A 143072-nucleotide genomic window follows, 5' to 3' on the forward strand; every position below is an offset into this window, starting at 1 on the left:
GTTTTATCAGACAAGGTTAAGGAATAAGCAGCAATGCAGAGTCATGTAACTTCCATTAACCTAAAAGATCCCATTGGAGTGAAGAATTCAAATCCAGTACAGCCAAGTCACGTACAGGCATTCACATTTCCCTGAAGAACAGCAACTTCTCTCATTCAGCAGTCTATACCCTACAAGTTTAGGGACATAACCACCAAGCCCTCTGAGCTATTGACTCTATACATCCTAATTTACACCTGATTTCAGAACTGCCATTTCCACAAGCTGAAAAGCCTAGCAAAGCAGAAACAACAAAGCATTGTTTGCTGAGTAAAAAGCTTTATAGAAGTCTTGGGTAGCTGCTCAGTGTACTGCAAATACTCACTGAGGTGCCTGACAAAGTCGGAATATATGGGCTTGTTAACTGGGATAAAAAAAATAAAGCATACTGCTTTAATATACTCTTCTCTCAAGCTTAGTCCCTCTACTATACAAAAGCATTTAAGACCACCACTCATCCATTGTATCCCACCAGTGAACAGACACTCCTAAAGGGGGAGAATTGTGCAAAGATCTCAGGACCTGGTGCAAGAAACCCAGTGGATACAGAGCAAAGACGTCAGGTTCTCGTGTTTTGAAACACATCCTCCAGTTTCCATAGGTAGCATAGGAACACTAGGCTCCTATTCAACTAAATGACATACCTGTGTTAGTAAAAGAGTAATTTCTCTTCTCCCAAGCACTGTAGCAGATCAAAGAGTAGAAGACTTGTACAGATGCAACACAGAAAACACTGTGCTGGAGGAGATAATTACACTGCGTGTTATAAACATAAATCACAAACAGCGTAAAACTGGTGATCCAGAAAATAATTCTTCTGTGGATGCTACATAAGCATAATTAGACAATAAAATTGGGATCTGCCCATCTTCACCAGTTCCCTCTTTTCCCTCTTGTCTTCCTTGAGGCACCACCATTCTGCTGGTGCAGACTTGTCCAACCATACTAGACATTAAAGATGCCTTGCTCACCAATTCTCACCTGTTCACACAGAGTCCTGGGCTAGTCACCACTTTCAGGGCTATGAATTAGCTAGGCAATGACAAAAGTGATCTTGGAATCACAGATAAGCAGCTCACTCGACAGTTTTCCAAATAACGAATCCAGCACTGCACTTTAGCAGTTCTTATCAGTGACAAAGCAAGTCAAAGCTCTGTGCAGTAAGGTGCAGCTGCAGTGATGATGGGAGAGATTTTACATTTGCACAAACACAAGTAGACAGCAGACTTCCAAAGTGCAATACCCATGTATCTACCCTTTTAGAGCTCCAATACACAGAAAATATGGCAGAACACTCACAACAAGAAATTAAGGTTTACTGAAGTATACATTAAAGAAATTATTATTGTTTTAAACAAATTTAGGAAGCTCAAGGATTTTCAAAAAAGGCTGATCATCATCATGAAAAGTCACTTAATATGAGGAAAATTTTTCAGCATCTTTCATTATCTACGCGCTCAACTATATATGAAATCTGGAATTAAGGGAAATTTTTAATCACACTGCAAGTGGTTGAACAACCTAATGAATTATTAAGTGACAGAATGCTATTATCAAGAGTTAATGAAAAAAGCATATGCAGCAGATACAAGAGTAAATATCTTAGTCCAACAAGTCTTGTAGGAAAGCATAATACACCATGCTTGTCTCCTGAGCTGACAGGCTTGCAGACACTGAAAGACCTTCCAGTAAAAGTCTCCCCTCCCAAACCTTAAACCCATGCCTAATTTATAGATAAGAGTTCGCAAGACATCCATAACCCTCTCAAGCAAAGCAAAACATCGTCTCCCTTGAAAAGTCATTAGTTTTGGTCATTTCTCCTTACCTTCTACACTGTCTAGGGCTCTTGTTCATCCCATCTATACCTTACTTCCAAATCAAGAACACCAAGGCCGATATCCTTCCCCACCCTCAAGGAGATGCTTACTTTCTTTAAGCTGCTCAACTTTACAGAACAACTCTTCCCGCAGTAGCTAGGAAGCTTATTTCAAAAACAATTTCAAAATTGTTAGAGCACATGTTCTGACAACCAAAGAAAAATTCCATTCACAGATCAAAGAAGTAACTATATAATTTGGAAGCTATTTCTTTCTTAAAAAACAATCGGCTGAATAGTCTTGCAAATGTAGGAGTGAAATTACCAGCAGTGTGAAGCACTCAAGTTGTGTACTGTTAGGTATACAACTATTAACTCTTGTATATACAGCTTACACCGTGCTGCCTCTAGCTGTTTCTGGTATCATAGACACATGCATTAAAGAAATAAGCTTGAATTTTGTATTAAAAGCAATTCTGTGAATAACTCATTTCTGTATACCAGCTTAAAGGCACTCATATACATAACTAGCAGCAAGACTACTAGTCAAATATTCAATCTTTCTGATGGTTGCCTTGAACATAAAGCTGACCACTTACTTCACTACACATTTTAATATCTCAATTACCAATACAGATTTATTTTTTTTTAAGCTGGCTTTTTACAGCAATTCCTCATACACATAGAACTTGCAATTAGTACCACAGAACTTGACTGACCAAAGGCAACGCACAATATTAAAGGAAATAAGGTCATTAATTTATGATGGCATTATGTAAAAAGCAATCAAATAATAATTAAGCTGTTAAAACAGTACAAACAGGCTACACAGAATGAACAAACAAGTGTACTTTCAGAGGATGAGGCTGCCATTCTGATACTTTTCAGCTATTAGGTTTGGAAGGTATGGACTATACACAATTTCCAATTTTTCCAGTATAGCATTTTGTTTTCTTTGTGTGCTCTGTACAAGAACCAGAAGAATTTAATGCAAGCTGAAATTTCAGCAGTCCTCTCCTCCCAGCAATGAAGCAGTAGCCTATGGGCACAGCGAAACTCAGAGCACATTTCAAAAACATCGAGAACTAATTAAAACAGTACAAGAAGTAATTAAAATGCCATTTCATACAAGAGCAAAAGTAGTATTTTGACACTTCTGGAAGAGAAATGCGAACTATGAAAAGTCGCTATGAATTTCTTTGACAAACATGATGTTAACTGCTCAACTCATCGATTCACAGACACAGAAGCTGAACTGAAGAACTGTTGCCATCGACTCCCAGGAAGCAGATTAGGATCATGGCTTGCGATACCAGAGTGGTTTTTGACTCTAACAAACTAAATTTAGACCCAGTTACATAAAAAAATACTAATAGCCTTAACACTTTTAATCAGCATAAGAGGTTTAGAGATACACAAATGATTTAAAGTCTGTTGACTAGTTTTATACTGCATTTGCAATATTGTGCATTAGTAAAATCAGGGAGATTATGAAAGAAATACTGAAGCATAAGAAAATTACATAAAACATGAAATGCTGGCTATACAGAGTGACTCCAAACCTTGATACTAACAGAATATTTTTCCAGAATACATCAAAACCAGAATTTCTCTATAGATTCCTGCAGCATGGAGGCTGGCCTAAGCAAGTAATGCAATGCAAATACCTACTAGGTTCACAAAGTAGGCTGGACTCTCTTTAAATGCAATATTAACTCTTGTAATCCTACACAGGGCAAAAAACGAAATGCCTGTTATCTTCGTGCTGTTGCACACTGCCGATGGATCCGTGGCTAGCGCAACAGCACGAAGCAATCTGGCGGACTTTCAAGTGCCAAGCCTGGCATGGTGACGGGCAATATGCTCTGCCAGCTGCGCTGCTTCTTCAGGAGCAGCAAAACGTATCAAGTATTGATCACATCATGCTCAGGGTTCCCCACCTCAAGGAATTAACACATTCCTTGGAAACAGGAGAAGATGCCAACATTGTTGTCCTAATAAAAACAATTACTTGGATAAGCTACAACCATTGCCCCAGGCATGCAATAAAATTGCAAAATAGGTGGCAATGTTGTCATATGTTCTATCTCCCACTTTTTTGAGAGAATCTGTATCATGAAAACATTTTCAGGTTCACATCCTGAAGCATCTGTAGCAGACCAGTTAGCTAAACTGTGTGTTTTTTTAAAAAACTTGAATAGCTCATTGTACAATGTCATCAGAAAGTGACCCTTAAAGGCTTGTTTTCTACCACTGCATCCTAACTGATAGAGGAAAGAAACAGGTGACAATTACCAAGTGCTATGGACGACCAAGTTCTATCTACATTCAATTTATTTCAAAAATCTTTCAAAATCCTTCGTGCAATTTTTCTAAACCACTTGAGTATTACTAAAGATAACAAGAGATTACCCACCCTTCTTCAGAATTATTTCTGAGAAACACTGCAAGTAACACTGAGATGTGCACGCTATCGAGCTTATCTGGTTGGATTTAGAAGGGGGGGGGTGGGTGGGGGGGGAGAACAACTTTGAGGCAATTACTGTAAAATACTTTTCAAGGAAAGTATTATCGCTGAAACCTGACTAGGAACTTCTGCAGCTGATTGTTCTTCCTGCTAAACTGGAGACATCATGAGAGGAAGCAGCAGTTTCTGCAGGTTAGAATAACTGCAATGGCATTCCATAAAACTACAACTTTAAACAAGCCCTAATAAAAATTTAGCTTTCAATTTCTCATCTATTAAACTTTTTTTTCTTAGCAGGACACATTTTCAGCGACTTAAGCTGGCTCACGCTAGATCATGTTTTTGTTCTGATTTACATAGCTGTAAACCAGCCAAGGAAGTCACTGTGCTGGGTGTCACAATTTTACGGGTTAGACCTGGTGAGACAACTACTCCAGGCTCCTCGCAGAAAGGCCAACTGAGTTAAATGACAACTCTGAGAAGGTACCAGCAAAGACGTCATCCATAAGAAACTGAACACTCCAAGAGCTCTCACTTAATATCTGTGTTTTAAAGTTAAGTCTTTGTAATTGACACCTTAAATATTTCTAACATCTGATTAGCCACAAAGGAAATAATTGCAATTGTACCTAAAAAAAATCCTTTCCACGCTGGAGATGGAATAGTTAATTTTCTGCGGAAGTTATGCCTTTGCTTTTTGACAATAAATACAAGGCTTTATTTACCTCACCTTAAATATCAGCAAGGGCGCCATAGCCACTACCACATGAAAAACCGTCCCTTTTGATTTTCTTACGTAATTCTCCAAACCCAATTTTAGGATACTGCTACCAACCTTGGGCTGCATCAGACAGAAATGTGTTGTTGTTTTTTTTGTTTGTTTGTTTTTGTTGTTTTTAAACTGAAACTACCATCTTTCCAAAATTGTTTGGAACTCCCGCAGAAATACCTCTTGGAGAGGTTTGCAGCACTTCAGAAAACCTGCACTGAAAATGAGTAGTATCTGAGAAAGCAAGTATGCTATTGAAATCAACTCTGCGCTCATTACTAAAATTTGTGAATACCAGCCTGCAGTGACAGACTATGCTTTTTGGCAGATGCTTAGCTCATTATCATTCAGCTGTTGAACCACAAATCCAGCTTGCATCACCTAAGAGGATTATGCAACAACAGGCAGGTTATTACTGCTTACAGCTCAAATGCTGAACTAGCTTCTTCATAACGTTTTGAGCTTCTACGGACACTTCTTTTCAAGGAAAACAGATCTGTGGCTTATTGGAAGTTCTACTACATTCTTCTACAGAAATGCTGTAATTTATTTTACTTTGTATCACAGTGGTAATATATAACCTAGCAAGGAGAATATAATTTACAGCACACGGCATGAAACAATATAGTTCTCCCATACCTCCCATATTTATCAAGCTTTCACATTCTATCTATATGTAAGACAAAATACTTGTCAATTAATGGGTATTTAAAATACTGCTTCTCTATTTTCCTTCTACATTAAGCAAGTATTTCAGACCTCAAAAGTATTTTTATTTTATTTTATTTTTTAAGACTAGTGCTGCTCACATTGACTTAGCTAACTATCCTGGTCTGCATTTACAGCAAAAAAGGCATGCGACAGCAAGTTGCATTTACCAAGTGAATATTACTGATGCACTTTTTGCTCCTTGAGTCATAACAATCAGAAAGTCTCAGAGGATAAGTTCTAAAATGGGTTGAAGTATTTTTAAAAACCAAGTGTTTTAAAAAATAAATTTCAATGGATTTTTAACTTACATCAGTTCCTTACACAGTTTTCAAATCAAGACCTAAAATTGTTTACTGGATAGCAGATTTGACTGTTGATCATCTTCATCACCAACAACTTTTTAAAACTACAAAAAAAATGTAACAGCCATGAAACAGAACACTGTGCCATTTTTCAGATCATTACATTAAAATTTATTTTGCTGAAGTCTCTGAAAGTGTGGTTGCAGTGTTTTCCCCAAGCAACACACTCCACTTTCCCAACTGAAATACTAATGCGTGTCATGCCTTACTAAAGCAATCTTGATTCTGCACAATGTGTTTTGGGATAGAACCATCTATAATAATTACTGGGGGGGAGGGAATGGCGTTGTAGGGCATCTCCTTGCTTGTTTATTCCAAAATAAGCACTGCTTGACTGCAATTAAAAGGTAGTATAGGAATAGGAAGAAAAGAATATGAAAATTAAGATTTACCCACAAATACTACAAAATGTGATGGTGGGGTACAGCAAGTGTCAGCCTTTCCTGTGTGTCAACACAGCTTTGGAATCTGAATTATTCAAGACCCTTGGAAGGATATATTTTTTAAATGGTCATGAGTACCAAAGCTAGGTTTGAATTGAAGTTAATGTTCTTGCCCTCAAGCACAATAGAGAGAAAAGTTAGGAATAGTACTCCCTATTAAATTGTAGGTGTTATGGAGAAAATGCAGGAGTCAAAAACAAAGCTTACAGCCCATGGCAGCACCAACATTTTTTGGATGTGAGCAGAAATTAATTTCATTTCAGTGACAAGCAAGAACCAGACTGGTAACTGAAAATTAGACAGAGAAGTTCAATTCTTGTTTAAAACAAATCACAGTTCAAACCAACGAAATAATAATAATCTATCAGAAAGCTGATAGCTGACTAGGTAGCATTCACAGGAATTTGTTTCGCTTCCACAGTGCCTCCAAGTAAGGAATGTGTAGCCAAGGAGCACACCTGCCTCACAGCACAGCTGCAGCCTGTGATGTTACTCCAGATGTCCTGTACTTCCCCTTCCTCCCGCTCACCAGCCCACAAATCCAGCCTTCTCCTGTCCCAGAGCTCAGACAACTCCTGTTGTCCTGCACATCAGCTTCCTAGGTCTCATTTCATACCAGACTATTTCAAGCAGAATAGACTAATGCAGAATAATTAGCTGCTATGCTCATACTTGAGTTTTATTCTTCAGCAATGATGCTACTTTGTCCTTTAACAGGACACATGGAGATTTAGCAATTAATAACACTAACATTTGTTAAACTTAACTGAATTTGAAACAATAAGTTATGAAAAAAAAAAAGATTGAAAGTTTTGTGATCATGCTGTCTTGTCTTTCCCCCTTTTTAAGAACAGCATTTTTTTTAGTTCCATTTCCTAAAGGTTTTAAAATTTTATTTCAATGTTCCATATCGCCTTATGTGATCTCTGCCCTCCCCAAGCCTCCAAGTTAAAAGCTCTAAGGCCAATACAATTATGTAAAAAGGAATGCACTTTATAAAGTTCATTAGTATCAACAACAGTAATACAATAGTATTCACCAGCAAGCACCCAGTATCATAAAGATTTACACAGCACTGCTCCAAAACAGCTACAAAACCAGAGCATTTCTAAGAAGTTCTAGTTGTCAATGTAATAGAAAATAAACCTTTTTTATATACTGTTGCCAAAGAAGCGTTGAGCTGTTTAGTCATTACTAGCCAAGATTATTGCCTGTAACAAAACACATTCTCACTTTGCATTACATTTTCAAGTGTTTTACATTTTTAGCATCTAGTTCTAGCAGCTTGGTTGATTTTTTTGTTTTGTTTTGTTAAGCATGGACTTCAATTTCAAGTTACTATTTTAAACAGTATAAATCATCTGTAGATCAGATAAACTATTAGTCAAAAATGAATTGCAAGGTAAATTATCTTACCATTAATAGCCCACAGGGCTTTTTTTTTTTTTTTTTGCCACTTTGTCCAAAGATGTTATTTAAACATATACACAGAGAGCACATATGACTTTTCTGTTTTATGTAAAAACAAGTAGGCAACCCTCCACTGCCAAAACTGGTGGTTCACAGATGGAAGAAAATGGAATTAAAGAAACTCTCAAGAGGCCATTTGTATGCATAAATTAATTTCTGAGAAATTCAGCCACACAAAACTGTACTCATCTTCACCTAAAAAGTAAGTACAATTTCCAGCATAAACAGCTACAATAAATCCCATTTTCAAAACGTGCAATAGTATGAAACATGGCACAAAAGCATTAAATACATCACATGAACTCAGATCTCCAGATAAAGGATCTTCTTGAACTTGGTTCATGGCACTCTGAACAAAGAGCGGTGCACAGATAAAGGCTTCAGTCTTTGAAAGTATTAAAATTAGAACTCAAAATATCTTATAGTTGGCATAACTCTGCAAAGCGAGAAATTGCAAATCCAATAAGTTTGTACAGACGTTACTCAGAAGCACACAATCACTAGATTTTAAGCTGCCTGACAATTTTCTCCAGTCTTCTTAATGTACCTGTTCAAAGCAATTTTTTGATCCTGCAGATTAATACTTCATACAGAATATGAAATGCTGTACTGGAACAAACAAGAGCAGACAGCAACAACATTAAGACACGGCCAGATGAACACTAGGGGAACATTCAGGTAGTCAACTTTAGTTACGTTTTTAATAGCCCACTTGAACTCAATTTAAAACAAACAAACAAAAAAGGACTCAAGCCTCTTCCAAAACGGACAAAAACCAGTTCCATGTTTAATCTTATTTTAGCATAGAAGAATGACTTCGTACTCTTTGGCAGGGAATCTATCAAACCAGAACACGTCCTGTCAATGTGAACCTTTCCTGAGGAACAGTTCATAGCCATAAACTCATTTAGAATGTATTATGTAGGAGATGGCAAGTCATAACAGTTTGAGAGTCAAGAACATGGAATGTACCAGTAAGTTTATGAAGAGTGACAGTAGCAGTTATTTACATGTTCAGGGTAGTTTACCTATTCTTTATGAATTACTTCTCCCTTGTATAAATTAGAAAACTACAAAAAGTCAAAACTGAGAGAACTCCTCGTCATCTTTACAAGTTCAAGTAAAAACACCTTTGCAGAACCTCCTTTAGACAATAGCATATTGCTTGTATAAAAGGTCTCTTATTCTATAGAAGTCTTGACAGAGACAGCCTTCCAATCCGATGCGCCCTGTTTCAGTCTGAAACAAAAGACATATTTCAGTTTATTATCTTTACACTAACAAGAAATTTAATTTTCATTTAGAATATTATTTACCAAAGAGTTTAAGATACAGAACACCTACCCTGCGAACAGCCACCAGATTGTTGCAAACAAGCACTCCTCCTACAAATTCAGCTTGTATACCTTCTCGCAAGAGAACTTGCTTGAAGTCTGATAGTCTTGGCTCATTCATAAACACAGACTGGTGACCAAGAACCTTTAAACAACATACAAAAATTTAACACTTGTGCTACTTGTTGTCTTCCATTTTTCCAAATATCTCCTCAACACTGTGTTGGCAACAGCATTGCCTATGGACAGGCTGGGGGACTATAACTGAGCAGGTTGTATTTCTGTCTACTTGCAGCAAGATGTTTCCAGGACAGGATAGCATAGAAATTACTTGTCAAGTAAATAAAGGATTTCTTTCTGCACTCATATATTGCATAGAAAACTGTCCTTGAAGATCTCTTCTGAGACATGCGACAACCAGGGACAGAGCTGCAGTAAGCTGCACTGCTGATCACTACAGATTCATAACAACTGTCACAGAAGTATGAAGAGACTTTAGAGATGTCTCCACTTTTATCTAGCCCCTGAAACAGACTACATTTAGGACTGTAAAACAGTATTGTAATTCTAGGATTAGAAGCTATTTTAATCATTCACTGAAAAATGAAATAATATTCACACAAGCAATCATTTTCATTTCAGAGTAAAGAATAAGATAAAGAGATTAAATTAATGAACTCAGATCACTACTAGAGGCAGAGGTGTATGAATTTCCAAGACATGTATTTCTACTCAAGTATATGAAGTAATTCCTATAGCATCAACAAAATAGAACAAGACTCAAGAGTAAATAAGTAACTGATTTACAAATCCACAAGTACTAATTACAAATTGATTTACAAATCCACAAGTACTAATTACAAATACGAAACATTAATATCTCATTCACAGATAGTCGGTAACTGTGTGCTAGGCACTGTTTGTGAATGCAACAGATCATCCTAATTGAAAAGCTTAAAATCTGAAAGAACAGTAGCAGGCTTAACTAAAAGAAAACCAAACATGAAAAAACAGACTTTCATTTGAATAAGATCATAACTGTCAACCTCTAAGTACTAGAAAGAAATCAGTGAAGTTTCTATACCTCATGAGGTGGCAGAGGTTCCAAAGTAGGAATGATCTCACTCTCCTCGCACATCTCCTTATCGTCATCACCAAAGAGGCTTTTCATGGCCTTTTGTTGTGCAATGACACTAGAGTCTGAAGAAGGCATATCCACTTGCATCTCTAGGTCTTCATCTTCCCTCAGCTCTCCCTCTTCCAAAATAACTCCAGTATCCACTTTTGAAACTCTCATGTCCAGGACACCATCTATCCAAGCCAACTCAGCATCCTTGGCTTTACAGAACTGAAGGGAGCTGACAAGAGAGTCTTTTAACCTCACCTGGGTTGCACAAAAATAAAAGTACTGTTGGTTTGATGGAAAACACATGGAGTTCTTACTTCAAGTTTCCAAAATTAGCAGTTTTCCTTTCACCATCTTTCTGCACAGTTTTGACTCAGTCTTTTGGAAAGAGAAAGAACTTGGTATCTCTAAGACAAGACATTCTATACTTAAAAAACACAGATGGTATAAACTTGATATCAGCAGTCAACTTAAAACAAACCAAAAAAAAAAAAAAGCAAAGAACAAAACCTTTGTTTTTCCACGATTAACTTAAGAAACTTATATGACTACAAACAAGTTAAATTTATGGCAGGAACAATCATTGCTTTTTAAAACATCAGATTTTTTTTGTGGCCAAGGGATTCTTCAGTTGGCCTTAGTAATTCTATGGAAAATTTACACAGATACATTCAGGTTATGAAACTGCAGCTCCAAAATTCAACCTTCTTTAAAAAATGATAATTAAATTTTATTGCAAGAGGGGATGTTGTAAATATCAGACTAAGTGTCCAAAACATTACCCTGATTCCTCTGGCACATTCCAGGACTCGAACTCATTAAAACCCTACTCTGAAAGACTGCTATCCACATGAGATTGTGCAGGATCACAATAGTAGAATCAAGGCTGCAACTGTACAAATGAAATTGCAACTAATTAACTATCTGCAACAAAATTCACCCAACAGACATTAGGATTCCAAGATCCCACTCCCATCTATTTTTTAATTCAATGTCTCCAATGTACTTCATCTGTTCAGACAGCTTCCAATTGAAAACAAAAAATTTTAATCTTTGAAGACTGAATTATCCCCTTATAAAATAAAACTGAAACAAAATATGGAGCTATTAAATTTTTATTCAGACAAATATTTAGTGAAAAATCAGAAATCTCATTTCTTTCACACTAGCAATCCTCAGAGCTTTAAAACAAACAAACAAACAAAACCACAGAAAACACTGCTGTTTTAAGATTCTCCAAACAAGTTAATTTTGAGTTACTGGAGCTTTCTGCTTCCACGGGTAACAGATTTTTCTCTGTGAAGTCACAAAAGCACCTCTTTCAACAATTCTACTGATGTTTTTCTATTAACTTTAAAAGTACAGAAGGCATGAAAGACCAAATACCTAAACTGCATGTGAGATGCTTTCCTCTGAACAACTTCAAAATTTGCATCAGGACCATATGAATTTTCATATGCTTCACACAAAGTATCCGAGTTTTTTCATTTTGAGCTTAACAATGAAAACTAAATACAATGTATTAAAGGAAGTGCAACATTTTATTGTTACCTCACTTTTTTTTTGTGAGCAGAAAAGAGGTGGTGGTAGGCAGACGTACCTTTTTAAATAATTTCTTTAACATTAACTTGCCCCTGACTGTACGTGTTTATCTCCAAGCACTACTTTTTTCTTCGCTAATTCTCCTTTTGAGATTAGAGAAAGAATCCTGAGTTCCAAGCAGTTGTAGCGTACAGTGGTATTTTAAATGCAGACACAATGTATCTACTAAGAGTAAAGCAAACTGACGTTCCAATGGACATAAACTTCGCCTTCTGCACTACAGGCAAAGGTGGACTGATCTCACATTCCAGTTTTGTTTTAAGCACTTCGGAGTAACATTCATTTAAGCATAAGGAGAATGCCTACCCATAAGACAGAAAAAAGCTGCCAGTGTCAAAATCAAGTGGACACATGTAGCATTTTGTGCCTCCTCTCCCGAAAAAACAGCCAAATAAGAAAGCCTGCCAGTACAGCTTTATTATAGTTGACATTACTTACACAAGTAACAAAATCCTGTAGCTTACCTGATAAATGTGAGTTTCACTGGTTGCATCTACAGTTTCATGTAGTTTTGGCATGTAAACTTTAATGTCTTTTCCACCAAAAGCTCTGCAACATTCTGCAAGGTCCTGGCTGGCTTCAGGTGGTCCGTGGACAATGATCAGTTGTCTTGGTTTCATTTGGTTAATAATTTTTTTAATTGAGTCCCCATCTGAGCGTCCTTCATAGTCAATGTATGTAACCCTAGCTCTAGTTTGAATTAAAAAAAAAAAAAAAAAAAAGAATAACAGATTTTTAAGTTTAAATAAAATATTTTGAAGCACTCAAAGTTAGATCAAAAATTTTCATTTAAAAAATGAAAAATTTTAAAATTATTCTACATCAGAAAAAGTTGTCATCACAAGACATTTTATGGATCAATGAAATAAAGAATTGTCAAATATCAGCACATACATATATTTAACACTAAGTTCCCAAAATTCACTTACATAGTTATCAAAACATGACTTAAGAGTATGTGAATAAGTTCAATCCTTTCTAGCAATATATACATACACACTTCCTTATCTGTGCTGACAAACTATTGTATCATTTGCTCTTCCTTTTCCAATTCTCCTCAAACAGGAACCAAAGTGTATATTTCTTAAGAGTAAGAGCCATAAGATTCTGTATCATGCTCCCAGAAAGACTAGTAAAAAAAATAATTGTGATTAACCTGGAGAAGAAAAGAGAATCCTATATGACTTTTTTTAATTTCAAGCTAGCTTTTTAAACTAATTTGTACAATATCCGCGCCACTATTCTAATAGCATGGACTAAGGCTCATAAAGCTCAAGACTCACTGGATACATACACAGCTGCAAACAATACAATACACAACATTTTCCTACCCACACACTGTATTTCCCTACAAGCACTGAGCTCGGCAGTAGCTCCAAAGAATCCTCTAGCATCAGAGACCTTGGAGGATAGACTCAGGAGACACATGTAGTACTGGAATTCTCCCATTATCCCTTTATATAACACAGGTGACAAGCAGAATTCAAAGCAAAACAGAATGTGAAATATAGGCACTATTAACAGCTGATATTACGTTGGCATGCATTTCCTATTAGCACTTCTACAAAAGACCCTCTTGTTGCATGAGAAATAAACATAGCCACTGCCTATTGTCACAATGTAAAAAACCCAAACGCTTGAAACGCTTGAAGCTTAAAGCACCAGTTTCAGCTTGAACAAGTATTTCTGGAAAGAAGGCAAAACAGCTGAATGCTGGTTACAACACATTGGCCTTTCAAACAGTACCCTCCTAGCTATGAAGTTACCAAAAATTGGAACAAAGCCAGTCCACTCACTTAATTTCCATGGATTCTGTTGCTGAAATACATTTGGTGGGAACATCTGATAAATCCTGGTCCATAGGCTCCTCTCCATTTGTCAAGCCAGATTCCAGTTTGCTTTTTTCTTCTTCTGTTGCCTGAAGTTCTGGAACTAGAAAATCTTCAGGTCTAAAGGATGAAAGGCATTTTGTTTTTAATAGTCTTATAGTAACTGCAAAGCTCTACACAGTATAGAAACAAGTAATCCTCATTATAACTACTGACTTCTTTTAGAATCGTTAGTGCTAACAGTTTTATTACACTTGCCTTCAACATTTTCACATGTGAACACAGCTTATCTGGAAAATATTACCTTCATATCTCAAAACAACGTTTTGATATCCTACAGAACATTAGCAAGGTGAGGGTTTCTAGCACGTACTCCTCACACAAATATTACAAATATTGCTAAATTTTCCTAGGTTGAAAGATGCTCCGTCCTGTCATAGTAAATTTACCAAAATTGTGTCATTTAAAGTAGAAAAAAGTCAAGTTCAGAAAAAATAGTCTTCTCTCTCAAAAATAAAAGAAAAACCATAGCAAAAATACAACATAAGAGATGTAAACTCATGCCAGGAACCAGTGCTCTGCTTCCTGTGAAATTTAGCACAAACTATTTTACAGAAGTCATTCAAATGTTACTGTGTTTAGGAGAGCATATAACAGTGTAGCAAGGGAGAGAATGCTGGTTTCTATTTTTATTACTTCTATTTTTGAACTATTTCATAGCTGTTACATGTTACTAAGCACTATCATTGCTTTCTCTACATACTTGATAATCTCGCCATATTCATCCCATTTAATTCTTTCTTCGGGGGCTGGAAACATTGGGTAAGATTTCTTTGCTTGTTTGAAGAAGCTTCCTTTTCGGCTACCTTCACCCTTCATCATCAAATCATGTTTGGTCTTATGTACAGTTGGCTGATCAATATCTTCTTCGGCATCACTCTCATCACTGGAATCGATATCTGCCCTGAAATGGCATTCCAAGAAGAAAAGAATTTTCTTTCTAATTCAGGTTTAGTGTTACATAAACACACTGACTGGACAGTAACAGACACTAAGAGCAAAGACAATTTATGCATCTGAGAAGCTGTGCACAAAAAGCAGATGAAACAGGTCTATCTTAACGACATTAAAGACAACCATTTCTGACTCCTCAATGCCCTCAGACAAACCTATCAAAACTACGATTTTCATTTATCCCTGTAAACAGTTGACACATCAAGCTGATCACACAAATGTCAACTCTAACAATAACAGCAGAACGCAACAGCCCACATACTTACTCTTTAGACTGTTCTAACTTTTTAGCCGCTTCTTTCTTTAGTTTCTCCTTTTCTAGGTATTCTTCAAGTTCTTTTCCTTCCAACTTGACACGTCTTCTCAACTTATAGATAGAATAAAAATTAACATTACTGTGAGTAGCTGATGTGATTTTAACATTTCTCCTGTACACTGCTGGTAAGATACTATTTATATTTAAGTACCAAGGACAAACACAACTTGTTTGTCACATACAGAACAAGAATATGTAAATGTGTGGCACCTTAGCATGGCAATATCGTGACAATGTTATCAATTAGCAGAGACTAACAGAAAAGCATTTCTAAGGTATTAAAATCAATTAGGTTTACAAAAATTCCTTAGACAAAACATCTTCAGGAAACATTTCTCTTCAATAACTGAATGCGAATACTCTATAATGAGCACTTTTTTTTTTTTGACCTTTGTGTAACTAACAAAAACAGAACCTTGCAAAATGCTATACTAGTACGCAAAGCAACATCAAGTTTTGTTTCTTGTTTTCCACAGAACAAATTAGAATACAGATCACATTGGATAACACAGAAATCTAGAAATAAGTCTAATACTGTAATTGAACATTTCCAATCCAATCTAAAACTAAAAGCAGGCTGCATCATCAGGATTGAAGTTATCATTGCAACCACAGGGGACTCCTGTAAGTTGTAAGATGTAAGAAGTGTTGTTTAATAATAAATAATTATTATTTTTTTAACTATTTAAATATTTAAAAGCAACTTCGTGTTCATCTCTGTGAAGTATTAATTCTACCACACCACTGAAAAACAATTTGCATTTCCTAATGTAGGATCTATTTTTATGTAAATTTATCCTTAACCTTTTATATATGCAACATACTTACTTCAGATTTCCTTCCACCACTACAAGCATTTTCAGCAGGTCAAAAAAAAAAATAAATCAGTTTTGCTTATACTCTGCCCACAACAAAAACTTTTAGATAAATAGACAAATTCTTACCTCAATATCTATAACTTTCTCAGAAGGATTATCAATCAGGAATCGTGCTAATGTTCCAGGTGTAGTGCGGTAAGTTAAAATTATAGAGTTTTTGGAATCCTGGCACCACTGAATGAAAAGATCTCTTGAAAACCCACACTCTAAATCAGGTTGACTGGCAAGAACAACTTTTGGACTAGGTACTCGAGCTAGATCAGAAAGACTATGACATAAGGAGAGATGGCGGAATTGAAAAGGATTGTTTCTCTTGTCTTCAAAGCACCTCATCAACTTATCGCTCATCCATTCAACCTAAAATATATATTAAGAAAAAATCATTAATAGGAACACAAGCTCTGTAAAAACATAAAAACCTGATATTAAGTACAGAGGTGAAATGTGTGATTACATCAAGGTTTCTCAGTGAAAATAATAGAAATAATGCTGAGTGTAAACACCACAGAAACGAGTACTTTTTAATAGCTACACTCTATACTGACAAGTCTTGTGATTAAAAACAAAGTAGAAACAAGTATCAAGCAGTACAACAGTAGCAATGACTAGATACTGCCCTACTTGATCAAAACATCTGAGAGACAAATACCAACTCCAGAACAAGGTAACACCCAGTCTTTGGCTTTTTTTTTCCCTTTAAACTGTTGAAAAGAAAAAACCTCTTAAACATACAAACTGTTATCCCCTTCACAATTGCATTTTAAAAATGAAAACAAACCAAACCTGTGATTTGGAGAACTCCACTACATTGTAGCTGACATTATTCAGAAGTGCTAGAGAGTAGACTCCTAATCCCGCATCTTTTGTTCTCCAGATCTGATCAAGAAGTTGAGCAAGTTCCAGAACTCTACCTGCTGTATCCACAGCTATTAATACATTTCCATCACCTCGTAATGTCTCCAAAACATTAGCTAGAAAAAAATAAAACAAAATGCTTACACTTTAAACCACAACTTCGATGTTTGTAGGGTGGTGGTGTTTTTCTTTACCCTTCCTGTATCACACTTACAGTCATTAGTCAAAAGCAAAATGAACTCAGCAATAAATTAAACTTCAAGACAGAGCCAAAACCACATTTCCAATTAAATTAAAATGAGCTGGACTTTTCTTGGTAGTTCTGAAGATCCCACTGTCTTGATATTACTTTCTAAAATAAATAAATACAATGTGTATAATGGAGCTTAAAAAAAAAAATTGCATTACAAAAGGTCATTTAAAAAATCCTTAAGTAATCAAATGATCCTGGGTAAAATACCCCACTTTCAAACAGTTTTATATAGGGTACAATTCTTTGTTTTTAGGAAAATGTTTTGCCTACAGAATCGGTACCATCAAAATCTGTTAAATTTTGATAAAGATTCTTAATTTAGATGCTGGTGAGCTTCTTACAGGAAAACAATTTACAGTGGCTAATAAATCCTGTTACTGCTATCTTGAACCCCCAAACAGAATACATACTCAGTAGCTGCTCATCCCGTTGCTTCCTCCTGGGTTGTACATAGGTAGCATTAAATGAATCTGTAATAAGCAATGAAGGCCTGCTCAACATTTCCAATGAACATCCATTCAGGTGGCTGTGGAAAAAAGGCCAAAACTCACTTTCTGCATTTACATTTTACAATAAAAAAATAAAATGGCTAGTTTCCAGATTTTTACATGTACAGAAGTCAAACTCCTCAATAATAGAAAACTATTGTATCACATATAAACAAATCAGAGAGCTTCCTAAAGAAAAGACTTTAGACCAAGAATAAGAGGATGTTTAAAAAGATTCCAAGTCCTAATGTACAAGTAATTTTGAGGCAGTTGACACATAGCATAAATTATATTTAATATCTACAGTTGATCATTAGTAAGAACAAAGGCAGTTTCAATTAGCTTCATTTTTCTACTTTCTTCTCTTCTCATTCCCCAAAAGCCTCTTTTGTATAACTTTAATTAGACCTGGAACAGACCCAAATTAGAGCCTGGAACAGGTTCCCCAGAGATATGGTCAGAGCACCCAGCCTGTCAAGGTTCAAGAAGTATCTGGACAATGCTCTCCAACATGTGGTTTAATTTTTGGAAGGTCCTGTGTGGAGCCAGGAGTTGGACTCAATCATTCCTGTGCATCCCTCCCAACTTGGGATATTCTACAATTCTATGTTTCAATGATTAAATTTGGCTTGATACATAATACAAGACATTAATTAATATTAATGTGGAAAATTATCTTATTTCAATGTTCATTTTCTTGCCTTTCTTCTTTTAAATAAGCATTTTAAAGAAGGAAGACAGGACATGAGAAGAATCCTGTCCGTTACTGTCTAAGGTAGAAGAAAACACATTTTTTTCTTTATCAATGTCTATGCTTTCTACGCAACAATGAGCTTTGTGTTATTATTTTCCTTCTTAAACTCGCAAGAAAAGCTTTTCCAAACTGCACAATACAGATGTTTCTTGCTTCAAACTTACAAATAAATAAATCTGAGTGGAATGAGGAAACCCAGAGTTAACACTTGTTTGAAATCAATTAATCTGAATGCATGTGAAATGAGCATCTTATTTCTGGAAAGGCACTTCCGTACCTATTTATTTCACAAAATGATGCACACCTTACACATCTAAGAAATACAGATAGCTACATTGAACTTACATCTCCCTCTTGTGGTTGAAATCAACTGCATAAACAATTTCTTCCTCTCCATCTTTGACAATCTTCCAAATTGTTCCTCCTATCATGTGACCAGCTGGCAATGGTGTGATTGACAGACCATGTCCTTTGCCTACAAAAAAGAACCGTCTTTTAAAAACCTCTCAATATTTTAGGTATCTTACACGTACTAAAATCCATTACTCTAAATAAAAAGTACATAAATAACTCCACAACTACTACCTGGAAAAAAATCAAATGAAGAGTGAAAATCAGTAGCATCTCTCTCCTTGCCATCTAACCAGTAACTTCATGATGTTACACTTCTTGCAATTCATTTCTACTCTGTCTCCAGAAAAAGAAACTAAAGTGAAGAGCACTTCTTCACGCCACCTCCCACCAGTACTCAGTGGCATTGCCAAGCTGCTATAACTACAGACCTAAACAGCAGCAAGTTACATAACAAACACATCCCAGAAAAGCAAGTCAGCTGTGAAAGGCAGACCCCTCTCTGCTGCACCACAAAATGCTTACTGTATCAGTCACTGCCTGAATACTCAGAAAAAAAAAAAAAAAAAAAAAAAAAAGTAATTTACACAAACCAGAAATTCGCCGGAATAACAAACAGGCAAGTGAAAGAATTCCAAGGAAAGGTGTCTACGTGCTACAGTCAGGAGGGATGGCTGATCTTTTCAGCACTACCTGCCGCTTTTCTTACTTTTTTAAATGCACGGCTGCCTCTTGTCACTCATGGTAGCCTTGATCTTTGTCAGAGCAAAACTAGAGCAACCATGATCATTACTCATTGTCTTTGATCCATGACACCAACTAGAACTGCATGACTGCACAGCTTTAACAATGATTAGAACACACATTATCTTCTTAGATGTGTCTATTGAAACTTCACATCACTTCCATTAAATATGAAAAAGGTGTTTTGACACAGTTGTTCACTAAAACACTTATCAGATGTCAAAGTTGGTAGCACAGATATATCCATGCTACAAATACCTTGAAAAAGGGTCAGCAGCCTTTCAAGAATGGAAAAGAAAAATAGAAATGGGATGCCAAATTACAGGGCAAGAATTTCAGCAGGCAGCACTGAAGAGCTGGGAGATACAGCATCTTTGAGACAAGCTGCTGCTGATCAGCTTATGTGTGTCTGTGCAAGAACTGCGTTTCCATCTCATTCTGATCTTTGAATTCAGCAACAGTGAAAAGATGCTGATTATCTGTATGTCACAGTTCCTAGCAATAAGCTATGCTGAATTTCATTCAGAGTCTACAAAGACCTCGTTAAATCATTCACATGCTAAAACTTAGTATCTGCACATTATTTGTTCTCTGGAAAACTTTCTTTTGTGTTACTGAGGAGCTCTGAGGTATAAGTATTTTTTAGACATGTGAACAAGCTCCAAGAAAAGTTACACACAAAAAAAGGAGAAAACAATGCCTAAATATGCTTTGGCATAGCCTTCTCCTCATTAAGTGGAACTTCTACCCACCTCCATATACAAATACTAATGCCATGTGTTCAGCTGATATAGATTGGCACCATGTTACTGAATTCAGATCTGCAAAATGTGTAACCTTCATAAACATACTCCTTTTAAAAAGTTACCTTAACTGTTAATGAAAGTAAGAGAGACCCTAGAAGCAGTTTATCAAAACTGTTCCTTACAGAACAACTTTACCTTTCAAGTTCACAATCTGAGAAAACTTGAGCTGTTGTATCTTATCAAAGGCTGCATCTACATCATCCAATGTAAAGAGTGTGAAATCTTCAGTATTATGGCGGGACTACAACAAACAAGAAGCAAAGAATGTTCAAGAACTTGAGCCATCTACCTCATCAATGATGTTGTGTATTAAAGTATGAACTTAAATATACCTGATACAGATCATACATAAACATCTGTCCCATCTTATATACAGGAATAGTTGCATAAATGGCACAATTCAACCCCATTTTTCCAACTGCATATGGGAGAGCACCAAGGTGTAGAGGGTCAGGATGAGAAAGGAGAACAGCATCAACCTGGTGGACATGCCTACAAAGGAAGGACAACAGAAGTTGCTGAAAAGAGTTCTGAAAGTAATAATACACTTCAAGCTATGACTATTTTGCAAGCAACTGCACAGTCTGAATACCAACCAAGAAAATTCAGATTCTTCCAGGTTTAAAAAACATAACTAAAAGTCAGAGATATTTCCAAACATTCTCAAGTAACGTTAGAACTTAAATATGCAAGAGAGTTCTTAAAATGTAACTTCAAGGCCCGGGTCATTTATGAACTTTCAAAAGTTTCACATTAAATTGTTGATTAGAAAGACCTTAATATATACTCTGACACCAGAAAGTTCATTAACTGAAGAGTCAAAAGTATTTTTGGTGCAGGTACGTTTATATATCTAAAAACCTAAAACAGACTACAAGTTTTTTTCAGATGAGAAAAAACAAATAACAGGATCCAAGTCTCAATAATCTTTATATTGATAAGAATCAAATCAAAACATTTCTTTTTCAAATTGAAACAAGCCAAATTATAACTCAAGAAAAGTGGTATACAAAATTTAGATTTTACTTTAAAAAAATATATAACTAAAAACACAGAATATGTTATGTTTCACAGATTTTTTTATGTTTCAGTCTTTTACCAGCAAACAATTTCTGCATCAGGAAAGCTCACTATAAACATGCAAGAGTTCAGTACTAAAGACTAGACAGGTTGATGTCTTGACAGCACTGAGATACTAACAGAAGCTGTTTTCCAGACTGACAGTTTGTTAAACTTGAATTAAGGGGCAAGAGTTGATCCACTTTATCTTCAGCCTTCATACAATAAGGCCTCTCATTTAAAACTTAGCTAAACATCCTAAATTACTTTAAAGCCAAGGTCAGCCTCCCATAAACTTGATGCAGAGCAGAACATATGTAAAAACATGAAACATCCAAACCAAAACAAACTCTGAACAGTTTGAGAACTGTAGTTAATTGAGGTTACTCATTAGGATAAAGAAAAAAATTTACTAGAGATGTTTTAGCAGTATCATCCCCTTCACATAAAGCGCATTTTGAGCAAAAAAGAACAACTTTGGATATAACATCACCACGTAGATACCACAGACTAGCATTTTTAAAACTTTCAGAAAGAGATAAGTCCTATTTAAAGTGTCTGAGCTACTTACTTCCTTAGGGAATCAATAATGTCCATAGAAAAGTTCTCATCCCAGCCACAGTCCAAAAGAAAGCGAAATTCATCTACTTGCAATAGATAGCAGAGGGCAGACTCCTCCTGCACCCCTGAAAGCGTGGTCAGCTTGATAATCGATGTCATTTTTCTGTCCAAGCGCTTGATCTCAGAAAAAACTAATCTGAATGGGGGAAGAAAGCATTTTATTATGTAATCCAGAGGAAATGTTTATTAATTTAGATCTCCCTCCTTTTCCTTAGATTTCTCTCAAGTTCTGACAGCACGCATAGCAATGGTGGTGAATAGCATTCAATAGGGCTGCCAGGTGCCAACCCCTAATTTCCAGATACCAGCTTTTGATCCTTGGGGGTCTTTTGTTGTTAAGAGAGAGCTTCGAAGTTTATTAGACATATACCTTAAAAAATAAAATAAGGGAGTGCCAGAAGCGGCGCAGGGACAAGCTCCGCGCCTCTGGGGTCTCAGGGGAGCCCCACCGGGGCAGACCCCGCCGCGGAGGGGCCGGGCCGGGCCGCGCCTCGCCGCCGGGGCTCACCGGGGAGGAAGAGGAGGAAGAAGAGGAAGAGGAGGAGAAGGAGCCCGGCTCAGAGCACTGGAGCCTTTGGCCGCCCGGCAGCGGGCCCAGCCCTCCGCTCCCGGCGCGGGTCGCCCCGCAGCGGTGCCCTCCGAGCCGCCGCCGCTGCCTCGAGGCTCGGCCGCCCTCAAGCCCCGCGGGGCGCGCCCCCACCGCCGCCTCCTGCCCCGGCACCGCCGACCGCCATCTTGTGAGGGGCGGGGAGAAGGAGGAGGGAAGGTGGAAGGGGAACGGGAGGCACCACCGCCGGAGAGATGATGGGGGGGGAGGAGGCTCCCCCCGCTCCCTGTGCTGCCGGTGGGCTCTCCCGGCCTGCTCGCGCCGCCCGTTGCCCTTGGTGCGGCCGCTGCGCGGGGCCCGGCGGCGGCGAGGATCGGTAATGGCGGGCGGGCTGTGAGGGGGGGGGGGGGGGGGGGTCGTGTCTTTTCCCCTCTTCCCTCCCCTTTTCTCTCCCTGGGGCCGGGAACGGGTCATAAACTTCTTCGGTGTCTCATAAAATCTCCATTGAGGCTGGGAGGTTGTGGTTTGAGAAGGCCGGCGAAATTCGCTTGATGGGTTTCTACAAACGAGCCGTTTTCTCCAGCTGTCAGGTCCCATACGGCTGGTTAGTGGTAATAGAGCGCGCGTCTCTGGGATTTGGTGTAACCAGTGCGCTCCTAATGGTCTGCAGAGCTGCAAACTTCTGTATGGTTAGGTTTTAACGAATAAATTGATCGATTAAGTGTGACTGATTCACCGGTAATATCCGAAAAGAGATATTCCCTTCCCTTTTTAGGATAAAATCCTATTTCCCAGGGCCAAGAGCTGGTTAGAATTATTTCTAAGAAACTTCTGTACGTATCTGAAAACAACATGTATCCTATAGGAAGTGTTCGGTGGCCCACATATCTGTTAGTGGCCCACATATCTATTATCCTATGGTAGGATCCTAGTAAGCGTAAATAAATATTCCAGGGACGCCACAGCCTCCATTTCCAGATGTATTAGCAGCTCTTAACCTGTTATACTTTCCTTTCTAGCAGCCATGGTGAATTTCGCCCAAGTTGTGCGTGATCACTGGGTTCACATCCTCGTTCCCTTAGGATTCGTGGTTGGATGCTATCTGGACAGAATGAACGATGAAAAGCTGTCAACCTTCCGAAACAAGAGCTTATTGTATAGAAGGTCTGCTTTAATTATGACTTTTAAATATGTACATTCAGTTATTTTGACAAGTTGAGTTAAGTACTTCTCTGTTGTTAAAAGTCTTAAATATGAAAAAAAAAAATCAGTGATACTACCAAAATATTGGGGGGGGGGGGGAGATAAAAGTTTCAGCAAGCATTCCTGATGGGTTTTAGGTAGGTCACTGATGCCCTCTGAATATCCCAGCATTAGGACCCATCTTAGTGCTCTTAATTGTGAAAAGAAAGTATGTGTAATTCTATCTGTTTGATCATTTAGCCAATATAACTGATTTAAAATAATCAATTGCACCAGTCAATTATAAGTGTTGATATGAATAAATTTTATTTGTGGAAGCAAGGTAAAAGCAAACATTTGTGAATATTAAGACTGATTTGTATCTAAATAAACTTAGTTGAAGGATGCAGTACATGAGATCAAAATAAAAAGTAAACGCATACAGATGAATAAGAATAGGAAAAAGTCATCTTAAAATAATAAAACTTAACCATTAAGTCATATTAAAATAACAAAACTTAACCATACTTCACAGCGTAGTTATCATGGCATGCCATTAACTAAATCTTAGTATAGTATTGTTAGTGGCAAGCACTGTTCTTACAAACAAACATAACTTTGAAATACCGCTAATAAGAAGAAATCTCCAAGGATTGTAGTAAAAATACCACTTCAAACCTTACTGTAAAGTATACTTCCAAGGAAAATATCTAACAGGGTTTTTTTTTTGGGGGGAATTTATAGGCCAGGAGAAAATGTGTGGGACTGTGTATGTAGCATGCATTTAGCATTATTTTGTTAACTGGGGGAAGCAGAGTTATAAAGTACATGAAGAACTAACAAGTTAGGGAAGTATTTTCAGTAGGTATGAATTTGCCTACCCCCCAACCCCAAGTCCTTGAAGATTCTACAGGTGGAAGAATGAGTATCTTGCATCTTAATGTTGTTTGTCAATTTAAAATGGAATATGATCTTTTTCAGCTCCTAATTAGTTTTTAGTTAACTCATTATTGATTTGAAATCAAGTAATTTGGAAAAATAAGGTATATTCACTTTAGTACAAAAATCTTTGCCTGTCCAAAGCTTGTTATTTGTTAGCTGCTGGCCGGTTCTCAGTCATGAAGTATGGAAACCATTATTTTGTCTGTGAAACCTCAGTGGGAAACAGTCATTGAATTTTATTTTAGTGGATAATAGCAAGCTTCTGTCTTAAATTTAAAATTATCACAGCACTTATTAACTCAATGCTTGTGTAAATTTGTTATTAAAAGTAATGAATTTTTAAATTAACACAAATGTTTATGTTGGCAATTGCTGTATCTTCACTTCAGGGTATGATTATATATAGTAAACAATTTGAGCTTGCTGGCAAATTTCTCAGGGAGAATTTAGATAACTTAATGTAGTGCATCATCTGTATCGGTTCTAATTTTACATTACACCATGGGGTTAAGCAATTAACAGAAATAAAAGTCATGCTGCATAGCATGGACTCATCATAGGAATGTTATCAGTTTGATTTTTTTTTTAAGCTCTGCTGTCACCTAGATTAGTTCTGAGTAAAAAAGTAAGATGATATAATTCTTGCCACTGTTACATGAGCACTGTGCAGTTGCTTGTGACATTTAGCTGTTATTTCTGCATATTACAAAAACCTCTAAAAATATAAGATAACTTTCAAAATCAAGGTATTCTAGAATAATTTATATATTTTAGAAATTATTCTACAAAAATCATCCTAATTTTAGTCTCTTTTCTGTTTTGTTTTTTTTTTTTTCCCCACAGAGAGTTGAAGCCTGGTGAAGAAACAACATGGAAATAAAGACTGTTGATGAAATGAGGAATATTTTCACTTGATTAATTATCTTGTCTTGAGCATTGAAAGAATACAATTATGGTTTTCATCTTAAGACTATATAAAGCTACAGAAAAGAACACCTGCAAGTCCATCACTGCCAATTTAATTTCCAAACATACTTTTTGGAAGATGATTTAATTATATGACTGATTTGCGTCCAGGAAGTCCATAACTGTTGAGAAACTTGTCCCTGTAAGTCATACTCTAGAAAAAGAGGATGTAATAAAGAAAAAAACTATGCAAAAATCAGTTACATTGTTATTACTCTGTGCGGTGTGGAAGTTTATAGCTGATTTATGAGGTATATTTCAAGGGGATACTTAACAAAGGCCTAAAAGGCGGTTGGTAGGGATTTTTCTTTGTTGTTTTACAGCTGTTTTTGTTGTGTTTTGGAGGTGTTGTTTTTTTTTTTGAACATGCAGGACTTTCCTTCCCCGTGGCCGCCCAGGCAGGCTGGGCGGAGCGCCGAGGGAGCTGCCCTCGCTGCGCTGTTTCTAACCCGCGCCCCGCGCAGCACTCAGGCCTGACTGAGTAGGAAGAGCCGAGGGCGTCCCTCGGCCGGGAGCCCGGCGTTAATTAGCCAGGCGTTAATTAACCAGGCGTTAATCAGCGCACGCCCCCCTCCCGGCCGGCAGGGGGCCCGCGCGGCGCCCGGCGAGGCGAGCTTTGGTTGGCTGCGGGGGGCACGGGAGGCGGCGGCCGTTGGCAGTAAACATGGAGGCGATCTTCCACGAGCGGGTGAGCGGGCGCCTGGGGGGGCTCCGACGGCGGGGGGCAGCCGGCCGGGCCGGGGGTGCCCTCCCTGAGGAGCCGGGGTGGGGCGGCGGCCGGGCCTCGCCTCACCGCGCTGCCTCCGGGTCCCCCCCATAGTCCTGGGGCGGGCTGAGGGTGTCCCCCCGGCAGGGCAGCGCGGAGCTGCGGCTTCTCCTCCTCCTCCTCCTTCTCCTCTTCCTCCTCCGCGGTGCCCCGTGGGGAAGGGAGCCGCCGCCAGGGCCGGCCCTCAGCGGCTCCTCGCCCCCCTGCACATCTCGGGGGCTTCAGGAGCAGGCCTGGGGTGCGCTCAGGTGCACGCCGCTGTGCCTTGAAGAGAGGCTCCAGTGTAGACGAGCAGGACGGTTTGGGGTTTCTTGGTTGCTTCTCGGCTGAACCTGCCTCGGTTTGGGTTGTGTAATGAGCGAGGAAATGGAGCGCTGGTAAGGAAATCCTACTGCTGGGCTCCTGGGTGCCAGGCAGCTTCCTGTTTTGGCGGACGCGCTTCTGGAAGCTACCGTGAAAGAGCAGTGTTCCTAAATGCCAGCTGTCTGTGCCTCAGTGTGAAACTTAGCTGTTTTTCATGTAATTTATTCACGCTTCCATTGTCTTAAGGGAAGCACTAATCTCTGTATACTGTTCTCACGGATACTTGTTGGCTTACTTAATGAATAAAGTAAGCCAGCTTCACAACTTCTAAAATTTCTTTCCTGAAATCAGCAGAACCTGAAGAGTGTTCTTCCAGGCTGGGTTTGGGTAGCCAGGCACTGTCATGTTAAACAGCTGCTGTTCAGGGGCTCAGTGTTGGATTTCAGCTGTTACATGCTGTGCTACAGTGACCTTGAGTCCCAGTCGAGGTTTGACAACGAGTTGAAAAACAAGCGCACCTTCCTTTTGTCTTGCCTCGCCTGCTGCATGAGGAAATGGGAACTGAAACTTCAAGTTCTTGCAAGTAAAATTTCTTTGTAGTTTTGGAATTAAAACCTGCTGAAATCAAAGTGATGGAGCATGCTAGGTTCCAAGTTATAAACTAGTTGTCATTTATAGCTGCTGCTGGGTTTGGTTGTGGGTTTTCTGGGTGTTTTTGTCTCACGTGAATGTGGAATGTAAGTGGTTATTAGTAAGTTGGTTATGCAGTTCCTAAAGTGCCCGTGTGCCTGTTTTAAATTAGACTCCCAAATACGTATATTTGTTGTTGTTATAGGGAAGCCTTACCAGAACCTTTGCCTTGTTTCTTAGGGGGTATTTTTTTTTCCCATCAAGCACACAATTTCATGTCCTGTCAAAACACTTAAAATGCTGAATGTATACACATACACACACCACTTGAATTTGCACACTAAAAATATTTCAATTTAAAAAAAAGGATGAGCAAATATGGTGTTTATAAAGGAAATTGATACACCTTCAACTAAACAAAGACCTAAGCAATGTGGCACTTGTAACAGGGAAGTTGCATTTGCAAAAATGTGGGATTAGTCTGGATTTAAGGAGTCCTCAGTGTAAAAGTTGGCCCTTTCTTTGATAGCATTCAAATAGTTGAAAAGGCTGAAAGCAGGACAGCAGTTTGTATCAGGGTAGGTTTCAACAGGAGGATTTCAGTTTGTGGAAGGATACAGAATTCTCTGCGCAAAAATAATGAAAGTAACATCTCTTAGAAACTCTACGATTAGTTTTCTCTTCTGCACTTATAGTTCATCCAGGTTGTATATACAGAAATTGTTTAGTTTCAAGGTAGAACTTCTTCTGTACAAGTACAGCAAGGCCCTTTCAGTGACGCTGTGTTTTAAGCCTGCAATAAAACTCCATTTCAAAGGTATCCTATTACTGATTTCTTTCTAATGATTTCGTACAGCTCTGGTGAAGAAGCCTGTGATTCTTGAGCAGGTTCCCCAGCTTTAGTTGTATCACATGGCCAGCAGCAGGGATGTGGTCCAAATAGGACCGGAACTTCTGTGTCTTGAGTTACTTCTTATGGGGAGAAGATGAGCTGGAGGAGAGCTGCAGAGGATGACGCTTCTAAATTGCATTGTACCCTGGCCGTAGAGCTGCTCCAGCTTTAACTCACTGATCGATTGAGTGATGGTTTTGTAATCAGGAATAAAGGGAACTTCTGAGGTTCCTGCTGTAAGGGAGACCATGAGAGATTCATGCGTGTGACTTGTATGTTGCTTTCGTGGCTGTTTAAAGAGTATTCCTCCAAGGCAGGCTCTTGTCTTCTTAGTTTCTGGGTTTGGCAGGGCGGGGGGCTGGTTTTCATTCTGTGAATTGTTTTTGTTGTTGTGTTTTTTTTTTTTTTAATGCATGTTCTTAATATAAATAAAACTGAGCATTGATTAAGAAAAAGAGTAAAGATGCGTTTTAAAACTGATGTTAATCTTGTCTTGCTCTCACAGTTTATTTCTTAGAGAAAGATTGCTTTTGATGGGAAACCATAATTTCTCTCTTAACAAGACAGTATTTTATCTGCACATATGAAATGGTAGAGCCTAACATGCAGTCATTCAGATTTGGTTTTAATCTGTGCAACAAAATGATGACTGTTGATAACTTATTTATTTTTAACTTGGGTTGACAGTCTAAAAATTCTGTATTTTTGCAATCTCCAGTATGCTGGATGTGTAACAAAGTATCTAAAGTGTTTTGTGTTTAAATAGTTTATCCAAAAAATATTTTCAGTGTTGAATGTGCTAAATTCATTTTTTTTTCTTGCTGTCTCATCATTGTCAGCAAGATTTTACAGCCAGTAGGTATGTACTAGTTTCTCTTACCTAGTTTCTCTTCGTAAATTTCATGTGGAAAATGAGATTTCCTACCCTTCCAGCACCTTATCACTTTCAGAGCAATAAAGGAGTTAGTTGCAACCTGAACTGAATGAGTAACCTGAAAGGAAGGAAACAAATTCTGTAGATGTATACTTTTTAATCTCTTTGAAGTCTTAATGGTCTGAGTTTCTTTAACCACATGTGGAGAGCAGATTGCTGATAGCTGCACCTGGTGCACAGGAAAGTTTAACAAAGAGCAAGAGTTTCTGTTGCTGAGAATATTTGTTACTGGGAATTAGAGAGGAGGAACAAAAAAGCTTCCTCTTTTCATATGGTGATGGTTTAGAAGAGGGCAGAATCCATTATCCTGCTGGTTGAAAAGTACTTGTGTGATTTGGTCAGGCCATAGGCAATTTTATAAAAGTGTTTTAAAAGTGTTTTCCAAAACACTTTTCCTAGAAGAAAATAAATTTGAAGTAAATACAGTAGTGGGTTTACCCTGTTGTATATGTGTGGGGTGGGGATTGGGGTTGTATTCTACAGGTTGCACTATAATACATCTTAAGAAAACGTGATGGGGGGGGGGGGGGAGTGGAGGAAAAGTTTGCCAGAATTAAATTGAATGTTTATTTGTTTGTTTTTTTCAGAGCAAAACATTAACATGTTTTTGTCATTGCTTTGGTGTTTCTTTCTTTTCCAATGTTAGCAAGAAGGCTCATTGTGTGCTCAGCACTGCCTGAATAATTTGCTACAAGGAGAGTATTTTAGCCCTGTTGAGTTATCTTCCATTGCGCAGCAGTTGGATGAGGAAGAGAGAATGAGAATGGCAGAGGGAGGAGTGTCTAGTGAAGAATATCGAACATTTTTACAGGTAAAATTTTTGTAAGTTGAGGTTTGACATTTGCCTGACATCTAATATTGTGTAGCACAGGCTTGCTATTTTTTGTGGTTATAGAAGGTTCGTTTCTTTTGCTAATGTTTCTTAAGTTTATAGATATTTCCATTCAAGTATTTCAGATTTGTCATTTTTAAATGTTACTAGTATAGCTTCACAGTAATCCTTTTAAAAAAAGGGGGGGGAGGGGGAGCTATATTATCATCATCTTACAGGTAGGAAGGTCAGGCATGGCAAGGACAAGAATTTTGTCTTATGGTTTTGTAAACTAGTGGCAGGGAGGGGAATGATTTTCCATGCCTGTCTGTCCTTTAAGCACTAAGCATTTCTAATTTAAATGTTTGAGGTTTTAATTAATAATTATGTTTGGGTATTGTAATCAGTCTTACTGAGTAGGAAATAATTAGTTTACGTATTTGCAGTTATTTATTCTTGAAGTTGAATTCTTTCTGACCTTTTATTCTTACACCACATTTCTCTTTTCTCCCTCCCAATCTCACGCTGAGCAGCAGCCTTCTGTAAATATGGATGACAGTGGATTCTTCTCAATTCAAGTAAGTGTTGTTCTATATTGCATGATTTTTTTCTTCATATGCAATATATGTGATTTTGCACATGACGGTGGTTACAGGGTTATCGCAGTGATCTGCAGATTGGAAGAAGCTAAAGTACCTCCATTTCTATTTTTAGAGCGCTCTACAGCCAAAGTAGAAATGAAGTTTTATGTTTTGTTTTAAGGAGTGTAATGGACAAGTAAGTAATAGGAAATACTTAAACCAGAACACCAAAAAAGGTGTTGAACACTAAACTGGGGCTTGTTTCTGGAATTAAGCTGTTAGCTAAGTTTTGCACCTTTGGCTGTCTCAATAGCTTTGAGAGGTGCTTGTCAGTGTTCCAGAATCCCCTGAGAGCAGAGCCTCTGTCTTATTGTCTGATGTAGGGCAGGACTGTATTTCTACTCTGTGAAAAATGATGAACAGTTTAGCATTTCTTGTATTCTTGATTGTGTTACTGCAGTACTGATGCTGGAAAAAACACTCCCATATATTCTACCTTTTTTTATCCTCTCATTGCTTTGCTCACTTGCTATGTAACTGGCTGACTGAAAGGAAGGTTAATTGTTGATTTAAAATTTCTTACAGCATTACCACAAGTAGCCTTAAAGAGCTCTTGTAAAAGAGTTCAGTTAATTTTTATTTTCAAATCTGCTGATTACCTTTCAAAATGACTTTGAAATAATCTAAAATATTAAGGAAATACCAATTTTGATGTCTTAAGATATGGGAAAAGCTTATAAGCTATACCAGTGCCCAGGATTTTGTTATATTTCTGTTCATTTCCCATATAGTAAAAAGAAAGTTTAAAGTCTTCAGATTGATCAGAAAGCTTTGATAGACAGCTCTTTAAAATGAATTGGGATAGTCAACCTAAAAACACTAGCAGTAACCCTGTGGTAATGAGCCTGAGTTGGTGCTGTGACCTTCCAGTGACGCAAATTTCAAATTATTACTGTGGAGAAAGATGACGTTGCACTGAGCAGAGAGGGAGGGCAGAGCAGTCCATTGAGAGCAAAGAGATGATGATATTAGTGTTTGTGGGAGTTGAAATTACAGCTTTGACTGGGGGAGTAAGTTTATTAACATGTCTTAGTTAAATCATAGCTTTGTTACTCCCTCTATGGTAGGCGTGTTATATTAGCATGTAAATTCGTGACAGTTGCATTTTGAATAATGTGATTCCTGGTTTTCCCAGCAATGTTTTGAAATCAAAACTTTGAGGAAAAATACAAGTGTTGATAGTGGCTAAAATGTTTGCAGTTGCTCAAATTAGATTTGATTGGTTTAACTCATTAAGAAGTGTTGTTTTTTGACAGGTCATAAGCAATGCCTTGAAAGTTTGGGGTTTAGAACTAATCCTCTTCAACAGCCCAGAGTATCAGAGGCTTGGGATCGATCCTATGTAAGACTCTTTTATTATTGTTTTTAGCACCCTGCTTTCATTTTATGGAAAAATACTGACAATCAGTGATATAGTTCTGTGTCTTTAAAGTCACTGTTTCAAGCTCTGTTGCATCCTGATGTTTATTTTTTTTTATACTCTGCCTTTTATATTTTTTTTCTTTCGGTGGTGTGTATTAGCACCTCACCTGTGTGCCTTTATGACATCTTAGTATCTGTGGCATCACGGGTATGAGATTTCAGTAATATGGATGCGATAAAAAGGACAACTTTCTAAGTATTGTAAGTTACAAAAGCAGTATGAGTATTCTGTATCGTCAGCAGTTGTATTACTGAAATTTTATTATGCAAGTTAAAATTAGTGGTAGCAAAAAACTTAAACATTAATATGCACTCCAGTATTATTTAATTTTATCTATACCTTTTGTTTTTCTTTTTACAGAAATGAAAAATCATTTATTTGTAATTATAAGGAACACTGGTTTACAGTTCGAAAGTTAGGAAAACAGGTGACACTGTCTTTTTTTTTATTTAAAAATTGACTTCAGAGTGGGGGTGGAAAAAACGGTTGCAAATAGACCATGTGTTGGCCTTTTGCAGGTTTTTGCTGCAGTTTGCTTTAATAGTAGTAATAAAAAAATGACTTTAGTAATTGTTTGTTATATCACAAATATGCCAGGCAGCTTTTCATGAATGTTAGCCTAGGGAAAGATCCTAGGATCTATTCCCCATTGAACCTGTCCTATAGGAAGTTGCTGCTGAGGCAGAGTCTATGTGACCTCTCAAGTTCTTTTCTTGCTTTTCTGCATGAAGAATAGCAGAAAAATGTTTGTATGGAAGAGGGGGAAGTCTTTCCTAAAGATTAGGATTCCTATAAAATGCAAGTTTATTTAATGGACTGCATTATTGACATTGTAAAAATGAGTTGCCAGTAGCCTGTGTGTTTAAATGGACAATAGATGGAAGTAAAAGTTCAAAGTTCTGCTGTATTCATGAATATTTATAATCCTTAGTATTTAAGGGTATCCAAAGGATAAGGTTGGGGAAAATAGAATCATAGCTTTTCACTGTTTTTGAAAACTATCTGAAGCAGTAGTATGATAAGCAGGAAATAACTATTAAAGACAAGGGGTGGCCAAACTCCTGCATGGTACATACGTCATAACTCAAGTCATGTGCAGGTCTCTTGTAACACCAGTACAGTCGTTCTTCCAGTAGCCAGTTAAGCTTTTGGATAAGCTTCTGCACAACATAAATTAGTAGGTTTGGTATGGTAGGTTTTGTTGTTTTTGTCATAAGCTGTTTGTGAAGTAAGCTCTTAAATTCTAACATAGTGGGTGGGAGTCACTTTGCCAATTCGGTTTTCTAAGTGCTGGCTACATATGTTGTCATCCAGTTTAAAAGAAATGCAATTATTCCTGTGAGTAAGCAAACTACTGTTCTGGTTTAGTTGTAAAGTATAGCTGATATTGTTTAAAGGCATTTCTTGTGTATTTGAAATTGAAAAGGCTGAGTGGTCCCTCAAAGCTATGGTGCTCCCTGGTATAAATACAACCACATCAGCTGGAACATTTTTGATACCATTCTAGCTTAAAAGTTCTTGAGTTGGAGGAGGGGTGTATTTTGCTTGTACGTGCGGCTTGTAGCTACACAAAGCAATGAGCTACACTAGGTTCTGTTATCTAGAGTGATGAGAAAGGAGAGACAGAAAAGATAGACTTAGGGCTTTGACCTACTTCTTTTCTGTTGTAGTAAAACCAAAATTAGTTCACTAGACCATTCTCCTCCATACTCTGTTAAGAGTTTGTCAGTAATCTGTCTGTCATATGTTTACATAACCTTTCAATCCTTTCCCCACTCCTACACTGGTGATGTGTTTTTTTTTTCACCTTTCTCCAGTGGGAAGGGGGCTTTTTGACTGAGAAGTCAAGTGATTCGATGACAGAAGGGTAGATACTCACCTGGAACAGAGGTGACTTACAGTATGGGCCTGACTGCAAATGTATGAGCGCATATATAGAAGTTTAGGTAGACAAATGCCTTTTTTTTTGAGAATGGAGATAGAATTCTTCTGCTGTCTGAAATGGTGCTCTCTGGTTCAAGTTGAATAATATTGAATGGGTGTGGTATAAAAAAGTTCTTCAAATTGATAGTAATATATATGGGATTTTAAAGATAGAATATTTTACCATACCTATTGAATATATTTGTCCCTAGTGGAAGTGTTATTACCAACTAATTGTCTGCAGGGAACTGGAAATACCTGTGTATATTTTTGGTGTCCACTACTGTAATATTGTTATATTATTCATGTATTATGTTTGAGTTCACTTAATTTTTAAATTTAAAAATTATCCAAGTGTAAACCATAGTTTTCAAAGACATCATGTTTAGTTAATGTAACGGAAAGAGTTCAGTTTGCTTCCTGTACCTACTAATGCATTAAGTTAGAGTATTAATTTATGAAAAATTTCTTCCTTCATCAATCTCTTAACAGTTTTAAAACTAGGATTATGGAGTATTTAAGATTTGTCTGATTTATGATTCCTCTACTGTTATATTTAGATTTTTGTTTTGATGTGTTCCCTGGTACTAGTGTTGAGTAATGGGAGAGAACATGCAATAATTTCCATGCTACAGATCTCCTGTTAGCTGAAGAGTATTTGAAGGGAGACTTCTAGCAGTATAGGTATTGTGCTTCAAAAGATTTTTTAATTTGATTTATTTTACTAGACTGAGTTGGATATTCCATCATAGAAAATGACCACATTGTACAGAAATGGATTACAGAGTAATCTTTATACTAATTTGTTCTCTCAAACCTTTTTTTCTTAATTACAGTGGTTTAACTTGAACTCTCTCTTGATGGGTCCAGAACTAATATCAGATACATATCTTGCACTTTTCTTGGCTCAATTACAACAAGAAGGTAATAGTAACTTGCAGATGTTACATTTCACTAATTAAAAGTAGGTAATAATTGTTATTTATTAGAAATTAATGAGTTCAGTTAACTACTCTTAGTTTTGTTACTGAAATAGTGCAATAACCCAAGTCCTTATAATGAAAGGTAGAGCCTTACATTTTTAATAAATTGCACATTGTATTCCGTATAAATGTGCATTTTAGAGTACTTGTACACCTTAATGCTGTAGACTTACAATTTATTTTTTTCAGGTTATTCCATATTTGTAGTAAAAGGTGACCTGCCAGACTGTGAGGCTGATCAGCTCTTGCAGATGATTCGGGTACAGCAGGTGCAGAGACCAAAACTAATTGGGGAAGAGACAGCACAGTCAAGAGAACAGAGGTAAGGTAAACAGATTTCATTTTAATAATGTGCAGTGTGATTTGTTTCTATGATAAATGTCTACATGGAGACAACCCTCTTAAGATGTAATTAGAAGTACCTTTAGTTCAATGTTTTCTGCTATTGCACACTATGAAACCAAATTAGTGGAGTAACTAATAGTGCATTTTTAAGTGTGCAATAAATACCATAATTTGTTTTCTTTTTTTTTTTTCCTTTGTTACACAGTCTAGAAGTCTTCTAGAAGATAGCAGTGATTGTCATGAACTCTCCCATGTAAAAAGAGGCTAAAACCAAAATGCTTCTGCAGGTGATACGAATAGATAAGAGCAGATTACCCTTAGAAGTTGTATGTGACTGGTCCTTGGATGTCCAAAGCCAGGTTGGATGGGGCTTTGAGCAGCCTGACCTAGTGGAAGATGTCCCTGCCCATGGCAGGGGGTTGGAACTAGATGATCTTTAAGGTCCCTTCCAGTTCATACGTTTCTGTGATGATTATGATTTTTCCCACTATAGTAGAATAGGTTAGCCAACCTTACCAAACTATCGTTAATGGTAATTGATCTGCAATTAAGATTGTATTCTATCATTAGTAGAAAAGGACAATATTCCCATAAATACATTCCACATCATATAAATAATAATACAACATTCCCGTCAGGAATAATTTGTAAAATTTGTAAATGTTGTGGTGTGCTACTCTGTTGTGATAAATACTGCTAATGTAAAACCTCAGGAGCACGTTATGTACTACTTAAAATAATTTTATCCCATTTTCATTGTGAATAAATTGCATACTGATTTCCAAAAAAAAACGATAAGGCTGTCTTCAAAGGAATGAGTTCATTATTATTTCTTCCACTTCATAGGGGTAATTTATAGTGTTGTGAATTGATGGAATAAAAACAGTAAACTACTTGGCAGTTATGTGAAAAGTATGTATAGCCTACAGAGGATCTTTGACTGTAGTGTAGTCATTAAAGATTCCTTAGGAAGAGACCACGTGCACTATTATCTGCTGGTGTAGCTATCTTACTAGCAGTGGGTTCAAATAAAAATATTACTGGCTTTTATAGCACTACTACTTCTGAACTTTTTCCTATTAAGCAGATTCTCATCAACATATGCACATAGGTTCAGGGTTTCAGTATTTTCATTTTACAGCTGAAGGCTATGATTGCAATTTTTCCTGTTTTGTATAGAACTGAGAAAATATTTGTATAATATATTAGCACAATAGATTTTTTTGCCAAAGTTTAAAAATAAGTAGCTAAATCAGCACAAAATATTTACTTTAAATATCAAAGTATGATTACTATCTGAATGCCTTAAATGTATTGACTTGACAGGCTACCCAGAAGTGATGTGGACCAAGCAATAGAAGTTAACCATCCTTTTGATGGAACAAGCATGTTAGACGAAGATGAGGAGAATTTTCAAAGAGCCCTGGCTCTAAGTAGGCAGGAAATTGATATGGAAGATGAAGAAGCTGATCTTCGTAGAGCCATTCAACTCAGCATGCAAGGTGCAGTGCTCATTTAAATTTGGCTTAGCGTTCATGTTGCTTATGCTCTAGCAGCTACTGGAATCACTTTCAGCCACTCTTTCAATATGCTTCAGGCTCTCTGAATAGACTGGCTTTGAGGCCTGGAAGGATAATCCAGGCTTTCTTGTAGCATCTTGCTTCCTGCTTTTTGAAAAGTTGCAACTTTCATGTTAGCATTGATCATTAGGAGGCAAGAACAAATTGGCAAAGGGTGGTAGGATTAAAGGAAGACAGTCCTAAGGAGAGAGTATGGCAGTGAAGTTAGCTTAGGTGCTTATTTCACTAACAAGTCACTTTGAGGAGGGTGGGGCATGTGGTTTTTCTTTTTTTGGGGGGAGGGGGCTTTTTTTTTAAGGTATGCTTTTTGCAAACTTCATTTTGCTGTAACTGATAGGATATGTCTTGTTCTGATTTTAGGTTGTCGTCGAAGTGAGTGCTTGAACTCGTTATCAACAAATGTTCCTCAGTTACCACACACCAGTCAGACAGACTCCCTTTCTTCAGAAGAACTGCGAAGGAGAAGACAAGCATATTTTGAAAAGTAAAGTAGCTGATAGAAAACTAAAACTGCATTTGGGAAGTAAATGTCTTATTGTTCAGTGCTTTTGGGCTGTGGGTGGGTTTCTGACTGAGGTCCAGCTTAACTTTTGTCTCTTAACAGGCTTTCATAGCATACCAGAATTTTGCTCTTCCAAGACGATTCCTATAAAGAAATTAAACCTGTAAATAGAGCAACTATTAGGAGTGCAATATCAATCTTGAGAAGGGAAGCAAATAAATGCATTACAGTATTTCCACATGAAATCCTGTAGATAACTTTTGTAGTCATTTTCTTGAAGAAAAATATTCTTGCTCTAAGACTACTTCTGGTAGTGATGTCTCTAATGAGTGTCACATAGAAGTCATCTAGATGGTGCTTCGCTTTTGTGTTCTTAATACATTATTGTGGTATTGTTATAGCTTTTCCTTGTCTCTATTTCCTGGTGATGAAGGAAATTAAGACCAGGGAGAAATGCTATGGATAAGAGAAGTTAGATTTTGCATGAGAGGATAAAGCACAAATTCTGGTAAAAGTGCAGTTTAGAATATAATGTTGCGAGAACAGAAGCCTGAAGGCTAGCAGGGGGAAACAATTTAAGAGATTTTAAGTATGGGTGTGTTATCCAACCAAACAGCAGCTTATACTACTTATGCTTCTCATTCTTGGCCTTCCTTACAATGAGATGTAGGATTCAGGATTCATACTGTCAAGTCTGATATTAACTTTTTCTTAAAATTTATAATTATTTCAGGCAGCAACAACAGCTGCCGCAGCAAGATCAGACCTTGAACATAGAAGATAAGCCAGCTATAAGCTCAAGCAATCTGGAAGCCGACCCTGGTATTGTTTTTTAAATGTATTTTCAACTCTGAAATTTTTATAAGTTATTTTTCACCTCTGTGTTATGCACTGCTTCCTAATTTTCCTTGCCTGCCTCTGCCTGCTTTCTCACCCCAGCAGCTGTTCAGACTACGCATCGCAGCTGTTACTCTTTTTTGGTGGTAAAGGAAAGGATCACTTTCTTTGAAAAGCCTACTCTGCTGTGAATGTCAATATCCTGTTTCAGAGTGAATTATCAGACAATGAGTTCTGGCTTTGCTTGTTGTTGCTTAGTTTGGCTGGGGCATAACTCAAGAAACTGTAATCTGTGGTGGGATCTGTATGTAAGCTTTGTCGCTATTAAGTACTGGTGATCCAAAATTTGTGTGCGTGATTCGATTCTAACTACTGTGCATGGAAACCTAAGTGTAAAATGTTCGATTATAGTTTTAATTAAATAGTTTTTAGAAAGAAAATTAAAAAAAAAAAAAAACCACCACAATTTCTAGAGGGTGAGCGGAAACAGTAGGTATGAACAGAAGGAACAAAAAATCATCTAACTGCAGTTGAGAACTGTCTGTGTGCATTTCTTACAATTCATATGCATTTGTTTTCTTTAGGAGGTGATATGAGTGAAGAAGACATGCTTCAAGCAGCCATGAACATGTCTCTGGAATCTGTTAGAAACCACTTGAATACTGAAGAGAAAAAATGACATCACAATTTTCCCGTCGTCTATTGTCAAAACACTAAGTCTTCATTATAATCTTACTGTGTGGATGTTGCACGAGCAGGGTTCATTTCAGAGTTTTGGAAGCAGGAATGAAAGGAGGCTGGAGCTCAGAATTTAGAGGGAATCCGCAAATATCAAAAAGTTTGCACTAATTTAGGAAACCGTAGCACTCCTGCTACAGAATATCTGTTGACAAGAGTAGCTTGTTAAAATTACTTAAACTACTCGTGTGGCTGACAGTAGATATGTAGCAGTTGGAACTTGCATTTAAAAAGCAAATTTAAATTGTTTTGAAGAGTTATCTAGAGAACAGAAAAGGGGACAAAATGTCAGCTGATGTCCTTCAGTACCAATACTAAAATAGATAATAAACTGTGTTCATAAATTAGTAATTATAAGAAAACAATTGAGATGGGGAAAAAAATGTTTATCTTAGATAACTTGTCATTCAGAATGAGTCATAAACTTGTCAACTTTTTGGTCCTGCTGTCCACTTTTGAAATGACCCATTCTGCAGGAGAAACCTGAATCCATAAATCCATGCTTGGCAATTCAACAGAAAATCTCCAGTGTATTGTAGATTATAATGTTACTTCTGAATGTTCAGTGACTTGTGAGCTTCTAACACTTTGTGGTTTTCCTTTCACTTCCAACTGTAGGTTTCAGATCCATGTTTAAAGTAGGCTTTTTGCTTTGCCATTTTGTCTTTTTGGCAGATACATTGCCATTACTTTTTTTAAGTAGCTTAGTTAGTTTTTCTTCTGCTCCTTCTGTTTATGCCACTTTTTGCTGTAAAAATATCATAATGGGTTAAACAGGTTTTCTCTTTTACCTCTCCTGGAGTTTTTCCTCTCTGAGCTCAACCCTTTCTTCTGGCCTTTCAGTATAAAAGAGCTGTTAACTGAGTCTAGGAGAAGGGAGATGGGGAACATTTGGGTGCCATAAAACTAGTGCCACACATCCAACGTGCGTTCCTGCAGTCTGAAGTGACCTCTGTGCAAGTAGCTCTTTTAAGAATGAATATTTATGTCTGTGTGGGTGTTCTTTCCAAAATATTTCTCGAGTGTCTGTCAGAATGTTGCAGCTTTTTCAGGAATGGCCTTTATTCATGCACCTTAAAATTTTTTATCATGCTGTTTCTGATGCTGAGAAACTGGGGAGCAAAGGATGGGGGATAGTTTATTCTACTGGTTGTAACACATCTGCTTTGATACCCAGGGTGAGTGTGTAATAGGGTGACCAAACTTGACTTTCAACTTAGTGCAACAATTCAGATAAGTTTCGTTTTCCTAAATGGTGCTTGAAATACAAATTCTGTTTACGTATAAATTATATGGAAGTGTTGTAGGTACAGTATGTAATCTGTATACCACTTAATGCATTAACAGTTAGCACAGGCATTTTAAGAATAATCTTTCGAAGGTAAACCCCAAATTCTTTATCAAAATACTCTGTTATATCATTACACAATAGTAACAAAGTTAGTATGAACTGAATGGTAGTTAGATGGAAATTTACATTCAGCATCAAGTAGTACTGTACATGAAAGGGCTCTTACCTCTCGGTAAAGTTTTGTTTACAGCAATGGTTTCTTGATAGGTTAGAATATTAAACATGAATGGGCAGAATTCTGTTTTCTGTATGCTAAATTTCCAACCATAATGTCACCATAACCACTGGTATGTGTAAGATGTGGCTTTTGACATGAGACAGCAGTACTTTTTTAAAGTTGGTTTAAAGTTTTGCTTTTTAAGGAATCTTGTCATGCACGTAATCAATCTTTGTAATGTATTAAAGTAATACAGCCAAGTAATGGCTTTAAAATGTTACATGTATGCAAATGCCATTTTGAAATGCTATATTTTTCAGAATGTAGATTTGATTGAAATTTATATGAAACTGAAAACAGAAAAGGAGTCTGTAAAGCACTGAATTATTTCTTTGCTTGTTTGCAAATTATCCACAGCTTTACCTTTCCTTCCTTTGTTGTGCCATAAACTGATTCTGAAATAAGACTCTCCATTTAATAAGTAGGTGTATGCTGGCAAAGCTTAAGACGTACTTGATACCAGTTCTTGGAACTTGAGCCTTTTATCCTCTGTTGTAAGAATATCATAAATATTTCTGTAGCTATATGGTATAGCAGTCATATTAAAAAAAAAAAATAATAATAATGATACTCTAGGCCCCTTGAATTGTATTAACTGTAACCTGTGACAACTACATGTTTTTGTAATCACTAAAGCATGGAGGTTTGGATTTGAACTTTCATGTTACTTTGTAAGTTCCTTCACCTAAGTGTTCTAATATATGAGGAATATAAAGTAACAGTGCCTGAAAAGCACAAATCTGTGAGTCAGATTACAGGGCTAGCCATATTCCTTTCTGTGGAGAAACAGCATCACTGTACAAACAGTGGTCTGATGTTCAGAGGAATGTCAAGTTTGGTAAAGTTGGCACAGCTGCCTAGTCATGCAGTTAAGAGGTAATAATTTAAGCTGTGTGTTAATTGCACCAAAGGAGAAGACTAATGCTAATTCTTGACAGAGCATGTTTTATGACCCAGATCTAAAGTTCAAGTTGTGTGGACCTGCCAAGAAGCTGTCAATAAAAAAAAAAAAAGAAAAAAATCTGATCTCACTTTCATGGTGTTCATTCTATTAATGATAAATATGTCTCAATATGTCCAAACTATGTTCATAAATACAATATTTACTAATTTAGAACCTATTCCTATTGAAGCTGAAAGATTGTTTCTCCCCATGTTGTAGCTTTAGGCCAAAGTCTTACTGTAAAAAAACAAAAACAAAAAAAATTTGGTAATTGTGATATGATATTCAAGGGAAATTCATACTTCATCAAACAGATGTTTACTGTTTTCCTCACAGTCCATCCAACATAATTTGTGGTTTTCTGCCTGTAGAAGTCAAAGGTGTAAGGGGGAATGAGTGGTACTTGCCAGATACCTTCCACAATTAGTTCCATAATTCTGTAAACTGCTTTTGTGGTTTTGCAATGAAGGCAACACGAAAAAGCATTTTAATACAGTCATGCCTGAATACAGTTCTTGTTAGGCATGGTATTATATATATGTGAACTATATAAATTGTCACTTTTTTCTGGGCTTGGAACTAATCTGATATACTGCTGGCTTACTCTCCTCCTACGTTTGGGCTCTGTGCCATTTGAACATCTCCAAGAAAACAAAAGTAGCAAGTTTAAATGTAATGTTCAGCTAGCATGTGCTTCTGATATTTTTTCATGCTTCATTACTGTGTAGGCTTCACACTGCAAGGCATGTATAGATTTCTCAACTGGAGTACTACCAACACAAAGTTACGTCTCTGTGTTTTAATATCGGACTACTTCATTTATTATGGATTTATAAAATGGTGGGTGGTGGACTGTGCTTAAAATAACTTCTGCATAAACAAGCAGTATTATTTCCCTATCTCAGACAAGTATTGTTATTTACAAGCTGCTTTTTTTTTTTTTATTACAAAGCTGATAGGGCTCTTTTTTTTTTTTTTTTAAATTAAAAAGTGTTGCACTTATTTGGAGAAGTCTTGAGATTTTTCAAGTATTTAGGAACTATTTCAAAGGAACTATTTCAAACATGCTGCTGAAAATGTACAAACAGGGGTCTTAGTGAGAAATGTTATGGGGAAAGGAATTAGCACCAGAACTCGTATTTGTAAATATTATTGTTGCACAATTATTATCACCACGTGCTTTAAAGTTGGCTTTAAAAGATTCCAAAAAAGAAGCCAAGAAAAGTACAAACTTTTTTTAGGGGCCTAGGCATAAAATGGTTGTTTATGTTACAAGCCAGTACTGTGCTATATTAAATAAGCTTAACTTCTAGGAAATCTTCATAGTTACTCATAAAACATTATTAAAAAAAAAAAATAAACTCCAAGAGATAATCTATTCTCACCACATGCACATGATCAGTTCTTTGAGTTAAAACCATATTGATGGTCTTCATATTAATATATTTAAACTGTATAAACAGTCCAAATATTTAATTCTTTATATTCAAATGAGTAGTTCTCTTGAATCCAACTTCTTATCTTGAAAGCAAAGTGTTTCACAATAAACTTCATTTTTTAACCTGCATACACACTTTTTGCCTTACTTGCATTTGGGGAATTGAGGAAATGCTTCAGTATTTAATATACTTCTCCTTGTCCAGTTCTAGTTATTCAGGATATGTTAAAGTCCACCTGTCTTTTCACCTGCTTTCACAAAATCAAAATGCTTTTACATTATTTACTTTAAGAAAAATAAATAAGTGTTGCACTTTGTTTTTTTCCCCCCTAGCACAGCCACTGCAAGTTCAGAAGGGGGGAACTTATAAAACGATTTTACATTACAAGAGGTGTAATTCTTTAAATGGTACTGGGCAAGAAAGGAGGGAAGTTTTGATAGTCTTTATGCAAATGTTGATAAAATTCTATCTTTTGCTAGATGAAACCTCGTTATGTACAGAACAGTATGGAATTAGGATTTCCTAAGGGAATAATTTTGTTCCTCTCACGCCTGACAGTTGTATGTTAGAATTCATTTTCAGTAGTAGATTTTTCATCTTGAGACTCTCAGTATCATGCTTTTGGCATTAGATTTCTGTATATTTTTTCTTTTTTTTTTTCTTTTTTTTTTTTTATATAAAGCATATGATACTAAGAACATTTTAAAACAGAAAGCTTAAATGCTTTGTCATTGTTTTGAATGGAAAATGGTAGTGCAGTTAAATAGTTTGAAAATTCTGTTTAAATAGATACAAAAGTAAGGTTGTATTTGACTTTTTAAAAATAAATACAGCGTAATGTTTCTCTCTTGACCTCACTATTTGCATATATGGGGTGCAGAAGCATTAAACATTAAAATCTCAAATTTGGTATCAGTGGGCTTTGGATCAGTATATATGTTTATATGTTAGCAGTTGGCTAGTTTTCTCCTGCTAATAACTCATCACTGATTCTTTTTCATTTGTTATTTCAAGATTAATGCACATAACACCTCCGAGTCATAATTTTAAGAAGTGGGGGAAAAAACTAACAAACAAATTACTCCGTGCTATTTTGTTGACTTCTTTCCCTCTTTAGCTTTATAAAATGAAGGGTGACAGGAGGTGTTTATATCATCTATAAATATTTTTAAGTTTGGATTACATCCTTCATCTTATTTAAAACGTGTTAAAAGTTTTCTCTGAAAAGGAATTAACCACAGACGATTGGAAAAGAAGGGTTGTCTATGTCATACAGACTTTTTATTTTACGATGAACTATGTTAAAGGATGTTCTAGGCACTGCAAAGTGCAGGAGATGCTGGCTTGGGTGTTGGGCTCTCTCCTTTTGGCATTTCTCTTAATAGGGGAGAATTAATTCTCTATTAAAAGCAATTTTTTAAATTAGCAAAACCAATTTAGTTATGTGTTTATGTTTTATACTGTAATACAGTACTAATACCTTCCCGAATTTTGTATAGAAGGTACACTAATTAGGTACTCTAATTCCGCATATGTTTTATTGTAGATAGAAATAGATCTCAAGTGGATGACTACTAGATGATTGTGAGTATGGATAAATACAAAGGTGGTAAACATTGAACTAAAAAAGCTGCACTTTATACACCCGTCAGGGTTGGGGTTACAGCAGCCCGCCCTGCAGGCCCCGTCCCTCACAGGGCCCCGCCGGGCCGCCCGGGGGCGCTGTGCCCGCCTGCGGCCGCCCCGCTGGTGCCGGGGGCGGAGCCGTGATGGCGGCCGTCGAGGTGGCAGCGCCGGCGGCGGCCGGGAGGAGCCGCTGAGGCGAGGGGGGGGTGGGCGGCAGCGCTGCGCTGAGGGAGCCTCGGCCCCCCGGGGCAGCGGGCGGCCATCTCCCTTGCCGGCCGGCCAGGCGGCTGCGGGGCCGCGGCGCTGCTGAGGGAGGAGGCCGGGAGCGGGCCCGGCCATGGCGTCGTGGCTGGGCGGGCTGGGCTCGGGGCTGGGCCAGTCGCTGGGGCAGGTGGGCGGCAGCCTGTCCTCGCTCACCGGGCAGCTCTCCAGCTTCACCAAGGACATCCTGCTGGAGGGCGCCGAGGAAGTGGGCGGTAAGAGGGGGCGGGCGGGGACGGGGACGGGGGGGCGCAGCCATCCTCCCCTCGGGGAGCCCCCCGGGCGGCCGGCGCGGTGCCTGGGCTCGCTTTGTTTGCGTTTTTGTTTTTAGAGGTTTGTTGTGTGAAGCCTCTGAGCGGCGTGGAGCGCCCAGCACCGATGACAGCACAGGGCGGTCATCGCCGTGTTTGTCTGCTTTATCGGAGCCGCCGTTTTTACGAGCTGCTGTAGCGTGGCTCCGTGACGCTGCCGAGCTGCGCTGCCACTGCCCTTATCTCGGGTCTGACGTGTCCCACGGGCGAAGGTCCAGGGCTTCCGAGGTGTTGTTACTCCTGTCTCGGCAGGGCAGGCAGGTTTTGTACAGCCAAGCAGGGGATCGTGGGCCTCGTACGGAGATTAGAGGCTAGCATGGCTGGTATTAAACAAACAATAAGTCAAAACAAAACAGCTGAGACATCAGAGGACAATGTTCAGTAAAGTCATAATAAACTTATTCTAGACTAAATAATTTTCTTTCTGTTTTTAGTAGTGCTTTTCTAATAGGAGTATTTGAGTAAAACTTATGATTTTTATAGTAAAGCAATCATATAAAATGCTGATAAGTATCAGTAGGTTAAAATCACAACTATTTGCCATCCCCAAACTACAATTTATTGGAAAAAGCAATTGTTCGGAACTAAGTGTTAAGGATACCAACCACGGAGAGCTTGTGAATGCTCCCCTTAGAACGTGGATTTAAACAACTGTGCCTTGTCTGCAGCTCCACTGCTGTGAAACGTTGTGCAAGTATTGTGTAAATCTTGATAGCAGTGTGACACTAGTGGTCTGATACAAATGGGTGTTTTTATCTATGTGTAAAATGCTTAGAAGAGAGAGATTTATTCTAATCGAGAAATTACCTTTTTCTTGCTTTTCTGAAGGATATGCTTTGAATTATTTTAAATTCCCAAATCTGTATTGGTTTAGTTTGGAATCTTAACTTTACACTGATAAACCATGTAGTCATCTAGTGTCTTTGTTTTCAGGTTTTAAAATCTGAATTTTGATTCTGATACACAGATCTGTGCCTCAGTTGATGCAGGACAGAGTTGGCATTCAGTAGCTGCTTTCAGATGTGCTGGGAGACACTGCTAGGTGCTGCTGTGAACAGCTTCCATTTCTTAACAATTTTAGGGTAGAGTATGTTGTTATGGGGCAGCAGGCTTACTGACCTGGGGAGGTAAAAATCCAGTGGCATCTAAGTGTTCCACTCTCTGAAGACTTTCATACGCCATGTGGCCTAAAGAACGCTTCTCAAGTAGTTCTTTTCCTTCCTTTTTATCCTAATTCTTAATGTTATCTCTTACATTTGCTACTTTGCCAGCCAAACTAATGAAGGTGTTTGTGGATTGCAGACACTCCCATCTTCAATTAAACAGTTTTTATGGGTGTAACACAGCCTCTGCGGCACTTAAGCAGCATCAGTGTTAAGCATCACATAGGAAATTATAAAATACAGTATTTAGTTGCACAATTCTATTTATTTCAAGTTTTTGCAAAAAATGTCAAGGTTTCATTATGGCCAATAAATTATGTTTCATTAATAAAAGGAAATGTTCTATTTTTACTACTCCTATGTCCTACTTAATTGGTAAACAGATTATTTGAAGAAAGTTGATCTTTAGAGGACAAGGATCCAGGGGGAGAATAACGTGTTGGGTTTTTTGTTTGTTTGTTTGTTTTGTGTGTGTGTTGGATAAATTGGTATGGTCAGATTGTTTTGCCTTTGTAAATGAAAGTGAGTTTTATAGGTTTTTCCCCTTCCATATGGAAGGGCAGGAAGGATTGGTGTTTTGTTGTGTGCTTTTTGTTGTTGTTGTTATGTTTTGTTTCTTTGTTTTCCTGACTAAATTTAGTTAATCACTGTTGTGTGTACCTTATGGAGCTAATTGTTTTTTTTGAACCTTCACATGAAATTATTGAGAAATAATCACGCACAACAGTCATGTCAGGAGCAAAGTCCTGAATGAAAAACTGATTCCGTGACACACAACAGTTAAGTAAAAACTTTTTCAATTCACTTATTTTAAAGCTTATTTCCATACTTTTGCCATTAGTTTTGTGATCCAACTTAAAGACTAAATAAGTTTCAAAAAGATTCTGGTCTGAAAAATAATGTGGTCAGATAAAAGCAGCTATTGGTATTTACATAGGAATGAACGTTAAAGCAGTCTAAAGAAAAAAATACTTATTAATAGCTGTGCTCTTAAGTAATGTCTGCTCAACACATTAAGAGTTGGTTAATGAAAATGAAAATTTTCCCTTTTCTTTCAGATGCAGCAACAGAGCTACATGTGTCCAATTCCAGACTCAGAGAAATAGAAAGTATTAATGCAGCACTGAAGTCCGAAGTAAGAAATCTTGAAACATTACTGTAATTAAAAACAATAATTATGATTTTTTTTTTCTGGTAAAGATGAAATGTTGCATCAAAGTTGCTCAGCTTTGGGAAGAACTAGAAACAAGGGTAACAGTGGCATTAGAATGCATCTCTTTTATTTGCTAACTGCCATCACAGTCAGGGGGACAAATATATTTATAGGAATACGCATGTGGTGTGAGCTTTCATCTTGTGCTCACTGGTGCATTCTGCAACTGTTGCTACTCATCATGGGGCCTTGTACTGTAGCAGTAGACTCTGGCTGTGAAAAGCTTGCAAATGCAAAATTCTTGTAAGTTTTGGTAAATTTTAGTTGGTAAAGGGTTAATTGGTTTATTGTATTTCATATTGTGGTGGTTTTACCCTGCCGGGCAGCTAACTCCACCAACAACCCTCTCACTTCCACTCCTCAAAAGAAGAGGGGGAGAAGAAAGTATGATGGAAAGAAAAAGGCTCACAGGTTGAGATAAGGATAATTTGATTAAAGGGAAAAGAAAGGGGGGTAAAACAAGCAAAGGCTGTATGGAAGCAAAGAGTGGGGAGAAAAGTGGGGAGATTATCCTCTACTTCCCATCAATGAGCAATGTTCAGCCATGTCCCGGGAAGCAGGGCCTCAATACGTGTAGCAGTTGTTCGGGAGGACAGATGTCTTCATAACGAGACTGCCCCCTCTTCTCCTTCCCCTTTCCCATCTTTTATTGCTGAGTGTGACACCATATGTCGTGGTATATCCCTTTGGTCAGTTTAGGTCAGCTGCCCTGGCGATGTCCCCTCTCTACCTCTTGCCCACCCCCAGCCTGCTGGTTCTGGGGGTTTGGAGAAAGTCTTGTTCCTGTGCCAGCCCTGCTCAGCAAGAGGCAAAGTGTTGGTGCTATATCAGGGCTGTTGTAGCTGCAGGTGCAGAGCACAGCACTCTATGGGCCACCACAGGGGAAGGACACGTATATATATTCCCGCAGATCTCCATGATGCCTGGTCACGCTTGGCAGCGTGTCTTTTGTTGCAGGCACTAAAGATGGGTGAATGTGTTTCCCCCACCCTGATGCAGTTTTCTTTCTGTTGTCAGTGTAGTCATTTTGATATAGCTGCAGATGCTTGTGCTCTTCCAAGGCTGCTTGCAAATCCCATGTGCCCTTCAAAGGACTGTTGGCCTTGTGACTCTTTGTAAACCAACCACCTCAGTGTATGTCATCTGCTCTCAAGAGCGTTGAAAAGCTAGATAGTATTTTGGGGAAGTAACAGTTTCCTGCTTCTGTTTTTAGACTCTTGTTATTTGCTGTTGACCAATGTCAGAATAATGGTCTGTATGGATCTTGGCTCCCGTTAATGCTCTGTGGCTATTTTTAAGTTTCACATGTAATTCAGCCTTGAATTTTTCTTCTTGGCACTTATGACTACTGTAAATGGCCATGTCATACAAAAATGGAAAGTGGTCCATTTTTGGACCACAAAATCAAGTTCATGGGTGTGAACGTGATTTTAGGACCACACATGGAAGTTAGAGTTACTGTGTGTTTTGAGTCAAATATGTGAAAAATCTATATATTTAAATAATATTTATTTTTTTTTTACTGTTCAGCAGGCTTCTGCTTTTCTAGTTCTGTAAGAACTATTCAGAATTTACTAACATCTATTTCTCATTTTTGCTAGAATGAGAGACTGAAAAAAATCTGCAGTGATTTAGAAGAAAAGCATGAAGCAGCAGAACTTCAAGTAAAGCAGTTAACTATAGAGTACCGAAATCAGCTGCAACAGAAAGAGGTATGATACAGAGTAACATGTGTAAGTATGTCCAATATGCATTATGTTGTTTTTTTCTGTTATAGTGTCTGTGGCCTTTCAGTTGAAGTGTCAGTTGTAAATGTACTGTTATAGATTGGTTCTTTATTAATATAGACACTGAGAGGCCAAGACATGAATTTCATTGAATCATGTAAAGTAAGCAGTGCTGCCAGGAGATAAATGAGGAAAGAGAAAACTGGGAATATCATGTGTGTATCAGAATTTTTGTTTCTGTAATCACTGAGAAATGATACTTTTAACTGCTTTGTATTTCTAGGTCAATTGCCTTTTTTAAGGAAAACATTGGGAGCAAACTCCTTTGAAACAGTTACATTGTCTGTTAATATTGTAATTATTTATCTTAAAGTAACAACTAAAGGAAACAGCTACCTTTCATAATTTGAGAAAGTGCAGCTTTGGTGTAAACACCAGTTTTATCACCTGCTGTGTAACATGAGCTTTTGTAGCCTTTTAAATGAAGACGGTTGCCGCTATGCCTAGAATATTACACAAAATGAGTTTTATTTCTGCTTTATTTGTAAACACATAGGGGAACTAGAGGAAGCAGAATTTTGAGATGTGTAGAATTCTGCTCATAAAATATAACAGAGTAGTTATGGGAGTATTGCATGCAGCTAATTTTAGCTTAGTGTAAGTAAGTTTGCAATATAGTGAAAGGTTGAGCATAAAATAAATCAAATATAATGTAAATAATATTTATAATGCGAAGTTTAATTTCCATATTTGAACAAACTCTTTAAACATATATATATATATATTTTTTTTTTGGACAGCCTATTACCTTGAATCTTGATATAGTACATAGGTATCTAGACTGCTGAAAAACCTCTATGGAAGTAGGTGTTGAAATACTTAACTAAAAAGTATTAACACTTTTAATATGTCCCTTGTGTGAGATGCTTTGTAACACATCAGCTAAGACTGCTTTTCTCCATTAGGAGAGTGTTGAAGGGTTTTTCTTCCTTTATTTTTTTAGTGGAAGAGACCAGTAATTTATGCTGGGAGGGTGATGTTTGGTTGGTTAATATTTCATAAGAGTATATTTTATTTCATTATTAGTAGTATTTATAGTATATTAGTATATACTATAGTATATACTATATATATATAGTATATACTATATATATAGTATATACTATATATATAGTATATACTATAATATATATACTATAGTATAGTAATATATATATATTATAGTATATACTATATGTATAGTATATGCTATAATATATACATTAGTATATATTATTTCATTAGAGTATATTTTGATATTCTTACTGAAACAATGCATTATATTCTATATGTTCAGGTGGAAATCAGCCATCTGAAGGCTAGACAGAATGCACTGCAGGAACAATTGCAGAAAGTACAAACGGCTGCTCAGTCATCGCAGTCAGCTGCTGGTTTGCAACCAGCTACTACGTCAGCTTCCTTTGTTCCAGTGGTTAGGCATTCCTCAGGTTTTGAAGGAGATGACATGGATTTTGGAGATCTAATCTGGTCTCAGCAGGAAATAAACAGATTGTCCAATCAAGTTTCTAGGCTTGAATCTGAGGTGGACCACTGGAAGCAGATTGCACAGGTGAGTCTTCCCTCTGTCTTCCCCTCCAAATTAGTATTTTCATTGCATTTGGTGTTTCTGGTGTCTTTATAACTTCATGCTGTAAAATTTATAGAAGCAACATGATTTGATGGAAGAGCTGAAACCTAATGATCTTAGTCATTTTTTTATTTTTTTTTTGCCATTACATGACTAGGGACACATTCCGTAAATGTTTTCCCAATGCCTTTTTGTGATGCTTTCAAGTGTGATTTGTCAAGTAAGGAAAAGCTTGTCATAAACGTTCACATAAAATATTAATACTACTTCAGGGTTTCATTTTTATGGAGCCTTTCAAAGAAACACTTTTCTTCTAACTATCTGTGATATCGACTGCTTATTGACAACATGATGCTATCAAAAGTACTAGATAGTATCACAATTCTTGATATGTCAGTTATACTTTATGGTCTGTGGATGCAAGAAAGGCTTTCAGGCTGTTGTGTGAGTCATCATTTCTCAACTATAGCCTGATTTCAGAGATAGTACTTGCTCTACATGGAAATACAGGAGTAAAATTAAGCAATCCTGTTGCTTTGTGTAACTAGGTGCAATAGTGTCATGTCCCTACTTCTCCTCCACCAATAATTTTACATTTGCATCTAATAAAAAGAAAAATCAATAGAAAATTATTATTTTTAAAAAATACACTTTTCTAGGTGTGTTTTCAGCATAGATTTGAACTTTATTTCACGTTAGAAGCTTCGTATTTACTTCATGTTACCTTTGTTGTTTTCTACCTTTGATTACCAAAAGAGGATGTGCTTACTTGAAAAACGAGTATTAATCGTGATCACATGGAGGTGTAATTTTTCTTTTCTCAGTCTTCCAAAGTGCAAGGGACGAATGTTGCTGAACAAAGTGAAATATGCAAGCTGCAAAATACCATTAAGGTAAGATGACACCTTTGACAACCTAGTCCTAGCTTATGCTGTATTATTAATGGTTTTGTATTGATGGTTTTGCACATGCACAAGTTAAAAATGTTTATAACACTAGCAGTTACATCTTCTCTGTTTAAAAATGCATGTGGACATGTATTTGTACTACTGGTTGAAATGTTGCTGTGCTAAATTTCAAAACATGGCCAAGTATTCTGAGAAAGTGAGGGTGTTTATATAATTTCATGTATATAGTATCTAAGATTAAAAGAAAGCCCTTAGCATTTATGAGGGCAAATCGCTTTTACAAGATATTGATTACTTGAGACTGAATTTTAGATACACCAAGTAGTTTTTCCTCCCTTTTCATAAACACCTGGTTCTTCTTTCATTGAAGATGCAAAAAACAAATCTTCAAGTCTTCCATGAAAGTTATTAGAAATGTCCTGCTGTATCCACTTCTTATACTGTAATCTTTATGCTATCCTTTTTTAATATTTGCCATTGTGTAGTTGTCTAGTGCATACTGTTTGCAAAAATATATTTTTAATCAAATGACTTTTTAAATGTTTAGAAAAAAACTTGGCCTTTTCTATGAGAAATCTCTTAATAAATCTTTTGATTTTACTAGGGAAAACTTCTGTTTCTTTTGTACTGTTTTTTTCCAGAGCTTCTGTACTGTATTTTACCATTCTGTTTCTCTAACAATATTTTTAGGAGCTTAAACAGAATTTAAGTCAAGAAATAGATGAACATCAACATGAACTTTCAGTATTGCAGGATGCACACAGACAAAAGCTAATAGAGATAACTCGTCGACATCGAGAAGAGCTGAGTGAATATGAAGAGCGAATTGAAGAACTTGAGAATCAGTTACAGCAAGGTCTTTGTTACCACATGCTTGCTTTTTGAGATTACTTTCTGGTTTAATATGCAGTGAATTTTGGTTAAAGTATCAAATATGTATGTAGTAGCAGTGTAGTAAATATTAAGTTGATTATGTTTAGAAATTTGTATTTCAACTTCAGTTCAGTCTTATACTTAAGGTGACACATGTCCTGGTATCTTTAATTCAATGTGGTTGGGTTGAATGCCTGAATTTTTTGGAGAAGTACCATCTGCCAGTTGGGTTACTAGATGAAAAGCTTGAAGGTTGCCATAAGGACCACATGTATGTCTGTGGTGTGATTAGACTGTAGAAGTTGTTCTTACAAAGAGCCTTTGTTATATCTTGAAGGTACTTCATATTCCCCAAAAAGTTAGGTCAGTTGGGGGTCTCTTCTGTATTAATTTTAGAAAACTGACAGATTCAATGTCTTAATAAGTTAGTGTCTTTAATCTTACCTGCGCTTTCTGGTTAAGTATATGTTAATTAAATCTTGAACTATGTGTCTTGCAACACCTTTTAAAACCATTTTGAACAAAGGAGTTTGTAAGTACTTGAAGAGCTGTTTATCAGATCATTCACATACATGATAACTGCTTCAAATGTTAGTTCTATTTATGTTAGTTGTCTGTTGATGATGATCATGTCTTTGTTTGGTACTATAGGAGTGTAATTAACTTTGCTTAAAAGTTGCTAGTGGGTTAGTATTGCAAACCTGATCTCTCTTGCTTTTTAGATGGTGTAAGCACTGATGCTGTGGATAGCTCTAAAACTGGTGAACAGAAAAAGAGTGCTCAGAATCTAGAAGGAGGAAAAGTAGAAGACTTGCAAATTGTAAAAGACCTAGAGGATGAAATAAGAAGATTAAATCAGAAATTATCTTCCGCCAAAGAAGAAAACAAAATTCTTTTGAAAGATCAAGAATTGTTAAAGGTAGAAAAAATACAAATAACCCAGGAATATGAAAGTCTAAAATCTGACTATACTATACTTCAAAGTTCTGTCACAAAGCAAGATGCTCTCTTGAAAGAACAGGAGAAGAAGTTCCAATCCAAGACAACGCTACCAGAAGATGTCGTCAGACTACAGCAAGCACTGTTAGGTACAAAGATGATGTGGGTTTATTTTGTTGTTTGTGTTTTTAATATATCTTCACATATTTCCAACTTTAATGCTCAGAATTTGTTTCAAGGATTTGGAATTGAGTAAGTGAATATGTACCTTTAAAAGCTGCTGCTTTAAATAAAGGTTGTCCACTGAGATAAGGGCAAGCAGAAAAGAGAGCCTAATTAGGATTAGCATGATTCACGTGGGGGTTTCTGTTTCCAGTAGTAATCATGTATGCCAGCTGATAGTCTAATGTTACTGGTCTTTAAAGAAATACTGTAGGTTATCTGTTTTAGAGTCATGTCTTCATGTAGAAAATCTTTGGTACCACAGTGTAGCACTTAGGCAATACTTTAAGTTGGCATAAGTGGATTCAGTTGTGTAAGTAATGCGTTGCTTCACTTTGTTGATTGATGCTGCATTTGAATCTTTTACAGCACTGTTTCTTAAAAAAAAAAATACAATCTTGTCACAAAATGCTGTGAAACTATTCTCTTTTGAGCAGTAGAGTTCTGCTGGGACAAGGTAGGAGGATGTTTTGGGTTGTGTTGTTATTGTTTAGAAAGTAGTAAAACTATATTATTTCTGTCTTCCTTTATAGAAGCAGAAAAGGAAATAGCAAGACTTTCAAGTTTAAATCAGGTAAAGTAATTTCTAAATTAAGAAGCCAAAACGGTTCATAACAGTAGTAACTGATAGAAAACATGTTCTTGGCAGTATATGTTTTTGGAGCATTCACACTTATTTATAATCTTGTAATGGAGGCAATGGTTTTAAATTAATTTTATAATTGCATGTGGAAATCAGAAGTAATAGAAACTCCACAGCATATTCTGTTGAAGAAAACTAGTAAAGTTGCACCTATCACATTGTTATGTAGGCTGCTGTATCATATTTTTCAAGTATTAATTGTAAGTTAACTTCCCTTTGAATTATTAGATGGATAATATTTTAGTGTAAAACTGTGTTCATATCATAGAGGTATTTATTCATCCATGGTCCTTCACTGATAAATATTTATTAGTAAAGACTAGTTAGAGGTTGTGTTTTTTTAAATGCTCTGGATCTTTACCTGGAGTATTCCACTATTTAAACACTCCTTCTATTTTTATAGGCCGACAGTTTCACTCATATGGGGAAAGATATGCAGGCATTTACACCAGATCTACAGGTTCTTAAAGAAGAAAACATCAAACTTAAAAAAGAAAAGGTATGTATCCTAGATTTTCTGGACAGTGTTGTTTAGCTATTTCATGCTGTATAGAAAAAATATTAAAATATTCAAACACCTTTTTGGCATGTAATACTGTTTTACTTTTCATTTAAATGTTGTTAATATTAAATTGATTGTTGTAGTTGGATGAACACACCAGTCAAGCGTAACATCTTAGTGTACAGCTATTTTAAGTTTCTCCACTTTTAATATTGTATAACTTTTTTATTGCACAGAAACATGAGTAAACTTTTGAGGAATTATCAAATGCGCTCAGTGTGGATACCAGTTATCCGGTACCTGGGATATTACTTGTGGAGACCTAGAGATCCTAACATAAAAATGCATGCTTTGTTTTTACCGTTGAGGAAAAAAAAAGAAACCTTTTTGAATCTAAACAGTTTACAAATTTTGTCAAGACAAAGGCTAATACTTAATACTTTTCATTTGACCTAAGGAGGGACTTGAGAAGGAACTGCTACATGCACAACATGAAAAGAAGAATATTCTTTCTACATATTCTGAGGATCAGAATTCAGAGATAAATCAGTTAAGGCAAGATTTGGAAAGGAAAGAACATGAATTAAATGAAAGTATTGCTGAAAGAGAAACATTAGTAGCAGAATTGGAAGAACTAGACAAGCAGAATCAAGAAGCTACTCAGGTAATAAACATTAAAATTACCTACTGAATTTGGAAAATAGATACTTTTGCGTGTGTTTGTTTTTTAAGCTGATCTTCACACATAGATAAATGAACCTCTGGCAAAAAAAAAGTCAGGATCAGTGTTTCACCGTTTCTACCATATTGATGTGAAGTTCTGAAGTGCAAGAAACCCACTTGTTATGGACAAATCTGGCATATCCAGAATGGGTATTAGTTTCCGGAGTCTGGTTAAATACCACTTAATTTTTCTTTGCATGTGCAGAAAAGGCCACAGATTACATGTAAACAGAATGAAATACCTTTTTGTGACTGTCCTGATATATTTGACCTTTAAATATATAGTAGCAAAACATGTTTTTCCAGTATCAGTTTACTTTATAGAATTGAACACATAAAATATTTTTCTATGAGATAAATCCCAGCAAGTATGTTAATACATAGTTAAGTGAGAAATTGAAAATTGGCTATACAGATATATACTCAGTTGTGGTTTTTTGTTTGTTTTGTTTTGTTTCTCACTTAAAACCTTCCTGTTTTTATGTAATGGGTGTTTACTGAATACCAGTTTTAACTTCTGTGAAAAGTTCTGTCTCTTAGTTCTCTTTGAGTTCCTTGGTTTAGATAGTTAGGGTTCTTCTGGGGGGAGATGGTGTTTTTGTTTTCAGCAAAAGGCAATCTATTTCTTCTATATTTGTTTTTAATTTATTTAGTATTGACTACTTGATACTACTTGCCAACTTAGTGTTTTGTTAGTTTTTTTTTAAGTAGGAAACATTGTTTCCAGGCAAATTTTTATTGCTCAGTTGATAAAAACAAAATACATAAGTCTACTGGTTCTCCTTTCCTAATAAATTCTTGTTTGTGTTCATTTCAGCGTGTGATTACACTGAAAGAGCAGCTGTCAAAACAAAACACACAAGCTGATAGTATCACCAAACAGCTGCAAATTGACATAGATTTTGAAAGAAAGAAAGTAGCAAAACTGGAAATGGAGAAGATGGAAACTATTAAGGAGTTAGATAGTCAGAAAGAAAAACTAAGCCAATGTTCATATGCACTTAATGATTTGCATATAAGTAAACAGCAGCTTCAAAATACTATTAAAGATCTTCAGGAACAATTAAAGAAGTCCCAGGACTGTAACTTGCATAACAAAAAAGAAATTAAAGAATTGCAGCAGAGACTAAAAGAAAGAGAGGAGGAGCTTTCTGTATCCTTGAGCAAGTTAACAGAAAAAAGTAACCAGGAAGCTAACTACAGTTGTCAAGATCTGATTCTGAAAGAAAGAGAAGTAGAAATTTCAAAACTACAGAATAGCATTTTAGAAAATAAACAAATAAATGAAGACTTGGAGAAATCTCTATCTGATCTCAAAATAGAAAATGGAAAGCTATTAACAGCCTTTGAAGAAATAAAACAGCAATTAAATGATGCCATTTCTGAGAAGAATAAAGTTTACTTAGAAAAAGACACCGTTGTGGAGGCCTTGAAAATGGAAAAAAAACATTTGGAAACTGAATTAAACCAGACTGAAAAGCGTCTTTTTGAGCAAGCACAGAAGTATGAGCAAACTATTCAGGAATTATCGAATGCACGTAGTATGGACACCACTGCATTGCAGCTTGAACACGAACGCCTAGTTAAACTGAATCAAGAGAAAGACTTTAAGATTGCAGAATTCAAAAGGAACATGGAGCAGATGGAAAGTGACCATCAAGAAACAAAAGAGATGTTGACTACTAGCTTAGGAGGGCAAAAGCAGTTGACAGAACTCATAAAAGAAAAAGAGGAATTTATTGAAAAATTTAAAAATCAAGCCTTGCAGGTAAGGCAGGAACTTGAGGAATATAAGAAAGCTTCAAAAAAGCAGGATGTCTTAAAACAAAATTTAGAAGAAAAAGACAAAAGTCTTGCCATCATGAAGGAAGAAAATAATCATTTGAAAGAAGAAATTGAACGTCTTAAGGATCAACAAAGTAGATCTACACCTATGGTTGAGCCTAAAACTCTAGATATTATTATTGAACTTGAAAGTGAGGTAACGCAGTTAAAAGTGATAAAGAATAATCTTGAAGAAGAAATAGAAGTTCTTAAAAAAACAATAGAAGATCAGAATCAGAAAACAGTGCAACTTCAGCAGTCTTTGCAAGAGCAAAGAAAGCAAATAGATGAGTCTAAAGTTCAGTGTGAACAAATGAATGTCACACATGAAAGACTTTCTTTAGCGAAGGATGAGGAAATTAAAAATTTACAGAAGACAATTGAGCAAATTAAGACTCAGTTGCACAAAGAGAGACAGGTTATTCAGACTGATTCCTCTGATCTTTTTCAGGTAACGAAAGTTCAGACACTTAATGGAGAAAATGGAAATGAAAAACACGACTTATCTAAAGCTGAAATTGAAAGACTAGTAAAAGGTATCAAAGAAAGGGAGATGGAGATTAAGCTTCTAAATGAAAAGAATGTTTCTCTGAGTCAACAAATTGATCAGTTGTCTAAAGATGAAGTCGGCAAACTTACTCGGATCATCCAAGAGAAAGACTTAGAAATACAGGCCCTCAATGCTAGAGTTTCCTCAGCTTCCTATCGGCAGGATGTTCTTTGCCTTCAGCAGCAGCTGCAAGCTTATGTCATGGAAAGAGAGCAAGTATTAGCAGTTCTAAGTGAAAAGACAAGAGAGAACAGTCAGTTAAAAACAGAGTATCATAAGATCATGGATATGGTGGCTGCTAAAGAAGCGGCTTTGGTAAGGTTGCAAGAAGAGAATCAAAAGTTATCTAATAGATTTGAAAATAGCAGCCAAGACATGTTTAGAGAAACTATTCAGAATTTATCCCGTATCATTCGAGAAAAAGATATTGAAATAGATGCTCTAAGTCAAAAATGCCAAACCTTATTGACTGTCTTGCAGACGTCCAGTACAGGTACTGACAGTGGTCCAGGAGGTGTTAACAGTAACCAGTTTGAGGAACTTCTACAAGAACGTGACAAACTAAAACAGCAAGTAAAGAAGATGGAAGAATGGAAGCAACAGGTAATAACCACGGTTCAGAACATGCAACATGAGTCAGCTCACCTACAAGAAGAGCTACACAAACTTCAAGCACAGATTTCAGTTGAAAGCGATAGTAATTCAAAATTGCAGGTAGATTATAATGGATTGATTCAGAGTTACGAACAGAATGAGAAAAAGCTGAAAAGTTTTAGTCAGGAATTAGCGCAAGTTCAACACACCATAGGACAGCTTCATAACACCAAGGATCTTCTCCTGGGTAAACTTGATTTGGTAACACCATCTGTAGCAATGGCTTCCATCATTTCACAGCCTCCGGTCATTCAAAGCAGTGCTCCTGAAGTGCTCAGTGATGAAACTAAACTCCTTCAAAAGGAATTGGAACAGCTGAAAAAAAAGTTGCAAGAAAAAGATTCAACTATTAGGACTCTTCAGGAAAACAATCAACGATTATCAGATTCTGTGGCTACAGCATCAGAGGCTGAAAGAAAGAGTCAAGAGGGGACTGATTCAGAGATGAGGCAGATCAAAGAAAAGCATGATGTCTTACAGAAATCACTTAGAGAAAAAGACATACTGATTAAATCTAAAAGCGATCAGCTACTTTCTGTGAGTGAAAATCTTAGTAACAAAGAAAACGAAAATGAACTTTTAAAGCAAGCGGTGACTAACCTTAAAGAAAGAAATCTAATTTTAGAAATGGATATTCGAAAACTGAAAGAAGAAAATGAAAAAATAGTTGCAAGTTGTAGGGAAAAGGAAACAGAATTCCGAGCACTTCAGGAGACTAATATGCAATTTTCAATGATGCTGAAGGAGAAAGAGTTTGAGTCCCACTCAATGAAGGAAAAAGCTCTCACTTTTGAGAAGTTGTTGAAAGAAAAAGAACAGGTATGTGTGTTCACATTCGTTATCTTGAAATTAGTCACTTGGTAGTGTGTTTTCATGTATATGTAGACATGAAGTATTTGCCTTAAATCTGTTTGTGGCTTCTTACTGCTTTGCATTGCAACAAAAATCCTTCCCCACAAAGTTAAGAAATGAAAAATCAACAGGTGAGTGGCTTGCAGTTGTATCTGTTAATTTTGTATTCATAACCCATGTTCTTCATTCATTTGAAAAATTCTCATTTACTGAACAGCTGCTCAATATTTTGGCTTTTGCCTGTTGTTCATTAAGTGTACTACGTTGTTTTTACTGTATGTTGCTCAAACTTGCAGAGGTGGCAAAGACTAATTTCTCAATGTGTTTTCTTCAAGTGTCTTTCCGATTTGGTCGCTTCACAGCATCACTATGAGATGAATGGGTTCACACGTCATCTTTTATAGCTGGAAAAGCTTTGGTAAAAAAAAAAAAAAAAAAAAGATAAAAACATTGGACAAACTAAATTAATGTTTTCTCTTCCCAATTTAATATATGGAAAAGTAGGTACATTTTTTTGAAGTGTGTTCAGAGAAAAGTTGCAGTGGCTTATGAATTACTGTGTAAGTAATGTGAGAAAGAATCTTTTTTAAAGGAGCCAAAGAATTACGTGGCATTGTTGATACTCGGGTCAACAGCATGTTGTAAGAACTGCTACTGCTGGCATTAAGGAAGCAATATGTGAATCACCATCCTTTTTGAAACACAGGAGTTAAGTACAATGCAACAGAAAACATTTATCAAAACTACAGGAAAAGAACAGAACTCCAGGATATCGATATTTTTTATTTGCTTTGTAGTCTCTGAAACTTAATCTGTCCTAGTGGGCAGTCTTTTCTGGTAATTATTTCCAAATATGTCATCTTTCTTCCACTGTGCTTTTTCTTTTCAGGTCCCCATTCTTTTCATCCTGGTGGCTTCAGTTTCCATTATTCAGTCTTTTCTCAGAAACGTTCCCCTGTCATGTGTTTCTTCTCCTTGCTGCATTTAACATCCTTTTTTATTTTCCAAAATTCTGAGCATTGCTGGTTATCAGAGAGTGATGTTTATGCAAACCATTACAATATAACCTGGCATTCATTTTATCTCCACTATATAACAGAAAATTTCACATCTCTTAAAAGCATTTTCAAACTACCAAATAAATGTGCAGTGTAATATATCCAGGAATTTATCATCTGTAAGTCCCAACTTTGATATATGCGAAAAAATAGGATTTTTTTTTTTTTTTTTTAAGTAGTAAGATAAATGTTTAGCTCTGTTTGTTCCTAGTGGTTGTTTCCCCATCCTATTCTGAATAAATACTATGGAATTAAAAATAGGATCTTTAAGGTATCAAATTACAGTTACATTACTTTAAAAAAAAAAAAAAAAAAAGCTTTGAATTATCATTGGGACTAATGTTAATCAGTTGTGCCAATAAGAAATATACACCTTCTTACCTTTTTTTATTTTATTTTTTTTTAATTATTCTAACTCCAGTAGCTGCTGCTCCTGGAAGCCTGCAGTGTCTGGTTAGGTTCTCTGTGTGTTGCATGTCTTTGCCCTGCAGACCTCTTCACTCACTGACATCTTGGGCTTTCAGTTTCGTAAGCGTGGAACAATTGTCTGGACTTCTTTTTTCTTCACAAATCAGAGTTCTTTTTGCAAACTCTGTGTTCACCGTGGAGAACTATGAAAAATAGTGTTCAAATGTATTTTGTATGGGTGTCAGAAGATAACAGCATAAACAGCAAATTTGTGTGCAGGTTTGCAGCTCTAATGAAAACAAAAAAACCCTGTATTCAGTTTCATTTATAAATAATTGAAGCTTATAAGTATTAATGGTGAAGGAAAAGATTGGTTTACTTTTTACCAACATAATCAATAAAAATACCTGCTCTCAAAATAATATATGAGATGAATGGTAAAAAGGATGCTGGAAAGTTTCAAGTAACTGCAGATGCATCCATTTATTTAGGCTGTGTATGTGAGTTGGAGGTAACAGACATATTTCTTCATGTGCTTATCCTTTATGTAAAGTTGTAACAAATCACTTACAATGAGAAATAATATTCATTGAAATATGACAGTTGAAAATGTGGTGGATGTTGCTGCGATTCTTTGAAGGCTGATCTCTAGAACTGAAGTCACCTTATGGCTTAGTTTTAAGGATTACTTCATGTGTTTAGTCATCTTAACTTCAGGCCAGTTGACATGCCGAGGCAGGTGCTTCATATGTCCATGTCCTAATAAGCAGGTACCACAGAGAAAACATGCCACCCGTAGCAGAAAACCTGAAAGTTTGAAGTATACTTGTGACTGTAGTGCCTTTTAGGAATAAATTTTAGTTTGTTTGGTAATGTGTGAGGGAAATCACACTCAGGGAAAATACTCTTCTGGAGTTTTTTTCTGTGCTATAGGGCCATAGGTGTCTTGCACTTCTCCTTGTTACATTAGTATTTTCTTTCCATTCTTCTGGGCAAATAATACATCTCTTTCAGTAAGACTGCTGTGTTTGAAATCCTCTATGTCTTCGACAGGGCAAGACGGGGGAATTGAATCAACTGCTAAATGAAGTTAAATCAATGCAAGAAAAGGCTGTTACTTTTCAACAAGAGAGAGACCAAGTTATGGTAGCACTCAAACAGAAGCAAATGGAGAGCAGTGCCCTGCAGAGTGAGGTATACCACCAAGTAACTTACAACTGTAAGAAATAAAAAAAATAAAAAATAAAAATAAATTGCATCGTATAATATTTTCTGCATTATTTTTGTTAGCAGTAACTTGTGAAAAATGTTTGAAATCAATATGCAGGCAATATGCTTCAAAGGATGTTTTGTTTGCTTGCATTATTTATGAAAACTGATAGTACAAGCAACTTAAGGTATGTTCTACACAGATACAGCATTTGCGTGAGAAAGAGCAGCGCCTAAATCAGGAACTGGAGAGGTTACGGAATCACCTTCTGGAAATGGAGGACTCCTACACGCGGGAAGTGTTAGCTGCGGAAGACAGGGAGGCCAAGCTAAGAAAAAAAGTTGCAGTTTTGGAAGAAAAACTTGTGTCCTCATCTACTGCAGTGGAGAATGCCAGGTGATCTTTTCATTTATCCAGCAGTGGCACTGTGAATTTTACAGTTTTCTGGAGTGATACTGATAGCTTTATTTTATTGAATTAGCATTCTAGAGCATGCTAGCCAACTGAGAAAACAAAAATATATGAATTCCTGTTATTCTAAATCAGGAAAGTAATTTGAAATTTCCTTGGCAACTGTTATGAACCAAGAAGTTATTTATAATTTTTGAAGCAACTTTAGAAATCTCAGATCTTTGACAGTGCTTAGAACTAGAAACAAAAAAAAACAACAAAAATCCGTCAACCCATCAGTTGAACATAATTGAATAATTGAATATGTCAGAGCATAAAAGATTAACTTAATTGCCTTCAATGTCGAGGCTTTATTCACTTTGAAAGTGCATTTGAAAGTGTTTTATACACTTGGATGCACGGGTGTGCTTGTGGTACTTTGTGCATTGCTTTTGAAAGGAGTACCCATCCTTACCTTATACATTATAGCATAGAGAGGTGTATGCTGCTGTAAACCTTCTTTAACATACATATAAAGCAAGATGCATAGATGCTCTCGTAGGTAGCATAGTTAGAAAGGCTAGAGTTAATTATGGTGGTTTTTTTTATTTACCATAATCATATTTTTCAGTTACAACAATGAAAACCCAAGTATTAAAATTACTCAATGCCTGTCTTGACTCTAATGTAGGCTTGTCGGTTACTTTGAGCAAGATTACTTTTTTATTTTAGTGCAGTTGTCCAAATGAACAAGTATTTCAATCAAATATATCTACGTAGCTGGAGTCTTTCCTACTTCTGAAGTGCTCAAAATGAGCTCTGCTCAACATTCTCAGCAAAGAGATTTCTGAGCTGAGCAGACTGTTGTGGAAAATGTGGAAAATTGTGAAGAAAGTTGAAGAGCTGGGAGAAGGCTCCGTAAAAACTGGCAGAATGTTTCTTAATTCTTCACCAAAACTTGAAAAATGTCTTTCAAGAAGTGTAGCCCATTTCTTACCTAGTATGCACTGTTAAGAAAGACTGAAATGGGAATAAATCAAGTTCATAATAATTCTGCATAATGGGAAGTTTAATGAATATTCAGTGGTGGTCAGGATGGATATATTGAGGTCTGGGAGACTTGCTTTAGAAGTAATATTTGATAGAAAGAACTTGATACATGCAGTAAATGAATCAGGCAAGGTGTGTATGTGGTTTCTTGTTTGTTTTTTGTTGTTAAACATACTTTTCCAAAAATGGATTAAAAGATTATTTTTGTCTTTTTCTAATGCACTTCAAACAGAAGTTTGTTCTTATTTTTGGATTGCCAAAATTTTATTTCCAGGCATATTTAAAATGTGTTGCTAGGGTTTTAGTTGTTTGTTTGTTACTTTGGTTTTGAGAGGAATTTGGGGAAAAATGTTTTCATTTTTATAATTTTTAGTGAAAATTAAAGGTAGATTAATTTTTGATGTGTTTTAATTTTTATCTGTGATGACGTCCTTCATTATCTCAGTAAATAATTTGTTTTCATTAAGTCATCAAGCTAGCCTGCAGGTCGAATCTTTGCAAGAGCAATTAAACTTGGTTTCCAAGCAGAGAGATGAAACTGTGCTACAGCTCACCATCTCACAGGACCAAGTGAAACAGTATGCGTTGTCACTGGCCAACCTGCAGATGGTGCTAGAGCAATTCCAACAGGGTAAGTTTTGTCAAGAAGTACCAAAGACTGCAACACGCATTTTTCAGCTGGGATAGTTACTATATTTTGGTACTTTTAAAAGCATATAGTTACTTGGTTTTCAATTTGGTAGTTTAAATTTCAGAAGCTTTTGTCTTTTAAAAAACTTCATTAAAATTCTGGCCCTGTGAAAACCAATGGTCAGTATCCTATATATGAAACTAGAATTCCACCTCTACTTTGTGAAAACCAGACGTGATAATGCTAAGGTTTTGCAGTTGTGTATCCCCCAAAATAAAGATACTTATTATGAACTGAGATTTTTTTTTTTTTTATTTTAACCCATTAGAAGAAAAAGCCATGTATTCAGCAGAGTTAGAAAAACACCAAAAACAGACTGAAGAATGGAAAAAAAAAGCTGAGAACTTAGAAGAAAAAGTTGTATCACTGCAGGTGGGTTGAATAATTAAGTTGAATACAAATTTAATGCAAATTTTGACTTTTTTTGAGCTATTGTGTTAAGTGTTACTGTTTCAGAGTATACAGTGTTACATAGTTATTTTGTCTTCTCTGGTTGAGGGGTTGGAAACAGGATGAGACTGAAAGAAGGACCAGCAAGGTAGCATATCTCTGAATATCCTATTTCTGAGGGTGTTTACAGTCCAATTATTCTAGAGTACAAGTGATTGAAGCCTTTGTGTCTGTTGTGTTTGATGTATGTTGTATCGGAATAATCGTGATAGTGAACTCATGCTTCTCTCTCTGTCCTTTTCTTACCTTCTCTTCAGGAAAGTTTAGGAGAGGCAAATGCTGCACTGGATGCAGCATCAAGGCTTACTGAGCAACTTGATGTTAAAGAGGAGCAGATTGAAGAGCTTAAGAAAGAAGGTAACTTTTTTTTTCTCTGCTTAAAATATTCCAAGTAGCTGGGGAGTCAATATACATGTAGTGTTCTTAGAAGTTTACCAAAATGTCCTTTATGAGGGAAGAGAGTAATTCTGTGCCACCTTTTGAGTATTCACTCAGTTTATAAAACAATTTTAAAAAAGGTGTTTTCCTTCTGTTAGTGATCTCTCTCAAGAGAAGGCTTTCTAGTTTTCTTCTCTTTAGACACCAAAGCCCTTGATTTAGTTCAGTGTCTCTGTAAAAAGTTTGTGAAATATGAAATGCTGTCACATTTTCCAAAATAATTACCATATTTCACACAGAGGGAGTTACTTTGAGGCAGAGAGAAATTGTATGCTGTTGAGATGCAGAGAGAGCAGCTCTTGCACAGGTATGAGACTGACTGAAGAGATTACATGGAAGGCCTTGGACTCATCTTTAGATTGTATTTTTAGATCTCATTTCAAATAAGCTTCCTAACTGCTCATATTTAGAAAGATGCTTTCATACTCTTCTAAGATTAAGTACTCTGACATTTGATGAGCTTCATTACTTTGGATGTGAAGACAAAGCTTAGCCAGACAGTAAAGAACTCTGCCAGGAGAAACAGTTTTGAAAAGGAAGAATATTTACAGTGAGGGTGGTCAAACAACGGGATAGGTTGCTCAGAGAGGTGTGTCCATCCATGGAGATACTCAAAACCCACTTGTACACAATCCAGGACAATCTACTCTCTCTGACTGCTTAAGTAGAGGGGCTGGACTTAGTAACCTGAAGAAGTCCCTTCCAACATAAATTATTCTGTGGCTTTGTGATTCTGTGAATGAAAGGGAAAAAGAAAATGATGAAATCACTTAAACATAAAATCCATGATAGATACATAGTCTTCTCTTTTATAAACACCTCTAGTGTTAAAGCTGTATAGAGAAGCCTAAAAAGGCAGAACAACCTATTAGTAAAAACTGATACCATTTCAACATATTTCTGTTTTATGGCCTTAAACTTTATTCTAATCAAAAAAGTTAAGGGTAATTTCTGTACAGTGTATTTGAATACCAAACATCCGTAAGATCTATAAGCTCAGACTCAACTGGAGATGATATAATAGGTATACAAATAACATAGCTGTTTTTTCTTACTGCATTAATTGTAGTTTTCATGACAAAGGAGTTGTAGCATTTGGTAAAGCAGGACTTAAAACTAATAATTTTGCTGGATTTCTGTACATAAATCTCAGCCCTGCTCTGTAATTCTGTCTGGAATATCTCCTTGAACCAAGAATGAAAGTTACCTCTGTCTAGTTCCATGATAGTTCTGATATGGGTGAACTTACTAACAGTACCAACTGTCGAGGGAGTATTAAGCTCTTTCTTTATTGTTTTCCTTCTAGTTTCTTTGTTTATTGCATTTTCCTACTCCATTTTCCTAGCTGAATCCTACTTTCTCTTTTCTTCTCTTTCTGTGGGTCGTTGCAATTTGCTGTTACTGCAGCATCCTCTGTTAGGGTAGGGTCCAGCTGTCACTTGTATACATGTGATTAATCTGAAGCCAGAGGAAGACTTCTGATTGCTCCCTGTAGGGGGCTCTCAAATGGGAGTTTGAAGGGCAGAGGCTTGCTCACTTGCAGGTCACTTAACAGCTTTTACCTTCATATTTTTCCCTCTATCTCTGTAGGAAATATGGGGGTAAAATCATTTAATTAAGGCTTGCTGTGGGAAGGTGCTTGTAAAGTCATCTCTGATGGATGTAGTGGTAACTCTTTGTTCTGCCCCTATTCAACTAATTGATACTCATTTTTTCTTGAAATATATTTCGTTTTCTTAAAGGAGACTTGTTTGTTGTCTTGTAATTAGTGTAAAAAGTCATTTGAAAGCCGTTGCAATTTCACCAAGAACTCTATATAAAGTTACCACTCTTATGCTACACAATTGAAAGGGCGTTTACTTAAATGTTGTTGTGTGTAAGTAAAGTTCAACATCCCAGTGGGCGTCATAGCAGTGATCTGAGTTCACATGTGAATTTTACAGCTTTAATTAAATTTCAAGCTGCTGCATGAATCATGTACCAAATCAGTAGATTTATTTTTAATTGACTGATCTTTATATCTCTGTCTTGCTAAAGACATCACAGTAGAAGTCTTAGAAGTTTTCAAATACCCTGGATTGAAAATAATTCTGACATAGGCAAATAAGGCACCATTAAATGGGTAGCTCAACCCTACTGGTTAATTTAGATAGCTAAACTAAATTAAAGCAGGGGGGTAACAAGTTAATGGGTTTGAACTGCGAGAGAAAATTGGGTCTCAGTATTCTATCAAACCATGCTGTATTGGCAAGCAATTTACTTGTTTAAAAATGTGAAACAGGGTTGTTGTATAAAGGAAACAGCACTTTAATGTTGTTGTAGAATAAATCATAATTTTTATTGAAACAGAGACCACTCCATTTTCTGTATTTACACAAGAAAACATATAGTGTCTTATTGAAAATTGGCCAAATGCATTCCCAGACAGAGTTTTGTTGGCCAAATCTTTTGAAGGATTTCTTTATGGATTTTTTTGGCAGGAGAAGTGATTTTAATGGAAAAGTATAAGATGTACCAGATGCAGTTTTCTAGATTGCCATAAATGGTTAACAAATTATTGGAGACTGCTGTAAATGTCTGGTTTACAGCAGCCCGTGCTCAATTTTGGCTCAAGTCTTTTTTGTTATTCAGTCTCTTCACATACAGAAAGTATGTGTTTAAGTCCTTTTCAACTGTAAGATGCTGTTTTAGAAGGAAATATTCCATTTAAAAACTATTTAATTTAGAGTTGTGTAATCGCTGTGGGTGAATGTAGCCATGTAACTGTCCTTAAAAGACAGTCCTCTTCGATTTAAAAAAAAAAAAAAAATCAGGAAAAAAATATAGAAAAGTCTTAGAATTAACATTTCACTTAAATTATTAATTGCTTTTTTTAAAAAATAATTTTGTAGATTTAATTGGGGGAAAAAAAAAAAAAAACAAAACACTTGCTCTGTAAAGCAGTAGCAACATCATGAGATTTATTTAAACCTTTTTTTCAGATGCCATTTCTCTGAGTTTTTTTTGTGCTGGTGCCATGTTGTTAAGTTACTGGTATTAGTAGTTTAACTCTTACTCCTTTGAATTCTGTGGAGACCCAAATAACTCAAACTCCATGTATGTTCCTGCAACTGCTGTTATTCCATAAACATATTGGAACTTTTTTAATTCAAATTTTGGGGACCTGCTTAACCACATTACAAAGTAGCATAATTTTAAGTAACATTCCCAGCATGGCACTTGTTTGTTCTACTCTTTATAGAAGTCATGTTTGTGAAGTAAAGAGTTTGTTTACATTTCTGGAGTATTTGAATAGGACAATTAGTTTCTATCCATTTCACAGCCTAGTTCTTTGTGTATATACCAAAACTCCATTCAGGTTCTCATGGAGTTACTAGTGTTGAGAACCATGTTGTGTCAGCATAGCTATGGCATGCATTTATTGAAGATTGAATGTCACGTGGAAATGAGAGTGGAATGTTTCTCATGCATCCCAGGTGATCTGAAACTTATAAAAATTCCTAAAAGTCACCTTTCATCTTCCCTTGTCTCCACATTCTCTCAAGAAAAATAGAATTCTTTTAAATAGCTATAAGGTATCCACTCATTTCTACAAAGGTGTTGAGGCTTTTTAGAAATAAACTATAAGGCAGATGCAATAAAAGTATACTTTTTCTATGAAGCACTTTTAATCCACGTGAACACAAGAGGTTTTGAAATAGTAGGAAGATTAAGTCATTCAGCGGCTTTTCCATAGGGTTTGAAAACATCTGAAGGATTCAGCATTATGAAGGGAGGGGAGAAAGCTCATACAACTGCAGCTTATACAAGTTTGTCTTCACATTGAGGGTCCTTATTATGTTGTTTGGCTTGTGTATGTTATTAAGACTTGTGCTTTTATTAGGAAAAAGTAACTTCAAAGATACCATCTTGCAGAACCAGAGTTTGCTGAAAAAAATATTTTTGCTGTTTTGAAGCTTATCTTCAAAAAATTCTTTGTACCTTGTAACTATCTGTTTTCTTGTCTGTGGGCATTTTGTTATGAGTGTCCTTAAATCCTGTGTTAGGGAATAGTTTTTTTCCTATCAGCTTTCACTCTGTGCTTCTGCGTAAGTTTGTGTAGACCTGAATGTCAGATATTTTTATCCAGTTTCTAACGTAGCCAGATTTTACAAAGACAAAACTTTGGGTCTTGTATCCTCAGAGTCAGGATGTTGTAGAATGCTTCCAGTAAGTAAAACCTTTAGGAGAATCTCTTTCTTCATTACTTTTTGAGTTTAGTGGGAGGTCAGGGGAAGCCTGAGTTATTGACAGAGAATTATCAGGGTAATCAGGTGTATCCTATATTTAAGCTATCATATAGTCTGTGTTAGTGAAATTATAGAGAAATTGTAGAGAAATTTGTGCTAAGGAATAATTGGACAAGAGGGAATGTATTTGAGGTTAAGTACTGAGATCCAAAGACCCAATAACAACATACGATTTATAATCAGGTTATAAAAAGGATTAAGGATTGCCACCATAGAATATACACTTTTACCAAGAACATCTTCCCAGTTCTGTGTGATATAGGTGGAACAGAGCAGCTCATCAGACCTTATGTGGTTGATTTCTATTCTGGATGTTTCTGTACTGTAGCTTTGAGTATTGTTCTGGAAATTCTAGCTTATGAATTCAGGTAATAATCACTTACTGAGTTGACACTTTTTTAAGAAATCATGTTGATGCTGCCTAAAAATATATGTGTTAGCATATCTTGATAAGTGTGTATTGTAACAATACATTTTGAAGCAGTCTGTAAATTTATTTGCTTTGACCTAATATTTTATAGGAGAGATCAGAAAAGAAATGTTAGAAGATGTACAAAATAAACTAATGAATCTCATCAACAGCACAGAAGGAAAAGTGGACAAGTAAGTCTCATATTACTGTAGATTTCTGTTACTGCGCGTGATGTGCAGATAATGTAACAGCTGTAAGAGTGGTGCAGAACTGAGCTTCTGTATGTAAGCTTGTAATGTGCTTTCGTTATCTTTACATTTTTCAATTGCTTGGTGATTGTGAATAGTAATCTTGATTATTAAAACCAAAGTGTATAAATTTATATTATTGATGTGTTTAAGTAGAATTACACTTCAATAGCATGAGCTCTGAAAACGGAGAGTTCTAGTGAACATCTGTTACAATGCAACCAAGGTGTGAATGGCATCACCTGGATGCTGTGCAATTTGATCTCTCAGTCTTTTTGTTCTTTCCCTGTGTTAGATCTGAACCTAGGATAGGCAAATAAGTTCCCCTGCTCCCTTCTTAGGTCTTATTTTGGGTCTGTACATAAGTATCTGCTTAAAGGTTCTGAGTCAAGATTTGAGAAACTATATTTTCCTGCATTGTGTCTCTTGCATCAAAGCCTGGTAATGTACAACTCATTTTCACCTTACTGCCTTAGAGTATTTCTACTTTTGTCCAAATTGCAGCTCTTTGTTTTAAAAAGTGTTTTAACTTGGAGAGCAGAGAAATCTGTGAGGTTCCCTTTTAGTTCTTTGTACTGGCTTGTTTATTTGGGTTATTGTAAATTAGGTAAAAGTAAGGAAACACTGATGCATTTATTCCTCTTATCAGCTGCTACTTCAGAGCAGGCAGTGTAACAAGCTTCCTTTGTTTTGCAGGCTCCTGATGAGAAATCTCTTTGTTGGACATTTTCATACTCCAAAAAATAAACGTCCTGAAGTGTTAAGGTTAATGGGAAGTATCTTGGGAATAAAAAAGGAAGAACTTGATCAGGTAATGCTTCCTGAAAATTAGGCTTCCTTCATTTGCAGTATGCTTACCTGAAAATAGAATGACTTGCTACTAAACTAAATGTGACTGTCCTGGTACTTCCTGGGGTGAAGTGTGTTTTGTTTGTTTAATGTGGGACACACTGTTCTTAATGGAATCTCATGATAACTGTATTTAATATGGATTTTGTCTTCCCGAGGAACACTAATGCAGAAAGGAAAGGATTTAACTTTATGGTGTTGCACATAATAGCTGTAATATGTTGGTTAAAGAAAAATAAGACAGTTTTGTATGTACCACTAGGTATTGTGAAGAATATGGCTTTTATATTTTTACACAAAGAGTTAGGATTTTAGACTGCCATTTTTCAGGAGGGAGAGAATGAGGTTTTGATAATAATTGAAGTTTTTATTTATCTGTAGGATTCTGTGGGATTCCCACATCATTTGTAGTGGATAAACATAAAATGAGAACAGTTTTTGCAGTTTTTTATCTGCTGCTTTATTTTTTGTTTCCTAACTTTTTTTTTTTTTTTTTTTTTTTTACACCTTCTAGTTACTATCTGAAGAACAAAGAGGAGTTACAAGATGGGTGACTGGCTGGCTTGGTGGAGGAACTGGGTCAAAGAGTGTCCCTAATACACCTTTAAGGCCAACTCATCAGAATGTTTTTAATAGTGTAAGAATCAATCATGTACTCTCTGTGTTTGAGTAAAGAACTGGAGCAGTTGTGTATTAGTACTGAAGTTTGGTTCCTAAGTATATTGAGCTTAATGTACCGATCCTACTGTACCTTGAAGAAAATTGCACAGTCATAAGCGTTGAGCTAATACAAAACTCTGATTACTGTTCCGCTGGCTCCTGGGATCAATGACTTCTTCCAGTATGGACTATATGCTATAGTATCATATTTTGACGACAATGTTCCCATTTGTCCTTTAAATTTCACTTTTTTTTTTAATTCAAGACATTTTGTCAAACGAAAGCATTGTTGGAGGAGTGATTTGCTTGAGTGTGGACACAGGAAGTACTTGTGATGTCTGTAGCATCATAGGTTTCTTGAAACAATTGACTTAAATCAATAATGGAACCATGGTGGAAGTGTATGTGTTATCTTTAGAGTGTATGAATTTCACATAAATGCCATTCACTGAGACAACAAAAACTTTGTATTTTGAAAATAATTTACGTTGTCCCTCACTAAGTAGTACTTTAAATACCAGTACAGAGTTCTTTGGAGCCTGCTGACAGCTTTTGTTTTTTTTAATGTATTTATTTTTAACTTAAGTTCTGTTGAAAAGCATGTAAAATATAACTTGTACCATCTTGTAGTCTTTTTCAGAATTGTTTGTGAAATTCCTTGAAACAGAATCTTGCCCAAGCCTTCCTCCACCCAAGCTCTCTGTTCATGATATAAAACCTTTAGGAGCAGCAGGAACTGGTAAAGCTGGCAGTGTTCCATCCAGCAGTCAGATACAAGGTACGATCTAAAGAAATATTGAAACTTTACACAGATATAAATAACTAACCATAGAGTTTTTGAGAGGACTTAAATGTTTCCATGATTCCTCATCTGTGAAGTATGATTTTTATTTTTTTTTTCCATTGTGCCTTCCCCCACAATGTTCTACTCTCTCTCTTCTTTCTCTCTATTTTTTTCCTGCACTGGCCACCCTCTCTCTTCACACCATACCCCATTTCCTAAAATGAACACTGGAAGGATCAAATTCCCTTTGATACGGAAAGCTTTAACAGCACCTTTTAAAGCTAAACAGACAACTTCATATGGTGTAGTGGTGAACCCAGCCCTGATTTTCAGCATCCCTGTTGATCAGCTTGGGTCTCACTGAGTGAAAAATGCAAGTAATACCAGCCTTGTAGTGCCTCTCGCATATGTAGAACCTGGTCACTCAGAGAGAACTGAAGTAAAATCAGCTAAGTACCTGGCGTGATTTGAAATCTTTGTAAGCTGTGCATGAGTCCTTGACTTCAATTTTTCTGAGGCTGAGAGCAGTTATGTTTTTATTTTGCATGGTAAAATTTATAGTTTTTGGCTCTCATTCTGATTCTATAAGGAACTGTGTACTTTATATAAGTAATATAGGATTGAAATAATCAGTTGAAATGGACCAGGTTGTGCTGAATTTTTCACGTGCATTCTGGACTTTAATACAGTCCTGCTGATTTGCAGAAGCTTTTTTTGCTTGAACCTTGTAACAGCTGTACTCATGGGGGAGAGTGAATGATGCATGACATGTATCCCCAAACCTATATGTAATATATATTACATATATATATGATATATATGTAATATATATGTATTTTCAAAGCATATATATATATGCTCTGAAAATACATTTTATTTCACATAAAGTAGTTGGATGTTACAAAGTATAAACATCTACTTTGAAATACCGATTTATCTCTGAAAGCAGTGTTTACTTTTCTAATAAACCAAAATTTAATTTAATTTTCTTTTTACTCTTCTTGCTTGTAGTTTAAGAGTACAATTGGTAAAGTATGCTTTTAAGCTATAGAAGTACTTGTAATTTACCTATATGAGCCAAACCTTCTGGCTTGTTGATGTGTTTTAAGTTTTTTGGTTCCTGGAAATAAACCATATGGTAGTGGTTTTAAGTATCTACACACAAACACATTTATGAGAGTTATGATGTTTATATGATTGTAGATCTCTTAAAACAAAAAATCTGAATAAAGTCACTCATCCAACTATTCATTGTGACAAGGGAATTTCAGTTCAATTTCTGCTGTATGTCTGATGTAGGAATCTTGAGAACAGGTTACATCTGGAAGATAGGATTTTGATGGGGGAAGGTGAGAAGGGGCAAGTTGATTGTTAGATTAAAATCATTTAGGAACAAAGATAATAAAAGTGACATTTTGACAAATAGATAACAAAGATATGTCAAGACTCACATGTGACTTAGCCCTTGTAATGATAGATTAAGTTCTTGCTTCAACCTGACCCTGGGGCAGCTTCCCCTGTACACATGGAGTGGGGAACCAACCTGCATGTTGTGTTGTAGTGCACGTACAAGGGCCCTTATGTCTTGGCATAGTGCTGGAGCCAATGTGACAGATACTCCGTGTCTGGTTTTGCATGAGTGAAGGGAACCCCTCTGCACAGGGTGTTTGTGTTCCATTTCACAGAGCAAGTGTCTTGGTTTTCTTTTGCATAGCATGAGGTGCTGCAAAATTTCAGCTGCCAACAAGCACAGGTCCTGGAAGTGCCTTGGTGTAACTGGTGACCTGAAGTGTAGATGTAGGGAATGGTGAGCAAAAGAAGCCATGGCAGATGTGATTCAAGGTGAGAAAAGAGAGAGAGAAATAAGTATATGAGAGCATCTGCAGTGCACAGAAAGAAGATAAGATTTTCATGTTTGCAAAACTAATATGCAGTTGTAAAATTTGTTTCATGGCAAGTGCTCTGAAATTGGGTAGGGTTATTAAAACTTTCTAATGAAGTGATGGCTTTTTTGTTTGTTTTACATTTCAGATTCTGCAGTCTCAGGAATCAGCAGAAGGCCAGATGCAAATCCATTTCTAGCACCTCGATCTGCAGCAGTGCCTCTCATAACTCCTGCTACTAGTTCTGGACACCTGCTTATGAAACCTATCTCTGATGCCTTGCCTACTTTTACGCCACTGCCAGTGTCCCCTGATGCCAGTGCTGGTGCTGTACTGAAAGACCTCCTGAAACAATAGATGATTTTGAATCAATACGATGATAGCACTTTAAGGAAAATGAGAACACTATGCTGTATATAATTTACCACAGTGAGGCCTTCTGTAAAAAGTCATATAGTTGTTTGCAATTGTCTTGTTTTTCTTTCTTTTAATTACAAACTAACCAGTGCTTTGGAAATTGAAGGAGCTGCGTTCTTGGTAGCAGGTATTCATTTTGAGTAGGGGTTAGATTTTGTTGCTAGACTGTCACAAGATAAATTGAAGGATTTTTAACCCTTAGTTACACTCTGAGTCATTTCAGTTACCTGTATATAGAAAGCATTACTTTTTGGGTGTTGAGATCCATTTTTCCATTAAAATAATCTGCCATTGGCAGTGGACCTTCAAGAACCAGAATTAAAAATGAATAAATAAAAACGCCTAGCCAAAACTCATCTTATTTGAGGTGCTGAATGAATCATACGAACTCCAAACAGTGAGGCAGTGAATATATGGGAATGTGGTTACTGAGTAACTGCAGTTCCCCCCCAAGCTACACAATTTCTTATACTAAGTTACATTAAGATATGTATCTCTTACTTACAATATTGATCATGTTTGGGGGCATTTAAGGCATATTAATCTGTGCACAAAGATTAGAGGTTTTTTCCCCAAGCCTAACAACTGCTTTCAGTAGTCAAACTCATCAGCACCAAGGAGTTAACTGTGGAGGTGAGTGCTTCATTTCTAGTGGTGTCTGTGTGATGAAGAGTGGATAATATAGCAAAAGATAGATTCATATATATAAAGATACTGTACTCTAATGCTCTAAGATGTATATTTGACAGACTTTTTATCTTGCTGGAATTTGTAGATTCAAATACAGGCTTAAAGCTTGAAGATATGTATAAAATTTAAAGGGAAGAACATGCTTACTTATCCCAAATGTGTAAATAGGTCTTTGTAAGACCAAGGCCAAAGTCAATTATTCTGTAAATTTTGCTGTGATAACTTGTACACATTGTTGGCAGGTAAAGGATGAAGTTGCATACTAAAGGATACAAATCATCTTGCAAAAGTAGTGAATCTGAGGTAAAATATCTTCATTTTAAAATGTGTAATTTCTAAACCTTTTTATATGCCATTCCATGTTTAGTCAGTGTTAAAAGATAACTGTTGTGCAAGTTCTATATTAGAACTGTCAACCTTCTCATCTTCATTGAGATCCTGGATTAAATTGTTGTAAGACTTGTATTTAAATAAAATTAATCACTGAAACTTGTACAGAATCAACCAAAATAATGCAAGAAATCTGCATTTATTTATATAAAGGTCAAATAGTGAATTTCTTTTGTTGCCTTGAAATCTAGTGAAGTTTGTTTTAATTACTGTATTTACCTTGAGAACTGCTTGAGTTCCTTTTCTCCAGTATGTCAAAGCTTCATTGAAGATTTATGCAACCCTGGAAAAGTAGATTGACCATATTGAATTTTTATTTAAAAGTTTTTGCTGCCTTGTAGACAAGGTAATAAATTTGGCAGTTTGACTTCTGATAGAATAGCAGCAACAAGTAGTGTACCAAAGTATATTCTACATTATGTAATAAATGTAATGAGAATTTAAAATTGTGTCTGCTGGGAACATTTCTGTATGGTACTTCAAATGTACATCTTCATTTAAACTATTGGACTGGAATGGGTAAACTCTTTTTCTATAACAAATATAAAGAAAATTGAAATCGGATGGCTTCTATGCAGTCTTGTTCTTGTAGTCATGTTTATTTGAGGATATGCAGCTGCTTCAGAACAAAGTTGCTTTTTGGTAAGTCAAAGCACAAAGAAACGTTCACATTTAAAAATCAAATGGATTACATACTATAAACTGCAAGTGGACTCATGCTGATAACTATCCTCTGAATGTAACAACTGAGCAGATCTTAATAACTTCAGTGTATTTTTTTTTAATTTACTTGCAGAGAACTTAATATGTACCCATTTCTCTTCTAGGAAGCTTTATAAGTACCAGTAAATAAAACATGGTGAGACTGCTTGTTTCAGGATTCTGTAAATCAGCTCCATTTATACAGTAAGTTATAACAGTTTGAGGAGGGCAATTTAAAAGCCACACAAAAGTATTGAAGAACTTCAGAGTTCCTTGCTAGGCTACTTTGGAGAGGAGAAAATCCTCTATAGGAGGGATAGAAGAGGCTTAAGTCCTAGGAGAAGTGTTGAACTAATGATAAAATTCGCCTTGCTTAGAGGTTTCTGCTCTAGGGCTTATTCTACAATTGCATCAGTGAGTTTTATTGCTGTGTTAGAGATCAAATGTACTCAGTGTTCCAGCCAGTGCTTTCACACTGAAAAGTGTAAACTACATAGCCTTGATTCTTTTTCTTAAGCTGTCTCACAGATTATAATAAACCTTCAAGAGTTGTTTTTACTGAAAGATTAGTGGAAATATTTTTTTCCTCTGATTTTTCTTCTGTGTTTACTCTGTGCTTGACAACTGTTTTGTATATATTTGCCAGTTTCCCACATGTAAGTTTGTGACTCATGTAGTCTATCCTGTTAATTGTGCAGGTCTTTCACACAGAGCAAGGGGAAAAAAAAAAGCCTTTGTAGAATATGAGCAGGTGCAGTAGCTGGAAATTCTTCCTTATCAGTTGTTTTCATCGTGTTTTTGTGAGGAAAAAGGGTGTGGTGCTCGTATTATTGGTCTCATGGGCTGTTGGATATCTTTAGTGTGAAGGTAACAGAATTCTAGTAAGGAATGGATATAGCAAATTTGCTACTAAGGGGAAGATAAGGGTTAGGATTTTCTATTCTACTGTAGATTGTTTCATCATTTCATCTTCCATCATGAATGAATGTCATCCTGCATTGAGGCATTCCACACAAAGAGAAAGAAATAACTGACCGTTGTAATTATTATAGTAGAATGATGTACTTTTTAATTAAAAACCTCCTAAATTATTCCATTTAGTCACGGACATACAACATATAATGAATGACCAGTGAAGAAATATTTTTTTTTGCTGTGTTCGTTCCCAACCTCCATTTTATTATTCCTTCCTATTCATGCTCTTGCACATTTCGCATTAATAGTTACTACTCAGGCAAGCTACAAGGAAAACATAGGGCAGTGACTGAAAACAGCTGAAGAGACAGTGGAAGATACTACTTTATAAGTATTTCATTATCCCCTACCTCATGAAAGCCTTACAGTTTTAAGCCACGATAGTCTTGTTACTGCTGGCTTTGATGAGTTTCTTGCCACATTACATTGTAGATGTTCAAGAGTAATTTTCTCAACTGGCTTAATCAGACATACTTGTAAATTTGATGTTGTTTCCTCCCAGAATATCCTAGTTTAGGAGCAGATTTAACTGGAATGAAATTAAATTCTTACTTTGTCATGTATTTGAGGAAAAAAAAAAAAGACAAACATCTGTTTTAATATGGAGAGACATTAATATACTGTGGAAATAGCAGGGATAATGGCTTCATGCACTCTTTCAAACATAAGTCTTTGATTTATTATATATTCAAATCAAAGTAGTCTGCATCAATACACTTTTGTCCATGTTTAAAAAGATAAATATCTAAAACATATCCTCCTGTGTGTGCCACAGTTATGGCAGTGCTAAGAGTAAGGCTTGAGGAATTAAAAAATATAGTATGCATTTGCTTTTTTTTTTTTTTTTTGTTTTTTTTTTTTGCCTTTTTGCCCCCTTTCAGTAAATTGATAGTTTGTTTCCTTAAGTAGTTGTCTTTCAGATGGAAAGCTTCTAATTAACATTTCTAGAAATAAAGTATAAGGATGAGCAGCCTACTATTTTTTGTTCTTTTGGTTTGTGCCATTATGTACTGCTGAATCTGTTTGCAGCCCTGCAAAACTTAAATATGGAAACCAATCTGCAATTTAAAAATAAATAAATAAAGGAACAGACAGCTGCTGGCTTGATATTTAAAGAGGAAAAATAATTTGTACATAGCATGTTTACAGCAGTAGCAACACTGAACCTTGGTTTGTTGTATTTGTCTTAAGCTTATAGAACAGCATGACATAATATATTTCAGTATCTGAAAGCGTGTATCTAACACTGAAATATATTTTATAGCAAGTAATATTTAAAGGGTATTATCAGCATTATGTACATAAGAATTGTGCCTTTGTTTGCTGGTTGTATTAGATTTATTGCAAGGCTAATTTAGATGAATTTATTCCAAATCAGAAGCTCAACCATGCTGCTAAAACTCTCAAATACTTTGTCAAGCAGAATAAAATTGTGTCAAGTGATTAAAGGCTTATTTTTCTTGTAGGAAATAATAATTAGAAGATAACAGTTTATTGCTTAATATGTTAAAAAGGTCACTTTTCATTCACTAATTGCTGATGTTAAATAATTTGGGGTCGTTCTGTACCTTCTTTTTGAGCTTGTGGCATTGCTCATTAAATCTAATTTCTTTTTTAAGTATTCACAGATGTTGTACATCATCCTTGAGCACTGACAGTAAATTAATCTTTTCTCCACCCTTGCGTTAAGGTTCCCATTAGACAGTTTCTCACAGACCAGATTTTAAAATTAATATCACTTGCACTTGAGTTTCCGGTGGTCTGTGATGGTTGGCTAATAACAGTTACTGTGAATATTCACCATATCACCAAAAATATTTCCCAGGCCTCCTAAATAAGTGGACTGAAAACACCCTTTTTCTCTTTTTGTAGCCATTTTAATTTGAGTTCTCTTAAACTATATGCATTTTTTTGTTCTCATTGGGAACCATATCCGAGTGTTTCCTTTGAGGAAACATGATGTAGGTCCCTTGCTACTCAGCTCTCAGGTACATGGAATGTTACACTCAGATAGGAAGCACCTCTTTTTAAATTCCTTTTCTGGTAATTGTTTCATTTCTATTGTCACAGTAATATTTTCTTTCAATGTGAATTTATGTGACTTATAGTTCATCCCGTAACTGTAAATTATTACAAGTGTCATAGTACCACAGTTGGCATAACTCTTGTGGTCACAGAAACTGAGCGTGTATGCTTCCAGATCACCTAATTATACAAAAATTAATATCTTTCAAATGTTTGCATGTAGACTTGGAGTTCAGGGATGAAAATGGAGTGACACCTGAAATAGGTAGAAGCTAGAGAGATGCAGACTCGCACCAAGTCAAAAGTTCCAGGTAAAAATAAGGGGGGAGGACATCACAGACTACTCTCATCACATTTCTGTTATCATTTATTAGTTAAACTAGAAAATGTGTCAGAGATCAAGAAAAACATAATGCAGATGGTAGCATGGTCTCAAAAGACTTGTTTGTGAGTGAAGTGCATCTGGTAAATTAATACTGTTAAACTTGATCATTGTATTTCGGCAAATTCAAAACTGTTCATTATGCTCTAAGATGCAAGAACAATCCCTGCTGCTAGAGATCAGAGCTTTTCCCCTCTTTAAAAAAAAATAAAAAATAATAAATAAAAAAAATTAACCTCTGAACCTTAACGGAATTTGTCTGAATACATAAATAAGGAAACTTTATAGCTAATGTTATTGCATCTAGAGCTGTTTTCTGGTCACTGGTGGTAGTAGCTACACCAAGATTCAGTCATGGTGTTCTGTTTTGCTTCAGAAGGGTGGATTTCGCCCTATGTTGACAAAGGAGGAAATGGCTGTAGCTTTATAGTATAAAGGAAACCTAAATCTGAGCGCTGTCTGGATATAGTTTGAATATCAACCAATATAGTTTGAATATCAACCAATATCATCAAGGTAAGGGAAATCCTGGCAGTACTTCTGTGTGGTTAACCCTAAGTTTTTCATTTGCAAAATCTGTCTGTGCTTCACCCCATTGGATGTCAAGATGGTCATGCAAGATGGATTGAATTACAACATGGCCAGATTTGGTGCATAGACCAAATTGGTTTTAAGGCAGCTAGGTAGCATTTCTTTTATGTCATTATGAAAATAGTAAATAGCTGGCACTGTAGCACAGCCACTTCATTTCTAATGATTGTTGATGGACTAATTAAATAGTCTAAGGAGCCAGGGAAAAGAAGCACATAACACACTCAGAACAGTGTGTATTTTATTGTTTGGCAGCTTTCTGTGAAGGCTTTTCTACCAAGCAAGCAAAGTCAAATGAATGATTTTGACCTAGTAAAAGCAGATCGTTGGTAGCTCATGAATTCCTAGAATGGGAAGAACTGCTAAACATAACCCTCTGAGAACAGGAAGCCAAGAGTTACAAATCTTCAAATCTAAACTTTTGTAAATTATCATGCATTTAGCTCCATACTCCCTAAAGTATTGAGAATTTGACTTTTGTACGCTGCCCAGAGAGACAGTCTGGGGGACCAATGCCGCAGGATTAATATGAGTAAATAAAAGTAATCTGCTTTATACAACTTAGGTACCCAGAATCCACATGGTTCCTGAACAATAAACAGTATTATCAATAAAAATATTTTTAGCTTAAATAATAGTGGCAAATATATAAATAGTACAACAGCAAGAGATAATAGTGGTTTTGAGCAGATAAGGCAGGTTGGATAAAAAAGCCATTTCTCGAATGGGAATCTGTAGAAAAGATGTGAGTTGTAACAACATTTCTTGAGAGAATTCATAATGACCATGAGAGTGGTCCTGAATATTTTCAGGTGCAGGCGTATGAGACACTGAATATAGGAGGGGAAATGAAGGATTCAACATTCCCTTGGTCATAAGGGGATCCAACCTCATGAAATTTTGAAAAATTGTCCTTTATGCAGAAATATTTGGCTGTCTTCTGCAACAGTACTCTTACAAGGTGTTAAAGTACTGTGTCTTGAGTCAAACTTGTTTGTAAGGAAAGGGTTTTATTCAGAATTACAAGCAAATCACCAAGTTGATTCTGATTCACCTGTATGTTTCAGTTTATGTGCCATATCATGGATCCAATGCTAAATTGTACCAAGAGTAAAAATATAATAAAGCAAGTGGCTTGAAGTGGTATATTACACTGAAAAATATTCATCAAAACTGAAACTTCTTTTGGAAATACAATTGGAAAATATTTAGACTGCACTTTGTTCTGTATGCTGAAGTAGTGGGTGCCAATAAAAATGTAGGCAAACAGGAGATTGCCTTATTTGTGACAATAGGAGCAGGAACAGATGTGTTTAACAGTTTTTGGTTAACTTAAAGGAGACTTATTGTGAAACTAAAAAAAAAAAAATACGGGTACGGGATTCTAAATAAAAACAAATGAGTCACAAAAACTAGGCTTGCCAGATCTGTCTGGACCCAAATGTAGCCTCTGAACAGTAGTGTCTGCAGAGTGCTCAGGGTCAAGGACCTACACAGTGCTACCTGCAAGCGGAAATCTTGGAGAGGGTTCCTTTGTCTTTAGGGGACTTTGACAGAGCAACGGCTGTGGTGTGCTGCCCAGAGCCTGCTTACCTTGACTGGGGGTTCAGGGAGCCCCCAGGACTCTGGCTGTGATGTTCTCCTGAATTCAAGGAGCAGCTCCAGCTTCTTTGTTTGGTGCTTTTTAATAGTCAGATGCTTTGCAGGCATCCTGAAGCCTGCACTGCCCTCGCCAATTGTGCCTAATAAATCTAGTTGTGTGAAGGAAAAGATTTCCATTGGAAAGGGGAAATAAAGGGAAATAAAAATTTCCATTAGAAGGGAAATATCAGAAATCCTTCCAACTGATCAAAACCTGAAGGGCCAACCTTCCAGTTCTGGAAGGATAAACAAATCCTGATGAGAGGCCAAACTGTGTCTGAGTCGAGCCTGTAACTCATAGGAAGAAGCTTACACACACACTGTCACAGTGATGCAGTTTTGTCTTTCTGCTTGGCAGTTAGACCCCCAGTTGTCCATTGTACTCATGCATCTGGCTGCTATTGAAAATAGAGCACCAAGGAGAGGAGATGGATTTGAAGTTCCATTTCAAAAAGCAGTTGGACTTGCCTTGCCTTGGGTCCTTCCCTCATTCCCCTTCTGTCAGCAGACCTACTTACACATCTTAGTAACAAGACCCTGGGAGCCTTAGCCACCTCTACTAGTGTCAGTGCCCCCTCACTGGTCCTTTTCATGGGGTGGTTACAAAGGCAGTAGATTAAAATCTAGGTTTAGAAAGAAACGGTAATTCTTATACTCAAATTCCCAGGTTTTTGCTGGGAAAATGTGGTTCCTATCTATAGGTGCCAGCTGGGAGATGGTTGGAGCCAGTTTGTTGCATGGAGTAGCAGGGTAAACATAAACCATGGATCAGAACTTGTTTTAGGAGATATGTAGCTGTTAAGGACAATATGCAGCCAGAGCCAGGCTTTATCAGCTCAGCAGAAACCCTGTTGGGCTGTCCAGGACCAGCCACTGTGGTGAGTGTCTTCATCAGCATGCTTTTGTTAATGAGCAGCAGCTTTGAGATCAGGCTTCTTGTGTTGAAACCATTTTGTGCCGATGGAATCAGAGTACTCACAGCTTCAAAGATGTTGAACATCATCAGCTCAGCACATGATGATGTGAGGCCTTCCCTTCTAATTACGCAGCAGTGTGGATTCTTTAGCAGCATCTGACAAGGAATTTGTGAATGTCCTTTGGAAATCTTAGGTAAATTATATTACTTCAGTTTCTCATCTGCTTACTCACCTGCTCCTTCATAAAGCTCTGGGAGATCTGTGAGCTGTGGCTTCCTATTATGATTGTCACAATGGCTTCTACTCAGCTCCCAGTGGGCTTGTGTTCAATGATTCTATTTTTATTTCTAATTCAATACCAGTTTGCCTGATGTGGTAGATTTACTGTTCTGTATTTTATTACGCACTATAAGGAAACCTATTAAATGCAGTATCATATCTTGGTGCCTTTTGTTCTTGTAGTATTAGCACAATTTTGTGAGATTTTACACTTAGGACCATTTCAGCTGTTATATGTGTTCAGATTTAATTCATAACACTTACTTTGTGTCAGGTGAGCTCTGATGAATTGTTACTCTTTGTTTTGTTGATTTGTTCTCAAGCCTCTTCTGCTGGCACTTCAATTTTCGGCAGGTTCTCCCAAGTACCATCATCCTTTTTCTTTCTATTTTTTAAAACCTTTAATATTTTGTTTTGTATTTTTAATTCCATGACGGGAACATCTTGAGGTTTCTCTAGCAAGTACAGATGAAGAAGAATAACTTAATTTTCTTCTGTGCTTTTATCTTTTCTAAGTGCTATTTTTATACCTCATTCATCTGCTGGCTTTGCAGACTGTTGGCAGTTTTCCTGCTCTTGGTGTGTCTGAAAAATAATTTATTATTAGCTTTTATGTCTCTTGTGATTTGTTTCTCAAACTTTCTTGGCCTGCTCTTCAGTGCTTTTTACACTTAACCTGTCAGAGTTTTTGTTCCTTTCTATTTTCCTTACCTGGCACAACTTCAGCTTCTTGAATTTTGCTCTGAAATAGTGGACAAAATGGGGACTTGATCGCTTTATCAGGCTTGAGCAGTGGAGTCTGTTAGCCATGCAAGCACCTCTGTAGGGAGAAGAGTCCATTTCCACCAAGTTTTAGGATGGCTGCTTGGGGTTCTGGGCCCCAGCAGCACCACTATGGAGTGGGGCTGCCCAGAACAGCCAGGCTGCTTCTGCAGGAGGAAATGCCAGTCCTGTTGAGCTCCTTGTGCTGTGGCAACCAGCACAAGTCAAAGCACAGGACAGCAGATAAAGGAAAGAAACAGCCTGTGCGGTAAGCTGCATCCTTCACAAGATATTTGCTTTGCAAGATATTTGTAAGCACTACAGCACATGCTCAGCAGAATTAACAAGTAATAGGAGCATCACTGCTTAGCAGGATTCCTCGCAGCAATGGCACCTATAGCTGTATGAATTGCTTTGGGACAGGAGTCCTCATTGCTGCAAATAATGAGCCTGAAAATAATTAAGTGACACTTAGAGGTTTTATTACCCAGTTCTGTAGCCAATTTATTTCCAAGTGGCGTGGTTAACTTATGAAACCCCATTGTAACAGGTAAATTATGAAATGGTGTAATTCTTGCTCTGGGAGTAGGTAAATTAAGTGTAGTAAAGTGTAAGGGTTTCAAAATGAAATTGAAAGACAATTTCTAATAATGGGGTAGAAAATTGTGTGATTTAAAAAAAAAAACCCTGTTTTACTATACATCTCACCTAGAAGACCACTCACTCCAAAATGAAATCCAAAATCATTAAAGAGAATTTTAAATTGTCTTCTGGGGTTAGGAAAACAATTAAGTACAAAATAAGTCAAAATTAGCCCTCTCCTCATAAGGAAACTTTCTGCCAGTTCTATATTTGTCTAAAACAGTAATGGATGAGTATATCCATGAAATTATTAGATAAGGAAAAGATCCAAAAATGTAGGCATCCTTGCTGATTGTTTTCTTGGAAAAGGAAACCAGAAGTTTTTGCTTATATTCGTCCATAAGAATGAAGCATGTTTAAAAGGGGAATGTTTTCCACTACCTGGAAAGAGAGAAGCTCTGGAAGAGAGCTATGATGTCAAATGTTTTTCTACTCTGGCTTCATCAGCAGGGTTCTGGCAGGTGCCCTTACCAAAATAGTGCACATACTTGTGAACGTTCAAACACCCCCTTTGGGAGATGGCATTTCTACAGACTTGTTTGGGTTTGCTCTGAACCTGAAGTGTCTTAATGGAAAATGCAGTGCATGCTTGATGCTACAGAGGGTAACATTTTGCTCTGGATAAAAATGAATTGCTTAAGCAGACAAAAGAAAAATTAAAAAAGGAGAAAGAATCCTCAACTAAATCTGAGGGAAACAAAATATGTACATTGCATGTGACGGAAATAATGCACCTGGGAGAGGAAGGCGGAGAGGTGAAGTGATTGTTTACCAGCACACGTGCCCCAGCAGGCAAGGAATGCTTCCAGGGTATTGTGGAGTGGAGAGCTGCTGCCTCAGGTGTGCCGCTCTAACGTGCACCCTGATGCTGTGGTGAACAGACAGACCCAGTATGTACAGCATGGTGCACGAGTTAGTAACGAACCTGAGAAACCACAAAAAATGGTGCAGTCTTCAGATACTACAATTTAAAACAACTTGGTCCTGTATTTCTAAGGGAGGTTTTAGTACATATTTTGAATTGTCTGGTCATAGTTGGAGACTGCTGGCTTATGTATTGCAGACACTTGCAAAGACTGAATGTTGGCTTGCTCAAATAGGGAAATAAACTTTAGAATTGGTCCAGAAGTATTAACAGTTTTATGTCCTTATTTATGGGAGGTCATTTTAGGCTGAAACTGATCATAAAGGATTAATGCTTGCTTCAAAAGGGAGCTGGTAAATGTCACAAGATTAAAGAGCATTGTTTTCAACCATGCTGTCTAGAACATTTGACAAAAATGCAGAGGAGAAAAGATTACAACCTAGATCATGTACATGCCAATCTTACAAAATAAATAATAAACTGAAATGTCTGTCTAGTTTCAGGTATAATGTGAACTGCAGTTCCCAGAGCATGAGATTTAAAAGTGAAGAGGTAGCCATGTCCTGATGCCTGGGGCATTGGCCTGAGCATTGTACTCTCAGATACCAACAGCTCAAGGGGAAGCTGTCAGTTCTCAAGGAGATATTTTGTCCTTAGGTACAAGATGATTTTCTATATGCTTTTAACAGAAATACAGTTTTGAAAGCATAAATGAAGGTCAGTCAAGGATATATTAAAAAAAAAAAAAAAATCAGCAAGGAAATGAATGAATGTTGTATGCTGTTGCAAATAATAATATTGAGGGACATGCAGAGGGTTGTCACATGCATTAAAATTGCTGTGAAAACCCTGTATTTTTCCTGGGACAGCTATCAAAAGTTTCGATTGCTTCTTTTTTTTTTTTTTTTTTTTTTCTTGCCAAGAGAAAGAGGCCTGCCTAGAAAAAAAACACAGCTAAACAGGTGATCATGAACATCAAACTTGAACTCGCTAAAGGTAATACACCTGAAATAGTTTTGTAGATAATGCAGTTCATTGGACATTGGTTTAAGGCATTTGGGTTTTGGCAAGTACCTGCTAGACCCTAGTATTCCTTATTTCATGGGATGATTAGAATGTTCTTAAAGTAATAAAGTTCAGTTGGGTACCAGTCCATGTTTAGCGTTGCCGCATTTCAGAATGGAGCCAGAAATGCCTGGGTTTTCCATTGACTACTTTTTATCTTAAAGTAAATGCATTATTAGCAACCAGTATTGGAGTGACCACAGACCTATAGTTATATAGAGAAAAACAAAAACCATGACATGGTGCTCAGAGAACATTTGCTGCAAACATTAAAATAGCACTCTCCTTTTTTTTTTCCCTGGGGAGCAGTGCCATCAGCAGCAGCATTACTGCATCACACACTGTTGTCAACCCCAAAGAATGCATGCTTCAGACAGACAGATGACATCCCCATGCAGAAGGGAAGGAAGAGATACAGTATTGGCTCATTGTTCTGTGGATAACTCACACAGGTGGTAGCTTTACCATACTGAGACAACTGAACCCAAACAGATAGCAGCACAACAGCAGCTTTTATGTTTTCTCCTTCCTAAAGACAGTAGCGTAACCAGCAGATCAGCACTACATGACAAGACATCTTAAAGACTGAATTGCCAGTAGGTTTTAGTTAGCACGAGTGATGTTTTCAAAGTTATGCATTCTGTTAATTTTCATCGTTAATTATTATTGTGTTATGTTTGGCTAGGAAACGAAAATATGTTGGGAAATGTGCTTTTGAGCTTCTGGCCGGAGCCATCTGGAACAGGTTATTGCGCTGCTTGTGTTATGAGATAGCATTTAGAAGTCAGCCACTGAGTGAAGCCGACCTCAGCTGACAGCATAAGGTTAGTCTGTCTGTGGCAAAGGAGAGGGAACCCTCCCCAGATACCAAGAGTTTGCAGTTGGCATTCTGTGCTAGGAGGTGAAAGAAATATGCCCAAATCCCTCCAGGCAGAATTAAGGTTTGAGACCAAGTTTCACGTGTGCTTAGTGCTGTTCAGATGGCAGCAGGGTGATAATTGTTGCCTGTTGTGTATTATATTGACACATGACAATATCAAAAGCTTGCTTATTTGGCAGTCTCAGGAACATTTTGATCAATCTCCAGGGTCCAGCCTGTGAATCTCATTGGTGCTTGGGTGCAGTCAAAATGCAATCGATTCTGCAAATGCCCAGCAGTTGTGCTTTAAGTGTTTTACCAGTTTTTGTGATAGAAAATTTGGTCCCGTGAGTTTTGGTAGAGCAAAATGGATGTTTTAAGTATCTAGAGTTTGGACATGGGCCTTTAAAGTGTCAGTTATAGACTTTTTCTTTTTCTTTTTTTTTTTTTTTTTTTTAATTTACTGAATTCAGGTCTGCATGACTGTGTAAAAGATGTCTATGACTTGTCACTTTCAATGGCTTTGGGCTTGCACATTTATCACCATACACATCTGTGTAATTTGACTCTGCTCTCACAGTTTGACAGTGTCCTTGGGAATGTTCAGAGAGAAAACTTGAAAAAATTATAAGATCTAAGAAGGGTGTTTGGTAAATATAATACCAGAACTTAAAAAGAAGATGAAGTGTTGTAAAAGTTAGTAGATGACAACTTACATTTGTGAAGCAGACATTTTGATCAGGAATGCTGAGTGTAATTAATTCTCCCTGAGTTCCCTGGCCTAAATACAGCTTTTGTCCTTGCATTCAGAAGCTGTTACATTACATTTTCTGGTGCTGAGGGTCACTGTTTACCAAGTGTTCTGCATTATCTACAGGAGCATGGTGCAATTCATACATTTTGTGGAGGGTAGAGTTAAGGTTATGCTACACAGCTTGTGTGTCCTTTATGTTTATATATTACAATTTTCAAAATCCAAGTCTTAAACATAATTGGAGCTATAGTTTCAACCTTAGCTACGCACAAAGAAAGCTTTCAAGACCATATTCAGTTACTTACCAGAACCCCATTTTGTACTGTGAACACCTGCTCATGAAGACAAAGTCAAGGTAGTCTAAATAAGTTAGTGGATTTTGGAACAGGGGGAAACAGTTGACCATTGAAGTGAGAGTGCTGCTCCACCTAAGTCAAGCCACCAACCTAAGCATAAATGGTGAAGACATCAGAAGATAGTGTTGAAAGACACATTGAATAATCTGTCCATTTATGGGGTGAACAAAAGAGGTTGTGTACCGCAAATATCTCCCTTTCTGCAACTTTTCATATGAAAGGAAGATGTGAGAAGGGTGTGGCTACACCTCATTATTTTGTGGCTGATTGTAGTTACTGAAAGGTACTGCAAAAATTTCACTTAGCCATAACATTAAATCCTTTTATTTAGGAAAAAATATAAAAATAAAACCCACCACACTCTGAACTAGCCCAAGTTGTGGTTTCATATGCTTTTTATATTCTCAATTTTATCCACTCAATCTATCTGATGGAGTCAGGAAAAAGCAAAACATTCTTAAGGGAGCCGCTTAGGTGATCAAATCTGGATTCATCTCCTCTCTCCAGCGCTGGAGCACCTCTTCCCGTTGGCTGATGAATCAGGAATCTTTCATCTGGGGCACTTCTTTGTGAGCAGATTTGTGCTGAACCCATACAGGGATTCTGGCATGCATACTATGATTTTGCCATGTAAGGTGAGAAAAAATCAGCGAATCAGGAAGTGAAGCATCAATAAATGTAAGAAACAAGTCCTTCATCCAGAAATATGGATCCTCAGAACATCTACTTTGCTGTAGAGCTGGTTCTAACAGTTTCAGTAGATCTTCATACACCTAAAATAGAGAAAGTGATGCTACTTTTAGGCTTGCTAGCTCTCCAGATCACCGAGTGTGTTGAGCAACACTAGATCTAAGATGGAACAATGGTATAACTAACAGTTAACCTTTACCACAAGCAAAACTTGCCCAGTCCTTGCTTTCCAACTTCTGTTGGTTTTCTGATCCACGACAAAACTTTACTCTCAATGTGCTCGGTTGGATTGTTCACAAGTATCTTCTGTGGGTTTTTGGTAAGTTTTGGGAAGTCTATTCAAAATAAATTAATTGGTTCTTGTTTATCTGCAAATATATTGACACTAGGAAAATGTTTAACTTTCCACACAACACAAGTGATGTAAGGAAGTCACTGAGAGACAAGCTGTCAAAAGTGGCACTGAGCTTCTGGCACTGTAATTTTTGAAAAATCATTTGGACAATTGCAACTAGTTGCATACAGAGCTCTTGTGCTTTCCATTGACATAAATATGACTTGTGGGTGCTCAACAGCCTTGAAGAAGCTATATTTTTGTATGTAAAGCTGTTTATCCACACTTAGAAGCCATTTTTATGAATATCTGTTCTAACAACTCTGTTTCTTAGTTTCTCAGTCCATAATGGAGAGACGTGTGATAGATTTTATCATGTCGGACCTTTCATGTTTCTTGAGAATAAAGGGTTTCCTAAGATGGAAGCGTCTACAAAAACTGTAAGTATTCATTTCATGTCTATGTCTGCATTTAATTTTAGTGTTCATCTGTGGATCTAGCACAATCTTTGCAGCATCTGATTGCTCACATCTCATAAGTGTACTGCTTGACCTGCTAAAGATCTGCCTGTGACAAAGTTGCAAAACACCTGAAAAAGTACTTTATTTCCTTCCTCTTCAGTCATAACCGGAGATCTGCAGGAATCATCTTTCCTGAGAAATTGCATTTCACAAGCTCCCTTAAGCACGGGGTCAACTTGAAAAGGGCCAGTGTTTGTAGACAGACCATTTGCTTTTGTTTGAATGTTTAATTTGTTTATTCCTGTTTTCAAGTAATCCCTAAGCAATATAGTTCCTGTAGCTGTGATGGTTATGAATTCAAGTTATTCACCTCCCAGAGGGTCAGAACTTTCATCGCTATGCCATTGGCATGAAGCAGTGAGTGTTGCATATTCATCGTCCGAGACACCGGTTAGAGGGCCTCAAAAAAGCCTGACTTTTTTGTTCTCAGAACAAGGAAAACAATCCCTTCCCTTCTCCGGTCCCTTGATAAGAGTTTCTGTCCAATAACGGTGCTCTCTGCTCTGAGGCACATTTAACTGTGAAGTTTGCAGCGGGAGAGGCTTTCCTTCAAGCTGTTAGTGTTTTATCCTGGCAGGCTCCTCGAGATTGTTGTGAGGAGTCTAGCCAGTTGGTGAGCTTTGTAATCTAAACCAGCTGTCCCAGGCTGAGGCCCCCATTTGCATTGTTTAACATACTTAGAAAATGAAGTGTTCATTTTTAACATTCCTCCTCCAATTGGTTTAATGCTGAATTACAGAAGAGAACTAAGCAAAACCAGGTGCTTTCTCTGTATTCTCTCCAGTGTCTGAGGAGGTACAGACTGCTCCCGATCTTCTCCATTACTTGCTATTTCATTCTTTGGACTATAAATGACTGAGGAACTGAAGTGCTAGCAGAGGGTAATGTTTGGAAACACTTTCTAGTTATTCATCAGCACAGGCTCTGTTTTTTTTCCACCTTTCCCCAACAGTTTTGGACATGCAAGGATTAAAAAGGTAAGTGCTATGCATGAAACTTCTTTACTTACTGAAGGGAAACTTACTTGTGGAAAATATCTGTGGCAAGGATTCAGTATGCCAATCCACTTGCTAAATCCATTTGCAAAGAGACGGGATCTCAATGGTTAGAGGTGGGGAAAGACAATCTGTCTGTTATTAAAACTGTGCTATCTCTGAAGATTTTCTTCTTAATCTGTGCTTATATCCTCCACTTTAAGAACCCCAATATCGGTGGGAGTGCTGAATTGCAACTGCAAACAAGCCCCCTGGCTGCAGTGATTGATTTGAAGCTAATTAGTTACTATTGCAGAAGTTAATTACTAGTTTAAAATACTCTGCCTGCTGGACGAGCTGCTGTGACCAGCTGAATAAAGCATTGATAGGCTGTGCTGTATGTCTGCTGATAATTCTTGAGCAGATTTGAGATCTCAAATAATGGGCAAACTGCGATGGTGGCTGCAGACAGAACACGTATGAGGCAATAAGGTCACCCCCACCCCAGGAGGGAAGAATATATCATCTTGTAACAGCGGAAACTAAAGACCGCCTAGAAAAGTACGAGTTCTGTCTGACTGATTTTATGGCAGATTTTGCTAGTGTGTACTGCTCTGCAACACCGTGAAGTGCACCCGTGTCGCTATGTATGTTAACACACAGCTATAACCTGTTGTATTTCCTTCTAGTGCTGCCCTTGCTATGCACAGAGTGAGTGTGCAGAATTTATACCCAGTGCCAGATTTAAAACATCTTCAAAAAAATTTAAAGGATTAATAGATGAAGTGCAAGCCTAAATAGATAACTCTGTACTTTGAATGCTTTGCATCCGACTCTTACAGAAAAGTCTGTGTAGAATTTGCTTTTCCTTGTCACTTAGAGGCTGCCAACAAGCACGATCTGCCTCCGCAGCACTACGAACAACCATTTTAGGGTTTGTGTTTACTTTTCAGAGCTTGTGCCTGTTTCCACATTTCAAGCAAATGTGTCCAAATGTGTCGGTCTCTGCTGGTGCATGGTTTTGTCTGATGCATTTGTAGGTCTTGTTCAGCGGCTCAGTTTGCACTGGAAATCGGAGACAGCTCTAAGAGAGAAAGTTGGCAGCTTAGTGGAGTAGCAGAACTGAGACTACCTAAAATATCCTGTGCTTCCTGTGCTGGTTTTGTGGGAAATGTATACAATTGCCGTTCAGAACTAGAATCCAAGCTAAACAAGGTGGGGGTTTAATAGTATTGAGAAGAAATTTTCTATAAGGCAGAGGCAAAACACTGAAATCTGTAGTACAGAGAAAAAAAAGGTATTTCTTGCTGTCCTTTCCTGCTTTCCTACTTGGAGGTGGGGGGTTGGTTGACTGGAGAGCTTTCATGCTCCAGGTAAAGAGTCCACTATATAGCCACAGAGCTCTGTTAGCGAGGGACCCTCTTCTCTCAGCTGCAGTGAAGAGACCCAGCAAGTCCCGCTAGATGCTAAGATGACTGGGGAAGTCTCCACTGAAGATAGCAGCTTCTAGTAGCTGATGACCTGGCACAGTGTGTCTACTTGCAGAGCAATGTAGTACTGAAGACTGAGGAAAGGGACAGAATCTGGCCCCAAGAAAATGGATTAATCTCAGATATAGTCTCCTGGGGATGAAGTGCGGTTTAGCAGCTAGCGCAACTGGCGTGGATTCAGGACCTCCTGCATGACAAGCCTGCAGTCCTGCCAATGAGTTGCTCTGTGAGCTTAGGAAGGGCCCATGTGCTGGTTTACCCATCTGTAAAATGTGCACAGTGTGCATGAAGAACTTGGATATTGTCAAAAGAAAGGTGTCAGAGAGAGGCAAAAATGCTTTACTGAATATTATGTGTTTGTTCATTAAGCAGCTACTGCGTGGGGTGGTATTAAAAGAAAATATTAGTGAATACTTATGTACAAATCAATTCTGATCCCAATTTCATAAAACCATAGCAAAATTAATGACTCTGAGATCTGAATCTGGCCCACAATCATATTGCTCTCTCTCCAGAGGCCAAATTCATGTTGACAAAACTCTGGAATGCACTGAAGTGTCACTACAGATTAACTTGTCCGTGTGTATTTAATTCTGTATAACGAGCCTGGATATCAGAAGGTTTTCAGCCTATTTTCTATGCACATTACAGGATACTGACTGCTTTCACACTGGCCGTCTGCCTTTCGAACCCTGGAAAAGCACAGGTGAGAGGTGCACAGAGAGATCTCTGTACTGTTTTATACTGAAGCACTATATGGCATGAGACTTAACTGGCTAACAGGTGAATAGGAAGCTCTGTGGTCTGGGGTTTACATGAAAAGGAAGCTGTGTGGTCTAAGGGTTTAGAGGGGAGGACTTGGAGCCAGCAGGATTCTGGAGTTGAACAAGGACTTAGCTTTTTGACTCATCCTTGCCAGCTCAGCAAAATATCCCTGCAGAAACCTGGACCTCACTAAAAACCTGATTCTGCTTCTGAACTGAACATGTCTGAAAAAGGAAATAAGAAAAGTCATCCCACAAGAGCAGGGACAGTTCAGTTCTGTGATGGGGAACACCAATGTTTGGAAAACTCAGTCACGTAAACAGGCATGTTCTGTGCATAGCAGTCTGGCAGAATCTTAAGACTTTGTTTTTGGACTGCAAGCCTGAATGACTGCATCCTAGCTAGGGCTTCGCTTTAATTTGTGCCCAAAGCCATTTTTGTTCAAGATGCAGGGCTTTTGAGGGTGGATGGAAGTAGAGCAGTCCAGTTCTTGAAATAGCAGAAGCATTAGTTCTTTGTGTTCTTGGGCTCCAAGTGGACTTTAAATTAAGAAAAACAGTTCCCAAAGGCATGTTAAGCTTGGATTCCTAGTTGATAATCCAGATATGCTCAATGTCCAGAGCTGTGTTTCTAAATACCTTTGCCAAAAGACTTTGAAAAGTAGTTGTGTTTTTCTTCTGTTAGGTTGAAAATTTCCTGCATGTGGCGTGCTTACTGATATTTTTGTGAAAATTGGATCTGTATGGGAAATGCTTTTCATGCCCCTCGAGAATTTTTGAGATGTCTTTAAGGGTTTGTTTTTATAATTTAAAAAATATTATTTCCAATGTTTTTTTTAATAGAAACATCTTGTACCATAAATTAATTTTGAAGTCCAAGCAAAAAAACAACTTGAAACCAAATGATAGCAACAAATTCTTTCTGAAGATATTGAAACAGGTCATTTCAATATTGGAAACTTTTCTAGAATAAAGCTTAAGAAAACTGTTGAAATCACTTCTACAATAGTCTCAGTGTTTCTGAATCATGGTTTACTGTGGAAAAAAATAATTTTGTTAAAAACTAACCCAACTTTTCCATCTAACCTAGTTGTAGTGTGTGAACTACAGCACAGGAGAAAATAAGAAAAGGTTGAGTATGTAAGTTCTCTAAAACGTGAGGCTGATTATACATTCACTCATCAGAATACCTTCCCCACCGTGATACCAAAGTATCTTGTAATGCCAAAATAAATGAAGGCAGAATTCCTTCCCACATGTTTGACACTATTACTAGTGGTTCTGTGTATTTGGGCATGCAAATGGCAGGTGCAGTTCCAATAGTGCCATGTATTTCGTGTCATGTCCCCTCCCAGCTTTTGCAGTGGCCCACTTCCATTGACTAATCTATCTCACACCTTGTCTCCAACCTACAATTCGCTACTTCTCCAAACATATGCAAAGTACTTTAAGGTTTTCCGTTGTTTTTTTCCACAGAGTCCAAAATGAGTGTCTTTAGCATTTAACAACAACAACAAAAAAGGAGGAATCCTGAATACACTCCCACCACGTACCCTCTGGTTCCTTCAGTGGTTTTTGTTTTCTTGATGTCTCTTGCCCACCTGCCTTCCCATTACCCACTTACTGGAAGGATCGACTTGTGTCGACTGCGTGGCCCACTGCCACATGCCCAAAGGCTCTGTCAAAAACTAGGGAGAACAGGGAATCATTTTAATGGGTTTTGACAAAAGTCACTAGTTAGAAATGCTGAGGAACATGGATTAGGTGTTGAAGACTCCAGGTTCCAGCCCTGACCAGCAGTGTAGGATAGGAAGAAACGAGGTTTCCAGTGACTTTGTATGCATAGAACACATGTTGTGTACAGATTTATCCCCTAAAAATCTAAATGTTTTGTGTGAACTAAAAGCCTTACTTTTTTAAGTTTGTGTTTTAACTCTGGCTTCAGGTCAGCTGGCTAGCTTCTCGAGAGTTATGTACTGAACCATCTACATGTGGAGTTTCAAAGCATGTTAGAGAAGTCAGCTAGTACCTCTGAACTGATGCCCCCTTGTTCTGGCAAAAACAAGATCCCAAAATAGAAGAACACAGCTTCTGTGTTAACTCCTGGTAGGGAGTGTGTGGCACATCAGGTGTTGGCTATCCCAGCATATCCCAGCAGAGAGTAACAGCCTGAAACTATCACCACCTGTGGAAGTGGCCTTCTGGGTTAAGGGGCTGTCAGGCGCTGGAGGTCTCTGGTTCATTCCTCGTTGCCTGTCCTTTAGGGAAGGGACTTTATTTTGGTGTCCTGAACATTCTGGTGTAGTGCTGAACAGTTCTACTAAGCGTGATAACCCAGGTGAGCATCTGACTCTGCAGCTGTCTGATTTCACAGTTACTGAGTGTCCTTTGTTTTCTCCTTTTAGCAACAATGCACTAATGGGTTTGACCTGGACCGTGCCTCTGGGCAATGCTTAGGTAGGATTTTAATTACATCAATGAACTTAATTCGGGGTTCAGAAACACTGCCTTTGTTAACTTTGTGCTGTTCTTGGTATGTTTTAGGTGAAAAGTCCTTGCTGTGTGATAAATGTGTGTGTGAATAAATACATGTGTGTATATATATAAATGTGTGTGTGCATTTACATAGCCCAAGGATATATCGATCTGTGACATGGGGATACTAACTGGCTGTCAGTGCTTCCCAAATACTTGTAATGCAGTGAAATGAGTTTGGGAGCTCAGTCGCATTGCTAAATAACAAGGGTTGTTCATCCTCCTTCTCTGTCTCCTCCAAACTCAGTGTTCTGTACCTGCAGGCCCCAGATAAAGTTTATTACTGCTCTGTGTTGAAACTCTAGGACAATCAGTGAAGCAGGTGTAGGGAAACATTCACTTTACCCTATAGCACCTTTTCATAAATGAATGCGAAGGGAGGCTCTCAGTCTCCAGGGCAGCATCTTCTGTGTGAATTAAAGTCCCTCAAACAATGAGGGGGAAAATGAGCAGCAGGCTGCTTGCTCTGTCATGGCAGTCAAATGCTTCTGTGCTCTGAGAACCAAACAAACATTCAGTTTGGGTAAACCACTCGTATCTTTCTAAATTTGATTCAACAACAATCTCAATTGGAACAAGAAAGAGGCCTGAACCACGTCCCCAGATCTGAACATCCCTAACTTTTTCTGTGGGAGGGAGCTTGGGAGTTCCAAATCAGAATCCAAGTTTCACAGCTGGGCAAACCAAGCCACCAGTGTTTGAAATCCTGATCTGCATGTTGTGGTTTGGACAGACCCACTAGCAGGAATAGGCGGTAGCATGCTGTAGCCATGTGTAAATCAGTGTTTAAACCGAACATTTATAGAATAACAAAGCAGGCTTTCCCCTCTCCCTTTAATGCTGAATTAAAACAAGTAGAACACAGGATATATGGAATATATGGGAAGTTTCCTGATCTAGTGCAATCTAACTTTAAAGCAAGGATCTGCAAAGAAAGATTAGCCCTTCTGTTCAAAGAGAGTATCAAATTTTTAGCAAAGTCTTGATTAAAAAAAAAAAATTAACTGTTTTTCAGATAGCTCACGCTAAGAAGCAATCACTCACTTAACTTCTGCAATTTCCTTCCAGATATTGATGAATGTCGGACTATTCCTGAGGCCTGTAGAGGAGATATGGTGTGTGTCAACCAGAATGGTGGCTATTTATGTGTACCCCGAACAAACCCAGTGTATCGATCACCATATCTGAATCCTTACTCAAATATTTATCCACCGCCCCCAGCACCAGGCCCAGTTCCTAACTACCCTACTGTTACAAGACCTCTGATATGTCGATTTGGGTACCAGTTGGATGAAAACAACCAGTGTGCTGGTAAGTAGTAGAAATCTTTATTCTGCATTTTTATTTACATTAAAGCTTGTCTGACATTAAAGAAACAATTGTCCTACAATTGTCCTTTGGTTATTCTTGTGTCACTGAAGCCCAAGATGCTGAAACTTATTTTAAAGGGTGTGAGCTGTACATTCCGTATAGTCATAACTCAGTGCAAGCTAAGACATGTTCTAGTCTGATTATTTAATGAGGAAATCTGCTTCTATGAGAGAAGTAATCTTTTTATGACATAAAAAAACATCTGATGGTAGGTGATTTGTTAATTAATCAAAAGGATGCCTTTCATGCTTATGATTTTGTCCTTGAGAGATGGCATGGCCTGCTTTTGAAGTATTAGGCTGGGACTGAGGAAATACTGATTTGGTTCTTGGTTGTATGTGACCCTGTCCAGATTTCTGGATGTAGGTCTTTCACCTGTAGATGGTATAAATAAGAGTTGTTTCTTCCAATGCTTTGTGTTCTTCATTTAGACTATGATGCCTTTGGAGTACATCTTATCTAGAGGGTATTACACAACTCTTGGTACTACTACCGGTGCCTTAATGACTATATACTTCTCCAGCTGAGACTGGAAATCTCTTGTTCTAGGTACTGCACAAACACACAGAGAAAGAATTGCTGCCCCAGCAGACCTTTGATATTTTCTTAGGACCTTGGTGTTCCCCAGTCTCCAATAATAATAATAATAAAATAAGTAACTCTGTGTTCTTGTGTTGGTAGTTCTTCTATTGCAACTTCTGGCTAGACTTTGATTTCACTTACTCCATTTTATACCAGGTTTACCATACATCTAATCTGGTTCTGTGTTATGCAAATTTATGGGAGATTTGGAATAAATCCCTTTTGGTTTGCTTGCTGTTGATGATGTCATGTTACAAAGGAATGGAGAGAAAATTTCTGAACTAATCCAAAGGAAATTCCACTGGCCAGGATATTCATTTTGATGCCAGACTTGGCTACAAGAGATCAGAATCAAGCCAATCACTGGTGACTGTCAGAGTAAATGCTGCAGATGTAGCTCACAGGTCTACCGCAAAGTTGGTCTCTAACCACTGCTTCTGGGTCTCAGTTTTCTATTTGTTATTGTGTGTAGCTAACTCGTATAAAAGTTTTGGTGATTTTTTTGTTGTTGTTGTTTTAAATAGAATTGGTCTCTGACAAGTATAAAAGCCCAAATCAATGGAGATGTGTGCTTTCAGTAGAGAATTTTGTCTGTCTGCAAACTAAGGAATTGCATTTAATGCAGAACGTTTCTATTTGAATTCTGCTGCAGAACAACACGAGCGGAAACTGACTTGTCTTCTGAGAAGATTTTGCCTTCTTGTCTGGAATTTCTGGCAAGACTTGGTTTCTAATGATGTACTTCATTTGCTTCCCTATGTGAGGAGATCATGATGTGTCTCAGGAGACGTGGAAGTACAAATTTAAATTCAAATTATTTGGGGCACATTTTTCTATAGTTGAATTATTGATCTCACTATTATCCAAGGTAGCAGAAATACATTTTCTAACTAGCACTAGTAGTAATATATACTGTAAAATGAAATAAATAAACACCTTTTTAATTTTATTTTTTATTTTTACAAAGAGTTTTGAAATCCTGGGATAACTGTTGAGTTTGCTGTAAAAATAACCATGTATGCCATTCAATCCTTTAAAAATTTCAGCCAGTCCTTCTGGTGTTAGTGAACAGATCATCTTAAGTTAAGTATTGATTTGTAGGCTTTCAGGAGTGTTTTTATTTTGCTAACTTTGATGTAGGTGAATCAGGAAATGGGACAGTTAATAGAAAAGAAGTGCTGAAATCAAAGGGGAAATGAAATCCCTATATTTACTGTCTGGCCTGCTGCACACAAACCATACAAATCAAAACAGGTGGATTTTGGAAACTTTGACAGTGGAACTTCCAGCCTGTAAAGGCTGTGTCTGTTTCCATCCATGCTGGCAGAAATGTGAGGACTAATTCTTAAATCAGGGCTGTTCGCTTCTGTCACTTTAACTTTCAGACATGGGAATTTAATTGTGAGGGAAAGTTTGGTGAATAGAGACATTAACAAGAATAGATGGGAAAAGACAGACTGCTATTTGAGTATCACAGTTAGCTGGAAACAGTTTTTGAAAGTCTACATCAGGTTTGAATTTGGGCGAATGGTAGGTCATGTTTGTGTTAGAGGAAGAAAAATGAAACTTAAAGAAAACAAGACCTGTCAGATTGAAAGGGTCTCTGCTGAACTTAGGTTTCATTTTTGATTTAGTGAAATCCCGGGAGACATTCACTGTCTTGATGCACTATTTATTTTTGTGTCTCTGTGCCGTAGGATGGAAAGTGTAGGCACCAAGAGAATGGTGTGAAGCACTGCATGTCTCACTGCAGTGGCAGGAGAAAGGTCTTGTCCCGTTTCCAGGACTTCTGGTGCAGTTAACGGGGCTGATGTTCAGCCTCGTGCATGAAGGTTGTGGATGTGAGGCACCAGGGGAACTTGAGAGGGTCCCCAGGCAGCACCGAAATTTCACCCAAGTCATTCAAGAAAGGCTGAATCGCACGAGTCACAGCTCCATCTTACGCTAAGCAAATTATAAGCATTGCTCACGTTAGTGGTATTTTGGTCCCTGTATGCTTCCCTGCTTGTCAGCATTCAGCATGCTCTTAGGCTATGAAGCACTTAAAGGGTTAATTTTGTGGTGGAATGGTTGAAAAGAGTAAACTGGAAGTTCTTCTGCCCAGTAGCTGAACCTCTATATAACTTACAGGTTTGTTATGCTGGGGTTCTGGCATCTCCTTCCAGCACCTTCTTTCCAAATAAAAAATTAGACACAGGTATTTCCATTAAGGATGATGAGACTTTTTTCTATTGACTTCAGGGGAAGCAGAGCTAGTCTCATGCCAATGTTTCTGAGAAATCCTTTTTTTTTTTTTTTTTTTTTTTTTTTTTCTTTTTTTTCTTTTTTTGTCTGGTCAGATATGGGGTTACAGATCTGGGCCACATTTTCTATGGCTAGGCCAACAGAAATCTTTACTTTCTCGTTGAATTCCAGTCAAAACAGTTTATTAAACACAGGAACCTGCCCTGGGAGATTTGCAGCCTCAGCTTTGAAACACTGAGCTTGTTCAAGAGACTTCCAAAGTGAAATAGGATAAAAATTTGATCTGGAAGCAGTGTAAGACTTAACAAGCTCTTTTTTTTTTTTTCTTTTTCTTTTTTTTTTTTTTTTTTTTTAACCTCCTTATTGCTAGAGCTGACAGAAAAGGGGAAGGCTATGAGAGGGTCACTCTACCTGCCTGCCAAGCCTCCACGTCCTAGGCTCTCAGAAGAATGTGCACCCCAGGTGTTACAAATAACATTCTCCTCTTGGGGGCTGATATATTGCAACATAGGAAAAAAGAAATCCAAGCATTTTTTTTTTTCCTTTCCAGCTTTTTTGGCTTCTACCTTTTTGACCTGGATGGTCACAGACAAGAGTTAGGTGTCCACGTTCCTTCCCCATCATGTTCACTGCTCAGCCTTACCAAGGATCATTTCTGGACATCTTTTCAAGATCTCCAGGTCTTGTCCCTTGTGAGACAAAACCTTTCCTGGCACAAGTACCTGATGCAATGAGGTGTCCCAATGACACCTGTTAGTGACCACTTCGCCCACTCCAGTGTCCTCCAGATGATGCAGAAGCAGCTGTAGCCACTTCTGGCAGCAGGCAGAGAAATACTTCAACGATAATTTTGTTTTTAAATCTTCTGTGGGCCTGATTCCTGATGGATGGATGGGTATTTTTACTGCTGGAGTTGCTGAATGCCTTATGGCTTGTATGTATAAATGTGCTGTGCTTTCAAATGCATGTGTAAATTCATTCCAAAGCAGGTTGGGAATGATTTACAGCCACAATTAATGCTGGAATAAAAGACCACATTCAGGAAAAAGCAATGAACAACTAGCCTAAGAGCACTGCTCAAACTGTTTGTCTTCTAATGCTACTTCTCTATAAATACTGAATGTTTAGTCATACTAATGACTTTTTGTTTGTGGCACTTGCTCTCGTAACCGTTGGCAAGATTAAAGTGGAGCAAGGGCCCCTGGTCTTGCATTATACATTTGTAAGCTGAGAGTTCTTTCCAATTTCCCTTCGCTCCACCTTGCTGTTTCCTGATTTACAATGATTTTTAAAACATGCCTCGAGCACAGATCCTTCTGGGCATTGTGGAGAAAACTGTAATGGGTGGACTCTTATTTTTGCTTTTTATCCTGTTAATGTAGATGCACAATGTGAGGAGATGATGCGGGTGGGGAGGCATCTTAAGAGGACTGAATGGAGGATTTTGAGCAAGCAATCAGACTGCAAAGATGGAGAAGTACATGTTAGGAAGGGTGTAAGTGTCAAGCAAGATGAGTATGACCTAGAGATGGAAAGAAGGGAAGAGTCCAGTGGAGGAGATAATTTTTTTTTTTTTTTTTTTTTTTTTTTTTTTTTTTACAAATCCTTTACAAGCCTTTTGAAACAAAGGCTAAAAAGAAGAAGCATAAAAACAGCGGGAAATGGAAAGATACTCTTTCCTAGTGAAGTCAGAATTGTTCTGCAAGGCGTCCTCTGTGCAGCAGTCATTGCTTTACCTTTCCTCACTTCCCAGCAATGGCCAGGACTCCCGACATTCCACACCTACAGATCCCCAGCCTGTTGACCATGGAGTGAAACTCCGTCCTTCAAAGCATTACCTTTGCACAGATGGGTTTTAGATCATTATCATTTATATTGCTAGCATACCTAAAACCCACATCCAAGCCTGCAGTCGTACTGACCTGACCTCCACTCAACCTCACGAAGAACAGCCTAGATGAGTTTTCAAGCAAAAGGAACCAGATGTGTCTTCATTTCCCTCTCCTCTCCCCAGATGTACACAAGAAAGTGAAATGAGGTGCCCAGGTCTTGTGGCAGAACTGTGGTTGTGCCAGGGATAGAGCCCAGAGCTGTGCCTTAGCCACTGAGCCAGAATGTCTTATAATAGCAACCCTTCTGCAGTGAGCTCTGTCCTATTAGAAACAGGAGGAAGAAAAGGAGTGAAATGCAGGAGAGACTGTGCCCTGGGAGGGGCAGTATAAAGGAGAAGATAAATGGAATCTGCTCCTGCCATTATCTTTTTTAACCCCAGTTGGCTCAGCTCTGTGTCCCAGGAGACAACATCTCCTGATTAAATTAAGGGTCATGATATGTTTCCTTTACTCCTAAGATGGTTTTCTTGTCAGCTTTTGTACAGGGAAATATAAATTTGGACTTTGTGCTGCCATTGTAACAGGACAGTTGCCTCTCAAGAAAGAGTTGTGGTTGGTAGCTAGGGCTTGGGCTGGAGGATTTTGGACTTGGTTCCTGACTCTGCCATAGACAAACAGGCTGTGTATTTTGGGACTCTAGCTCATGATGTTTAAACTGAAAAAAATCTTTTCTGGGGTTGTACAAGAATCATTTCAGGAACGGATGATAGCTTCTGAGGCAGATTCCTGACTGCTATCATTTAAAAAATAGTAATCAAGAGGAAAAAAAGACCCAGCTTAATAATCTGGCAACAGTGAAGCTTGAAATAAGGAGTGGGGAACTTACTTCGCTAGTGCATTAAACTGGTTCAATATCACAAGGCAGTTTTGTCTATGTTTCTGACCAGATGAGAGGAGAAGTGCCAGAACTTCATCAGTATTTCCCCTTTACTTCAAAAATACCTGTGCTACAAAAGCTTTCAGTGGTTATTTGATCCTGTTGCTTTTCAGTCACCATCTACTTATTCTGTGATCGTTTCTTTTTTTCTCCTTCTCTCCGTCTCCTTCTCTGGAGATATTTAAGGCCCGTCTGGATGCCTACCCGGGCAGCCTGCTCTGAGGAACCTGCTTTGGCAGGGGGGGTTGGACCCAATGATCTTTTGAGGTCCCTTCCAACCCCTTCAATTCTGTGATTCTGTTTCAAGTTCTAGCAAAATTCTTGATGATCGTCCTTTGATTATCTCAGGTAACGACAAGAAAAGACAAGCCAGGTAAAATAAAGATGTGGAGAATACAAACTGTGTGCTCTAAGACAGGATCATATGCCAGGGACTGACGGTTATGATATGTGCTCTGTATGAACATCTGATATTAACATTGTAGAGCATAGATGTACTTAACATAGCCCTGTCCCACTGGATAAACCCACATCATTCGGTTCCAGACAAGCACAGTTATAATTATTTTGGGTCCAGAGACTCGGTGCTTACGATCTGATGGTTTGATCTATTCACAAGCCCACCAGTCTGCTGAAAGGTAATTGTGAGCTGACCATAAAATATTCATGGATGAAAAGGTACATCTGAAACCACTCAGAGCTCCTTCCTCCCTCAGGAAACCATTGCACCAGCACAGAGGAGGGACTGGGGCTGAGGAAAGGTAAGGCTCAGCCTGTCCCTACAGCAGTGTCCATCAGCAGGGTCATTCCTGCATTCCTTCACCTCACCACCAAGCGTATCCTACCCCAGCAGAATTGACAAAGGAAAATGAGGGTGCAAACACTGCTTTTCACTGAAGGAAATGTGTTTGTGGTGGAGGGATTGACTTGATAGAGGAGGCTGCTGTATGTGTCTGTAGCCAGGTAAACTGAGCCTTCTGTGGCTTGGATTATTCCTTCTGTCATTCCTTGCTAAGTGCACTGTAGGAGGAGCACGGTCTGGTGGTTAAAGCACAGGAGTGCTTCATTTATTTGTGAAGCTTCTACTACTCACACAGAAATGGATAAAGCTTGAACCAAGAAATATAACATGCAAGCCAAGAAAGCTGGCATATTATTAAGAAAACTGGCATCTCTACGTGGAGTGAAAAAAGCAGGCTCCTGGGTATGGCAGAATGTAACAGTAAACGCAAGTCTTATTGATCTGCATGTCAGTGCCTTTCAGGCATCACTAGCTGGCCATATTAGTGTGCAATGATGTGAGAAGGGAAAATAAAAATAAGTGTGGCTATGGTATAGTCCCAACTGAACTGCAGTCAGACTGGTTAAATAGCTGCAAAGTCAACTGGAGGCCAAAGCTCCTCTCAGCCCTGTGGTAACGGCCCCCATTGATTTTGAAGATCTTAGGATCTTGGAGCAGAAGTTAGAAGAATTAGAAGAGTTCATTAGGTTTAGTTTAATCTGTCTGAGCCTAAGGCACTGACCCCCCTCAGAACAAGCTGAATCGGCTTATGGACAGGGAGTCTGCTGCCATGTTTTCCTCCTGCCAGATTCCTGATACCATGATGAAGGTTTCTTAGATGCTGTGGGAGAAGAGCAGAGAGCTGGTCACCTTAAAAACTGTGGCAGCCAGGGGAGTGTTTGAATTTGCTTCCAACTTCAGCTTGAACTCAGCTGTTTCTGTCTGTGGATGTGTCTTTACCTGCTTATTATTAGGGGGTGATTGAAAGCTTACTGGTTTTTCTGTAGTGAGGCTGGGAGGGAAGCATAGTGGTATATGGAGGGGGACAGCAGAATGGGTCACACTGCAAAATGTACCTGGGTCATATGCAGAGAGGGGACATGGGCACAGAATGGACAGCATTCATGGCGTGTTGCATGTCCAGGTTCAGGAAGGTTGACGTTCCTGTAGACTGTCCTCTCTCTGTCATGATGTGCTTCAGCTTTCTCTTTGCCTTGGGGTTGGGTGATATCTTTGGTATCCAAAGTGGCAAGAACCCAGGAATCCCATCTCCTTAGCTTTGAAGGCTGCAGGGGAAAAGAGCATCCAAGAGAAAGAGGTTTAGCCTATTCACTGCATTGTGGTTGGTTTGATGGCCTCAGTAAAGCTTGGTGTCTCTGAACTGGGGGTTATTGGTCATTGGGCTATGAGCCAGACAATACAGAGCCTTCAGCTGTCAGCAAGAGCCAGTTGGCAGGAGGCTCTATGTGACTCAGTTAAGAGGAGCACTGCTCGTGCCCAGCCTGCCATATCCCCAGGCATGTGCTGGCCAGGGCAGGGCTCTAACCCCTGCTGTTAATCTCTGAATGATTCCTTAGACTAACCACTAAAAGCGGTTTGATACGTGGGGCTTTGTGGCTGCTTTGCCTTTATTATGTCTTACTTCTAGGGATTTCAGCAGTGCCAGATCAGTTAAAGCCACCATGTACCGATTAGCTCTGTCTGCTCTGGAGCAGACTGAGTGAGAGCTTTCCTTTGTGGATAGCTGTCACGCGAGGCAGACCTGCCAACCAGGCGGTTAAGGGGCTTAAGGAAAATCAAGTCACTTGATGGTGCTGGAAGACTGACAGACTTCACAAGTACCCTTCCTCAAGCCGCTGGCCTTGTGGCTTGCTCCCCTCTTGTTTTCCTGCAGAGTCTGTTTTGGCTGTGGGCGACAGTCCATGCCTAGCGGTCTGCTGGGAGCCTCAGGGACGCTGCTTCTGGGAATGCCTCCTTCTCTCCCTCCCTTTGGCATGGCGTGCAGAGCTCACTGTGTCCTTCCACAACAGAGTGTCTTTCTTTAACTGTAAGGCTTATTTATTTTTGGTCCTGTTAATGGCACCAGCACTCTGCTCAGGCACATGTTAATCGTCGCATGCATTAACAGCACCCGCAGTGCCTAGAGATGGCAGCATTCTCAATGGCTTACAAATCACCATTTTTCTTGGCCTCTCCCTTATATTTCTTGGGTCAGCTTTGTTTCTTTTCTCTTGGTTCCAGCCTGAAATTGGCTGTGGTTTTATATCACAATCAAGACGTAAAGCCAAAATATATAGCAAATATGTATTGGCTCCTTTACCTGTAGAAATCAGCCAGACGGGTGGTATGCTTTGCCAGACTCTATAGATGGAGGTAATGTGCTGGCATTGCTCTTTTGTCTTGTCCCCAGGACGCTGGATGCATGGCAGAGCTGCCACGCAGAAATGTGAGAGCTGCCTGATGTTGTGTGTGGTTTAACGTGTTCTGATCCCTCCATCTGCCAGTTGACTGGCTTCCCATTTTAGTACTTCAGTGATATGACAGAATTTCTCAAAGGAAAAAGCTACCGGGAGGTGAATGGGAGTTGCACTTCGCCGGCCCGGCTCAGGGGAGCAGTCTCAGTGTTCTGCCTCGCACCTGAGGTGCGCTGGCCATGAGGACGATGAGAAGGGCCAAGTTCCTCTTCAGTTTTGACACCAGCAACCCCCCTCTGTTTTTAGTTCATCTCAGCCATAATTTATGGTTGCAGGTGCCCTGTGGTAGAAGGCTGTGCTGCAGTGTAAGGAGAAAGATGGTCTGGTTGATGGGTGGTGGTACAGGTCACAGGACAGCTGAAATGAAGAGCTGGGCTCTCAAGGCTTGGGCAGGCCCCTTGCTCTCACTGACCTCCACTCTTGATGGAAGTTTGACATGCAAATGCCCTTTATTCTAGCCTACAGTCTTTTGCCACAGGCTGCTGGCACAACCTCTGACCTTGTTGCTCACTATTTTTTTCAGCATTGACCATTTACCTGAGGTGAGTCTAGATTTTCAGGCAGGATCATTCAGCACTTTCTGAAACGTAGGGTGTGTAAGGGGTCTTCATTTTGGACCTGGTGGTGCATGTATACAAAAGCACAATTCCTTCTGGAAAATTTCCTTATCTGTGCTATTGCCCATCTCTATATCGATAGCATGCCACTACAGTGAGAATAAATCCACTCGTGTTCATGAAGCATTCAGACACTGAAAGTGCAAGAACAGAGAGCCTAGGAGGAGGGGGAGAGGAGGTTGTCAGGTCCAAATGAATATAAGTGAATCCATGCTCTGATGTCTGAGCTGACACTGGTTTTTGTTCTCTTTTATTTTTTTCCCCTCAAAAAATAATCATAATAATAATTTTTCCTAATATTTTGAGCTTTCATTTTTCTAATGTTTTGTTTTGCTCTGTGAAGTTCTTGTTTTCAAGCCAGCCTGAGCAAGTGAATCATTAGTTGGTGAGCCAGTAAATGGCTTGTTGTATCAAAGGCTGTTTTTGTGGTACAACCCCAGCACACCTGTAGGTAACAAAGAATGGGGAGACTGAACACCCAGTAATACGCACAAGTCAACAAAAGCTACGGTTGTGGTCAGGAAATTAAGGGACTGGAAACCCAGCAGTAGGTGAAGAAATAATCTGATGCTGGGCTGTCTGGTGGGAGGCAGTAATATTGAGAGCAGTGTAGCACTGGGCAGTTTCCCAGTGTTATAAGGTTTCTCATCTCAAAACGCTGAGGGAATACTCCTTTGATATGGTTCTAAGAATGGATCCAAACTACTGACATAAGGCATAAATACTATCAGATAAATGTAGATAAGTTTATGGAAATACCAGTACAGAGCAGCAGCAAGCTGGGGAGCATTACTGAGGCTGACTTTGTTTGAAGCAGTCAAGTATGCTGTAAAGCTGAGGGTAGGATGGCAGCAGTAGGAACTGCAAGTGTCAGAAGCAAAAGTTGTTTGTTGTGGGCAGTACAAAAGAATGCTTATTCTTGAACATGGCATAATTTGCTGAAATGAGGGGAAATTGTTTTAGATTGAGAATAGTAAAATCCCTGCGGATACAGGGATGGGTCAGGTTATACAGGAACATACTAGGTGTGCTACAGGGGTGGAATGGTACTAAATGTATTAGCAGAAATGTTTAAATACTGCCTGAAAAAAATTGTTAATGCTCTCTTGCACCCGTCAGGGTGTGACACATGTTAACGGGTATCTTTAAGTTGATGTGTTTTTTTAGTCCTTTGATGCATTTCCAGCTTCCAGTGTGCATGGAGGTACAGAAGAAAGTTGCCTGCTTTATCAAACCCTGTGAGGTTTGTTAGCATGGGTAAGGGCCTCCACCCATTACATAAGTTACTGTCACCATGGTGGAGGAATGCAAAGCTGAGATAGCTCAGAGGAGTAGCCTGAGGTTCCCTTTCAGGAGGAGGAATCTTGGAGCAGCGTGAAGTGGGACTGCCAGACTGCCACTCCTTACTCCTGGAGCAGGAACGGGGCCAGGGAGGGGAGGTGTGGTCCCAGGGCTGTGAAGCACTGCTGGTTTCCTGCTATTGCAGCCCCTTTGGGGAATCCCAAACCAGGCATAGTCCTTGGATCTCTCATTCGTTTCAGAGGCAGAATTCAGCAATATATAAGGCACTGGTTGCCAGCGAATCACAAAGCATTGCATCTGAGCCTTAATCCAGAAGCAGACTGGAATTATTTTAATCAAAAGCAGGGCTGACTCTGAGATGGAGCAGCCCATATTGACAGCTTTCGGTGTGGGTTTCATGCAGCCTTCCCAAAAGACAGCAGTGTGCCAGCTTTAGGAAGGAGGTGTTCTTCCCTGTTAAAGCAGTCCTGTTTGAAGGTGTGGTTTTGCAAATCTGTTTTACGTTATTCAGCTAGTAAGCAGCATTTTAGGGCAAAATTCTCAGTGAAATAAGTGTGGGTTTGTTTTTCTTGTTTATTTTGTTTTGCTTGCAATGTTACAGTTTGGCTCTTGAGCGTTTTCAAGAGGCTTAACTAGTTGTAGATGAAAAGTGGCATAAGAGAACAATAATAGGCTTGTACAGGGTTACACTTCGTGCTTGTATGCACTGCTGAGGTCACCCCAGAGCCTTCTCCAGGCTGGACAGTCTCAGCTTTCTCAGCCTTTCCTTATAGGAGAGATGCTCCAGTACCTTCACCACCTTTGTTGTCCTTCACTGGACTCTCTGCAGTATGTCCAGGTTCTGGGGAGCCCAGAACTGGTCCCAGCACTCCAGCTGTGGCCTCACCAGTGCTGAGCAGAGCGGAAGGCTCCCCTCCCTCAGCTCCCTGGCAGTTCTTTGCCTGATGCAGCCCTGAGTACTGTTAGCCTTTGCAGCAAGGGCACTTTGACTCCCATTTGATCTGGTGCCTGCCAGAACCCTGAGGGCCTTTTCTGCCAACCTGAAATTTTAACTGGAAAAAGTGAAAATTTTATCAACATATTCCCTGGGCAGTTTTCAAAACCTGCATGTAGATTTGAGTCCAAAGAGCTGTGGCACTGAGGTGTCATATGCCACCAGTAAATGTAATTAGCATCTGATAATGTGCTTTGCATCCACCAATGCCCCAGCTGGTCACGTGCATTCTGAAGCTGATGAGGGAATTGTCATCACAAGATACAAAATACCACCACACACTGCTCTGCTAAAGTCTCAATCTCTCTGCTAGAAGTTTGAGACATTAAACCACTGTAGAAATGCACGATCCATCAGTAGTTCATTCCCTCTGGCCTGAGAGGACCCTGGAATGCTGAATTAACCTTGTCTGCGGTATTCAGTTGGAGATAAGAAAACCACAAATGGAGAAACTCAAGTCATGCTGAGGATTTGCTAACTGTGGTCTGGGCTGGAGATTGTGCCTTTTAAAGCGTGTCTGCTCTCTTGTATGACTAAGTATGACCAGAGTTCTTGTGCTAGTAAGGGGCTACTAACGGCAAGTAATTATAAGGGAAAAATATATAGGATTTAGCTTTTCACTAGAGCAGATCCTCATGATGGAAAACTCACTGGGATGTGCCTTCTGAAGAGTAGGAGGAGGAGTTTGCTTCAGGAATAGCCACAGACATGTTCCATCTGGTTGGGAACATCACCTTTTTTGTTTATTTTCTGTTTTTTTTGTTTGTTTTTAAATATATGAACCGAACATGTTTTGTTTTCAGGCCAGGTCACTTGGAATTGAACCATTTTGGCTTGAGAAAGCTCAGTATGAGCATACATCTTTCTGAGTTTTGTAGGGCCTGTGAGAGCTATGGGGACTTCCCATGCCGTTGGCAATACGGCCAGCCACATGGCCAGCCCTCAGCGCTCACTGGAAATTTCTGTATTCTGGTGCAAAGAGACATACCTCGAGGTTCTCGGGTGAAAAAATCATTCAGATCTGTGTGGGTGAGTAGGGCAGTACCTATTCGAGCTGTAGCTGTATGGCACCCAATGAAATGATCCTTCCACCTTAATAGTTTCTGGTAATTTAAACAGAGATGCACAAAATATTGCCAATGTGAAGCATGCTGATAATAAGGTTTACAACTGAGCTGTGTACAAGCTTTCTAACATCAAAGTTAATGTTTACATTAAGATATATGTTTATGCTAGGACAGATTAAATCAGAAGTTGTTCTCTTGAATTTACTGGAAACAAAGGCTTGCAGAAAATGAACTTTGATCTCAGTCTGCAGTAGAATTTGGATTTTTACAGATAAAGATTTTATTGTGGTAAAAGAATGTAGTGCTGTCCCGGTTAAATGAAGATGCTTGTCTGAAGCCATGAGATAGCTCAGGGTACCAAGGAGTTGTGTCTGTAGGCTTAGTGTTTTCTCTTAGCTGGCAAGAGCCTCTTACTGCTTGCTGCCTTCAGCCATCTTGTGTGAGTCTGGGAGAAGATGAAGCTCGATCCATGTCAGAGGTGCACGTGGACAGGAATGGGGACAAGCTGCAACACAAGAAATCCTTTTTAGATATAAAGGGAAATATTTTCACTGTGAACGTGGTCAAACACTAGAACAGAGGCTCATAAAGCTTGTGGCTAAAGGTTGTACCCTTGAAGAAATTGAAAACTCAGATGGAGAAGGCCCCGAGCAACCCGACTGAGTTGCTCCTGCTTTAAGAGGAGCCTGGGACCAGATGACTTCCTTAGGCTGCCCCTGCCATACCTTGTGCAACGGCTGTGTGAATGAAGTGCCTGAAGTGCAGGCCACTGTGTCTGATATTGGATTTAGCCTTTAATTTATCTCTGCCTTAGACTCCAATAGACTTTGGGTTGTAACATCAATTTAGCACAGGCTTTGAGCTTTAGCATTGATTTTAAAGTCCTGAGAGATCTTTGGGTGGAAGCTGGCATAGTGAAATACAAACAATGATCAGAAAGGAATATCAGCTTCTCAGTGGAGTGAATCCTTGGTTTCACTGAGTGCAAATCGAGTCAACGTCATCCAGATCAACACAACTGGTTTGTGGCAGAATCAGTAGAGGAAAAGTCATACAGAATGGTTTGAGTTAAAAGGGACCTTAAAGATGATGCAGTTCCAACTCATTGCCATGGACAGGGATACCTCCCACCAGACCGGGTTGCCCAAAACTCCATCCAGCCTTGCCTTGAACACCTCCAGGGATAGGGCATTCACAGCTTCTCTGGGCAAGATCTGCCCTTATCTTGATTTATTCAATGATTCCCAGGTCAGGGACAAGGTTCATGCAAGTGTGAAGTAATTTTTACTAGATGTTTCATTTGCTGCAGTTTCAGCCCTACATCTTGGCCTGCCTGGGAGTTTCATAGTCTCCCAGAACTTGTTGTGTTCCTGCTTACAACTTGAAGTTTTTGGGATTAAACAAAACACAACTTTCTCTACCTCTAAAAGCTGGGCAGATCTGCTTTGAGCTCTTACCTCAGGATTTCACAAATGTTGAAAGCTTCTGTGTTTATTTATGTTTTAAAGGTAACTGGCTTTAAAGGTTTTAAAACAGAGGGAGAAAGAGGAAGGGAAAAAGCCCTTTGAGATGAAACACCTCTTTTTCCAGTGAGCCACGAACTGAGTGTAAAGAGAGCAGGAGACTTGCCAGTAGACATCCACATCACACACTGATTCGAACAAACCAAACCTCCCCTATCCACACAGTTTTCCCTTATCCAGGAAGGTTTGCAACCCAGTTGGCCTGCAGCAATTTTTGGAACATTGCAAGGAAGAATTCCAAGCAAATGTGGCTCAATCATTATAAAACAGTCGATGCCAAATCTGAGTTAAAACCAGTTATTTGAGCAGGGATTATAGGCATTTTCCAATGATCACTGCCGCAGAAATAAATAAATAGATGGTTTGCTATGTATACACTCAAAGGGGAATATTGCCCAACATGCATATCTCTTTGCTATTAACAGTAATGAGGACACAGCTGTCTGAGCCTGGAAGCCAGTATTTGCACAGGATAATTTTCAAGGATTTTTCTGCTCTGCTGGCTTTTGTCCACTACCCAGTCTTTGTGTATGAAAGAGCCCCAAAGACCCTAACATTTATACAAGAATTACCTTGGCTTTGCGGTGCTTTTGAGATTGTTATAAAGCGTGCTGACATATGGACAGATTCGAGACTCAGATGAAATGTGAAAAACAGTCTTCTCCTCTGATAAGCTCCTCCGCTCCCTCAGTGCCAAGCATAACACTCCCTTTGCAGTCTATCGCCCCAGCTCTCAGAGCAGCTGGCAAGGGCCGCTGCTATGGGCTGGGATGGGAAGCTCTCCCTCCCATGGAGTGCACAGTTTCTAACCCTGCCTGCAGAACTCAGGGCTGAGTTTGGGCAGACTAGTGATGTGATTTGAGGCAGGTGTAGCTGGGCAGCTCTACATAGCCTCTAAAGCAAAGGCAAAACTGCTCTGGAGGCATGTGCTGCAAGCACCAGGTGTGTGGCTGAGTTATTTCCCCTGGTTTTATCAGCTGGGTTCAGGGCATGGGGGACAAGGTCTTTGATTCCTGGGGAAAGACAAAACACTGCAGTCTGCATCGTGTGTGCTTTTGACTAACGTAGTTCAAGTGGCATGAGACCATGCCACCTCCAGCAGGAGCCTCCTTGTATCCCCGGGCCAAAGAGCTTTGAATCCAGTCCATTCCTGGAGGAGATGCTGGTGATGATTGCTGAAGTTTTGTGACAGATCAGCTAGTGATGAATCTCGTACCACTATTCCTGTTCCCCATAAAGGAGATCCCTTGCATTCTCAGGTCTACAATCCTTCACTTCCACGGCTGTCTGCACCACGTTTGAGCAGTGGATAAAGCTTTTGACATGTGATATGTCAGAAAAGTCTGCATTTTAATGGAAGAAACAACTCTTCCAATAAAAGTTTTCATTATACCTTGCAGGTGGATATTTGCATCCCTTTATTTTCATTGTGGCTTTAATTTCTGAATCCATTTGGATTGATTTCTTCTGCTGTATTAAAAATAAGGCTGTTCTCCTCTTTACTGGTTATTGTGGTCTACTCGCAGTCTCAGACCTATTCAGTCTGCCAAAACACTTGGAAAAGGAGCTCTTAATGACTCAGTTAAAATGTACGGTCAAGAAGTTCACTTATTAGAGGAAATGTAAACTGACCACCAATTGGCTAAACCAGCTGGCTGGACTGTTTGTGCTAGTGATTTCTCAAAGCTCCCTGGGGAACGAAAGCAGGAATAGCAGTTCTCTTCCTCTAGTTCTCTCATGTTTTGTTCCCTTACAGAAAAGTCTTTGAAATAATTCATTGGAGGAGAAGCCAATAGGATTTCACAGAGATGTTTAAAGGCTTTAGGAATACTGTTTGAAACTCCTATAGTTTTAGTATAATCCTTCTCACAGGATCCTTAAACATTATCTCATGGAACTGCAGAGAAAATACAAAATTCAGCCATAGAAAAATTCCCCTTTTCAGTGTTAATGGTTTGACTGCTATGAAATTTTGTTAGCCTTCTCTAGAGGTTTTTGTATGAGACTATTTCAAGCAATGCAGCACAAGAAGGACTTTTTGCTAGAAGTATGTGTTAAAGTCTCAGTTGCCTGTGCATTCGCTGGCTCTGACTGCACACCTTTTTGTTTTCCATTGCAATAGAAAGTGTCACTTACGTAACCTCCCAGCAGCTGGGAGTGTTCTCAGTGTGTGCTCATTGGCTCCTCTTACCACGATACCAGCAGATCTCAGTGTAGCATATGATCGTATGAAACAGGTCACTTTGAGGAATGGATTAATACACCAGTAATGTTCCATTTATTCAGCTAAAAAGTATTTGCTCCCAATGAAGATGAAATCAGTGATGTGAGCAGCAGCTGCTTGGTACCTCCTAAATCAGCAGGTTCGGTGTAAGCATTGGAATGCTGGCAATTCTTTACCCTGCTCCTCAGGATACTCAGGTCATTCTTGTTCTGCTGCACCACAGCTACTTGGAATAGCTTCAGTCTAGAGGGGAAATAACTGAGATTCCCACGTAACATGTTCTGTGCAACTAATGGTCAATATGGTTGGACTTGGTGATCTTAGAGGTCTTTTCCAACCTAAATGATTCTATGATTCAATCAAAAAAAAATCATAAGTACAGAGAATAAATGCATGGCCTTCCCACGTTTAAGCAAAGCTCTTAATTGCAAGTACTTGTTTGTCTCATTTCTGATGCCAAAATTAACATGTAGACCGTGTATTTGTGTGGAGGCACTCAGGGAATACTGGGAAGAGTCCATGCAACCAGCCGTGATCTTATACCAACAGGGAGCCCTGGGAATTGCTGGAGGTGAGGAGCTGTGATCATGCAAGCTGATGCTGAGCCAATGAACCATGCACAGTGCTGTTGTGAGCACAACAAGAGGAAGAGGCTGCCACCCTTCTGTCCCCGTGCTGTACACTTACATGCATCACTGCCCCATAAATCTCAGTCACAAAAGCAGAACTAGAACTGTGCTCAGAGAGCAAAGTCCTTTCACAGTTAAGCTGCTGTTTATCATCTTTGAGTAATGCTGAAAGTGTGTTAGCAAAGGAAACACTCTGATAGCTGGCAGGAGATCTAGAACCTGTGATACATGTTGAGCAATTTTCAGACCAGGCAGAATGAGCAGCAGTACAGATTCATGGCTCACATTAATATCCCCTTCCAGGCTGACCATCTATTTGAAAAGAGTAATAATAATAATTTAATCCTTGTTTACTGATCAACCAATAACATAATGCATGTGGGATGCACGTAGGAAATTAGTTCAGCCATCAATGGCCAGTCCTCAGACACTGAACTATGCAATTAAACAGGTGTTTGGGGAGTTGATTTGGGATCGTGTCCAAGCTCCATAGGGTCAGTCATCCTTGGAAAAAAATACTGACCCCACACAGCAGCAGTTAGAGTTTGGCTTCAGTATGCACTTTAGGAATGTGGCATTGTTATTTCTCCCCTTTTCTTATCAAATATAATTATCTCAAGAAAAAAAAAAAAAAAAAAGAAGAAAAGAAACTTGAAAAAACATGTGATTTCACAGAGTAAAAATCTACTACTGAGGAAATTATTTCTTGGTGTCCAAATAAGGAGTGGGGGAGAAGTTTGGGGAAAGTGCTCTGTTCCAAGGACTTTTGGAACTGATACCTATGTTACCGAGCTCAGATGTTTAGTCCTGGCCTGTAATTATTCCTACAAAAAATAGACATCCAATCTTTGTATTATTTTAAAATGGAGCCCTGAGGGTTATAAATGACTGAGTGAGCTCCAGTGTTTGAGCAGACAGATTCTGGAATGAGCTCACGGCCTTGAGCCTCTCTGCAAGAAATGTGTATCTCTAGGGTGGTGTGAGCTCTGGGTTTGTGCTGGTACAACAGCAGGAGTGAAACAGACTGAATAAAATAAAGAAGCATGGCCCCCAGAACAGCCCTTCCTATTGGAAGGAGGAAGAAAAGCTCCATCACAAACTCCTTTTACTCTCCAAGACCAGTGCTCTCACAATTGTTTGATTAATCTTCAGCCTTACTGCAGTGAAACCTGTGGTGCTAGTGGCTCTCAAATAACAGCGATGGCAAAAACATGTCTGCTTTTGTCAATGGTTGGTCACAAGAATGAAACACAGCCACAGCTACTACTGTGACCCACAGAAATCCGTGGCATGATTATCAGAATTCATTACTTAAGAAAGGAAGTCATGCATGCTTAATATGTTCCAAATAGAACAAAATGTAACAGTCCATCTGTGAAGCAGAACACATTGCCAAAAGCATATCGTCTTGGAAATCTTCTGTCCACATTGGCTTGCCTCTTGAATACAGTGTCCAAGCAAAGTTTCTGTTCTAATCACCAAAGTCTCCAAGAATGTGGTTCTAGCTCAGAGATGGGAAGTCCACGTCCACCTCTGAGGGCTCCCTGCTCGGGGCGTTAGCACCTTGCCAGGCAGCAGGGAAAGGAACTGTCACTAAGGGAGTGGAACAGTCTCAGTACCCTCAGCATGGACCTCACTCATGAAGAGGTAAGGTGTAGTCACCAATACCACCAATTTCAACACAGGCAATGGTCTCCCTTGTCGCTGTAGTGGCAGGTGCAAAGTGTCTTGGGATGGAGCTTCTGCAGTAAACTGCAAGCTTTCCACATGTTCTCTGTCAGGTAGTAGGCAAACACATGCAAAGGTCAAAACGAAATTCATCAACATATTTAACTTTTTTTTTTTTTTTTTCTTCTAGAAGTAGCTTTTTGTCAAGAAAGTCTTTTCCTGAACTCTGATATTGCAACTGAACTGACTAGCTAATTTTTAGGGCATTCTTTCAGTTAGAAATACATCATTATGATTTTGTTTTCTGCTGTACTTTATAATGCATAAAGTCGTTTTTATGCACAAAGTCTTGTTTTTCTGAGTACAAGAAAGGCAAATGGTGCCTTTGCTTACAGTTTTTGAACCTCATCTTCCAGAGAGCCGCATGTCCTAAGAACCTTCTCTTTCCTGCTGTCTTTCCACTTCTTGAACCCACTCAGCTTGCCAAAAAATCTCCTAGTTCTTGCATGTCCAGTTCCTCAAAACTGCAGTTTAGTCCTCTTTGATTCAGCTACTCATGGTAATAGCTTGCATTCTTTCTCTTTGTTGTGTTTCATGCTTCACGACAACATAATCATTCTGTGTGTCCTGAAAGAAAGGTGGTCAACATGCCCAACATCTGTGGTCTGACAACTTCCAGCATAAGAATGATATCAATATTTTTTTCTGCAGTTGCTACAAACATCAAATGTATAATATCTCTCATGCAAAATTCAATGTATTAATCAAATTATTTTTTTTTTTAATGAAAAGTTGTACATGGGTACTTTAAATCTGCAAAGGAGAAAAAACTTGGAAGAACTTCACAAATTCCTATAGTCATTTAGAGTAATTGTGGCCATGCAACCTTCCCCAGCAATTGGTGTTTCAAGTGCATGACTCATGCTACAGCACATTTTGGAGAAGAAATGTCATTCAGGTATAAAGCCCTGCAGTAATGGAACATTTACCATGTGCTATGCTATGTTTTCCAAATCAGTAGTAATGCTAAAGTTTGTGCCTTCTTTTTATTTTGAAATTTTCTACTAAACGTCCAAACTTTTCACTACATTGTCTTTTGCTAGATTTAGCAATTGTCTCGAGCTACAAATTTTGTTTCCATGCAGATGTTTAGAGATCACTGTCAAAATACCATGAAACTTTTCTTAAATAGATTAATAAATGGAGCGCTATCTTGCTATGAGACAAGCTTTCGTGACTTGGAAGTACTCTTCTGAGATTTCCTGATCTTTTTGCAATATTGCTATTTGAAGTGCTGACACCAGAAATGTATTTCTGTAATTATTTTAATAATGCAATATACAGTGGTAAGAACAATTTCCTGTGTCTACTCAGTGTTCTCATGTTTATGTTTGCCCTTTTAGCAATGCTGTGTCAGGAAAAGTTCATTTTCAAATGATTATCATTCATGACCCTGGGGTTAATTTCACGACCAACAATTTTTACTGTTGATATATGACCTTGCATTTGTCTGCCTTGAAATAAACTTTCAAATGCACACACGTACCAGCAAATCATCTTTTGTATGAGTTCTGTTCCCGTTTTAGTTCTTGACTCCACCAATTTACAATCCTATGCATTTTATCCCAAATGTGGAAAGCAGCGGACCAAAAACAGATCTTCGTTATTTTGTAGCCACTCACGTTATGATTCCACATATATGATTCTCTCTTGAATTTTCTGGTCTGGTTTTAGCCTCTTTCATATGAACAGCATTGAATATTCCTGGTTGTAATTCAATGGGTTAGTGTTTTGTTTTATTTCTTACACTGTGATTTCTTGTATTAGTATTGATATGAATGAGAGTAGACTCTGTCCTGCATCCTTTGTGGCCATGGAGCGGTATAAAAGAGCACTGCATGTTAGCCTCCCTGGTGAGATGTGGTAGTGTCCTGCAGTTTGATATCTAGGCTTTCTTTCTATGTGATGCCTTGATTTTATGTATGAATAGTATTCAAATTGTTTATTTATTTACAGACAGTGACTTAAATATGTCATTCATTGTTCTATGACGCCACTAAATTCTAAAGAATCTGTGAAGATTACTGCTAGCTTTTACAGATGATGAACTGCAAAGCTAGAAATTTGCATGCTAAACACAATTAGTTCATTTATTTATTTTGACATTGCAAATGATATCTATCCAGTCACTAGGCGTCTTGCCATCCATTTAAAATACAATCTGTACCAATAAAAACAAAGCATCAGCACGTCACATCCCACAAAAGACAGCCAGTCAGCCAGAAATGTAAGAAACCACTCTCTCCACCCTTCTAATCCCCAAAGGAAACCCCAATGCCCCAGCCACCTCACCTCTGTCAAAATGTCAAATAAACAGAACATCACACCCCAGGGTTGCTAGACCAAACCACCGCAGGCATAAATTGTTCAGACAGACACCCTGAGCTAAGGGAGAGGGATGTGGTTAATTAGGGAGTGTTTGGGCTCAGGATCTCGCGGCAAGGGCTTTCTGACAAATGAATGTGGAGATCCCTCCTACTTGCTCTCCCATTCAGTCAGTAAACCAAAGGTCTTTAGATCTTGTGGCTCTGAGCCATGGTGCTTGGTGTTCATTCTAGGTGGTATCTTGTAGGGGCAGAGAGCAGTGGTGTGGAGGGACTTTGTGTCTGTTCTCAGTAGTCAATTGGGAGGTAACAAAGTGTATTGTTCCCACTTCAGGTCAAATTTTATTTTCAGTCTGGACTTGTGCCCTTGTAACTAGCTGTGGGATCAGTAATATCAACACAACAACTAGAAGGTCATATGAGAGAATATGAGATTATAGATGACTGCTAATTTGATAGCACGCAGCATAATCAACCAGAGTTGGCCAAGCATTCCTAGGCAAGGGACGTTCTGCACAGGGATCCACCCTGCCCTGCCTTGGTTCCCTAATGCGGTTTCAAGTGCTGAACAGCTGCTCTCTCAAAGTCAGGAACCTTTAAGACACCCAGGGTCACTATTCACTTGGGCAAATTTGGATTTATTCAAACCAATTAGGTATTGTGACTATCTTTAGCATCCTCCTGTTTTCATAAGTAACTTCCAGGAACAGTCTCAGTCTTGTCTGTAAGGGTAAGAAAAGGTGTAGTAGCTAGATAACTTGCTCAATTTGCCACTGACAGTGGCAGTAGTTGTCTCTGTTTCAGTAGCTACTGGAAGCTACTGAATTTTTAACCAACGCATCATTAGGGCAGGGCAGTAGGGCTGGGAGAAGCATGGGAGAAAGCAGTTTAGCTGAAAGGGCCTTTAGTTGCCCCTGCAGTCTCCTGGTAGAACATACATGTAATGCTTTCAGAATGATAATTAATCTACTTTGGCTCTCACCAGCCAATGTAGAGGCTGCATGAAATTTCTGAGAAATTCTTACAATAGGGGCAGGTGGTGCTGGGCTACGCAAAGTACTGGAAGTCAGAAACGCCTGTGGCTGTGGTGGGTTTACGTGGCAAGGTTTTGGTAGCAGGGAGCCATAGGGGTGGTTTCTGTGAGAAAGATCTAGAAGCTGCCCCATGTTTGGGAAGGGCCCCATTGTTTTCCAGATCTGAGCCAATAAGCGATGTTGTTTTGCGCCTCTGTGAGAGCATATTTAAGACAGGGAAAAAAAACGCTGCACCAGACAGCAGCCGGGAGTGAGAGAACAGCCTTGCAGGTGCCAAGGTCGGTGTAGAGGGAGGGGGAGAGGTGCTCCAGGCGCCGGAGCAGGAGTCCCCTGCGGCCTGTGGTGAGGACCATGATGAAGCAGGATGTCCCCCCTGCAGCCCATGGAGTACCACGGTGGAGCAGGGTTCCATGCTGCAGCCCGTGGAGGAGACCACGGTGGAGCAGGTGGCCCTGCACCGACGGAGGCTGCCGCCTGTGGAAGACCCCTGCCGGAGCAGATTCCGGGCCGGACCTGTAGCCCGTGGAGAGGAGCCCACGCAGGAGCAGGTGACCTGGCAGGAGCTGCTGCCCGTAGGGGAGCCAGGTTGGAGCAGTTTTCTCCTGAGGGATGGACCCCGCGGTACGGACCCATATCTGGAGCAGTTCTGGAAGAGCTGCTGCCTGTGGGAAGCCCACACCGGATCAGTTCATCAAGGACTGCATCCCGTGGGTGGGACCCCACAGCACAGGGGACGAGAGTGACCGAGAAGGAGCGGCAGAGAAGAAGTGCCGTAGACTGACCATAACCCCCATTTCCCCGTTCCCCTGTGCCGCTCGGGGGGAGGAGGTGGAAGAGGGTGGATGGGGGGGAAGGTGCTTTTGGTTTGCTTTTTCCTTTGTTTTCTCACTTCTCTCGCTTGTTAGTAATAGGCAATAAATCTTACTATCTCCTTATGCCGAGTCTGTTTTGCCTGTTACAATAATTATTGCGTGATTTTCTCGTCCTTATCTCAACCCTTGAGCCCCTTTTCACATATTTTCTCCCCATTCCTCTTTGAGGAGGGGGAGTGAGAGAGCGGCTGTGGTGGAGCTCGGCTGCCCACTCGAGCGGAACCATGACAGTGGCCTGTTCTGGTTTCTGTCTTGTTGAGTGGTCACAGGCTAGGCCCTTAATTCCTTAGCCCTGAATTTCCCAGTTAGAATCCAGGGGCACTGATAAGTATCATTAAGTGGGACATTGCAGGGTTTTGTAGTACAGTTTAATTTGTTCTAGGATTGGAAGGCTTCCAATAAAAATGGACTAACTATGAACTGTCTCTTAGGATGCAGGTAATGTTTTCTAAGGATCTTGGAGATGAAAGGCACTAGAAGTAGGTTCAATATTATGAAAACCATCCTTCTATATCTGTGATGGCTGGCACCATCTGATGCTTTCACAGTACTGATGCTGAAATCATCAAATATCACCATCTCTTAACATCTTGAATGGGGGACAGTGAGGTTTCTAGGGTTTCTTGCGTGCTTACTTCACTTTAGTAACTCTTCTTCTCTCCAGAGGGTTATACCTCACTCTGGGACTCAGATAAGTCATTGTGGGATTTCTGTCAATGGTGAAGTCTGCAACACAAATTATGCTGGGTGAGAGGCATTATTCCAGGTTCCAAATAACTGTATCTCAGGGACATCTTAACACCAGGTGCCCATATACAACTGAATACAGTAACCAACTGTATTATGTAGTCCTTATAATTTTTTATTCTATGAATTTGTCTAATCTGCTTTGAGCCTACCGACAACTTAGTGTCATGTGCATTTATAATCACAGTTTTACTCTACTGTTGTATATCACCCATGACGAGGGCAGAGATGGTCAGAATGGGCTTTGAAGTGGTATTTCCAGAGCATGAACACATCTAGGATCTGTGTTTGAATGGGACAGAAATAATAAGCTGTGCAATCAAAGTAAGGAATGATTTGTACATTATTAACTAGCTGTCAGGTTGTTTCCATTTGCAAGTTTCCACTCTACAAAAAATGCCCTGGGAATGTTTTGATATAGTTTCTACGCTGGCACTTAAGTCTAGTGAATCAAATGTAGGCAGTGTCTCAAAGTTTTGTGGCTGGTTTTCTACCCAGTCAATACAATTTATTTTTTCTCCCATCAAATATCTAATTTTGACTTTATTAACCACAGCTTTATTAACATTGTGTAAATGGGCACCCTCTGTCTCCCAGCACTGATATTCTTCAAGAGGATACCTAATGATCAGCAAATTGTTGCACCAACATTTTTCTCCATGTGCAGACATTGGCTTTCACTTAATGAGCCCATGTAATGTAAATAACTCCTGGCAGACAAGCTGGGATTATACTCTGTGTTTGAAATGAGAGGGCTGCTTGCCAAAAATTATTGACCTGATTGTATTGGCTGAGCCTGTTAGAATTTAATTGTGCATCATGGTAAAGAGCAATCTTAGAGAAAGATGGAGATGTAATATAGAATTAGACATATGCACTCAGGCCCAGGTAAAAACATAACTGATGCTACCAGCAATGCTGTTTATACCTGTTGCATAAAACTTCATTAATGAAGTCAGTGAGGTATTATTCAGTGTATAATGAGGGGAGTCAAGGTGTTCTGCATAGAGGACGTCAGGCTGATTAGGTTTTCTTGGGGAGCAGAAAATCCATGAGTAGCCTTCATTGTAAACAGTTGTGTTCAAATGAAAGTCTCCACTACCACTGTGAAAGGTGAAGACTGGGAGTAAGCAATCAAATCAGAGTCAAGGGGTGGTTGAGGGTGGAAGAGACCTCAGGAGTTCACCTGGCCTGACATCCTTACTCAAGCATAGCCACCTATAGCCATTTGCCCAGGAACACGTCTAGATGGCTTTAGAGTATTTCCATGAAGGGAGAAATTGGCTTGGTAAATAATAAAGAAAAGAGGGGCCACCCATTGTTTTCTCTGCACCACAGCCAAGTGGAGGATTTATGGTGTTCAAACAGCATTGTTGCTATACCTGGTGGTAAGACCGTCACCGCCTTTTTGTCTCCATTGGGCCTCACCTATTAATAATACAGGAAGCAGTGGGCATGAAAAATGAAAACCTCTTTCTTTTTATTTTTTAAGTTCAGGGTAAGCAAGAAACAGAAGAGTTGGCTAGATCCCAAGGTTTTGCTCTTCAAACAATAAGCAAACATGACAAATAGGATCTTTTTTCATTTAGAAAACATTAACGTCATTCTTATGAAATTTGTGGTTAGATAATATGTGTTCAAATAGTACCAATTATGTGTGATATGCTGTATGAAGTGGGGGGGGGGGAGGGTAGGAGGGAGGGGCTGGAATTTTTAGCCCAGTCTCAGAAGCAATAGATGACCTGAACAACGTATAAATGTGTCTTTATAGTCTAGACTTCTTATCTTACACTTTCCTACTTCCCCCACCATTTTGCCAGCCTTTTCTCCAGCCAATGAATATGTGGGAACATATTTCCGACAGAGTTAATTACCTGTAATTGTGCCACTCTTGTTTTCTTACCAGGTTTGACTTGCCATAAATTACTGATACAGATGTTGGCAAGATAAGAACTCTAGACTCTCCCCATATCTATAATATGTATGTATTTATTTATGTATCAGAACATGTTAGATATGCTGCTGTGCTAGACTGGATCCGTTAATTCATGACTGCTAGCATTTTCCAGCTCACTGAGACATAATTCCTACCCTCTGCCACCTGCTCCAGCCCAGTGCATTTGGGAGATACTTTTAATCATGACCCTACAAAGTCTGGGTTAATAAGAGTCAGGGAGGGATCAAGGGAGTAGCATTGCTCAGATGACATAGTACTTCAGCAAAGGCCAATGTACAGTATGCTGGAATAAAAAATAGTTTAGGTATCAATAAATAAAACATAGAAATCTGAGTTGGCTGAAAAAAATGACACAATTTATCTTCTGATATTTCCATTTCTGACATCTAGAGGCAAGCCCAATGCCAGAAACATCAGGGAAGAGACTGAGCAAGGAGGGATTCAAATTGAACTTATGACTCTGGAAGGCATTTTTAATCAGTTAGGTTCCAGTGTCCTGGCTTATATAAATGTAGGAATGTTATTCACCTCCTTTGCAAAAAAAAAAAAAAAAAAAGAAAAAAGGAAAGCCCACAACAAAAGCACCCTAAGGGGTTGTAATAAGAAAAAAAAACAAAGACATTAAAAACAATAAGGTCGGTTAAAAAAATAAAAAGAGTTTTATTTTCAGGAAATTGATTCCAGGGAAGTCTACTAAGTATACTTTTTTTCTTTTTTTTTTTGGCAGGTGAAGGTTGATATTTTCTTAACCTTATGTCAGAAAAATTGCAGTGAAATATTCTGTGTTGGTGGGGGTAGGAAGTAATATTTTGTATATGTCTGAATCTCATGACAGTATTTGTGCATCTCTTGAGCCTTCTGCTCATCTCTTACTCTGCAGCCGGATTGCATTGCCCTGTCAGCAGCCATTCCCTAGGGCTGAACACTGTCCTGTAGCATGGAAATCCCAGGTCAGTGACAAGGAAAATGTGGAAGTAATGAAAAGCATCCCTTTCCCGAGGTGCTTTGTGACACACTGGGTCATCTGCGGAAGGGAGAGATTTGATGAGCACACTCAGTTCTCACAGCCCTCAGACATTTGTTTTAATGAATTTTACTTCAGGTTGTAGTCATTCTCCCTGCTCTGCCACACTTTGGCTCCTCACATAGACCCTGTGTACGCGTTGCACTAAGAGTCCCTCTACAGTTCAAACAGCTTCTTGTTCTCATTTCTAACACGTTATTGCTTTATTTCTCTGTTGCAGATATTGATGAGTGTGCTTCAGATTCTCACCAGTGTAACCCCACCCAGATCTGCATAAACACTGAAGGAGGATATACTTGTTCCTGCACTGAAGGCTACTGGCTGCTAGAAGGCCAGTGTTTAGGTAAAAACCTCATGCCATATACGATTTGCATATCTGCATCTGTGTTTGTGTGCCTGTGAATAGCTGAAATAACTTCACTGAGCATCTTTGTCAACTACAGAGTTAAAGCTTTGGCTATGCGGAAACTGATGTCTTCCATCTTCACAAGTGCCAACAGCACACTGGCAGAGAGACTCCCTCATGGAACAAAAATGTAGATGTGAATGCCATATGACAGCATCCATGTTACACAGGGGATTTTCATATTCCCAGTCTGAAGGATTCCCTTTCATATAAGATCAATTGTTAGGACACATACAAAAAGATTTATTCCCAAACAGACATGTCCTTTCCACACAGTTATAGTCCAGACCAGCAGAGATAACTATTTCATACCAAGAAACAGGCCCATAAATCCCTAGATTCAACCAACCCTTTTGCCTGAGGCAATAAAAAATATAACTGAAATTGGTGCTATTTCTGCAGCTTCCAAGCAGTTTTATTTTGACTTTTTATTTTCCTTTCAGCAATGTCCCGTTCATCCTTTTAGCTCATCCTCTCTAAAAAAACATCCCTCAACAAACAGCATGGGAAAATCTTCCAGTTCCTCTGTCCCCCAGCCCATTCCCCTCACTTGATGTGCCCATGGGATTATGAAGTGGATGTTGATGTTAGGTACAGCTCTCTGAGTGAGACAGGACACAACAGCTCCTTTTATATTTGCTCTTTTTTCCCCCCAGGCATGGGCTGTTTGCCTGCCAGCTCTGCGGAGCGGGACTGTCTTGTCACAACACCTCAGCTGGAAGGAGAATGGGGTTTCCCTGCCCATTTAGCCCTGGAGCTTCTCCAGCTGTTTTCCAAATTTGTCCTCCCAAATACCAATTCCAGTGCAGGGCTGCCTTGTGGCTGCTTTTCTAACTACTGCAAGCAGCTGCTGTGTAACTCACCTGGTAGGCATGGGGTAGCTGGTGGGGACAGAGCTGATCCACATCCAAATGAGGGTCTGTGTAGCTGTACCTGCTCTGGGGAGTCATCATCTTGTAGTTCCCCTGGGATATGAAGTCTCCAGCTCCTTAATATCTGGTAATTCCTCTTCTCCTGGAAACCTCTGTACTCCCTCACAACTCCTAGTGATCACATGGAAGAGAGGAACTGGAGGTGGAGAACAGCTCAGGGATGCAGATGCACTGAGCTAATCCCAGGCTGGGGTTGCACAGGCATATGTGGTAGGGAGAGGATGAGGGAGGGGGGATTCTGTTCTACATTGACTGTTGTGTTACCCATTTACTTCTCCCAGTTACAGCCCAAACTTAATGACTGTGTGCAGCATTCAGGGCTTGGACACAGATCTAAAGCACTTTGCTGCTTGATGGATATACCAGAGAACTGAAGTGGCTGCTTTGCTGAACTGATTTGAATATCTGCTTATGCCATTTAGAATAAGCAATAACACCCTAGTGTTGTCCACATTATGTAAGCACGGGGTGGATTATTACAAGGCAATGCAAAGAGCTAGAAGCAAATTTTATTTAAAATCTCTATATTTTAGTGTGTCGAAAGAGTCTCAGTTTTCCATACTTTCCACTGGCCTTGGAGAAGGGATTTGTGCTGGCATAAGGCAATAAAAGGCCATTTAATGTAATCAGAGGTCTGGACTGAGTTTTTAGAGCCATTTTCTCTGTGTGTGTGTTTGTACTCTTAGTATACCATAGTTACAAAAAGCTAAACTTTAATGTAATTATCCCAGTAATGCTTACACAGGAGCAAGTGAAGCAGTGTCCACAGGAACCACCCACAAGAAGAAGCCTTGAAAAAGTCCTTATTCTCAAAATGTAGTGTTCTTGAGATAACAGTCCTGCAAAATCCAAAGCACGTATTTAAAGTAATACACCAGCAAAATGAGATATTAATTTACTTAAAACCACTGTCACTTTTTGCAGGATTTGGACCAAGCCCAGTGCTGGTGTACATACCACAGCTGACCCTGGCTTTTGGTTATCTTGCAATTAAGAGTGAATTGAGATGTAAAAGCTAGTAACAGTGAAACCTGGTGCCATTGTTCTTGTTATTTTACACATGGAGAGTATTTCCAAAACTTTTGATGTTTTCAGAAAGCCTTTGTGAAACTTGCTATGGCAAAACTGACCTATCAAGGCCAACAACATAAACTTGAATTACAGGATGTAGCTACTTATAAAACAGATTCACAACATTGTTGTTTTTATGGTATTACCACATCATGTAAATGTTCCAGTCATTCAGGAATTCATTTTCCCAAAACATTCTTAATATTTAACACCAAAACAGGAAGCAGTTAACTAAAAAATAATGAACTGCTGAAATTCATGCTGATATATATGTGTACTTGTGAACCATAGGAAGAATACTGTCATTCTGATTTTCTTGTGCATTGGAATCTCTCATAAGGGTCACTTCACCAAAAGCTGTGCCTTCACGCTGTAATCACAAAACCTTAATAGCAAACTGGCTGCAGATTTATACACTTGGTTTCCTACTGCAGAAACTTTATTTCACACCTGTAGAACTGCTTCAAATTAAACTCATGCAAAAGTGGTTTAATGGAAAGTAGAATTAGATTCAGCAGATCTGGTGAAAGGAGCATGAAAACTGCAGAAGATCTAATTCAGATATTACAGCTTTCTGAAATTGCTCAAAGCTGTAGGAGCTGGCTTTCAGTCTGGAGTGCAAGCAATTTCTAGTTAACTTAACAGAAGTTGCAGCATCAATGAAAACAAGTGCAGGCATCCTTCTCTTGAAGCAGGACTTGCATATTTGAATGATGTCATCTTCCTAGCTTAGCATTTCATTGATAGAATGCCCTTATTTCATACCCTCCTGAGAGTCTTAGGAATGGACATTCAAAATTGTCCCTTGTATGAGTCTTTCAGCAGACAGGATTGTTATTTTTCCAACTCATCCCCAGACTTTTACATAATTATTGTTTTTCCATATACCGTTCTGTTTTCAAATTGGCAAAAAAATAATGTACTGCTTCAATAAAACATCCCATCATGGCCATATTTACAGAAAGCATTTAAATAAAAACTGTCTTCCAGTACCTGGTTTGTCATCTGCTGTCCTTACAATGACTCTAGAGATCAGCAGGGATGGTTATTGAATAAGGAGAAAGACGTGATCTGTGATCTTATTTGAATTGCCCATAAGAAAAACCTAAGCAGGAACTCAATGTTTAGAACATTATTGGAAGGCTGCAAAGTTTTCAGAGTAGCCATAAAAAAAATCTCCATAAATCAAAAGCCAGTTTATACCAAAGGAAATGTAAAGCCTTGGACAAGACAACTTCTCCAATTCCTAGGCCAGGAACAAAATTCTTTTAGCACTTCCATCAGACATAACTTACAGCATTTGATTGTGCTTATAACAGTCAACTGCATGTATTTCTAATGCTGCATTTCAGCCCAAACTGCTATTTCATTTTGGCAGCAAATTTATTTTTTACATTTTAGTATGTCATGTAAAGATTCGTATAAAATGTGAATGTGACTGTTGGACAAAGGGTCTTTAGAGAACGCCCTGTCTGGGGAAAAACAAACAAACAAGCAAACAAACAAACAAACAAACTGTGTTTGGTAATAAATACTTCATGCTTTTTTAGTGAGTAGCTTTGGTATATGTGGAGATAAAAGGTATTTCCCTCTTGATTCTGACGAAACTTTGCTACGAGGTTGGCTGTGCTGGCTATCAGATAGGCCTTGAGGTAACGTTTACAGGGACTGATTGGGCCTTCTGATCATGTATCGTTGAGCTAAAGATCAATCAATGATAATCAGTTTATATGACCGACTGACAGATGTCGATGTGGAAAAAATGCATTACTGGTTCTTTTCTGCAGAGACATGATTGACTAATTGGATCTGAACACCTACAAGTTTGGCTGTTAGTCTGTAACCACTGTCCTGGGTCACTTCTCTGTTTCTGGTGCTATTGATTCAGTGTACTTGATGCTTTGTGTCTGCATGTGAAAATGCAGATTGCTCTTATTTTTTTCATTTGTAGACATAGATGAATGTCGCTATGGCTATTGCCAGCAGCTCTGTGCCAATGTGCCCGGTTCCTACTCCTGCACGTGCAACCCAGGCTTTACCCTCAATGATGACGGAAGATCATGCCAAGGTACTGTGTATGCTGTACCATAACTGAAATCTTTGGTCCCAACACAGCAACACTCTTAAAACTTGCTTACTTTTTAGCATAAAAGTAAGCTTCCCAACATTGCTTTTGAAATGTTGATAGTTTTGTCTTTTTGAGGTATTTCTGTAGCTCCCATGTGAGCATATGTTTGTCACCACAGTACCTAGGAGGGGCTGAGGTAACATATAGGTAGCGACATGAGCAGTGTATCCACAGATATGCACAAGGCCAAACCCCGCTAAAGACACTCACTGAAATTACTGAGATTTAGGCACTGAAGTATTTTTAAAATCTGAGGCTGTGTGACCCACCTGAGACAGGAAATCTCTGTCAGATGAAAAAATTAGATCTGAGGCTCCCAAGCTCCACATGAGGGTCCTGAGTACCTGACCACCTTTTGCTGTGATGTGCAACCTCTCCATGAAGCCTCTCCTTAGCTAAACAGCAATGCAGAGCATCTTCCCACATTCTCCAGGAAATGGTCTGTGCTAATGATGTGAGGACTCTCCAGAAGCTGCTAATATCCTAAAAGGAAAAAAGAAAAAAAAAGAAAAAAAAGAAAAAAAAAAAAAGAAAAAAAGAAAAAAAAGGCTTTGTCATTGCCCTAGATTTCCATAAGGACCAATCCTCATTGTATTTAATTCCTCAGGTGTATCCTGCTGCATTTTTCCTCAGGTCTGTTATAATCTGTATAATCAGTTCAACTGTATAATCAGTTCAACAATTTTAAAATTACAGGATAAAGAGAGAAGTCCTTGTAATCAAATTTTCACCCCATCTTCCACGTTATTTTTTTGAATTAAGGTATTCCCCAAACCTTCACTTCCATGCATGTTGTGTTTCCAACATGCTATTTCCAAACATCATCTTGAATCCAAAAAAACATTTCTGACTTGGTTATGTTTTTCAGAACAAACCATTTTTACTGTACAGATAATCTCTTTCAAATGCTTTACAGTAATGAATTGAAAATAGAGTTTGGGGAGAAGTCACTGATGCAATGAGCATTGGTTTCCCACAGATGTGAACGAATGCACAGGCGAAAACCCTTGCACTCAGTCCTGCGTCAATACCTATGGCTCTTTTCTCTGCCGTTGTGAACCTGGCTATGAACTGGAAGCTGATGGAGTTAACTGCAGCGGTAACTGTCTTCAGTTATTTGTTGGGTCTTGTTTCTTTAATTCTATTTGGCTTTCCTTTCCTGAAGTATTGTTTTGTACATGCTTTTTTTACAAGTCTTCTGCTTTGGTCTATGGTTAGCAGCAGGATAGCCGCTAATCTGATTCTTCCAGTTAAACTACACAGCAAATGCCCAGAAAAGCACAATGGAGGATGGCTGCAAATAGTTTTAAAGAAAAAAGCTAAATATTAAAAAGCTTTAAGATAACAGCAAAACATACAAAATGCTTTCTAGTGATAAATGGGAGCCTTATTAAAGCAAGTAAACTAGGGACAGTCCTAGAACATTCTTCTGTGATTAAAGAAATAGTCATGCAAAAAGCACTTTTCCGTTTGCCAGTAGAAGGCATGTATTCCTCTTGCTCTTACAACTGCACCCTTCTGCCTGAAACATTCCCTCTTTTCCTTCAGATGGTTCTGGCTGCACTTCAGAAGTAATATGTGGTTTCTTAGCAGAGCTGATATGTTCAGTTCACAGCAGATGAAACTGTGCTTATGTCACTCTACTTCTCCCTCTCTTGTTTTTGTTTTTATTTTATTGCTTTATTTTAATTGAAGGCAAAACTTATTTCTGTGCTTAATGTTCCCACAGCCTGATAAAATTAGAGAATCTAGCCAATATTTCTTGGAAGGAAAAACACCCTGGAAAATACTTGTTTTTTAATTTACAGTAAACAGATGTAACATGCTGTTTCTGAAAGAGAAGACATGTGATATGCAGTCTGTATATAGATTAGTGTATCTGAAGTTGTTCTCTCATGCAAATCTCCTTATTATGAGGGAGAGTACAAAGACCTAAATCTCTAAAGGGTCTTAACATATAGAGCTGCAACACCTAACTTAAGATTTCTGCTTTCCAGTAGAATTTCTGCTTCTAAATTAGACTTCTCTGCCTTTTTACATGCTCCTGAGCTAGCTGAGGGCCTGAATCAACTAAGTTGAGTGCAATACCACACAAACATTGCCAGTATAAAAAGGTGCCAAGAGAGGTTATGCTTAAACCTCATTTGTGGCTGAGAGTTAAGCCTCCAAAAGGGATTTTCCACCACTCAGATTTAGGGCAGAAAAACATCTCTTGACCCTTCTGCACAAGCAAACACTTGTTGGAAGTGGGTGAAATTCCTCTGAATGAGATTCTTGCATTTCACAAGCAATCACTGGACATCACTGAGGCTTGCAAAGGGAATGACCCCTGCAGATGCAGTAGACAGAAGCACTGCAGAAGGGTTTGGCTGTGTCTGCCCCATGTGGTTCAGCAGCAGCAATGTGGGGCCCTTGGGGCTTTATGTACCTTCAGCACTTGACAGCAGCTGCTCACAGGTTACATGAATCTGATGGTGCTGGAGGGCTGGGCTGCAAGACCTAGAGAGGGTGGGCGATATCCCAGTGCCCTTATGGAGTGCTTTTCTCAGTGAACTCGCTGGAGCAAGCCACACACTAACAGGACTGTGTAGCTGTGAAGTTCCCTTAATCTCTCTTTTGATTATGTGGTTGCAGACATAAAGCCACTTAAGCACATTTGGACTTCAAATACTTTCTCAAGTGCATCTGTACAAAACAACAGAAGTGTATAGATGGCCTAAGCCCAATTTAAAGAAAGGGAAATTCAGTCTGAGGAGTAAAAGTGATTTGCCTGGGAGAGTCAACATGTCAGAGCTGGGAATATGAACTTGGGAGTTCCTGGCTGGGACTATGGCTTTTGTTTCTTTCTTCCCCTGAACAGAGAAATAAGGAAATGATTAACAGCAGCCTCCCTCAGTCTAGCGCCTTTGCATGTGTTTTCTCCTCGGTCAGCCATGCCTCCATGTGCAGCTCAGAAGTTCATCTTTCTACTTGAGCGCAGTTCTGCAGAATATGATGACTGATCAATTCATGAGAAAAGGGGAAAAGAGATCATTTTCTGCTTTTAATCAGAGGTTGGACAGCCTGTTTAGCTTCCTGGGTATCTGGGAGAACTCTGGGCCTTCTAGTCGGTCTGACTCAAGCAGGGATGAGCTCTGAAGTCTTGCTTGGAACGCCTTGCAAGTAACTGGCTAGAGGCTAAGAAGCATGAAACAGCCAGGGCTGGCTGCAGGATTTCTGCTGGGACCCATGTGGCCCTGGGAAAGGGAAGTTTGCTCTCCAGAAAAAGAAGAAGAAAAAAAAAAGGAAAAAAAAAAAAAAAAAAAGTAAAGAAAAGCACCACCAAGTCTCTACTTACAAATTACAGTTGCAGATTTGTTATTGGAGTACCGCTATCTCTGACGTAAAACAGAACCGAAAACACAGCCAACTGGTGACAGGTATTCAAAAAGAAAAATAAATATATAAGAGCCATGCATTGTGTTGAGCAGCAGCCTTGGTTTCCCTAGGGAAAGAAAAAAAAAAAAAAAAAAAAAGTTTAGCCAAGAACCTGTTTAACAGTATTTTGCCAGGCTGCCTCAGAGCACTGAGGAGTTGGAAGGTGCCAAACTCCAGCTGGGGTGATAGGCACATAGTCTGGATGGCCCCTGCTTGTGGGACTGCTCTTTTGACTGTGAAGCCAAAAACTCTAAACTGTATTTTACCGTTGCAGACATGGACGAATGCAGCTTCTCAGAGTTCCTCTGCCAGCACGAATGTGTGAATGGGCCTGGTTCTTACTACTGTATCTGTCCTTCGGGCTATAACCTGCTTGATGATAGCAGAAGCTGCCAAGGTAAGAACATTCCAGCACCCAGAGGGACTAGCAAGTAAGTCCTGAGTCTGGAAAGAGGTTTTCAAGGACTGAGATGCTTGGTCTTGGCGTTGCATAAGTGACATACTCATAGGGGCCAATTATGTGATTCTAGTGAGAACATCATCACACGAGCAGTCCCACTGAGGTCAATTGGTGTAAGGAAGGCTTTACTGCCTAAGAAACAGCTACACAGTAAAGCCCTCAGATGCCTTCCTCTCTGCTGCACGTCTCTCTTTGGTTTTCACATTCTGTAAGGTCAGAAAGCTTGAGCAGCCAATTTCTTTTTTATTTTTGCAGCACTTAGCATATGGAATCACTCCAGTAACGAGAAATGAATGGAGTAAAAACTGGTCTTAAAAGAGGGGCCGGTTATCAAAAAGCCACTTCTCATGGTGCAAGAGCATTGCAAATTTTGGGGCAATTCCTTATGATGGACATAGCAGTAGAAGAGCTGTGCCTTGCATATACATCCCTGCTTGTCTTTCTCTTGTTTTTTTTTATGTTTTAGATATCAATGAATGTGAAACTAGAAACTTCACCTGCACTCCACAGCAAACGTGTTTCAATATCCCAGGAGAATATAAATGTTTAGACCCAGTAAGATGCGAGGATCCTTATATCCAGATTAACGAGAAGTGAGTAACATACCCACAGCCATAGAAGCAAATTTTGTCTGTGTGAAGCATATCTAGTGAACCAAATAAGCTATATTTTTGCAACACAACCATTAAGTGTACCTAAAGAGCTATAGATACCTGCTGTTGCTGCATTTACCATTAGTAAGCTTTATACAAATAATAAATTGCAATTCCTTACCAGGTCACCAGGTGGGATATGATATGATACTCAGATGTGTGGGAAGTTAAACTGGAAAAACACTTATCAGTGAGTAGAAAAAAACAGCAAGGTTTGTAACGTAATGAGACATTTACTTACATTACTAATTGACTTCATATATGCTCAAAAGCAGTCCATTTGTTAATATGAGTATTTCCTGTAAATATTAACTAGCTCATGTTCAGGAAGTACTTTAAAAACATTAGATGCTAGTTATCGCAGGGTCCAAGTAGTTTCCTGCTGCTTAAAGGCTAAATGTGCTGAAAAGTCCACAGACTGATTTGCATTGTCTGGAAATTGGGTATATCTGAATGGGGCTATTAGCACTGTTCCTGTTTAAATATGGAACTATTTGGGCAAACAAATCGGGGGGAGGCAGCACATTTCTAAAAGTTGCCTGATTCTTTCACATTTTTGTATGTACCTGCCTGGGCCTCAATATGTTTCAGCTCCAGCTAGATCTCTAAGTATTGCAGGCCATAGAATTTCATCCATAGTGTTTGCACTAAACTCAATTACTTGGGATTACTTGGTAGCCTAATGTATTTTATAGATAAGCAAGAGGTGAAGAATCCACGGCTTCCCATGACAATGCATTCATGCCTTTACATTGCTTTCTGAACTAGGACAGCTGAGGAATGGACAAGTTCTTTTCTGCCATTCTGGCTCTACCTATCTTCAGAGGTGGCAGAATCTTAAATTAAATGTTTAAAGTCTATGTATCTAAATTCCTCAGAGCCCAACTGCGGAGTACTTACAAATCAGCTTTCACCAAAACTCTTGATCTCTGAGCTTTGTATTTGGTGGCTTTGGCACATATCTAGATGTGACTGCATTTAATTTGTGGCATACGTCTAGAAGTGGTCAGTATAAAAGACAAGCAAATTCTTTGCATCTGTGTTCTCTGTGGAAAGGATTGGGTGTTTGTAATGCCAGGAACTTTTGTATGGAGGATTTGCCAGAGGAATTGTCTGAAGTTGGTGTTGGTAGTGGAGGTTATAGAAAAAAATAGAGGAAAAAAAAAAGCAGCTATTTTCCATCCAGTAAATTCCCCAACATGGATTTTATAAAGGGACATCCTGCCTCAGAGCTTTATTGGAGTTCTCTGAAGAATTCAGCAGCTTATGGCTAAGGGGCATGGACTGATAGTCTGCTTGGGTTTCCAAAGGCTTCTGAAAATAACCCTACTTTAGGCTTCTATGGAAATTGAGCAGTCATAAGTAAGTGAGCAGCCCCTGGCACAGACGGATAAGAGGTTGAAAGATAAGAAGAGAATTGCAGAAGAAGCCTCAATGACTGCAACAAAAATGGCAGATGAAATTCAGTGTAGATGAATGTAAAGTTAAAATACAATGCCAACTTCACAAGGTAAATAAAGAGCACTTATCTGATTATAGTCCCTCCAAAGCAAGGTTTGAGGACTGTTACAGGTAGTTGCATAATCTGTCAGACTCACCAGAGAAAAAGCAATCTGAAATTGAGGTATGGAATATCCTTAGAACACGTGCCATTGTGTACCCATATCTTCAGGATCGCACAGTTCCATCCCCTCCTTTCAAGAGCAATGTAATGTAACCAGACAAAGGTTCATAAAGAGCCACAAAGACGGTCAAAAGCATGGAACAGATTCCTTGTGAGAAGCAACTAAGTTTAGGACACTTCAGCCATGAACAGGGTCAAATACAAAAGCCTGCGTTACACATGGAGCATGAGCAGGGATTGACGGTCTGCTCCCAAGAGCTGCAGGCATCAAAGTCAGCAAGAGGCTGTGCAAGGAGAGGCAGAGAGATGTTTCTGCACTGCTTGCCAGAGGCTGTGGAGCCACACAGTTCCATGGATGCCAAATGTTCCTGGGGGTGCAAAGGAAAGCTGGACAAGTTGACGGATAAGAAATGCATTGCAGGCTAACAATATACAGCAGACATCTTAGCTTCAAGAACCCCAGGGTGGGTGGAAGGGGGGAGTTCAGTTTAAATTACTATCAGAACAAACATGTATAGGGTATTCTACACCTGCAGAGCTGCCTTAAAGACAGCACTGATTTTCAAGTATCTAAGAAGACATAGGATGCCAAGATATTTTGGCAAAGCCTGGAAGACAAGAAAAGAAGTCAGGGATATAAGCAGACTGAAGTAGCACAGAGAAAAATAAAAATAAAAATAAGCAAATTCATTACATTTTCATTGATTCTTTTAGCTGGTTGGCAACTTGATTTATTGATTGATTGATTGATTGTTCTTTGCAGCTGTATCAGCATGTAAAAAATCAAGTAAAACAGGAATTTGTAACCACTGATGACAATCCTATCTCTCTTTCAGCCGCTGTATGTGTCCAGCTGAAAATCCTGGCTGCCGAGATCAGCCATTCACCATCTTGTACAGAGTCATGGATATTGTGTCTGGGCGGTCAGTGCCTTCTGACATCTTTCAGATGCAAGCAACAACTCGCTACCCTGGAGCCTACTACATCTTCCAAATCAAATCAGGGAACGAGGGCAGGGAATTCTACATGCGGGTAAGTCTGGCGCTGGCTGGGAGAAAACCTGGAGTATCTTCGTGTTAGCGGAATTTCTTTCTGACAGCAGAACTCTTCTTTCTTTTACTAAATACCATTCAAACCTTCAGTATGAGACATTTTTACATGCAGACATGCAGGTCATTGTGCTGGTCTGGCTTTGATATTCCCCTTAAGTGATGTTTGGTGGCTACTGATGGCTCCCATGATTGACAGAAAATGGTTGCATGACAGATTTCAATAGATCTCAAAACATGTTCCTCATGCGAGCTTCAGTGTAAAATTCTCAATGTTAAAAAGAAATAAAAAAAGGTTTCAAAATTCCCAAAATGACAAGTGGTCTAGGAATGATCATGCACATCTCACAAGTTCTTTCCTGTTACAAAGTAATTACTGATCCCACTGACCTCCCCTATTCAGGGCTGACCTGGCACTTGCTAAGGCTCCATTGATGAGCTTCACCGCTCAAGTCAGCTATTTTGCTTGTATTTATTTATCACATCCCCATTCATTTGTCACCTAGACTACTTTGCTTGCACAGCCCGTCCTTTTCCTTCACTGGCAACACGTTCATGTGTCAGGTTTGTAGCCAGCAGGTGGTGCTTATTCCTTGTTTTGAGAACAGCAGGAGCAGGCAGAGAAGCACAGGGCCCCCCGGGCTGCTGCTGGGTGGGCTGCAGTACCAGGGCCACAGCCTGGCCCTGGACAGCCCAGCCAGCTCCTCCTCACCATTTTCTTGGGCTTCTATTATCAAATACAACATAAATGCTTCTTTTCATGGTAAAACAGGTCCCACTTTATGTACATAAGCTTCTGTTGGAAACCAAATTACATTTGGTTTTAACCTCCAAAACTCTAATTTTTAAATTTTCATAATCCACTGTTCTGGCCAGATATTTCAAAGCTCTGCTTCCACTTACTAAAAGACAGATTTTCTGATGTGCCTTCACATATTTAAAGCTCTCTTCAGAGGGTGAGGTTTTGCAACGTTAACACGCAGTTGTACAACCAACCCTGATTCCACTCATAGCGAAACATCTGTTCTCAAAGCTCTGGTAACATAACCCCTTCTTGGGGTTTGCTGCTTCGAAGTAATAATAGCTTTTGCATCAAATTAAATAATAACTGACCAAAAAAAATTGACATTATTTGTACATACTCCAAATCCATGTTTTCATCTTTTCCCACTCAGACAATAGCAAATTTCTATGCACAATAGCTTCTTTTATGTGCAGGGCTCCCAAAGGCTTTTAAAACTGTAGAAGGTGATAGTTCATACAAAACACTGAGATGGAGCCAAACACTGAATTGAAGCTCTCTCTCCTGTGAATTGCAGTAGCTTCTAACAATGCAACAGAAAATAGTGTTATTTTGGCTGCTCGAGGACTGTGGACATAACGTGGTCTCACCTGACATGATAGCTTTCATGAACCGTTTCTGGAAATCTCACCTGCTTCCTCTTGTTTTGTGTACAGCAAACGGGACCGATCAGTGCTACCCTGGTGATGACCCGTCCCGTGAAAGGGCCCCGTACTATTCAGTTGGACTTGGAAATGATCACTGTTAACACCGTCATCAACTTCAGGGGAAGCTCTGTCATCCGGCTGAGGATATACGTATCACAGTACTCATTTTAACCCTTGAGTTGGTGCCCTGTAAACATTAAAACAAAAGACACGGCTCCTCCTCTGCAGAACTCTCTCCTCAGAAGCCAGTACGTATAGCAGCTCAAAACCAAGTCAGTATTTCCACAGACCCAGTGACCTATGCCTGTCTGAGGAGAGAGGCCTCTTCATGCACGGCCCCTACCAGGATGCAGTCCTCTGGAGGTGTATCGGCAGCAGATCCCATACGATTCTCTATGTGGTCATGTATTTTAAGGACTCATTTTTCCATTGTAATCACTTCTAGGGTATGAGTCTACGTTTCAAAGACTGTGAACCTTTGTAGCTCCAAGGCAGCTTAGCAAAAAGCACCAAAGAAACTGAGGAAAAAGCTGGCTTTTGCAATCTCGCCTGTTTTTCTTTTTTTTTTTTTCATTATAAATGGAAAGCAAACGAACAAGTAGAACCTTCTCCCCAACCCCCCAAAAAGTCACCTGTTGAAACAAAGGATCTCAGAAGTGCTAATTTACATTTCCAGTTATCTTTGAAATTATCCGTCAGGCACTTTGTCTTAATTCACCCTGCATTTGTCTTACTTTCACCTGTTTTTCTTTGATTCTATTTTATACTTAAAATTCATTGTAAATTCAATCCAAAATACATGTTGTACTATGTAATCTTCTACTTTCTAACAAAGTGTCACATCTTTGGGTTCCTTTCTGTATTAAATCTTTCTATATAACAGAGTTCATAGAAATCTATCACTGGATGGCATGTTTTACAATGTTTAGGGTGTTATGCTTAGTTACAGCCAGATTCTTTGGCACAGACCTCCACTGCCAGAATAGTGTCCAGGGGCTTCAGAGCAGATGAGAATTAGAACTTTCACCTGGTTTTCAGTGGAATAATTGCAAACAGTTTGTGATGGTTATAAGGTAACAGTACTACCTTTGTAGTTAAGGCTGCAGCTGACCTCCTGTTCAAAGACCCCGTGGCTGAGATGCGTCCAAATTCCTTCAGAGAAAAAAAAAATGTTCTGTTCACAGTCTTTCTCCTACATTCCTAACACTGGGGGAAACAAGCTGGAAAAGACTAGGAATGGTTGTATCATACATGCCTCTGCCACAAAGCAGACCCAGCTATACCAGTACCCAGGCCTCGAGTGATGGGATCCCACAGTTTTCCATAGGTAATGTCTTCTCAGGTATAATTGCTGTAACCAATAGAAAGTTTTTCCTAAAGTCTAATCTGAATCTCCCCTGTCGTAATTTAAATCTATTCTTTTCAGCCTACTTCCAGTAGAAACAGAGAACAGTTTATCTTCCCGATGCAACAGTCTTTAACATGTCTGAAGACTGTTGTCATGTCTCCCCTCAGACTGTTCCTCTCTAGTCTAAACAAACCCAATTCTTTTGGTCTTTCCTCATACATCACATTTTCTGGACCTTTGATCATTCTTGTTGCTCTCATCTGGATTCTCTCCAGTTGGTTCACATCTTTCTCAAAGCGCAGTGCCCAAAACTGTGAAAAGTATTCCAGCTGAGGCCTCACAGTGCTAAGCTAAATATATATATATTTATATATATATTTATATATATATATATATATATTTAGGAGTTTGAAAATAAAACTAAAAATAATTGTATAGTTTGGAAGTATAATCCTCACCTTGTTGAAGCCATTGGCAGGTCAGTGTTTTATTTTGTAAGAACAAGGGTTCCTATACTTTGTTATTAAATTTCTCTGAAGCAACTGCTTTTGCTTTTTTCCCCTACTTCTTCCTTACTGGTTTATTTGCTCTCCAGCATTGCTAGGACAAGAAACATAACCTTTGCTTGGCCTTTTTGAGGACTGAAAGTTCTTAATGCTACTTGGGAAAGGGAGTTATGTAAATTATAATGAGAATAGGCTGGAGCAGAGTAGAAGCATTATGTGAGGTCTTCATTAAAGTGGGAGTATTAAATGGGAGTCTACACAGTCAGAAAGTTATCACAACACAGGCTGCATGGCACGATCAGAAAAATGACTCTCTTGTTCCCAATAAGCTTAAAAGTTAGCCTAGGGTTGTTTTTCCTCTCCACTACTTCCACTCCAGTAGAAGTGACTGCTCTTTTTACCAGTACTTAGCTCGAAAGAAGCCTGATGCAATGGCCCACAGCAACAAAATGGTAAATTGAGTGTGCTTTAGCAGCTTCCATTCCTTAATAAAGTTTCCGCCTTGATGATGCAACATCCTGGGGTCTGGTGGCTCAGAGCTCTGTACACAGGCTGTCCTTTATTATAAAAACAGAATAGGTTGAGACTGACTTTAGTGGGCCAAGCAAGGAGCAGGAAGCCAAGGAGTTTTGTGAGAAGCCAACCTGGAGGAAATAAATGTAGAGGAAACGTGCAGAGGAACATCAGAAACAGGAAGGTGCTTCTTGAGTGCGTCCAGGCTCATCGTATGCCACCCTCTTGGAGGGGAAAATAGAGATGCCCAAGAAGGAGGAATGTTATTTTATAACCACAGGCTAAAGCCATGTGTGGGTCCCATGTGAAGGAATGGAGACATGGGAAACAAGCGGGCTCTGGTGGCCCAGAAAGCAGCCGTGGGGCAGGCAGGATCTTAAGCTAGGGGCATTAAACTCTCAATGTGCTGAGGGTTTTACCAGTGCTTAAAAGCCTTTTTTCTCCTGATTTGTGTCCCTGTGTTATCACTTCTTTGTGCCCAGCGGAGGAGTCTTTTCTCCTGCCATCACATTGCCTCCTGGAGACGAAGTGCACTCCCTTAGATATCAGACAGTTCCTCACTTCTGGGCTGTTCTCCCATGGCCCCCACATACCAACCTGGTTTAACCCTAATTTAGAAACATTAAAAAAAAAAAACACAGAGGAATTCTATAACAAAACACTTTGTTAAAAGAGTAAAGCATGAATGCCTGGTTTTAGCAAGGTCCAGCAAATACTCATAAAACAATATTACACTTTCTATATAAACATTCTGCGCTTTAAAAAGAAAAGTGAAAAGTCTGGAAATAAAGGAATTCAGCCACTTCTCAACCGCCATAACATCTTTCATCACTCACTATCACTCCAGCCAACTTTAACTTCGCCAAAATATATGCCAATCTCAGAATAATAAATTACTAGCAGTTTATAACATCTAAACTCTCCATTTCCTATTCAAGGGTCTGTTTTCAATAGACCATCACAGGCTCATATATTACAGCAATTCTCACCAAATAAAAATAAAAAAATAAAAATAATAAAAAGAAAAAAAATGAAAGAAATGAATATACATGTAAGGTTTTTATGGGATTAAAGTTAAAAATGCAAGCTTGCAACTGCTGTATGCATACTTGTTCTCCTTGGAGGCTGGGCCACCCTACAAATAGATAGAATCCCAGCTTCAGGTCTGGAATTTTATCTGGGTGTTCCCATTACAGGATTTTCTAGCATGAGGCTTGTTACCATACAGTTCACAGACAATGTTCTGGCCAACACCAGATAAGGGCACTGACCTGGGCATGGGTACGTGCAGCGCAGTGTGATGAGGCCATGGCGGAGCTGGGGAGGGACAGCTTTCTTCCTCGCCTGCCTCTTGGCCATCATATCTGTGTAAACACAGGCCCTCAGCAAAGGGATTGCCTCTCGGTACGTGTTTGTACAGCACCTATTGCCAATGCAATAATTGTAATAAAAGTAAATAAGAGCAGAAATTACAGAAATCCTTGATACAGATCACAGCGACTGGGAGGGAGAACATATTCCAAGAAAGGAGCCAAGTGATTCATGCTATTTGGGCTAAGTGCCAGGGGGAAAAGAATGGCAAGAGACAAATGATCCGGTGCTGTAGAGTTGGATGGGTCCTACCTAGCATATTTGTCTTTGAAATATTTCTAGAGGACTGGCTATTTTTTAACACAGACAACAGAATATTATTTCAGAGTTTATTATTTTAAGAGTTTGCTGGATCCCACAGAATTACTTTTCAACTTGTGCATCTCTGATAGCAATAATTTTGGTATGAATAGCTAAGCTTCCTGGAGTGCCTGGTCACCCACCGTCACCGAGGTAGCATTTGTTGCCATTCCTGTAGGGCTCTCTCTTTCTCAGCTGGGGAGCCTGCCTTCTGTTGGCCCAACCTTTACAAGAGTCAGCTTTCATTGGCTCAGAAATGTGGTATTTGCATCAGCACAACTTATTAATTCATTTCTCTCTACCTAGAACAAGCAGAGCAATAGGATCAATACAGTCTGTGGTCATTCGAGTTTTCCAATCTGGCTTATTCACAAAATTTGCTGCTGAATCTTTTCTGTAGCATGTAGCTGTATTACAACCTCATGAAAATTCCATAGTACAAAGTTGTTTCGAAAATAAAAAAAGAAATAAAAGTATGCCCTAATGTTATTTAAGCCTGAAAGGTACCATTGTTGAAATAAATCTGGATGGAAAAACCCTCAGCTGGTGTTAATTTGCATGACTGCTGCTTTTCAATGGAAGGATAAAAAGCATACTGAGGCTCTGCCCTGTGTGCGTGTAAAGCACTGTGGATGTTTCTGTATACACGAAGAATTGATGTAAGCCAAAACCAGTGATAATTTGGTCTGCGTTTGGAAGTTAAAGAGTTTTAAGGTGACATGACACAAGAAAATTGTGTTTTCATCTGACATGAGCATTTATAAGTGATTTAAACTGATCACATTCTGTTGTTTTAGGTCTTTGAACCAATTATGACTAGTTCAACCCAAAAGCAGGTGCCATGCATGAAAATTGAAGCTGATGGTTATCATTAGACCTTCTGCAGAAAGCCTGCCCAGAAAGGCAACCTGTGCTGAAGAGGCAGTACAGTAGGGAGTGTAATGATCCAAAGTACTTGTGCGGGGCTGTCTCTGACCCTGCAGTTTTTTTCCTCACCTGTTTCAGTGCAGGGTGCATCTGATGTTTGTGCACGTAGGGGGTGGCCATCTCACCTATTGCAGATTTTATTAGTTCAAGCTTCTGAGATCCCTGTAGTGATTCCCATTGGCCAAACTGATCCCTGTGTACTCAAGGAATATTGGTGAAGTCACATGAGGGAGCGTTTGGGTACCAGGCAGACACACTTTTACACTGCTAAATGAGTAACGATGCAGTAACCTTGATGTAAGAACTGAGGAATGTAGCTGGATAATAAAGGGATCTTTAGAAAACACTTCAGCAACCAAAAACTCCCCAAATATGCAATCTCCTTCAACTCCCTACAGGGTCCCAGTATTACTCATTCTCCCTTTTGAGTTTGTCCTGGACAAGTGATCTTATTATGGTCATGCACTGCAAGCACATGCTGAGTGCACCCCACCTCTGCTCTAGCACTACCTAACATTTTTCACTTTGCTTCTTGGAGACCATTTGTAGGTTCCTCGTCTCTCTTAGTCTCTGACTGACCTCTCTTGCTTTTCTC

The 143072-nt window shown here is 38.7% G+C and overlaps 5 protein-coding genes and 1 long non-coding RNA gene across 12 annotated transcripts in view; 4 read left to right on the forward strand and 2 right to left on the reverse strand.

The window, feature by feature from the left end:
* Nucleotides 1-5911: 5911 nt before the first annotated feature.
* CPSF2 (cleavage and polyadenylation specific factor 2) lies at nt 5912-22943 on the reverse strand. 2 transcript variants are annotated; one of them, XM_082761895.1, is made up of 15 exons: nt 22616-22943; nt 22058-22243; nt 20760-20919; nt 20563-20668; nt 18872-19001; nt 17695-17810; nt 16960-17147; nt 16243-16533; nt 15249-15349; nt 14732-14932; nt 13936-14088; nt 12604-12829; nt 10496-10795; nt 9422-9556; nt 5912-9316 (listed from the first exon to the last, which is right to left on the reverse strand). In XM_082761895.1, the coding sequence occupies exons 2-15, from the start codon at nt 22204-22206 to the stop codon at nt 9224-9226; spliced, it is 2349 nt and encodes a 782-aa protein (XP_082618021.1). In that variant the 5' UTR covers nt 22207-22243; nt 22616-22943; the 3' UTR covers nt 5912-9223. The 2 variants fall into 2 exon arrangements, with proteins under 2 accessions (XP_082618021.1, XP_082618020.1); XM_082761894.1 differs by having other exon boundaries at nt 22478-22752.
* On the forward strand, nt 22891-25943 carry NDUFB1 (NADH:ubiquinone oxidoreductase subunit B1). 4 transcript variants are annotated; one of them, XM_082761896.1, is made up of 3 exons: nt 22891-23030; nt 23674-23818; nt 25622-25943. In XM_082761896.1, the coding sequence occupies exons 2-3, from the start codon at nt 23679-23681 to the stop codon at nt 25656-25658; spliced, it is 177 nt and encodes a 58-aa protein (XP_082618022.1). In that variant the 5' UTR covers nt 22891-23030; nt 23674-23678; the 3' UTR covers nt 25659-25943. The 4 variants fall into 4 exon arrangements, with proteins under 4 accessions (XP_082618022.1, XP_082618023.1, XP_082618024.1 ...); XM_082761897.1 differs by having other exon boundaries at nt 22901-23030; nt 23677-23818; XM_082761898.1 differs by lacking the exon at nt 22891-23030 and adding an exon at nt 23109-23258.
* A 268-nt stretch (nt 25944-26211) lies between these two features.
* Nucleotides 26212-43131, forward strand: ATXN3 (ataxin 3). Of its 2 annotated transcripts, XM_082761901.1 has the most exons (12): nt 26489-26887; nt 27168-27396; nt 29916-30080; nt 30614-30658; nt 31978-32063; nt 32505-32571; nt 34904-34991; nt 35240-35372; nt 36722-36897; nt 37336-37459; nt 38211-38299; nt 38899-43131. In XM_082761901.1, the coding sequence occupies exons 3-12, from the start codon at nt 30027-30029 to the stop codon at nt 38991-38993; spliced, it is 957 nt and encodes a 318-aa protein (XP_082618027.1). In that variant the 5' UTR covers nt 26489-26887; nt 27168-27396; nt 29916-30026; the 3' UTR covers nt 38994-43131. The 2 variants fall into 2 exon arrangements, with proteins under 2 accessions (XP_082618026.1, XP_082618027.1); XM_082761900.1 differs by lacking the exons at nt 26489-26887; nt 27168-27396 and adding an exon at nt 26212-26432.
* Nucleotides 43132-44789: 1658 nt separating this feature from the next.
* Nucleotides 44790-76498, forward strand: TRIP11 (thyroid hormone receptor interactor 11). Of its 2 annotated transcripts, XM_082762164.1 has the most exons (22): nt 44791-45104; nt 47422-47498; nt 49178-49288; nt 50640-50912; nt 51755-51823; nt 52529-52694; nt 53434-53799; nt 54406-54446; nt 54919-55014; nt 55475-55681; nt 56558-57508; nt 58016-59587; nt 62140-62280; nt 62499-62692; nt 64204-64367; nt 64696-64799; nt 65135-65234; nt 70126-70207; nt 70961-71075; nt 71628-71750; nt 72404-72551; nt 74589-76498. In XM_082762164.1, exons 1-22 carry the CDS (start codon nt 44966-44968, stop codon nt 74795-74797), a joined length of 5448 nt encoding a protein of 1815 aa, XP_082618290.1. In that variant the 5' UTR covers nt 44791-44965; the 3' UTR covers nt 74798-76498. The 2 variants fall into 2 exon arrangements, with proteins under 2 accessions (XP_082618289.1, XP_082618290.1); XM_082762163.1 differs by having other exon boundaries at nt 44790-45104; nt 56558-59587.
* Nucleotides 76499-90865: 14367 nt separating this feature from the next.
* The window catches only part of FBLN5 (fibulin 5), a 54960-nt gene continuing 2753 nt past the window's right edge, over nt 90866-143072 (forward strand). Inside the window, exons 1-11 of the mRNA XM_082762318.1 lie at nt 90866-91274; nt 93413-93467; nt 95931-95982; nt 97129-97371; nt 124544-124666; nt 128684-128800; nt 129840-129959; nt 132552-132674; nt 133204-133330; nt 135851-136046; nt 137522-143072. The exon at nt 137522-143072 is cut by the window's right edge and continues 2753 nt beyond it. Of these exons, the coding sequence (XP_082618444.1) occupies nt 91258-91274; nt 93413-93467; nt 95931-95982; nt 97129-97371; nt 124544-124666; nt 128684-128800; nt 129840-129959; nt 132552-132674; nt 133204-133330; nt 135851-136046; nt 137522-137683 (1335 nt within the window). The 5' untranslated portion in view covers nt 90866-91257 and the 3' untranslated portion in view covers nt 137684-143072. The remainder of the gene's footprint in view (nt 91275-93412; nt 93468-95930; nt 95983-97128; nt 97372-124543; nt 124667-128683; nt 128801-129839; nt 129960-132551; nt 132675-133203; nt 133331-135850; nt 136047-137521) is intronic.
* On the reverse strand, nt 126490-137587 carry LOC309879048. Its single transcript, XR_014317652.1, has 3 exons — nt 137497-137587; nt 129130-129343; nt 126490-126500 (listed from the first exon to the last, which is right to left on the reverse strand). It is a non-coding gene; the product is annotated as an uncharacterized lncRNA (long non-coding RNA).

Source organism: Aythya marila (assembly GCF_965140915.1).
Source record: "Aythya marila genome assembly, chromosome: 5".
NCBI classification, from domain to species: Eukaryota; Metazoa; Chordata; class Aves; order Anseriformes; family Anatidae; genus Aythya; species Aythya marila.

What these genes read in the sequence shown, in the direction of transcription:
- CPSF2 (XM_082761895.1), bottom strand. Translation starts at nt 22,206, where the DNA reads ATGACATCGATTATCAAGCTGACCACGCTTTCAGGGGTGCAGGAGGAG. An exon ending in TTATGTATGATCTGTATCAG is followed by an intron (nt 20,669 to 20,759) that starts GTATATTTAAGT and finishes TGTTTGTTGTAG; the next exon opens with TCCCGCCATAATACTGAAGA. An exon ending in AAGTTAGAACAGTCTAAAGA is followed by an intron (nt 14,933 to 15,248) that starts GTAAGTATGTGG and finishes ATGCCATTTCAG; the next exon opens with GGCAGATATCGATTCCAGTG.
- ATXN3 (XM_082761900.1), top strand. Translation starts at nt 26,409, where the DNA reads ATGGAGGCGATCTTCCACGAGCGG. An exon ending in TTCGAAAGTTAGGAAAACAG is followed by an intron (nt 32,572 to 34,903) that starts GTGACACTGTCT and finishes TCTTAATTACAG; the next exon opens with TGGTTTAACTTGAACTCTCT. An exon ending in CAATCTGGAAGCCGACCCTG is followed by an intron (nt 38,300 to 38,898) that starts GTATTGTTTTTT and finishes TGTTTTCTTTAG; the next exon opens with GAGGTGATATGAGTGAAGAA.
- NDUFB1 (XM_082761896.1), top strand. Translation starts at nt 23,679, where the DNA reads ATGGTGAATTTCGCCCAAGTTGTGCGTGATCACTGGGTTCACATCCTC. An exon ending in AAGAGCTTATTGTATAGAAG is followed by an intron (nt 23,819 to 25,621) that starts GTCTGCTTTAAT and finishes TTTTCCCCACAG; the next exon opens with AGAGTTGAAGCCTGGTGAAG.
- TRIP11 (XM_082762163.1), top strand. Translation starts at nt 44,966, where the DNA reads ATGGCGTCGTGGCTGGGCGGGCTGGGCTCGGGGCTGGGCCAGTCGCTG. An exon ending in ACTGCAGTGGAGAATGCCAG is followed by an intron (nt 62,693 to 64,203) that starts GTGATCTTTTCA and finishes GTTTTCATTAAG; the next exon opens with TCATCAAGCTAGCCTGCAGG. An exon ending in AAAAGGAAGAACTTGATCAG is followed by an intron (nt 71,076 to 71,627) that starts GTAATGCTTCCT and finishes TACACCTTCTAG; the next exon opens with TTACTATCTGAAGAACAAAG.